This window comes from Thamnophis sirtalis, unplaced genomic scaffold (assembly GCF_051295495.1).
Source record: "Thamnophis sirtalis isolate CommonGarterSnake01/CBP01778 unplaced genomic scaffold, rThaSir2_p1.2 scaffold_1, whole genome shotgun sequence".
Lineage (NCBI taxonomy): Eukaryota > Metazoa > Chordata > Lepidosauria > Squamata > Natricidae > Thamnophis > Thamnophis sirtalis.
In genome coordinates this window covers 22,074,678-22,215,275 of record NW_028261381.1, presented here as the reverse complement: position 1 = coordinate 22,215,275, position 140,598 = coordinate 22,074,678, and the positions used below count along the sequence as shown (strand labels likewise).

Genomic DNA, 140,598 nt, shown 5'->3' with positions numbered 1-140,598 from the left:
TAGCCAGGTTCCTTTTGAACAGATCCATGCAAACATTTGCGCATATCACAATCCTTGTCACATGGTTAAACCTGCCAGTCTAGCCATCTACTAAAACTCAACTTCTCCCAGATTCCTCCCGCATTAAAAAGAATGATTAATTGATCTTTTGATGCCTGTTGGAAGGGACAGGAACATAGCTGAGGAACTGACCAATCTCTTTCTTTAACTTGCCACGTATACTGGAAATAAAGGTAAAGATTTCTCCTATCCAGTAGTGTCTAGTGACTCTAGGGGGTAGTGCTCATCTCTGTTTCTTAGCCAAGGAAGCCAACAACATTGTCTGAAGGCATTTCCAGGGTCATGTGGCCAGCATGACATCACGCTGCAGCGCAGAGCATGTGGTGAAACACGGAACACTGTACTTTTCCTCTGAAGTGGTACCTATTTATCTACTCACATTTGCGTGCTTTTGAACTATTACGTGGGCAGGAGTTGGAGCAAGAACAGGAGCTGCCTGTTATGTGGTGCTTGGATCTCGAACCTGGGTTGTCAAACCTTCCATCTGACAAGCTCAGCTTCTTAACTGCTGAGCCATCGCGCCTGGAAATAAAGACACCATTTAGTGACAACCCACAACAATGCCTAGATAGAGGTCAGCATCAGGCACTGTAAATCTCACGCCAATACAGTTTTCTTCTAGCTCAAGAATTGGTAAATTGTGGATAAAGAGCTCAAAAGAAAATTTCGAATATATATATTGAAAGATGGAATGACATAGTAATTCCTACAATGGAAGAATATTGGCAAGAGATGGCAAAATCCACTAATTAAAGAGAAGTTATCAAGTTTTGTTTCCATTTGGAAACCACTTCTGGATTTTGAAAACTGAAATTTTAATTTTATTTTCATAAAAGTTTAGCAAAATTAATTTTATTTAATTTTCCTTAATGATAAGAATGAGTTTGAAGTTATAGAAATGGCTTGAAACATTTAGAAATAGGAAGCAAAAGGTTACAGTTGTAACTTTCTTTTTGTATTCCACTGCATTGAAAAATGTCAGACATTTTTTCTTCCTTCCTTCTGCATTCTTCTATTCCCCCCTCAAAAGTTACTTAATTTTAAAATTTATTTTTATTTTATCCTCCAAAAACTCGAATGAAAGTTAAAAAAACAAAACACTGCACTCCAAAGATCAGCAGTGAGGACCTTCCTCAGTTAGACATCCTCCAATTTCAAACTGATTTCTATTCAGGAATTTACTGTAGTGATCATGTTGATTTGAAGTTGAGTTGTCCTATTTAACTCTACATCCTTCAGAAGGATATGGTAGAAAAAGAACAAATATACAGTATAACTGAAGGATCAAACATGCTAAGTAGAAAGCAAGACCTTCTCCTTTCAATATGAAAGATTGAGTCAGCAGTAGGTTTCACATTTTGTTACCACCAGTTCGCATGCTCGCATCACAGGCACACACACAACTTCCACGCATGCACCCGGCCTTCTGCGTATGTGCTTTGCTCACGCATGGGCCTTTGGCACATGTGCCCGGCCTAAAAAACGTGCCTAAATAGGATTGAATAGAGTCGAGGCGAGGGAGGGGGGGACCTTCAATTTCCACTACCGCTTCGGGCGAACCGGTCTGAACCGGCTGAATACCACCTCTGGCTTGAGTGTAGAGAGGAAAGAAAAGATGTAAAGAGATTTCAGGCAGAGGAGAAGGAAGCAATGCTACCCATTGGAAGATCCAGTCAGTGCATTCATAATGCAATGAGTTGCCCGCCAGATCCGGTCGGTTACTAGTTAATAGAGACTGTAATTGGATCTCCCCAAATGTGTTCGTGACCATTTTGAAGAGTTGCCCATGACAGTTGATCTCCATTGCCAGAATTCCTCCAGGATAAGATATTTCCTGTTTCACAGCATCAGAGAGACGGCTGGCAGCAGTGGGGGTAAAACTACTAGCAGTATTGGAAGAATGTGTTTGGATGATGTACTCAAAGAAGGAATTTCAACCTCAGTTTCTCTATTTATAGAACTGACACTGCGTCTATGAGTTCATTGGCACTCATGGGCACCACATTAGAAACCCCAGCTTCAATGGGCTGTGTGTGAATCTGATCTATAGATAAGAACTGGGGTGCTCAAATTAATTGAATTGGTAATTCCTGGAAATAAAAAAAAGGGGGGGGAGAAATCAGACCTACTTAACACATCTGTTCTTAACTACATTATTGAAACGTCTTTGGCACATTTGTTTAGGTTAGACTGCGGTGAGAATCTGTTCACCTCATTGTAAAATGAAGTTGTGTTTCTTACTACCATCTTAACTGACCATTACGTGAAGTTTAATTCCAAGCAAACAGGGCACAACTGCGGAAAGATTATATTTTAGCCACAAGAGGGAGCATTTGATCTGCAAATCCTAGAGCTGCAAAAAAAAAACCTTTAGGTCAGCTTTTCATTATTGGTTTGGGCTCACTTTTTAAAAAAATGAAAACATCACAACAGATTTTTATATAAAAATGCAGCACTGCTTATCTATGCTCAAAACTTCCCAAAACAGCAACCAAGGCTGAAATTCTATCTCCTTCCTTCCTTTTCCTTCCTTCCCTCCCTCCCTCCCTCTCTCCCAGAGGTGGGTTTTTGCTTCCCTGCATGCATATAAACAATTTTTTCACTACTGCACATAGCACCCACCCAAAGCACCTCCCTGAGCGAACTGGCAGTACAAGAATCCAGAACCCACCCCTGCTCCCTCCCTCCCTCTTTAGTTCTTTCCTTCCTTCCTTCTTTCCTTCCTTCCCCCTCCCTCCTCTCCTTCCATCCCTCCTTTCTTTCCTCACTCCTTCCCTCCCACTGTCTTTAGTTCTTTCGTTCCTTCCTTCTTTCTTTCCTTCCCTCCTTCCTTCCCCCTCCCTCCCCTCCTTCCTTCCTTCTTTTGCTCCTTCCTTCTTCCCTCCCTCTTTAGTTCTTTCTTTCCTTCTTTCCTTCCTTCCCTCTCTCTTTAGTCCTTTCTTCCCTTCCTTCTTCCCTTCCTTCCCCCTCCCTCCCCTCCTTCCATCCTTCGTTTCTTTCCTCACTCCTTCCCTCCCACTGTCTTTAGAACTTTCTTTCCTTCCTTCTTTCTTTCCTTCCCTCTTTCCTTCCCCCTCCCTCCCCTCCTTCCTTCCTTCTTTCCCTACTTCCTTCCTTCCTCTCTCTTTAGTTCTTTCTTTCATTCTCTCTTTCCTCCCTTCCCTCCCCTTTTAGTCCTTCCTTCCTTCCCTCCCTCCCTTCTTTCCTTCATTCCTTCCTTCCTCTTTTTGAAAAAAGTATCCCTGTGTTCAGTTCTTAGGAGTGGTGTTTGCAGGACAGTGCACAGCACTGTCCTGCAAACACCAGCTTTGCTAAGGTGGTAAAAGAGGATGCCATTGCTTCCTTCAATATTGCCAGTGGAGACAGCTGGCTTGCTTATCCTGTGCACGCACGAGATACCCATAGCCTCCTTTGCCAGCTTCTTTCATTCTTGGCCAGGAATAATGCTAGAAGGGTCAACCGCTCTGCCAGTGTTCTTGGCGCTAGAAAGAACTCCCTGAAATAGAACTGAAAGCAGTTTAGAAAAATACATTATTGAAATTATGTTGGTGAACAGAAATGGAAAGCTATTAAACTCAAGGAAGATTTCTGCAGACAGGAGATGTCATTGAAGCAAGAAGCAAAAGCCTTGAGATGAGAAGCGATGTAGGGAATAGTTTCACTGGATTCAGATCAGCAGCCACCCTTGGTTTGTGACACACTTCCAGTTAAACATTTTGAGAATCAGTCTTTGGAAACAGAGAACCAGGTTCTTCCACTTCAGTTATTTGGGGCTTTTACAATCTATTTGTTTGAGATGTTAAAGCAAGAGATTGCTTGCTTGATGAAAAGAAAGTTGGCGATGAGGCACAGAGCCCCAGGAGTCATTTCTCCATCCCAGAAGATGAGAGGCGGAGAATGAAAGCTGCCTCGGGCCCATTGGACTATGCTTGGTCCCTCACATCTCTTGGAACAGAGCCGTACCTTGGAGCTGGCTATTGCAAAGCAGCCCTATGGTCTTCAGAATTCAATCCCCTCCATTGAAAATGGAGCGCACGGTGGGCACCAAACCTGTACGGTCCTTTTCTGGGAATGAATTATTTGCAGCATGGCTGAATCTCAAAGTCAAGAACATTAATAGGTGGAAACCAAAACAAATCCTTCAAGAAAAAGAAGGAGGAGGAGGAGGAGGAGGAGGAGGAGAAGTAGTAGTAGTAGTAGTAGTAGTAGTAGTAGTAGGAGGAGGAGGAGGAGGAGGAGGAGGAGGAAGAGGAAGAAGAGGAGGAGGAGGGGGGAGGAGGAAGACGTTATTGTTCTAAATCTAAATCTTTCAGGCTTTATTACTGAGCAGCAATTTTCCATGGATGCTCAGAGTCTTAGATTACTCTTGGCAATGGCTTTGCATCACACACACACACACACACACACACACACACACACACACACACACACACACATATGCACACACACCGTGCCCATCACACCCACTCTTGGGGGGGGGCACCAGGTTGGGGAAGAATATTGCAGCAGAGACAGGTCACCTTTTGATCCATAGAATTCCAGGTCCTACAGGTTTAATATTCTCTCAAAAGTAATATACTGTATGTGAGTCCATCTTTTGCCTCTTATTGCTAAAAGATAAAAAAGAACTATGTACAGGTAGTCCTCGACTTACAACAGTTCACTTGGTGACTGTTCAAAGTTACAACGGCACTGAAAAAAGTGTCATGACCATTTCTCACCTTCGAGGACGATTGCAGCATCCCCGTGGTCACATGACTTGCATTCAGATACTTGAGAACTGACTCACATTTATGACCGTTGCAGCATCCCCGAGGTCACGCGATCCCCTTTTGCGACCTTCTGACAAGCAAAATCAATGGGGAAGCCAGATTCAGTCAACAACCATGTTACTCATTTAACAAGTGCAGTGATTCGCTTAACAAATGTGGCCAGAAAAGTCGTAAGATGGGCTAAAACGCACTTAACAAATTTCTCGGCAGCATAAATGTTGGGCTCAATGGTGCTCGTACGTTGAGGGCAGCCTGCATAAAGCATCTCTCAGGAGGCAGCATGAATTATTATTATTATTTTAATTTGCAGATATTTATCTTTTCTGTCTATTCAATAACTTGGATTTTGCATCCTGTTCAACAGAGCTCTGTCAACAGAAGAAATAGTTTTTAATTCTTCCTAATTTTGATTGACTGAAACAGGATGAGTCAGTTTGGAATTTTATTTTTTTATTTTTTTATCTATGTATGTTTTATTTATTTTATCTCCCCACAATGTTCCTAGCAGCATTAATATTCCCAATCAAGTACCTACAGAACTAAGAACCTGGGGTTCTCAGTCTATATAAACATAATCCTGTATTTTTCCAAGTTCAATCCAGAGCATAATTGCTTTTGAGGCAGATCAAAAATACATTTATTCCACTGGAGTCTCATCTTTAAAAAAACCATTTCTTTTAGTGCTGAACTTGGCAATCTGTTATCCAAGGACTGTATCTTGCCTACATTTCCTACTCAAAGGTCTACAGGTGGAACACGATTCCAGTCATTCGATACAGAATACAGATGAATTTGAAAACTTGCGAAAAGGCAAGAATTACACAAAAGCACACTTACTGCTTCAAAGCTAGAATAAAAAGACCAGAGGTGGGTTCCTACCAGTTCGCACCTATTCGGTAGAACTGGTTCGTCAAATCTACCGAACCGGTTAGAAGAGGTTCCACCAGTGGACCCGGAAAGCAGGCCGCACCTACAGAAGAGGTTCCAAAATTTTTTGAAACCCACCACTGGTCCTTGGATATGATTATTCTACACTATCAGGCTCATATTTATAAAACTCAGTGCCTCTGTGAAAGGTAAAGATGACTACTGCGTTTGTGGTGCAATCAGAACATTGCGTGTGTTGAAGTTGTTTTAACGCAAACCAAAGATGCCTTTTAAAAAACAAGTTTACATCATATTCTTATGCATGCCAGTGCTGTGTGTGAGGTAATTTAAGGTGGTTCTGACAAGTGTCGTCGGCATCTTCATATCCACTCACATGGGTGGCAAGCCACTCCCATCTGGTCACATGGGTGGCAAGCCACTCCCACAAAGGAGGCCACACCCACAGAGTAGGTTCGAACAATTTTTGAAACCCACCACTGAAAAAGACTATACAGGTGATTCTTATCTAACAGCTGTCTTGTATAGCAACCATTCACAGGTACAATAATGATGAAAAGGTAACCTTACAACCAACCCTTGCACATCTGTAAATCAAAGGAAAGCTGAAGGGCATAAGCACAGTTGCGGTTTCACTTCGTGATCATTTCACTTAATGACCAAGATGCTGGTCTCAATTATGGTCACCAAAGATCAGCTTCTTGGATGAGAAACCAAATGTCTTCAAAAGAATAATCAAGGAAGTCCAGTTGTCTCCTGAAAAGGCACCTTTGGGACAACCATGACTTGGATGACTGAGAATTTCTACAGACATCTAGCTATACCATTTGGGATGAACACGCTTTGAATGGTGTGGGAGTAGGAATGGATTTCCAGAAGAAAAAAAGATTGCAGACTACAGGACCAAGGAACCAGGTGACCCTGAGGACACAGATAAAGCTCCAAGTCAGTGGTGGGATTCAAATAATTTAACGACCAGTTCTCTGCCCTCATGACTGGCTGGGTGGGCATGACCATGGTGGGCATGGCCAGGGGGTGTGACAGGCAGCACTCAGCCCCCTGCACCCTCCTGGGAGCAAAAACGGGCTGTAAGGGAGGCTGCACTGCATCCCCATGCTCCGTTTTGGGCCTAGTAGCCCTCTTCGCAGCCTCCTGGGAGGAAAGATGGGTGCGGAGCAGTGGTGGGTTTCAAATTTTTTTTAGAACCTATTCTGTGGGTGTGGCCTATTTTGTGGACATGGCTTGGCAGTCATATGTCCGGGCGGGTAAGGACAACTTGACATCACTCATGCACATTCAGTCACATGACCACCACCCCAAGCTATGTGGCAAAAATTTTTGGGACTCCTATGAAGTGGGGGGAGAGAGGGGAAAACCTTCCAAAAATAGACAACTGGAGGATTAAGGGCCAAAATTAGGGAGATCGGAGAAGGCAGGATAGAGGGGAATCCAGTAGAAAGCTATCAAACACTGGGGAAAGAACTGTGGAAGATCGGAGGAGGCAGGACAGAGAGGAATCCAGGAGAAAACTCCTGAGCTTGTTGCTGCTGTCTGGTGGATTGTGCCGCTGGACCTCTCCATGCTTCTCCGTTCACCACCTCCACTCCCAGGTATGGGACTTGACACCGAATTGGGCTAGGGTAGTACGGACGGGCTGGGGGAGCGAGCAATGGAGCTGCTTCCAGATGGGCAAGGGTGAGCGAGTGAGCAACAGGGCCGGGGGATGCATTCCGGAAGTTACTTCCGGGTCCACCAGTTGAACCTCCTCTCACCGGATTGGTAAATTTCACCATCCGGTTCTCCTGAGCTGGTGCGAACCGGCAGAAACCCACCACTGGTGTGGAGGGACACACTGCACCCCCTGTGCTGTGTTTTGGACCTAGTAGGCCTCCATGCACTTACCTGGGAGCCAAAATGGAGCAAGTGGGGACTCCTGGAAGGGGTGGGGCAAGAAGGGGTGGGGCCAGCCAGAAATTTAACAAGCGGTTTGCCCGAACTGGCCCGAACCGGCTGAATCCCATCACTGTTCCAACTGCTTCAAGGACCTTCTAAAATGATGCAAATGACCAGTTGTCTGCAAGGAATAAAAATCCTTCCATTCCCCACTATCCTGACAGAGCAGAAGTAGCTTCTTGGATGAGAAGCAAAATGTATTCAAAAGAAAAAACAAGAAATTCCAGTTACTGCCTGAAAAACCACACCTTTGGGACAACCATGACCTGGATGACTGAGAATCTTTGCAGACTACGGTCAGCAAACATACTACTTTTATGTAGAAAAGTACATAAAACAATTGAGTTTGTTAAGGAAGAGGTGTAGCCAATAGGTAAACTGCTCTTTCTTTACAAAAAAAATAGATGGATGGTTCCCTCCCTCTTTACTAAGGAAGTACCTGTCATCAGAAAGATTTAACTGCATTTCTCCCTCTCCTGTGAACCCCTGATCCTCTCTGGAGAATTGGAAACAGAGTTGTGCTTGTTCAAAGGACCTGGGTGATTTTTCCTTTGCTTTACTGTTTCAAAGGTTCTTTATGAAGAATAATATTTGAAACATTGGCCAATTGTTCTGCAAGTTGAATGGCTGTTAGAAGAGACCACAGACTGTATATGTTCCATCTAATTTTTTTGGTCTTGGGTTTAAAAAAAACAAGAGAGAGAAAGGCTCTGGGTTCAAATTTTATAGCGTGTACATTCAAAACATTTTGAGTTCTTTTCCATAGAAGCATGTGAATTGTTTTAAGTGTTGTCCCTTACAAAAGACACTGCAAATTCAGACTTTCTGTTCCAAACTCAAAGCATTTTTAAAATTTTGGGCATAAAGTTTAAAGGGGAGCATTACAATAATAAGATAAAGGTAAAGGTTCCCCTCGCATGTTTATGCTAGTTGTTCCCAACTCTAGGGGGCGGTGCTCATCTCTGTTTCAAAGCCGAAGAGCCAGCGCTGTCTGAAGACGTCTCCGTGGTCATGTGGCCGGCCTGACTCAACGCCGAAGGCACACAGAACACTGTTACCTTCCCACCAAAGGTGGTTCCTGTTTTTCCACTTGCATTTTTACATGCTTTCGAACTGCTAGGTTGGCAGAAGTTGGGACAAGTAACGGGAGCTCACTACGTTACGTGATGCTAGGGATTCGAACCGTTGAACTGTTAACCTTTCTGATCTACAAGCTCAGCGTCTTAGCCACTGAGCTACTGCGTCCCTGGAGATTACTCACAGGTAAACAAGTGGAAAATTATAGGCACATTTCGTGATTGGATTTCCTTTTTAAATGAAGATTTATTCATAACATGTTTGTGTTATTTATTATGATCTTTGAGTAGTGGGGGGGTCACATTCATAAGTAATGCTGCTTCTTTTAAAAGATCCTCATATTTCATTCACAGGAAACCTCTCTTCTTTCTTCAGCCAACCGGATAGGTTTCATATTTCAGAAAGCATGTAATGACCAGTTTTACTGGAATTAATAGCCCTCTTCAACATTTGCAGTTGTCAATCAGTACTGCTCCTTTATAAGAGTTCTATGTAAACAAAAGAAAATACTTTTCAATTCTGATTTGTCTCAAAATTCTTGATGGAAAAGCAAATATAGAAGACATGAAACAGCATTCTCCCAGCTATCATAATTCCTGTGATGCTGTATTTTTTACTCTTTATTCTTGAGAGCATATTACTTCATAATTCTTTTCTGGTTACAACTTTTTATGAAGTATTAAGTCCTAGATTGTTTTAGGTTAATCTTAAACCCAAAAAATGTATTGAGTACCTGCTTTGTCTAAAAGCTATTACCGTACATAACCTCTGGTTGAAAATATGTGTCTTTTCAAAAGGCCCGAAGGATCGATAATTATGAACTTCTATACCTTCCCCCCACTTCACATATATGTGGGTTTGCAGAAAATTTCGAGATCCGACTCTTGAGTAAAGGAAGCTTAGCAGCACATGTTTAATGTGAGAGATGGCAGCTGAAATCGGACACATCAGTTCTGAAACAGGGACTACCCATTTTTATCAAGCCATAGTTTCTCCAGCTTCCTCTCAGTGTTAAGTTGGTCTAAGTTATATGCTCCATATTTGCTGCTGTGCCAGCATTCAAGTTACATAGAGTAACGGCTACTTCTGCTTGAAATGGCTAAGTGCCACGGATTCCAATCATCTGCATAAAAATGCTGAACATATTTGAGTCTGGAATCCATCACCTGTTTCTGGGTTTATGTGAAGTGCAAGTTCATCTCTGAAGAGAATGGGAATGATCAAATGACCTATAAAAATAGTTCTGGTTTTGTGTGTGTTGAATTTTTAAAAAAAATTCTGTAAGAGGAGATTAAGAGCTACCCTAGTCTTCCATTCATTCGTATGTTCTGCGGCTCCATGCATTTGGATTTCCCGCAAAAATAGCTTATATTCAATGATCAGGAGGAAAATTCCAAAGCATTCAGAGATGCATCAAGGTCATCTTCATATACTATCATTGTCACTCCTCAAGTCCTCAAAAACATTTTGTTAAGATTTAGTTACAATACTACAATGTTATTTCATACTTATACTTCTCTTTCTCCAAAAAAACTTCTAACTAGTATAGATTTATCCCAGCTTGTCATCATAAGGCCCTTGTAGGCTAGGTGTTAGGGAACGCATAAACTAACTCAATGGGCTTCATGACTGTATAGAAACTTGAGCTCAGCTCTTTCATCTCAAAGGCACTTCTAGACAACCAGCTTTTCAAAACTTCTGAATCCAGTTTAAACTCCTTATGAGGTTAATTGGATTTGTTTTTAGTATATTCATAGTATTTGCATAGACCAGTGTTGTGGCCCAGCAGGAGCCGTTGGAGCTGCCACCAGACTCCGACAGCAGGGGACCCTATGAGTCGGCTCTGGAGGATGTGGAGGACCCTGGACAGGGTTCCGACTCTGAGCAGGGTGCAGGGAGGCTGGTTGGCCATCAGGAGGCACCTGAGCCTTGGAGGTAATTGCGCTCAGCTGGTAGTCATTAGGCTCCTCTCCAGACTATAAAAAGCTACTTGTGCACACGCCCCTCTTTGCAGGTCAACACAGAATCAAATGTCGGAGAACTTTGTAGGAGCTTGGCAGGCTGGATTGTTGCCAAGCCTTATCTGTGTTTATTGCTGCCCAAGCTTATCTATGCTAGGTTGCTGTCAAGGACATGTTTGTCTGTTAATTAAATGCTGTAATTTATATTTGGCTTGGAGTGTGCTTTGGTGTGGAACTAGGGGGGTCAGAACAGATCAGGATGAATGGACATTGGAAGAGCAGAACCCATGAAGCCAGTCATAAATATGTTCTGGGTCTGATGCCTGATACTCAAATGAAACTAAATGGATAAACAAGAATGGTACCCAAAAGGCCTGCCATGGCCCCATCAGAGTCCAGTTCAGAGTAGGAGTAGGATTTGGAGTGGGGATTGTCTGATGGGGTGGTACGTCTTCCTTGGCATGTTTGGAGAAGCCAGGGGCTGAGGACGCTGCTGTCCCAGGCTCTTCAGGCATTGGGGAGGTGGTTGACTGGACAGAGAGCTACCAGCCTTCACAAACACAGGGGAGGATTGGTTACTGACAGGCAATGGTGCTGATAGACAGCACTTGATCTAAGGGATCAAAGCATAGGCAAGCTTTGAGAAGGGTTGAGAGGCTGTTTGGGAGGAGGTCAGTCCTCACAAAGAACACCTGGATTGACTTAAGGAGAAACCTTGGGGAGTTGGTCTTCACCACGAACAATTCATGGTGGGTTGCAGGCACTATGCCTCGGTATGGGCGTACCAGTGGCAGCTGGGAGCAGCTGCCACCGTACTGGAACAGTGTTTTCGTTGGGCCCACTCACCCGCCCTCGTTTCTTACCTCTTTTTAAGCTAGCGGGCCATTTGTGCATGCACATGCAGTGTACGGCGCTTGCACGACGCTCCGCCGAGCAGCTGGAGCATTGCAGGACAGTGGGTGTGCATGCTTGCACAGCGTAAGTGTCCGTAGTGGACGCCTGGCCCCATCGTAGCGTACCGGTTGCGATGGGATTTGGAACCCACCACTGGAACAATAGTTTCTTTTGGCTTACACTCCCCTGGCTTTGACTTGTGACTTTTGCCTTGTCATGTCTTGAGAACTGCCTTTTGCTTCATGGACTCGCTTAGTCGGGTGGTCTGGACTTTGGACCTTTTCCTGTGAGCGTGCTGTCAACTTTCTTCGTTATATACAGGCTGTTGTTTGGGTGATTGAGGGTGGCTGCCTTCAGGGTAGCGTGGGGTGGACCTTACTGGTTGTAGACGGGCTGTTTGTTGGAACATTTACTTAGAGCAGTGTTTCCCAACCTTGGCAACTTGAAGATGTCCGGACTTCAACTTCCAGAATTCCCCAGCCAGCATTCGCTGGCTGGGGAATTCTGGGAGTTGAAGTCCAGACATCTTCAGATTGCCAAGGTTGGGAAACACTGACTTAGAGCAATATAGGTCTCTCTAAAGGCCTGCTTTGCCTTGATGATGTGGGTTATAACAAGGCCGTGCAGATGCTTCATATATTAGAAAATATGATAAAACTATTACAAACTCTTAGAAAATGGATCATAGCCTTCCGGTGTTGTTATAATGGATATTAGCCAATATATATATTTGAAATAAAAAAGGAAAGTGTTATAAAATATACAGGTAGTCCTCAACATATGACTATAATTGAGCCCAGAATTATGGTCCTAAGTCATGTGCCCAATTTTAAAACCTTTTTTTGTGGCAATTGTTAATGTTTGAATGTTTAAGTTTATTTATAGGCCGCCCTTTTCCCTGAGGGGACTCAGGGCGGCTTACAACTTATATAGGAAGGGGAAACATACAATGACATATAGGACAATACATAATTAAAAGAATAGAGCAACATTCATCTTTCGGGCGGGGATGGATTATAATCTTTAGCCCCAGGCCTGACGGGATAGCCAGGTCTTGAGGGCTGTGCGGAAGGTCTGGAGGGTGGTGAGGGTACGAATCTCCACGGGGAGATCGTTCCAAAGGGTAGGAGCTGCTACTGAAAAGGCTCTCCTCTGCGTAGTTGCCAGTCGACACTGACTGGCAGATGGAACTCGGAGGAGGCCCAATCTATGCGATCTAATGGGTCGCAAGCACAGTGATCTTTGAGCAAACGTGATGGTCATTAAATGAATCCATTTCTCCTAATGGGTGTTTCCCCCCTCCCCAGAAACCTGAAGTAAATGCTGGAAAGTGGCAAAAAATATGACAACCACATGGCATAGCAAATGGCTGCAATCGTGGGCTGGTTTCTAAGTGTCCAAAATGTGATTAGGTGACTATGGGGAGGTGTTCCTTTGTCAGAACTTTAAAAGGGGATCCCAAGTACTTCAGAGTATGTCTGTTGTAATTTCTAACTGCCACCAAATTACCAGTCATTAAGTGAGGACTACCTATGAAAGACAACCTTTCAGTTCCAAACAAATGTAGTAGGGAAAAAAAAACGATCTGAAATATACTAAAACAATTCAGTTAATATTCTAGACTTTGCAGAGATTGTTAAAAGAGATTGTAATTACACATCATTATCAACCTAATTTTCTCTCCGCTGTAATGAAGATTCAATCTAATTGGTGCATTTTATTTACTTGATAGTAATGAGTATTTAATCTTTTTTTTTTTTTTTTAAACCCGCTTTCTTCTACTTGAAAATCTCTTTTCAGATTCCGCTCCCTGGTAATGGCCTAGAAATTAACCTGGAAATGGTCCAATCTAAAAAAAGAAGCACATTTTAAAGTGGGGAATTAACTCCTTACCAGTCCGAGACTCAAAAGGCCAGCTCTCATTTTTAAGATGCACCTGAGAATGAGAGGCATTGTCTACAGACAATTTTTCTTTGGAGACAGCACTACTGTGCCCCCCTCCCCCACTCACATCCACTTTTTTGCTTTTCAATGCCCAGCTTACAATGTGGCGTACAAAGAATGGTGCACTTGTGGGGGAGAGTGCAGGCTGAATGCGTGACCCGTCAAAACCGCGTTCCACAAAAGCGCGGTCGACGAAATCGCGTATGTGACGTCATCACAGCATGACGAAAAAGATCGAAAAATTGAAATAAAAATTAAATTACAGCAAGCCGATTCACATAAAGGTAAGGGTTAGGTTTAGGGTTAGGGTTAGGTTAAGGGTTAGGGTTAGGTTTAGAGCGTTAGCGTTACGTTTAGCGTTAGGTTAAGGGTTAGCGTTAGGTTTTTCGTTAGGTTAAGGGTTAGGTTTAGGGTTAGGTTTAGGGTTAGGTTAAGGGTTAGGTTTAGGGTTAGGTTTAGGGTTAGGTTTGGGGGGGGTTAGGGTAAGGTTTTCGCTTTATTTTTACATTTTTCGATCTTTTTCGTCGCGCTGTGATGACGTCACATACGCGCTTTCGTCGACCGCGCTTTTGTCTACCGCGGTTTTGTGGTAGAACCGGCTGAATGGTCTCATGTTTATTATCACCGTAGGCAGGACTCTAAGTGGTATATTTTTTTCTTCCTACAGCTTTGTTTCCCTCCCACTGAGTTAAAGGCATTTGCAATTGTAGAATTTGAAAAGGTAGCCAAATGAAGATGGATTCTGTAGTCTCTGGAGCGGTTTAGGAGGGTGAGCATGGACTTAAATGCCAAACGCAAACCAGAACCAATTTTAAGCGGGTCATTAAAGTGGTCTGAATAGACAACAACTAAGATATAAAGGCACAAAATATAACAGCTATGAACTGTAAGTTACATTAACTGTGAACATTTGTTTGTATACATTAGCCCCTATTACAGTACTGTAGTTATTTAATAATTACTGTAAAACCGATGATCAGAAGTGCAGTGATCGCATTGGGTGATCGCATTTATCATTTCTTCAGGTTGCTCTAATTGCTCTACACTGATTTGCCAAGAAAGTTAAAAAAAAGAAAGGATTCACTTGTAGCTTTATAATTATTCTCAGATCCACCCGTGTTTCCTTCATTCCCTTCTATTACACAAGTTTTCCAGCTATGTTTAACTTTTGAAAGTTGCAATTTCTTTGCTATTGCAGCAAAAGAAAAAAGACTTAAAACCATAAATTGTTAGCTTCATTGGTTGACTTTTTTTTTCTGACGTAAAAGCTATACCCAGATTTAAAAAAAAAAAGAAAAGAAATTCAGAATCTTTTTACCATCCTACAAAAGCTGGCTAAGCAATTTAAAGGAATTAAACCTTTACAGTTTAATCAATTACAAAACCTAGTACCCCTTTTTCGTAATCACTCGGCCTCCCCACAGTTGTTTCTACCTGTCCCACTGACTAGTCTAACAAAACGGGCATACTCGGAGTCCCCTCAATTAAAGAATATTGTCTAAGGAAACTTTGGAAATGTGCCTTTTCTTTTGCAATAACTTCCTTCCCCGAAGCGTTAAAGTCCAGGGGCTGGCAACTGGAAGCTGTAATGGCCCTTGGAGGGGTTTCTGTTGATTGATTTGCCTGGGTTAATCCTCAGTAACCACTAGCTTTTTGATGATAGGTGATAGATAGATAGATAGATAGATAGATAGATAGAAAGAAAGAAAGAAAGAAAGAAAGAAAGAAAGAAAGAAAGAAAGATACTGTTACCATCGAAATAAGTGCTTGGCCTTATTTTCAGGGAGGACTTATTATTTTTGAGGTGCAGGAGGTGGCCTGCGTGGTCACCCCATGGCTGCTGCTGTGTTGCAATATTTTCTGGGAGGGCTTATTTTTTGGGGAGGGCTTATTTTAGCACATGCGCTCAAAAGCCTGATTGGGCTTATTATCCAGGGAAGTCTTATTTTTTGGGGGAAAGGATAGATAGATAGATAGATAGATAAGAAAGTTAGCACGCGCCCTTTCCCTAGAAGAATGAAATGTTTTAGGGAATATTAAAAAGGCAGAATATTATATTTCCTTTGATGAGAAATGGAGAAACATGTTTTTTTTTGAGGCAGGAAGCAGACTCACTATTAAGCCCCCATCTTCCTCAATAGCCCACAGCAGATGTCAGAACTTAAGAGATAAATAGATGGCTAACTCTATTCACCCAAGATCAAACAAAGGTCTCAGCTATAATAAGAATTGCCCAACACACTGTCAGAACGCAAGCTCCTTCATTGCATCATCTTAGTTGCACCACACCCTCCAGGCTTCAACCAAACTTAACTCAGACAACCTACAAAGTTAGTAAAGATCCCTACAACAGCCAATAGAATGCATGTTCTCGCACAGGAACAGGAAGCTCAAAGACAAGGCCCAAGAGAGGGTATAAATAATCCTCAGTCTCCACTCTATGTGGTCAGCTGCACCAAGGTCATGTGCTTGGTGGTTCTGTTCACCATTAAACCTTCTTTCCAATCAGCCTCCATGTTTCCAGGGTGTTTATCGTGGTTTGGAACTGAACCAGATGGATATTTCTCCCTATCTAAAGATAGATAGATAGATAAATAGATAGATAGATAGATAGATAGATAGATAGATAGATAGATGGATGGATGGATGGAGGGACCGAGGAAAGGACGGAGGGAGGGACCGAGGGAGGGAGGATGGGAGTTCTTATAGATAAATATTTTTCCTGAATTTACCTTTATTAAATTAGCAGCCTAATGACCTCATTCCAGCATCATACAAAACCAAAATGGACTTCTTTTTCTGACCTCAGCCAACTGTAACAAACTGCATTGCTTAGTATAGCATGAACACAGCTGCTGAGCATTCAAGGGTTTTCATAAATCCTCCTTTCAGAAAGGAACATGGGAAACATACAGTCATGTGAGTTGCATAGAACTGTACAACCAGCAAAAGCAAATTACTATTTCATTACCTTTACATAGTTCTGGCAGAAAAGAATTAAGACATCCAAGAAAATACGGGATACATTTAAAGCTCCCATGAATGCAATTGCACACTTATTAGGGAATAAGTCCCACTTAGCTTTTAGGACCACACTATTAGGCTCTCAAAGGGACATGGTGGCTCAGTGGCTAAGGCACTGAGCTTGTTGATCAGAAAAGTCGGCAGTTCAGCGGTTCGAATCCCTAGCATTGCGTAACGGAGTGAGCTACTGTTACTTGTCCCAGCTTCTGCCAATCTAGCAGTTCATAAAAAATGCAAGTAGGAACCAACATTGGTGGGAAGGTAACAGCGTTCCGTGTGCCTTTGGCGTTTAGTCATGCTGGCCACATGACCACGGAGACGTCTTCGGACAGTGCTGGCTCTTCGGCTTTGAAACGGAGATGAGCACCGCCCACTGGAGTCGGGAATGACTAGCACCTATGTGTGAGGGGAGCCTTTACCTTTATCTTACTAGACTCTCAAAGGAGGCATCCAGTATTATAGCATTTTTGAGAGTATTATCCTGGTAATAGAAGTGCCCCAAGTTTCCAGCAATCTGGCCTCTAAAATGCTTGCTTAGGGAACAAGTGGGTGACCATTTGGGGAAGTATATTATTGAACATAAACAACAGCTGTGCCCTTGCAAGTCAGAGATGAAAAGGCAGAAAGAAATAAACAGCTGAGGATCACCAGAAAAGAAAAGAAATGCAACACTTTAATCAACCACTTGCTCTCCTGCAGTTTCTAAGTTAGACTTTGCATTTGGGAATATCAGATCACTCAGCCCAAAGAAATTCCTTTAAAAATCTTACTTTCTTTCCTCTTTAAAGATTACTAGGCAGCGGGGGATGGTTCTGGTTCTACCCAGTCTGATACTTAAAAGGACGAATTATAAACCCAGCACCCATCAAGAAGTTGCTCAAAATAATATCAGCTTCCAACTTTCCTTTTAAGACAAGGTCACCAAAGAACTTTCTAGGTCACCGGTGTCAAACTCATAGCATCATGTTGCCATCACATGATTGTTTTGCGACATTTCCCCCATTCACAGAGCTGGTGGGCGTGGCCTGCGCATGACGCACCTGGCCCGCAGGCCACCCATGTGACATCCCTGCGTAGGCGAAACAACTTTGCATTGGGATGTCATCATCCTGATTGTGGGTGGCCCCTTGTGGCTGAAGAATGGACCTTGGGAGAGGGTTTGGACAATTGGAAGAGTTGGGTTTTGTCGGTTCTTATTAATTTTTGGTAGGCTTTATCAGTTGTCAGGGAGATGGTGAGAAAAGGAGGGATGGAGTTTGAGCAGGGAACAATTATTAAGGTAATCACTGGTGTGAGGATATACAGGCAATCCTTGATTTATGACCACAATTGAGCCCCAAATTTTTGCTGTTAAATGTTAAGTGAATTTTCCTGCATTTTACAGTTTTTCTTGCCACAGTTGTTAAGTGAATCACTGCAGTTGTTAAGTTAGTAACACAGTTGTTAAGTGGATCTGGCTTCCCCATTGACTTTGCTTGTCAGGAGGTCGCAAAAGGAGATCACATGACCCCAGGACACCGCAATCGTCATAAATATGAATCAGTTGCCAAGTGTCCGAGTTTTGATCACCTGACCAAGGGGATGTTGCAATGATCGTGTGAAAAATTTTCATGTCACTTTTTTTAGTGCCATTGTAACCTTGAATGGTCACTAAATGAACTGTTGTAAGTCGAGGACTACCTGTATAGTAGGAGTCTATTGGGTGAAAGAGAAAGGAGATTAAGTAGGCGGCCGGCTTCTCTTCCTGTAAAGCCACAGTCTAACCAAGTTTAAGTTAGAGGAGTGTCTCTCAGCTGCTGCAACTTTAAGCTAAGTGCAGTGGTGCAATTTAGCAGTTCTATCCAGTTTGGGATATCCGTTAGTGATGTCGGCAGGAGGCTCCGCCCACCTGCCCAAACGTCATCATGTCCCATTTTTGACACTCTGCGTGTGCGTGGAAAATCCTGTGCATGCACAGAGGTGGCACGTGCAAAGGAAGATAGTGTGTGAGTGAGCGTGCTCACATTTGCAAACTGGTAGCGAAGATCAGTTGATTTCACCCCTTGCTAAGTGGACTTCAACTCCCCAAAGCTTGCTGGCTGGAGAATTCTGAGAGTTGTAATCCATGTTGAGTAACACAGGATTAGATAATAGTGGGCCTTCTAGCATAAATACTTGCTTGTCAATACCATTTTGTGTTAAAAATAATAATCCAGGATTTAATTCAACATGAAACTGCTGGCCTGGCCTATATACATTAAATATTTATTTTACCGTAGGGCAGAGAACCAGATGGTTGACTGCATCGCATGGGGAAAAATGCTGGGGAGTATTTATTATAAGACATTTGTAGTATTTTAATCTTCCACTACCCTGTGCTAAACATAAATTGGAAGATTTTTATCATGCTTGACATGTTTTGTTTGTAATCATGATTAGCTACTGGAGAAGGCTGGGAGAAGTGGGGAAGGAACAACAAGAATGTACAGCAAATTCTTTCCTGCTAATTAATTAATTGTAAGAAAGGGTGTAACTGGGCAGCAGGGAGAGCAGATAAACTTTCCAGGGAATAATTCAGTCTGGTTTCTCTTAGTACAGGAGTGTCAAACTCGTGGCTGGATGCGTCACATACTGGCCATGCCCACCTGCATTTTAACAAAGGGAGGGAAAGTTGTGATACATTACATGACAAAAACGTGTCATCCAGTGGTGGGATTCATAATATTTTACTACCGGTTCTGTGGGTGTGGCTTGGTGGGCATGGCTTGGCTTGGTGGGCATGGCTTGGTGGGCATGGCTTGGTGGGCATGGCAGGAAAAGGTTACTGCAAAATCCCCATTCCCTCCCGATCAGCTGAGATTCGGGAGGCAAAGAATAGACGGGGGTGGTGCCACTCAGTGGTGGCATCTATCGGTTCTTCGAACTACTCAAAATTTCCACTACCGGTTCTCCAGAACTGGTCAGAACCTGCTGAATACCACCTCTGGTGTCATCGCAAATTTGACACCCCTGCTCTATTTAGAGCCGAGGTGGCGCAGTGGTTAGAGTGCAGCACTGCAGGCTACTTCAGCTGACTGCAGTTCTGCAGTTCGGCTGTTCAAATCTCACCGGCTCAAGGTTGACTCAGTCTTCCATCCTTCCGAGATGGGTAAAATGAGGGCCCGGATTGTTGGGGGCAATGGGCTGACTCTGTAAACCGCTTAGAGAGGGCTGAAAGCCCTATGAAGCGGTATATAAGTCTAAGTGCTATTGCTATTGCTATATTTTTTCTGTGCTACCTTTGGGCAGCTTGCTCAATTTCAGTGCTGAGAGGCTTGAGTTTCTCCCAACCATGGTTGGTGGTTGTCTTCTGTTCTTATTACCAGATGCCCCCTTTTCTCTCCCCATGCCCAGCTGGGGCTTCAGGCAAATGGTTCTTGCTTCAGGAGCAGAAGAGCTCTAAACAGTGGTTCCATTCATTAACAAGACCGCTCCTATGATCCCCCCTGAGGGGAAAAGAGATCGTAATCCAGAATCCAGAAGATGAAATAAAAACCCAAAGGACCTTTGTTTGATCGCTGGCTGACATTGTAGAGAACAAGAGCTAGCTCACCCTTTGGGCAAGCCGTTCTGAGCAGCTGCCGGGTCTGTTGGAAAAGTATGATTAGCACAATAGTTTCACATTGTTGAAAACGAACATCGCATTGACTTTGCATTTTGTATCACCTGCAATTTCCAAGCAGATCCCAAGACTAGTCCAATGTAAGGCATGTTAGGATACATAATAATGGATGTCAGCAAGATGTGGCTACCTGTGGCTCGATCTGACTAGCTCAAGAAAAGTTGCAGTTGGTATATTGTGGTGATACGCCTCTCACTAGGGCTTTCACTAGACAACTGTAGATCCGTTTCTTTCTGGGGTGGTACAGTCCCATCCAAAAGGTTTTTCCATTTCAGTCCACCATTGTCCGTGTCCAACAGTAACTCCATTTTATCCAATTTTAATTTCAGCTTGTTCTCCTTCCTCCAGCCTATTTGGCAAACTGAAGCAACAGTTGATGGCTTCCATGGCTTTAGAAAGTAGAGAGCAATAATGCGGGGGATTCATCAACATACAGTAAGATCCCACTCCCACAGAATTGGATCCCTGGTGATTTCCTATAGTTGTTAAACAGCAGCAGAAGAAGAAGTCAGAACCTAGTGGGATATCATAGGGTTGCCTGATAAGATGGACAAGAACTGCAAAAAAATTCTGATCCACAATCCTGACATGCTGACCAGTAGGCTACTATGGACATGGTTTGTTGTTGTTATTGTTGTTGTTGTTAGTAACGAAGTCGTATCAGACCCATCGTGCCCCATGGACAACATTCCTCCAGGCCTTCCAGTCCTATAACGATCCTCTGCTTCAGTGACTCCATCCAGCCACCTCATTTTCTGTCGTCCCCTTCCTGGACATGGTTTCCTGGACATGGTTAAAGTCCAGGAAAACTAGTTGGGCTGTACACCCTACAGCTACCTTCCAGGGATAGGTCAACTCTCAAGGCAAAGAAAAGAGTGCCAATAGCATATCCTGAACAAATCCAGAAATGAACCCAGAACGTCCATTTCATCCAGGTGCCTTCAGAGCTACGAGGTGCTCACTTTCTCAATCACATTGCCCAAGAATGGAAAATCTGAGGCTGGTCTACCGTTTGAGAAATCTTTGAGGTCAGGCGAAAGTAAGGTTTAGTGAAATCTTTCTCTCTCAATATTTTAAAACTGCCTCCGTTAAGCAAATCAGAATGCCTGTCATTCAAGGCCTTGTGCATGCATATGCACAAAACAAGACAAAGCCTGGGTTTTAAGAAATTTCTTAAGACTACATGTCTACCCTTTTTCTTGGAGGGACACATAGATGGCCTGATTTAAGAATAGTAAGTCTATTGTGGAAGTCTAAAGCAGTAACAGGGACGTTGTAGCTCAGTGGCTAAGATACTGAGCTTGTCGATCAGAAGGTCGGCAGTTCAGTGGTTCGAATCCCTAGCGCCTCATAAGGGAGTGAGCTCCCATTACTTCTCCCAGCTTCTGCTAACCTAGCAGTTCGAAAGCACGTAAAAATGGAAGTAGAAAAATAGGGACCAGCTTTGGTGGGAAGGTAACAGCGTTCCATGCACCTTCAGCGTTTAGTCATGTCAGCCACGTGACCACCGAGATGTCTTTGGACTTTGAAATGGAGATGAGCACCGCCCCTAGAGCCGGAAATGACTAGCACACAAGTGCGGATGAACCTTTACCTAAGGCAGTAATGATGCCATGGCCTGTTATTAACCTGTATTCAATAATAGTTGATATATTTTCAGCTCAATGAAAATCTACATTAGCCCAATGGAATTTTCTGTGCACAGGATTCCCCTTGTGCATGTGTTAAGCTATTTGTTTCAGATATTCAGATGAAGAATTTCCTTTCTGTGCTTAGGGAGAGCTGAGGTCAAGCTGGATGAAAGAAAGTTTTATCTTCCTTCAGTTTATCAAATGCTCACTGCAAGATGCCACCCAATTACATTTTACGTGGTCTTTTCCTTCTTGACAAGGCCTGTGGGGGAAAAATAGTCTGATCCAGCTCTTACCTAAAATCTGCCTCTTAAAAAGCAAATTTAGTAGAGTGCTGTTAGAACTTGCATGCAGAGAAGGATAGCTTACGAATATCATAGCAGGGGAGGAAAATGTGTGTCCTTGCTAAGGAGTTGATCTTCCACTGGGACCTGAGTTACTTTACTTGATTAGCTAACATAATGCAACTTCTCCCTTCTGGGATTTTGACCAGGGTTAAATCTTTCTCTAGGAATGTAAGTTTCAGTGGATCATTCCAGCCTTTGAACAGCTGAGTCACAAAAGGGAGCAGAGTCGCACAAAATGATTTAAAATGTGGGTGAAGGACAAACTTTAATTAAGTAGTTCTGTTATTATAGCTACTTAATTATTTCATAGAACTATGCAGTACTTCAGTTGTGCATGGCTCAAATGTTACTCAGCTAAGAGCCAGTTTGGTGAAGTGACACAGACGTTGGTTTAGAAACCAGGAAGTCGGAGGTGCCTACCAGTTCGGATGGGTTCGGCCGAGTAGGTAGCAACTTGGCCAGCCATTCCCCAGAACTGGTTGTATCGGCGGTGCCATAGGCGGCGCCATCTTGTTTTTTGCTTCTGTGCATGTGCAGAAGCATTTTTAATATTGCACATGTGTGCATAGTGTGCATCAAGTGCGCCCCCCGAAACGCATCCCTGAGCGAACCAGCAGTAGAAGTAGCCGGAACCCACCCCTGCAAGAGATGATGAATTCTACAGTCATTCTCCCTTGGAAATGTAAACTGATTGGGTGACTTTGGGCTGTTCACTCTCTCTCAGCCCAACTCACTTCATAGGGTTGTTGTTGTGGAAAAAATAGGAGGTGGGAGCATTAGGCATGTATGCTGACTTAACAAAATACAAGGACAGGATAAACCATTAAATAAACCAGAGTGAAGTTATGAAATCCCGCCTCTTTAACCCCACCTACAGTGGTATTTAAAAGACTGTACATACATCCTTTTGAATTTTCAGTTTTCCTACATACACACAAAACCCCTTTTGCCACATACAAACATGTAGTTTTGGCACATTTGGTTTGGTTTGGTTCATAAATGAAAAAACTAATGTTTTGGACATATTTATTTTTAAAAAATTCAAACATTTAAGTCATAAGTCATTTTTTCAGCACTGCTGTAACTTCAAGCAGTTGCTTAAAAAAAGGTCATAATTTGGGGTTTACCTATAGACAAAATCTGCATCCAGCTGCCCCCTGGACCAAGTCCTTTATATCTGAAGTAATCTGAATGAGTCCCTTAAATTTACATGATTTACAATATTTTCGGAATGCTGGAAACTATAGGCCAGTGATCTTAACATCTGTAGTAATAAAGTTAATGGAATCACTCCTGTGGAAAAAAAACCCTCAGGATTAATGAACATTTAGAAATGCACAACTTGATGGACCCAAAGTAGCCCAGCTTTACCGAGTGCAGATCATGTCATACTAATCTGATTGACTTTTAAAACTGTGTCACAAATGTTTTGGATGAAGTGGGTACTGTAGACACAACCGATCTGGATTTTAGCAAAGCATTTGATACAGTCCCAGGTAATGTGCTCATAAAAACGTTGTATAGGCTTAAGGCTTAACCATTTGATGTTTCAGTGGATAGAAGTTGACTCAGGGATTGATTTCAGTGTATGATTGTTAATGGGGCTCTGTCTGAATAGAGACCAATAATACTTGATGTACCACAAGAATCAGTCCTAGATCCTGTTCTGTTCAATGTGTTTGTTAAGTGATATATCACTTACACTTATATACTACTTCACAGTGCTTTACAGCTCTCTCTAAGCGGTTTACAGAGCCAACATGTTGCCCCCCAACAAGCTGGGTCCTCATTTTACTGACCTCGGAAAGATGGAAGGCTGAGTCAACCTTGAGCCTGTGATCGAACAGTTGACAGTCAGCAGAAGTAGCCTGCAATACTGCATTCTAACCACTGTGCCACCATGGTTCATGGATACAACAGAAGGATGGTATGTAGAGATTCTCAGTCATCCAGATCATGGTTGTCCCAAAGGTGCTTTTTCAGGTGGCACTTTTGGGACAACAGAAAAAAGCACCTTTGGGGCAACAGAAAGATTGCTAGATAAGGTTTGTCTTCTTGCTGATGACACAAAAGCGAGTAACAGATTTGATGATCCTGGGGTATTCATAACATAGAAAATGATCTGACACTGCTGGAAAATTAGTCAACAATGTGGAGACCCTAACCCTCAAGTGTTGTTGTTGTGGGGAAAACAAGAGGAGAGAGAAGCATTATGTATGTTATTTATACAAAAAATACCCTTAATAAATATATAAATAAAGCTTGGTAAGGTTCTAAAGCAAAACTTTAATAAATTAATATGCATGCCCAGCAGAAGTACAAAAAGACAACTGAAAACCACAAAGCCATTTTCATTCATTCAATGTTGCCATCTCTAACTGGAAATACACTCAAAGGCTTTACTTAAAATGGCAATCAGAATATGTTTCTGGTACATGAATATGTATTTTCCAGCAGTTAAATAAATGTTATGAAATCCAACAAAAGTTATCCTTCAAGTAGGAAAAGAATGACAGGAGATGTCAATAAACATTTAGAGGTTCTGGTTCTCTGGAGTTTGCTCCTCCTCTCCCTCTGAAAGACCAATGACAAAACAGAGCAGGAAACCACCACAGATTGACACTGAGAAACATGCTAAATCACAGTCACAGACGATTTAAGAATTCAGATGCTGACGCCTTCTCCTGCGCCCTTTGTAGGAGAAGCCTCACAAAAGAGGTGAGCAAGAAACAGACCAGGTTAACAGAAACTAGGATGAAATAGCCCACACAGCTATAATCCTGGGAAGTAGAGCATATGATCACCTCTCCCCAATATTTTTCTGTATGGGCAAAAGCAACATAAGAAACACCTTTCACACAGCACAACCTCACAATAAAAATTCAGCCGCAGGAGCCGGCTCAATTATTCACAGTCCTCCGATTTTTCTCGCCATCCACTAAGAAACCCTTGCACACGTACTCCAAAGTTCAAAATAAAATATCTTCATTTTTTATAAGCATCTCCACCACCAGTCTCTGATAACGGATATCATTCAGGGCAGCCATTGCATCCAGCCCAGGTGCTCGCATAAGGGTTGGTCCGAAAACAATGCCAAGGTTTTCTGCATTCATGAGGTTCTTTTTTTCATGGAGAGTCACCCTGGAACAAGACAGAAGGTGATTAAAATGCGAGCCAGCAAAAGCCTGAACGAGCTGTAATCGTGATCTCATGGACCCAGAAATGAAAAGGGTCACGTGAAGTACAAATTAAAGGTAGTTTGAATAGACATAACCACAGCCTTTGTGCAAAACAAAAATTCTCAGTGTTTCCTAGTTAACAGTTATGGAAATGTTCCAATAAGGCTGATAAAGAAAGATGGGTAAGATGACAACGATAAGGAAGATTGAAGGGAGGAAGAACAAAATAAAATATTAGATGTCTTGTGAGTAAGGTAGTGGAGCTAACAAAGGGTGATTCATTCTCTCTTTCTCTCTCTCTCTCTCTCTCACCCCCTCCCTCCCTCCCCCACACACATACTGTATATCTTAATCTTGAGAATGTTTGATTCCTTGCACATCACAGACCACTGTCAACAAAGCAGAGCATTTCTTCAACTGTCTATTATTTGTAGGTAATAGGAAGTATTGTATTTTTCGCTCCATAAGATGCACCTGACCATAAGACACACCAAGGTTTAGAGGAAGAAAACAAGAAAAAAAAAAAATCATGTGGAGCCTGAGAGAACCACAGATAGGTGTCCTCTCATGTGCCAGACATTTCCATGCACTTTGGGGAGGGAGAAGTGTGTCTTATAGAGCGAAAAATATGGTAGTTTGCTTTGGACAAGTCTTTCTTGTATTAATCAGTGTCTCTTAGATCAACCTTAAGTAGAGTTGTCTTAGTAGAGGAGATCTTTCCTCCTCCTCTCGTACAATACTACTAGAATTCAGAATCATTGAAGAAAGATGAATGATGAGACATTTCACGATACAAGAAAATATTTCACGCTGCATCTACTGATAGTATGGATTAGGCAGATGCATGCCAGGTGAGGCTTTTAGTGTACTATCTGTGATTGGAAGCAAAGCAACTCTGAAGATCGGATGTTGGTAAGAAATAGCAGAAAATTGCTCTTGTTTTCTGATTGGCTAGTGGCCTAAAGAAGAGACTGAGCTAGGCAGTCTTTTATCCAACATTACTTTTCCTTTATTTATCTAATCTATCCATCTTGTGCAAGGTTCTTTAACTTTTTGGTACCAGTTATACCACGGTACAGGCATTCTCGCAAAACATCAGATACAGTGGGTGGGTTTCTACTGGTTTGAACCGGTTCGGCTGAACCGATAGTGGTTTAGCAGCATGTGTCAATTTTAATTGAACTGTGCATGCACGCACAATGCGCACATGCGTGAACCGGCAGTAGTGCCTGCTGGAACCCACCGCTGGTTAGATGTGTTGCACCCATATACCAGCAGGCAAACAAACTGCTAGCAAATAGGAATTACTATTTTAATTTCTAACAATGTTTTTGAGTCTAATACCCAAGCTATTACCAGAAATATTTTATTCTTATGACTGGTGCTATGCTTTGCAGCATGGTAGCTTCCTATTCAGGAAAATTAAAAGAATTTTACAGAATAGAATTTGGTGAGAGGATGACAATCACCAAATACGGCAATGGTCAGTAGATTGCACCCTGATACCACAGCGGGGACTAGACGGACACCCATTTTCTATATGGTCAACTAGACTTTTTAAAGCCATGAACAAAGCAGGGAGAAGCGGGAGGGGGTCAAGGGGAGAAAATTCCAACTTTTGCCCTTGTTCTGCTTGGAGAATTCTTCCCTCCACAGAGCCATCTACTTCCCGCTACACTTTGGAAAGGACCTGGATGATTCTTTATGGGATGGGGTTGTTTAGTTTATTGTGTTTTAAGACATGTATTTGGATGTTACTTGTAAACAAGTTTGAAAAGATTTATGTTCGGAAAGGCAATATATAAACAAGTAAAAGCTATTTTGAGACTCACGTGCCACTATGAATTCCACAGAGGAAGGATAAAAGTCTAGAAGTGAATAAGACCCTGTGCCTTTATAAAAGGTTACCCTTGCCTCTTCTACACTCATGACATAAAGCAGTGAAATGTAATCCGACCGCTTCCAAAGCCACTACAGAAAAACGGACCGCCACAGATCCCACACCTTCTGCATCTAGTTAATGGGTACAGTAGGAACAGCTGCCCCCTCCCTGTTTCTGCTTTAATGGCATAACATACATACAAACTGCTGCCTTGAGAGGCTATGATTTGCTTTATGGTGGCTAATTGCCTATTCCAGAAAAAAAAAACCTCTCACATTTGTAAATTAGTTTTTGAGCAGACTAAACAAAAGCTCTAATGAATATTACTGATTTACAACTCAAGAGAAATGCCATTAAGGATTTAGTCGTTAAATAACTAAATTTCCATTATTGGAAAGTTCATGAATTATAAAGAAAACATTAAAAAAACAACCTATCCCAGAGGCTCTGTTTAATGTGGAATTAAATCATGCCAGACACCTATAACGACAAACAGGAGCTGTCAGCTTGGGAACAAAGGGTTCTGAAGTTAGACAACTCTGCCCTGAATTGACTCCCCAAGTTGGTATTTTAAAGGTCCGGAGTCAGAACTGAGAGATGTTCTGTCCCTCCAACTGCAAATTCAGATATGACAATTAAATACTGTATCTTTCAGACTGTTATATTCTTATACTGGAGTATAAGATGCACCATGATTTTGAAGAGGTAAATTAAAAAAAAAAGTTTTTGTACCTTCCAAACCTTCTACACGTCTCATTTTTTTGAAAAAAAAAAGGGGGGGGGCATGGAAAGCTTTGGGAGGCTTGTACAGTGCTCCTGGGGGCTGTGGGGCAAAAACAGCCTGTTTTTTTTCTCGTTTTTGCCCTCCCCATCCCCTAGGAGCACTATGCAAGCCTCCCAAACCCTCTGCACGTCCATTTTTGCAAAGAGGGTGGGGTTTCCATAGGCCAAAAATGCTATATTCAGTGTATAAGATGCAGCCAGATTTTCACTCTCTTTTTGGGGGGAAAAAGGTGCATCTTATATTCCAAAAATATGGTAATTACAACGAGGAAGACCCAAGACAAAGTTATTTCCAACAATGAAGCGGAACTTGGCCAACACACCAATGAACTTGGTCAACACACCAGATTAACAATAGAGCAGATAGAGATATCTGGTAAATTAAGATGAGACAGAAAAATTGCAAGTACAAAGACAGATTATTGTATGAAACTAGCTACCATATTTTTCAGAGTATAAGACACACCTTTTCCCCTCAAAAAATAGAGGCTGAAAATGTGGGTACGTCTTAATACTGAATACAGCATTTTTTTGCCTCCTGAAACCCCGCCCCTTCACCAAAATAGCCATGCATAGCTTGTAGGAGGCTTTCAGAGAGCTCCTGGAGGCTGGGGAGGGAAGAAATGAGCAAAAAATGGGCCGTTTTTTGCTCAAATTTGCCCCCCCCCCGCCAGCCCCCAGGAGCACTCTATAAGTTCCTAATGCCCTTTTTTTGACAAAACGGGCCGGTTTTTTTTGCTCATTTTTGCCCCCCTGGAACACTCTAGAAGCCTCCTAAGGGCTATTCAAGCCCCTTTTTTTGAAAAAAAAAATGGGTCCATTTTCGTGAAAAATGGGCCGTTTTTGGGAGGTTTGCAGAGTCCAAAAACTTTTTTTTAAAATTCACCTCTTCAAAACTTTGGTGCGTCTTATACTCCAGTGCATCTTTTACTCCGAAAAATACGGTAGGTAGATTGTTGGAGATGTTGCATGAACCATCAGAAGGCGTTAATCTGGTAATATTTATTTATTTGTTGAATTTATTTGATGCCTATCTCACAGTGGGGCTATTCTAGGCATCCTACAATAGTAAAAAAGAAAACTAAAGGCATGCAAACAGAAGTAGAATAATTGAACAATAAAATAAACAACAACAAAGGAATAAAATGAGAATAAATGCATCAATATAACAACAAAAAAAGATAGACAGGTGGATGGGGTGCAGGGGAAGGGAGGTGGAGTCTGCCACCACTCCACCATTTGTTCCCCATTGATATGTGATAATATGAGTGAATTTTAGTCTTGTAGTACAGTTTCATGAAGACCATGTTGCAATCAATCACATTAAGTTACAAGCCATGAGTAAATATAGGAAGGGAGTCTGGGCCAGAAAGAGCAATAATTGGCACACTAGGTCAATTTGTTTGAAGACCTTCCTGGTGAGGCTGCTACATGTTCATCAAGCACAAGCTATGAGTCTAGGGTGACCCCTAAGTTTCATACAACATTGAATGAAGGAGTGCAATCCCAGGCCACCAGAACCAAGATAGCTAAATATCCATAGTCATTTGGTCTTATCATGTTCGATTTTCAGCCTATTCTTCCTCATCAAATCCATCCCTGAAGAAGTTCCAGGAGCTGGAATATAACTTCCATAGCATGGCATGGTCAACCAGAAGCCAAAATATATAGTTGAGCATCATGGATACTCTGATGGCCAACAGATGTCTTTGCCCAAGAGTTTCATCTATATGTAGATAGGAGAGATGAGAGCATCAAAATTTCAGGCACTCTGAAAACCAGGGGTTGTGTCAGACCTCTCCTGGAAGGATATGATGATTAATGGTTTCTAGGGTTGCTGAGAGATCAAAACCTAGGATGGTTGCATTATGCCTATCCTGGCTCAGCAAGAGGTCATATATGTAGAGACCAAAGGACTTTAAAATGGGAGCAGTTAGCACAAGAACCTGGAATAATTGCTTGGTGGGCTTGAATTGAGGACAATCCCTTTCACATAATACCTCTTTAAATGAGCCATAAGATAACGCAAGGTTTCACAGTGTGCAGGCGGCAGTAGCTTCAGTGCTTCATGAAGTATTTCCAGCTGTTCATCAGGATCTGTGGTTTCTGAAATTGAAACACCTGATAAACTTTAAGCCCAAAGACACACAAAAGAAAGTTAGAGGAGCCTCTTCTAAGACCCATGTTTCCTGATATAACACATTTTCAATATTGTCTGAATGAATTCCGCACCAGGAAAGGAAAAGTAGAAAGCTTCATATTCAACGTCAAAAGAAGGTGGCTTTCTTGATGGCTTGAGAGGTCTCTTAGGAACATTTGGTTGCCTTCCATTTCAAACTAGTAATACATGCCCATGCCTAGAAAAATGCTCAATCTGAACACATTCTGGTATTTTAGAGGTATGATTTACCTAAATATGCTGACATACGTGAGCAACCTTGTTTAATCCTCTTGCTAACTCATTCTGAATGGCTGACCTAGATATTAAAAATACCAAAGCTACAAGCATATAGCTACGACAAGAGGACTAGCTGTTCTTCATAAATTGAACTCACCGCCTTCAAGAATGCTGCCACAAAATCTCTGATAAACAATTGTTCAATAATACTGTGTATACTGGTAACCGACTTGCTATTTCAGAGTATTTTTTTCTATTACTAAAAATGTGCTGATTTCTTCAGAAGTTGCAATATGGCAGAGCTCTTTAAAGATGAGAAAAACTGGCTCTGCAATATACATATATCCCTTGCTTTGAACATGAACAATTTAGACAAATTTCATGGTAATAAAAGTACCCATTTGAGAAATGATACAATTTAAGGCTTACTTGCAGACTCTATGAATTTGGGGTAGGCATCATATGTGATTAATGGAATTGGCAAGTCCCTGAAGTAAAGTTTAAGTGCACCAGTGATAATGTTGATATCTTCATACATATTCACAGAAATGTCTGCTTTTTCCCCATCTGTACATAAATAAAAAGGGAGGGAGACCCAGAATATAAAATGTACGTAATAGTAACAAATGGATTTGTAATTTGCAATGATATTTAAGACAATACATACACTGTTGTATATACAACACAAAAGAAGAAACAAGGTAAAATGCATTTTCAAATGTAAACACTGTTTTATAAACAGTAGAATTCAAGAATTCTATGGAATTCTTATCTGCAAAGAATAAAATATAACATAGAGAAAATTGCCTATGGTCACAATAGCTGGGCTCTGTGATTTAGCTGCAGACTACATCGCCATTTTAATTTCTATTCTCACAGAATTGTAATTGATTTCAATGGAATTTTGGCGGTGTTTTGCATTTCAAATGCAAGATTATTTTTTAAATAAAAAGTGCCATGACATAGAAAGTCAGACATGAAGCAATAGATTTCTTCTTGTTTTGTTACCCCTATAATGGAATTGGTACAATGAGAGACTATGGCATCCATAATCTCCAACCATTAGACTCAGTGAGAAGCATAGTCCAACATATATTGAGAATGTCAGATGAGGAAAGGTTGCATAAAATCACATTCAAGGACAACCATCAACTTCTTTAAATTAATAAAAATCAAATTTTAGCCTCATTAGCAAATTAGCACAGATGAAAAAAAGTTAATTATAGTCACCTCCTAGTATTATTCATAAGAGTAAGTAAGATGATTATAAGTAATCGGAGCATGGTAGCTCAAGAGGTTAGAAGGGTGGGCTGATGACGGCTGGGCAGGCTCATGTTTGTGACCTGGTTGCGGCTGCGGGTGAGTTCCTGTCACACACTCCAGCTCTTGCTGATCCAGCAGAGCAAAAGTGGGTGATTATGAGTAGATAAATGGGTACTTTGGTGGGCAACGTATAGGGACACAAAATGAGCCCTCAACTGGGTGTCTCCCAGGAAAGGTGGCATCACTAGCAAACACTTTCATCACGGAAGCACTTTGGGGTTTCCAACATGGAAGCTGTAGTAGTACTAAGTAATCACAAACTGTGCACTTTGAAAACTTTTTAAAGCCACTCTTAGAACTGAAACCTAATTCTCCATACTTTTTTCTTTGGAGAATGAGTTGTGAAATGGCTGAGATCTAAGCAGCTACTTAAAGCATGCCCAATAATTGAAATACATCTACCGTATTTTCACCCATATAACCCGCGGGTTATATGCGGTTTTTACATGCACAGCGCCCCCCTGCGGGTTATATGCGTGGGCGGGGTATACGGAAGATATTTTACACGATCGGAGGCTTGCACAGGCTTCTTTCTCCGTTTCTTCCCCCACCCCGATCTCAGCTGTTTCCTTCTCCTCCGTTCCTTTCCTCTTCCCCAGCTTGCGCAGGCTTGTTTCTCCGTTTCTTCCCCCACCCCGATCTCAGCTGTTTCCTTCTCCTCCGTTCCTTTCCTCTTCCCCAGCTTGCGCAGGCTTGTTTCTCCGTTTCTTCCCCCCCCCATCTCAGCTGTTTCCCTTCTCTCTTACTCGTCGCGGGTTATATGCGTGGGCGGGGTATACGGAAAATATTTTACACGATCCGGAAAACCCGCGGGTTATTTGCGTGGGCGGGTTATTTGCGTGTGCGGGTTATATGGGTGAAAATACGGTAGTTTGTTTTTAATTATTTCTTCCCTGGACCACCGATCTAACCTGCCCAGCACATCATATCACAGCATCCCAAGCTCTTGCAGGTTAAAAAATGCTTCATATATGGCATTGCTGAGAGGACAGCATTCAGAGAACCAAATCAACTTCCTACTAGTCATGCAATATTCATTCACTGGATTCTAGCAAATACGATAGAGGCAATTGTTATGGTAAGGACCAAGAACATACCTCGATCAAAAGCCATTTTGACATCTTCAATGAGGTCACTGAATCCTGATACCCGGTAGAGTCCCTCAGAATTGAGTCCTTTTAAATTAAAATCATTACAAGATTAAGCAATAATTGTTTTCTGATAGACATGTACTTTATGTTAGCAGTACATAAATCAGAGCTCATTTTTTAAAGCTGTAACTTTCTTACTCAGCATAATTTTAAAATCAGCTTTCAATTATTCTGTGCAAACATATTTGTGATAATGTTTCCGGAATAAAGAAGATGCCATACATGCATACGTACATACTCATCATGCTTTTCCTTTTAAGGTAAACAGCTTTACGCAAAGTACAGATAAGAAGTAATAAACATTAAGCCCAAGAAATTATGTGCAATTGACGCTAAGATGGTTCAGGCCCATCTGGTGACATCCATGACATATAAATGATTATGATGCAATACAAGATAGGGAATGTTAAAAAACATGAATTAACAAACTAACAAAATAGATATTTGCTGTGTCTTTGAAACTAAGAAAAAAGAAAAAGAGGTGATAAAGGCTGTCTCTGCTTGTGAAACAGCTGATAAATACATACATAGCGAAATTGTAGATTTAATCATGAATGAAAGGGCTAAAATGTACATAAAATATTATTTGATGTCAGTTGGAATTATAGGATTGTAAAAAGGGAGATTTTTTTAGGCTGCTGAACACACAGAGAGGGGGGGGGGAGAAACTGACTAGGCCATTTGGAAACCCCAAAATGAATGAGAATATTGACAGTGAGCTGTTTGCTCAGAAATAATTGTTTATGTGCAATTCATATGTACAGATAGGAAAAGAATCAATCAAAAAGGATGATTGATCTAATTATTTATGATAAAAGTAAAAGTATGAGTGAAGGATATAAGATGCTGGAGAGACCATTCTTGTGTCAAAAGTGGGGCATGGGGAAAAGAGGTTATGGAAGGAAAAGAAAGAAGTGAAAAAAGTACAAGAGCAGTGGATCCTGCATATAAAAGTATTAGAACAGTGGTTCTCAACCATTTCTTCACTATGCCCCCCCTTCTATTTGATTGTCAAATAGAATGAATGAAAAGTAGATGAAAGAATCTGAAACTAACCCTCACATATTGGATACTTGCATTGATTTACATATATTGAAAGTTATGTAAGTAACAAACAAGCATAGTGAAGAAAGACTTGGGAGGAGGAAATATATTTCTCACAAAAATGATTTCAAAAAAGGAACGTTAGTTCTCAGTAGCATAAATATCACCCAACTCTAATAGAACAATGTTTTTCTATCTCGGTACTATCAAAGAAAAGACAGTAATATAGGCTTGCTATTTTCTAAATGAATGGAATTTAGATTTGTTTTTCTCTAAGGCCACTGATAATTTTAGGACCACCCTGGGTAAAACTAGTTAACTCTAGCCCCCAACTGAGTGCGTCAATTTAACAGGATGATTAGCAAGGCAACCAAATCAATTAAATATGCTTTACCTCTCGACTCAATTTCCCTAATGCACATGTCTACAACCATTGGTCTCTTTGTTAAGTGTACTTTTACTAGTGTGGTGAGATCACAGCTGTACACTTTCTTAACATGCTTCAAGTCTGGCTTGCAGTCATTCGGGACCATCTTGGAGCATTGTTTATGAACATTTAAGCCGCAATCTAAGGAAAGAAGAAGACAAAAAAGAAACGTTACCAAGAGATTCAGTGCAATGAAACTATACCTGTAAACTATGCAACGCTCCCAAAGACGCGGCTAGAGTTGTGTGGATTTATGCAGGATTTGAATCAGGACAGCACAGAATCCAGTCTCACTTAATCGTTATGTCAGTCACTGCAGATAACTAGGTGTGGGATACCTGCCAGTTTAATTTCTTAAATTCTAGCACACTAAAATTAGGGAACTGGGTCATTCATAACTAGAGCTAGGTGATTTGGCCAGTGGCAAAATACATTTTTAGCTTTGAAAGCCTGGCAGCAGAACAAATAGGTTACATTTCTAGCTACCTACCATAAATTTTGTGGACACATCCAAAAGACACGGGAAGCTGTGCTCAGTGAGCTGCCTGAACATCCTCTAGCTCAGGGGTGTCAAACTCAATTTCATTGAGGGATGCATAAGGGTTGTTTTTGACGTGGGGGGGGGGGCAGGGTGGGTGTGGCCAGCATGTCACTTGTGTTGGGGGCACTTGTGCTGGCCTGAGCGCTCTGCTAGCAAAAACGGAATCCTGGGCTCCATTTTCGGTTGCAAAAGGCTCCTGCAACCCTTTGCCAGTGAAAATGGAATTCGGGAGGGCTGCTTGTGGCCCTCTTGAGCTCCAGTTTTGTTGGCAGAGGCACCGCGGGCTGGTCCACTGTTTCCAGGTATGCCCCGCGGGCCATATCTAAGCATGCTGTGGGCCATATCCGATCCCTGGGCCTTGAGTTTGACACCCCTGTTCTAGCTCAAGGCAGAGCTTACCCACGGTTACCATACAGCACGAGCAAGTTTTGCAAAGGCACTTTATGTTGAAGTCATCCAATATTGATTTTGGAATGCCCCACCCAAAGAGAGGTCATTCCACATCCTGCTACTGGAATTCCTTTCAGATTCTGCAAACCTCCCCCAGTCCTTTCTTGATGCAAAGGGTATGTTTTATCACCAACCTTTGTTCCCCCACGCCACCCCCATATGTGTGTGCATGCATCTGAGTCAAAGCAGAAACCCTATTATGAAAAGGAATCATCTGAATTCATTGCTGCTCTCCTTCAAAGCCTCTAAAACCAGCAATCCTCTTTATCTCATTATCAGGTTACCCAAATGTTTTGTAGTTTTCTCAGACCACCGAGGCAGAGGAGATTAGACCATATTTAATTTTATTAGCTGGCAAAAAGCTTCAAAAACATTGCGAAGTGGATTTTCAGATACATTAAGCTAAAACCTCTCAGCCGAGCTGCTCTTTCTCTTTCATATTTAGAGCAGCACAGAAAAGGTTTTATATTTAGGAGCGGTGGGTGGGTGGGAATCGACTTTAGCATTTTCCAATGAAACTGAAATAATGTGCTTTTATTAATGCATGAGCAAACACAAGAACTATAAGCACTGTATTAAGGCTGCCCCAAGAGGATCTATTTCAAATATTTGCTGAGAGTACAATAAGCAGAGCTGTCACTTTCCCTTCTACTGCTGATTTGATTTTTATCATCCCTAACCTTCAACCTGCTTATAATTCATGAAAATATACAGTTGCCCAGTATGCATTATAGAAATATCAGTGTGTGTTAAATACAGAACCATCATATTTGTAAGTTACACTAGGGAAGAATAAGTACTGTGTCAGGTTTAAGTACTAACATAAACGAGGAGAAAAAAAAGCTTATATGCTATTCAAAAAGACAGCTAGAGAGTTCTAAGAGTTTTAGGATTGCTGTGAAATCAGAATTGGATTGGAGGTTTAAGTGTATGAAATAAGCTATTTCAGATATGCTGCATTCGGGGCCAATTCAAGGGCAATTTAGGATCTGGGAATACATATACTTGCTCAGAATACAGGAAAATGTGTATTTGTTGTTCTTTATATGAGCTTATCTCAATTCAAGAAAAAACGCTATGAGAATAATCAAGATGGTACATTTTGTTTCTTCCGTAGATATAACTGAAAACACAGATTTTCACCTACATCCCAGTATTAAGTATTAAGGCTGCCATCTTAGAGAAGAATTTCTAAAAAAACCCCTCTGCATTATCATGTTGAAATAACAGGACAACCTTTCATTAATGAAATTCAGGACATCTGCCTGGCCAACAATTCACTTATAAAAGTAAAAATGTAATAGTACAGATGCTTAAGATAGGAGGCTATATACAGGTAGTTGTCGACTTACAACCACAATTGAACCCACAATTTCCATTGCTAAGCGAGAAAAAATTGGTGAGTTTTGCCCCTATTTATGACCTTTCTTGCCACAGTTGCTAAGTGAATCACGGCAGGTGTTAAGTTAGTAACACAGCTGTAAAGGGAATCTACCTTTTCCATTGACTTTGCTTATCAGAAACCCTGGGATAGAGCAACTGTCATAAATATGAGCCAGTTGCCAAATGTCTGAATTTGATCACATGACCCTAACCCTAAGACTTAAATATTAGCGTAACATTTGTTTGCCCCACATTCTCATCCTTTATTTTACTATGGAACCCAAAGCATGTATAGTTTACTAACAGACCCACCAAGATGCGTGGGTAATAAATCCCAGTGCCCAATTCCATATGCCATCTTTCTCTTTGGTGATTTACAGGATCATTTGGACTTGAATGTTCAGTAGAATAAAAAACGCAAATAGATTATTAAGCTATATTGAACTGTGATGAATCTTGTGCCCATTCAATCTCTCCTGTGTGAAAGGATAGCATTTTTGCCTTTTAGTGGTAAAGTAAACTATTTGGACTGTAAGACTTTCATCTAGCTCAACTTCCTTCCAGATCAGTTACAAAGGCTGCCTATGAATCTATCTTTTCAGTGAGGGTTGTTTTTGTCTTTTTTTATAGACTTCTAACTCTTTAGCTCTTTGTGTATGTGAACTGTTCTGGCAATCCTGTTTCCTTGCTCTATCCATCAGAGGTTAGCCTAAAAGCAGCCATACTGTTTTGCAGGCATTTTGGCATTTGTATCCCTTTTCCAAGAAACCCAGCACACTGTTTTTATGCCACAACTATTCTGTAAAAAAAAAAGTGATTTGCCCAAGCCATTGAACAAATCTCATGAATGAGTGTGAGTATGAATCCCTACCTAGATTTAGCCATTATCTGAAACTCAAGTCCAAGGCAGGAAATGGCTGCTAATCTCTCCTCTTAAATATTCCTGATTAGAGATGTGTGCGGTGCTTTGTGGAAGGATAACGTAGGAATGTGAAAATCCATGAAATGCACTAAGTTACAGAAAAACCTTGATGTCCCTCACCACTGTCAAACTATTCACTAAGGCTGCATTACTATTACTATTAGTCTTCTCATCGTTCCTATCACCCATCTCCTCCCACTTATGACTGCAGGACTGTAACTTTGTGGCTTGTATCCTTATGATTTATATTGATATTGATTGATTGCTTATTTGTACCCTATGACTATCATTAAGTGTTGTACCTTATGATTCTTGACGAATGTATCTTGTCTTTTTATGGTGCACCAAAGACAAATTCCTTGTGTGTCCAATCACACTTGGCCAATAAAAAATTCAATTCAATTCAATTCAATTCAATTCAATTCTATTCTATTCTTTTCTATTTGAAAAATAGCAGAATTAAATGCACTTGGCCCAATCCTGTAAAATTTAAGTTTGTGATGTAGGAGGACTAGCACATACTTTAAAGTAGCTCATATCCATCAGTTTCTTCCTTCTCCTTAGCTTGCTGGTATTACTGAAAGAAAATCAGTGACCTGGTTGGTATGCTCCATTAGAGGAGATGTGTAACAGAGGTCTTACAACTTTGAGCATAAGTATGCAGTTTTTGTTCCCGTTTCTCTTCTACTTCCTGAAAAAATACTGTGTCTCATAAAAGCAAATCACTAAAATGTTAAAGGCATCTAAAAAGGAAAAAAAAAGAACTCTAAACTTTATTCTCTCTTTTGCTCAAAATGTATCAGGGCCTTCAATTTTTCTTCCTCCCACCCAAAGCTTTAGAAAAATCTGCCCCTAAAGAATTATTTTAAGGTAGGTGGCTATATGCATAGAGTGTGAAACTACATTATATAAACCATATCTAAGTAAGAGACAAGCCACCCACATACCGTGATGGAGAGAATTGCAGGCTAGTTACCATGGTAGGTTATGCACTGTAGAAAAGATACCTATTATACTAGCTATAAAGAAACTTTTAAAAAGGACCAGTGCCCTTTTGTGCTATACATCTTATACCTTATAAGAAAATCTTCCTACAAGTAGTCCTTGAAACTAGCAGTTGGGGTTGGAACTTCGCTCACTAAGCAATGAGGTCATGCAACACAACATCAAATGACCGCATTGCTTAGCAACAACAATCCCACACTCCTGGTGGCTTTTGTAACCCCAGAACCATATTGGCCATTAAATGGGAAGAAGCCAGAGTCCCAGGAAAACAGGGTGGCGCATGTGGGACGAGGCACTCCAGAGCATGTGCTATTGGAGCTGCCACAAGCAGGCACTTGGGAACACAGATACTGCAGGGGCATGGGGGAGTGCCACAGGGAGATGCTACTGAGCATGTCTGGTTCACAGCTGGGCAAAAAAAGCAGAGGCAGTAGGAGTGACTTCCAATTTCCTGCTGCCTTTCCCAATGACTTTGCTTGCGGGAAGCTGACAGGGAAAAGTGGAAAGCACACTCATGTGATTGCGGGGATATTGCATTGGCTGCAACTCAGGGGATAAGTTCCCCTTCGTCAATACTGTTGCAATTTTGAATGGTCTGATGAATGGTCAGGACTTGAGGACTGCCTGTATTATTCCCCCCTCCCGCCACAGACACTCTCTATTTCTGAAGAGATGCAGCATTCTAAACTCAAAGTGCTCCTTCAAATACTCTTCTCGAACCATCAAAAGCTGGATGAAAATGATGCTGATTTTATGTTACTCTTTGTTTCAAGCATTGCTTTTAAGTTGCTAGTGCTTGATATTCACTTCTATGCCATCATACTTTTGCAAATAGAACAACAGCCTCTTTTTAAGATAGGACATTCAAGCTAAACTTGAAAGGAGCACAGGAAGCCTCAAAGTTCTCTAATCTTAGATTGATTCGAGAGGGAACCGTCCTTCCCATTTTTCAGGCTTGAGGACATGGATTCCAAAGTGGTGGTGACCTGATTTTAGCACGGCTTCTTAGAGGAAATGGCTGAAGCAACAGTTTCACTGCTTTCTGAAACAGCCTGTTCAGCTGCACACATTTGGCTCTGGTTGTGAAATGCACCTCCAGCTGATTCTGACCTTTTGGGCTGACTCCTACATAAATCAAGATAAGCTTTTGGGGCAGGAGTAAAACTGGGTACAGTCCTTGAAAATGCTTTCTTCTGCTTTATTCTGTAGTCCAATAGTCTTCTTTATTTTATTCCTGCATAGGAGGAGATGTAGGGCACACCAACAACACAAAGAAACAGTTATCAGGTTTAAAACAGCATCTGACTAAATTTTTCTCATTAAGGCATCATGAACAGGGCAGGTTTATGTATCAGCCAGAAACTTTAGTTTTCAAGTATCTATTATATTTTATGCTTCCGAAAGCTGGGAAATTTTAGACTAACTAAACATATTTAGTTTACTTTGCATCCAATATCTGCCAACCTGCTCTGGAGGTTTTATTCTCTTTTGTACTTTTTATAATTACTACTACTGGTCTACAAGCTCAAATCAGAAAAGCCAGCTAAATATAAGAACTTTAAGTGCAGTCAATCCATTTTAATAAAAGTGATCAACATTGTTTTAATTTTCCCTCTGACATAAGAGATTTCAACATCTGCATTTTCTTCCTGTCGTAACTTAAAAATATTGTAGTGAACTTAAGTGAGTATGATAAATGTACAAGGCAAGAGTACTCCATTTATATACTGCTTTCTACAGAAAGATGTTTTCGCTGAAGGAACTAGTAGACTAAGTTATCAAAAATAATTAAATGGGCTAAATTATGGTGGAGTGTTACATGAGCAAATATGGCGAACACTGGCCTTGCAGATGCCCTGTCTTCCTGTCTTGTGTCTCAAGAAAAGAAAATCAGATGTCTGATTTTATTCTAGCCACAATCACAGTTAATATCCAATAATCAACATCCAATCGGTTTAAATTTCACTATGCGAACAAGCCAGCCTCAAAACCCACAGTTTCACCTGAGCTTCTCTGATTTAGCTGGAGCTTCATTTAACATGAGTTCCCCAATGACAGATGTACGGGGAAACTGGAAGGTAGTTGCAGCAAAACAAAATTCATAAACAACAGGTAATAATAATAATAATGATGATGATGATGATGATGATGATGATGATGATGCAACTAAAGGAACAACATCTGAAAACTACAGACCAATAACATGCTTGCCAACAACCTTCAAATTACTCACAGGCATTATTGCAGATAACATGATGGATTATTTGGAAACAAGCAACATCTTGCCAGTAGAGCAAAAAGGCAACAAAAGAAGGAGCAGGGGCACAAAAGATCAGCTCCTAATTGATAAAATGATATTAGAAAATTGTAAGAACAGAAAAACGAACTTGAATATGGTCTGGATTGATTACAAAAAGGCATTTGACTCACTGCCACATAGTTGGATCATAAAATGCTTAGAAACAACTGGCATTAGCAAAAATATTACATCATTTACTGAAAAGGCGATGAAACAATGGAGAACTGAGTTGGCAGTAGGGAATGAGATCTACGGAATGGTTAATATCAAGCGAGGAATTTTCCAGGGTGATTCACTTTCACCTCTTCTCTTCATCATCACAATGATCCCACTATCAGTAATCTTTAAAAAATGAAATTAGGCTACCAAACAGCCAAAGAAGCTGAAAAAATTTCGCATTTACTATATATGGATGATTTGAAACTCTATGGAAAGTCAGAAATAGAAATCCAATCATTGACAAAAACAGTCCGAGTATTCAGCACCAATATTTCAATGAAGTTTGGCATGGAAAAATGCGCCACTGTATCCATAAAAAGAGGCAAAATCACTGCATGTGAGGGAATTGAAATGCCCAATGGCCAACTAATTAAATGCAAAGAAAATGAAGCCTACAAATACTTAGGCATTCTGCAGTTGGATAACATCAAGTATGGAGAAGTAAAAACTATTGTCAGGCGAGAGTACACCAACAGAGTTAGGAAAATTTTGAAATCTAAATTGAATGGTGGAAATACAATCAAGGCCATAAATACCTGGGCAATACCAGTTATAAGATACACAGCTGGTATAGTTAACTGGACACAAGCTGATTTGGACATTTTGGACCGAAAAACCAGGAAACTAATGACAATGCACTACAGTTTACATCCACGTGGTGATACTGATAGACTGTACCTGCTCTGAAAATCAGGTGGCAGAGGATTATTACAAGTGAAGCAAACAGTTGAAGAAGAAAAACATGCACTGGCTGATTATTTAAAAGAAAGTCAAGAACATCTATTAATCGAAGTAAAGAACAAAAATCTACTGAAGGCCCAACAGACGAAACAAGAATACAGAAAAGATGTGATAAAATCAAGAATGGAGAGATGGCAGAACAAAGCACTGCATGGCCAATTTCTGGAAAAAATAAAAGATAAAGTGGACAGTGAACAAACTTGGTTATGGTTAACAACAGGTACATTAAAGAAAGAAACAGGGTCACTAATCCTGGCTGCGCAAGAACAAGCTATCCGCACAAATGCCATTAAGGCCAAAATTGAAAAATCCTCTGATGATGCCAAATGCAGACTTTGCAAAGAAGCTGATGAAACTGTTGATCACATACTCAGCTGCTGTAAAAAAATCACGCAGACTGATTATAAATTGCGGCACAATTCAGTAGCACAAATGATCCATTGGAATTTGTGCAAAAATTATAATAAATTATAATATTAAAACAGCAACAAACTGGTGGGAATATCAGCCTGAAAAAGTCACCGAAAATCAGATGGTCAAGATCTTGTGGGATTTCCGTATACAAACCGACAAAATACTGGCGCATAATACACCAGACATCACACTGGTTGAGAAAAATAAGGTCACAATCATAGACATCGCAATACCAGGTGATAGCAGGGTCGCCGAGAAGGAACATGAAAAAATCGCAAGATACCAGGACTTAAAAATCGAAATTCAACGACTATGGCACAAACCAGCAGTGATAATTCCAGTGGTAATTGGCACACTGGGTGCTATTCCAAAAGCACTGGAATTACATTTAAAACAGTTAAAAATTGACAAAATCACCATCAGTCAAATGCAAAAAGCCGCACTGCTTGGATCTGCACGCATATTACGAAAATACATTACGACGTCCTAGCCCCTGGGTGGGGCCCGACTAGTAACCAATGCCAAATCCGGCGAAACAACTGGCCGCTGTGATACAATTGTATAATAATAATAATAATAATAATAATAATAATAATAATAATAATAATCATCATCATCATCATCATCATCATCATCATCATCATCATCATCATCTTCTTCTTCTTCTTGAAAAAATCATGAATATTGCGACCTGGCCATAGAAACTACGCAATCATGGGTGAAACATGTAACAGTGATACCCATTGTCATCAGAACACTTGGTGCCATGTCCAAGAATGTTACAAAATACATCAAGAAATTGCATCTTCCTGCAATAACAACAGTGGAACTGCAAAAAACTGTGCTACTTGGAACACCGTACATTTTAAGAAGATACTTGGTTGATACCTAGGATGCTGGCAGCAACTATATCAACTATCAGCACCGGTCAATGATATTTGTGATACATTTTTAAATGTTCAGTTGACTGAGTTTCATGTTTAATGAATAAAAGTATAATAATAATAACAATAATTCATACTTTCCTTGCTTATTTTTCACTTAGATCACAATTAGGAAACACTCTTGAAAACATTTAACATTTCAGAAGAAGAAGGACTGTTTTTGTTCTTTTTGATATATTATGTGTAGATGTGTCTGCCTTTAAGTCAGCATTGACTCCTGGCAACTGCCTGGACAGGTCCTGCTGTTTTCTCCTGGCAAGTTTTCAGAAGTGATTTGCCCTGGCTTTCCTTCCTCGGGCTGACAGGGAGAGTAACTGGCCCAAGGTCATCCAGCTGACTTTGTGCTTAAGGCAGGCCTAGAACTCACAGACTTCCCAGTTTCCAGCCTGTTGTCTTAGCTACTACAGAACAACAAATAGGATCTCTTTTTAATATATTGCGCTCTATTAAATACTAAACTGCACATCATTCATGCACCAATTACATTGGTTTAAGAAATCAAAAAACATTGAAAGGGACAAAATGAATAGAAATTCACTTCAACAATAATAGCTATGTTTCACGGCAATTTCTGCAAGCAAATGATTCTACATGCCAAGTTAAAAGTGTCTTAATTATTGAGACAATTGAAGCATCTTTAGTTTTGCAGAATGAGATCTGCTTCCCCCTCCGCCCAGGACCCAGGGAGGTCCCCAACCCCTGGGCCCTGGACCAGTACCAGACAGTGGACTTTTAGGAACTGGTTTGTGCAAGCAGCAGGCGAGCAAGTGAAGCTTCATCTAACGCATGTGTGCGATCTAGATTGTGCGTGAAACCTTACCTCCTGATATGTGGAAAAATTGTTTTCCATGAAACTGGTCCCTGGTGCCAGAAAGGTTGGAGGCCACTGTTCTAGACATTCATTTGTTGCATATAGATTATGATGAGGATAGATAGGCTTGATTTGACTGTACTGTATCTTATATCTTTATTTCGCTTTTGCAAATTCAGAAGCTTCTATCGCTTCCAACTCTCCTACGTTTTAGCAACTGACAATTATACATTATCTGGGAAAGAGCTAGATTTCAGGATCTTTAATCCAGTTTTAATATCTGCCACTTCGGATTAAGTTTAAATATTAAGGCAACATATTCTGTTAATACATGGGGGGGAAAACATCATCTCCAATCTGAGTCATTGTTACCTGCACATTTCACTCCCTGAGCAATGAGGCCCCACATGAAGTTGGCACAATATTCACACCAATGTGGACCTCTGAAGGTATGAACCTGAAAAACAAAAGCAGAAAACAATAAGAGAGAGAGAGAGAGAGAGGGAGGGAGGGAGGAGAGAGAGAGAGAGAGAGAGAGAGAGAGAGAGAGAGAGAGAGAGAGAGAGAGAGAGAGAGATTTTTCAAAAGCACACCAGCTTTCTTGTTTTTTTTCCTAAGCTATAGCAATAATAGAACAAATTAAACTTGTTGGCATGTGTTGTCTGTTACAGGAAAATATGCCAAAATATAAATTTAAAGAGGGAGGGTGCCAGGTTAGATTGCTTCAAGCTCCAATAGCAGAAATGGTGGGGGATCGTCACCTTGTTAGCCGCATAGTGATTCTTCCCCACTTCCAACTCCTTGTATGAAAGGGAAGTCTGGAGACCAACAGGAGAACCCAAAGCCAGAATATGCCCCATTTTTGTTCATGGGGGAAAAGATGGGGCTTTCTTGATTGTGTTGAAAGTAAGCCAAGCTATATCTACGTCGGAGAAGAAAAGGTCAGCTGATTCAAAGTCATTACAATTTGATCTGGAGGGAACTGCTGTCTCTGTTGTGTTGATGTAGGTTTGTTGTTGTTTTCCTGTGAGTGGGGTTATTGTTATCTTTGACACCTGGAGTTGTGTATTTTTAATTCTTGTAAGCTGGCCACTTATTTAAATCTGGGTCATATAAATAAAAACACATTTACTATTCACTACATGAAAAGAATCAAGACTCTGATTAAAAGGCAACGCTACCAGCTCTGTGGGCCATGAGGGGAAAAATGTTTGAAAGAAGTATCTTTCTTTATTAGACCAACCCAATTTTATAAATTTGCTTGTTTTTGCTTGTTTTCAGTTTGTCATCAGGTATTGTGATTAGCAAAAGAAAGAGATCAGATGAGGCTGATCATGAAGCTATGCCTGCACCAGCATTACATTCTTAAAAGGAGCAATGGAGACCCTTCACACAGGATAAGCAGGCTTTATCAGGTGGTCCCTGGTGTGGACCCTTTTTCTCTGCCTACAGGATTTCAATTGCAGGCTTAAACATTACTTCAGACACACAGTACAAATGTTTTCATGCATACCTAGCTTTCTAATAAAACTTGTTAATCCATGTAGTCTGCAATAATAAAAAGTGCCCAATCAGAGGTGGTATTCAGCAGGTTTCGACCAGTTCTGGAGAACTGTAGCAGAAACGGGAGCAGAAATTTTGAGTAGTTCAGAGATCCGGTAAATAGACTGGCCCCACCTCCATCTATTCTCTGCCTCCCGAGTCCCAGCTGACTGGGAGGGAATGGGGATTTTGCAGTAACCTTCCCCTGGAGTGGGGAGGGAATGGAGATTTTACAGTATCCTTTCCCTGCCACGCTTACCACGCCATGCCCACCAAGTAGTAAAAATTTTTGAAGCCCACCACTGTACCTAATGTAATAAAATATTATGGCACTAACTATATTATGGGCCTTGCAGAGAAAATATAAGGTTTAATTCCAGACAGTGTGGATGTTGTTAAAGAATGAGGTCCCATATTTTAAAAAAGAACCTTTAAATATGAAATTCACACTTTTTTATGCTCCACAATGATTGAAAAAACAGACCAAAGTAGGCCTATCGTCCTTCCTTAGATCCTAATCTCACATTTTCTGTAGGACAAAATTGCACTCCAGCGAATAAAACTCTGTGTAGGCAAAGTATCCATGGCTAATATAAAAGAAATGAAATCTTTTGCTGGAAGCAACATTTTAAGATGAGATTCTTAAAATTTGTGTTCCAACCAAAATTAACTATTGTGGATTTCATTCGGCCAAGTTTCTTGTGGTGCCGCAATATTCTTAACATGGAAAGGCATTACTTCAGCTATTCAGTACGTAATCTTTCAGTCTGTACAATTAAAGCTGAGCTTACATTTCTTCTGCCTCTGCTAAATTACTAAATAAAATCAACTGATTCCGACATTCAAGTCAGGTTAATATGTAGCAGAAAACAAAAAGAACTCTGGAGTAATCCTGTTCAAGGTTAACAATAGTCATGATTTGGCCAAAATTTAGAAATCCTACATTTTCAGTCCATGCTTTAGAAGAAAAAAAAATGTATATTTGCTGTATGTGCTTACATTATTGTTCTAAAAGCCGTTTGAATCAATATTCATTTGTGGCATTATTTTTTTAGGCTACAGTTTATTTTACCAAAGATTAAGGTTTAGTTGGGAATACTCTTCCCTTAGGCCTATTTTGTTCAAACACAAATCTTTTTGAAATTCAGTTGATTCTTTGATTAAAATTAACACAGTTACTTGAATATGTAACAATCCAAATTTTGTTATTACCTGCATGGTAATTGCCTTATAAAACAAAATTACTTCCTAAACAAAGCAAGTTGATTGGAATCTAAGAGAAGGAGGGAGGGAAGGGAAGAAAAGAGATTGGAATAGTTATTTTAAAGGGTTGACAAGGGTAAGTGTTGAATTTGAGTTAAGTGACTCTGTGCTTTAAAGAACACAGATCTTTGGAGCAGCTTGTTGGCCTAGCTAGCCATTTCACATGTTTCCCTCTGACAATTGTGACATCCTAGTCTCTCTACATAGGAAGATAAAACTTATTGTTGCTGGGTGCTTTCACATGGAAGATAGCAGGCACTGTAGATCTATGCCAACAGTGTATGCCTTATCAGAAAGCCACTGTCTTTCCATTTGCTACTGTGAGTCAAGTAACGATAGGGCAGAATAAGAGTGTAAGAAGGACTTTTATAGCACAAATAGGATGGCAGTTGTATATTTTTTTATTATTAGACCCCAAATGGGTTGATTATTTATAAACATGGAATTGAATTCATGATCCTACTGGTATAGGTTTCAGCAATGTACTTGGGATGTTTAGTACTTAGTTTTGCTTTTTAGAAAACTGACTTTTTCCCCCCAAAAAGAAAGCTTGGCATTATATTCAGCATGTGGCAGAATTGCACTGCATTCTTGTGGTACAGCTTGGCCAGTTGAAATTCTTCATATGAAAGAACAGTATTGTTTTATTATAGTACTTTCCCAGACAAAAATGAAACCCATAACGTTCTGGCAAAGAATCCCACATTCAGAAGCTTTCTGAATACACCGAGGCAAATCTTTATGCTAACTTATTATTAATAATAAATTATTTTTAATAAATACAGGACAACGCATATATGTGTACATATATATATATATATATATATATATATATATATATATATATATATATATATATATATATGTGTGTGTGTGTGTGTGTGTGTGTGTGTGTGTGTGTGTGTGTGTGTGTGTGTGTGTGTTTTATTTGTGCTGATAAATAAATAAAGGGAGACTAGTATAGATCTATTTCAAGCTATTTAGCTCTCATCAGCTAGCCATACCCTTACTGGGATTCGAACCTGTGTTGTATTGCATCTTAGGCAAACGTCTTAGCCATTATGCCACAGGTCTCCTCCTTATATATATATATATATATGTATTTAGAGTCACAACCCCTGGTATGCCCAAACATGGGAGGAAGTCTACTGCTTCCATTCTCTGTCCATCGGCTCGTCACAAGAGACCATGCAGACAGAAACCCAATATTTTTTACTGTTGCCTTTGCTACATTTGTGTTGTATTTGTGCTGATAAATAAATAAAGGGAGACTAGTATAGATCTATTTCAAGCTATTTACCTCTCATCAGCTAGCCATTCCCTTACTGGGATTAGAATATATATATAATGAGTACAATATTGTTACTGCAATTTCACAAATCACCTATGCCAGTGAAAATAATTTTCCTAGCCCCTAGCCATAAAGCCCAAGATTATGTGGGTCTTATCATGCATCACTGCTGTACAGATGGAAAATACTTTTTATTATTAAATATGTGTCACCATTATAAGCCAGAAGAGATAACTGTATTTGTTTTAGCATCCTGCCTGACTTTCTGTATGTTTTAGAAATAGGACTGTAGAATTGTTAGAATGGCTCTTTGTCCATCCATAGCAAGATGGTTGATAAAGCTTTTCACTCTGCTCTAAGTTTCCCTGCTTTTCTGACCTAGGATTACAAATCAGGGGTGCTACATAGTTAACTACTTGAGGTTATCTTTGTTCTTATATAGGGAATGGAGTGTTTTTCTGTCCTGCATGTGAGGAACTAATTATAGCACAAAAGAACAGAAGCCAAATTAGGCTTGAAAAAAAGTGGGGGAGGGGGGGCTTGAAAAAAGAGTGGGAGTTAATATTTCATATTTCATTTGAAAAACAAAAGATGGTAGAGATCAAGCATTCTTTTCCTAAAACTATAAGGTAAAAGTTCACCTTGCACATATATGCTAGACGTTCCCAACTCTAGGGAGTGGTGCTCAACTCCATTTCAAAGCCGAAGAGCCAGTGCTGTCCGAAGACGTCTCCGTGATCATGTGGCCAGCATGACTAAATGCCGAAGGCACAACGCTGTTACCTTCTCATCAAAAGTGGACCCTATTTTTCGACTTGCATTTTTATATGCTTTCAAACTGCTAGGTTGGCAGAAGCTGGGAAAAGTAACGGGAGCTCACTCCGTTACACGGCGTTAGGGATTTGAACCGCCAAACTGTCAACCTTTCTGATTGACAAGGTCAGCATCTTAGCCACTGAACCACCACGTCCCTAAAACTATACTCAGATATTTTTGGCACATTGTGCAGCATTTATTTTGGAAATTGGCTGGCGCATAATTTCTTTCTGAGTTTAGCCCTAGTGAAAATGAAAGGGGAAACCAAGAAGGGGGGGAAATTCTGATTTCCCTCCCCACATCCCAATCTCAGATTCTTTAGGGTGGGAGACCAGCATCCCATATAGTACTAGAGAGGGCCAAAACTTTTTTCTAGAGTTCATCCTCCTCCAGGATCCTTAAATAGGTTATCTAGTCCATGTTTTCATATTCACCAAATAAATATCTTCAACCTGCCCCTTCCAGTCAGATATAGGGATTTAACACAGCCAACTCTGACATGTACTTGCAACTCCTGAAAAAGACTTACAGAGATAATCATTGCTTAAAATACACTATGCACCGATAAACCTGGTCAGCACATCAGAACCCAGTGGATGCAAACAACAACATGTTCCTCCTGATAATATCCCAAGATTTCCATCTCCCCAAGGCAGCTATTTCATTAATGCTCCCAGATACGAGTTTTTCTTTCAGCTGTTTAGATAAGATTACTGCACTGCCTTTGCAGCTTTAATCTCCTTCATACAATCTCTGGGTTATAAAGGAAGGACAAATAATGAGGATAAGAGATGAAAAATTACTCTCATGTGATCTGCAGTTATATATAAAACAACACCGGTGGCCCTGGATGTCTTTTGGTGGCAGCCTTATCAGATTCATTGACTGTGTAGCATTAGAACGAGGCCAAAGGAGCATTATAAAAGAAGGTTGAAGGAGAAAGCTAGAAGAGCCAATGGCTAAATAAATATCCTGAGGTACTCAGGAACCAGTGCTACTCTTTGGGCTCTCTTCTACCCAAAGCTGTCACAGAGTGGGGTTACATTCATGGCATAAGCTGTAATGCAATACAGAGCATAAGGTGAGTGGGTGAGATTTCACCCCCCCTCAGCCAGCTCAAAACATGCCAAAATGCTAGAAAACAATCCATTTTCTTCCATGTTCTTCCGTGTTTAACAAAAAGCCAAGCTCCTACCAAACTCCTGGCCTTATTTTCTTCCATGAAGAACAGCACAGAAGTCTCTATCTAAATCCCAATGCATCATTTATGCTTTTGAAAATGGAGTGCTATTGTTCCTCACATAAATATTTTACAAATGTTTAAAGCAGACATAGAACACGTGTAAGTGAATGTTTTGTGAAGAAAACCTTACTCCCATCTCATAAGTGAGGAAAAAAAAAGGAACAAAAGATGAAAAAATACTTCCCAAATGATTGACAGAAATGTAAAGATGGATTTTTTATTAAACAGAAACTTGATTAGCGGTGTCAAAGAAGGCGCACAGGGAAAAAACTAACAGGATATCAAAAATTAATTTTTCAGGGGATCTCAATCTAAAACCCGATGCTGAACTTGAAACGACAGAGTTCTGTGTGCCTTTAAAAATTTTGGGATATGACATCCAGAAACTGCTAAACAATGCTGTTAAATTATAATAGAATGAGTAAAGCATTATATGTATTGATGACAGCAATAATGCAAACTGCTCTTTTTAATAATATAGAAATGATATAAAGTCAATTTTGGTATTTCTTCTTGCTTCAACTCTCTTTTTTTCATTTGGAGTCCAGTCTCTGATATGCAGCTCAATGCTCAAATAATGCAGTTCTTGATTCAGAGAAAGGTGCACATTCCTGCTTTAAAACGATCAGCATTTGGCAGTATAGTAAATACTTTGTCTAATCTGTTAGAACATGGGTGGTGGTGGTGGTGGTGGAAAGCTCAGCAACACTCTTCTGTGCTCCTTTTTGCCTCTTTCAGGCAAGACTGAGCTTGCCTGCCTCTTGAAGTTGCCCAGAATCGTGGCTAAACAACTTGCTTGGTTCAGGGGACACTGAGGACATTATGCACCTGGCAGCCTTCACTGCGGCATGATTATCAGAAAGGAGAGCTGCAGACCTGAATGTCAAATAGTCAAAGTTTGTTTGCAACTCTAACTCATTCCAGGCCAGAAGCTCTTAATGACTTTCTTGTAGGTACTGAATGTGTCAGCAGGAATGGGAACAAGCGGCAGTTGTATTCCACTGAAGGGACCCAAAAAACTATTACAGGAAATAGAAGACAATGGGAATCCCTCTCCTATCTTTTTAAGGATTAAATGGTGTTTTACTAATGCAGGGTTGAAATGTACAACGTAGCTGAGACACTTGAATTTGCTGGGTTTTTAATGAAGCTAATGTTTTCAGATGAACTTTCCAGCCATTCTTGAAAAAAACAGGCAACAATAAAGGTAGTCCTCATCTTACAACCACCATTGAGCCCAAATTTTCTGCTGCTGAATGAGACATTTGTTAAGCGAATTTTTCTCTATTTTAAGACCTTTCTTGCCAAAGTTGTTCAGTGAATCACTTTAGTTGTTAAATTAGTAAACAGGGTTGTTAAGTGTACCTGGTTTCCCCATTGACTTTGCTTGTCCGAAGGTCGCAAAAGAGGATCACATGACCCGGAGGACACTACAACCGTCATAAATTTGAATCACTTCCCAAGCGTCTGAATTTTTATCACTTGGGACACACCAAAGTTCATAAGTATGAACCAGCTGTCATGCAACTGAATTTTTATTATCTGATAATGGGGATGCTGCAACAGACGTAGGTGTGAAAAAAGATTATAAGTCACTTTTTTCACTGCTGTTTTAACTTCAAACAGTCACTAAATGAACTGTTTTAAGTCGAGGACTTCCTGTATAGGCTGAAAATTATTTTAGTCAAGAAAAAAGTGACAGCAAGTAGCAAAATATACAGCTACAGGATACTGCAAAGTTGAATATGAATAGAATTGAGCTCGGCTATGATGCTCTAGTTAATCTGGGGGGGGGGGGGGAAACCGCTGAAGATAAGAGGTTGTGACACACTGTATCATGTCCTTGAAGCAAGAGCTTTGGCTGCTTCAGTGCAATCTTTCTACACTTTGTCACATGGGAAGCCATGTGCAAAGGCAAGAGACTAGAAAGCATCAATGTGTCAAAGCTAGATTTACCAAGAAAAATATGGATAAACACAGAAGTTTTAATTAATTGGTGTGTGTGTGTGTGTGTCTATTTCCACAGTTTTGATTATTTTGGAATAGAGGGAAAGCAATGAATGTTTCTTTTGTGTTATACATGAAACACATGGACTGAAAATAAAGAAATGAAGCGGTAAATAGTGCCATCCTGCCTTACAGTCACTTCCCCAGAAATTGTATATAAAGTCATAAGTATATGCATAAAAAAATCTTTATGAAATTCATTTCACAAAGGGCTGTGGAGAATTGTATCTCAAGATTCTAGGAGTTCTTTAATTAACTAATTAATTGAAATACTGAAACTGTAAGGGACCAAAATAAAGCCTTGCAGATTAAAATGTATAGATGCAAACAATTACAGCTAATAAACACCTTAAAGGTAATTCCAACTATCTGGCATTCAATTTACCCATATGAAAAATGATTGGAAAGAATCTGGACTAAATCATGGGCATGTTTAATGGTTTCATCACTGAAATGTAAGATTATCCCAATTGATTGGATCACCTGAACAGCTGGGGCCCAAAATAGCTTGAAATTCAGAGAGAAATAGCTAGCTGAAATCAGATGAAGAATGTTATTGAGTGAAAGAAAATGTAAATTAAGTCACCACAGAGCTTGCTCCAGTGGGAGCATCTGTCCCCCTCACATACATACTTTTCGTGGGGGCCATTACACGTGGAACCTATTACAATGGTCTTGTGCTCTTATTCCAGAGAGTAATAATTAACATTTGCTCTATATGAACAATTCAGGCCAAAAAGATTGTTGAGACCGCTTCCTAAAAGTTAAGACAACAGGAGGGAATTCTGGGTGACAAATGGCTCAAAAAGTGGTTTGAAAAGTCAAACACCCCCTCAAAACCCACCCTTATTTTTTAAAGTACAGCTTGTGGGTTCATTTGGGGCAATCAAAAGAATGTGTGTGTAACTGTGTATGTACCTGGACCTCCATTCAAGGGTTATCAATTTACTTCCCCATGTTGCTCCAATGGTGTCCGTCCTGCAGAAACTCCTCTGTTTAGTTTCCTGATAAACAAGGACCCTGATAATACTGATGACAGGCCTGGCTTATGGAAGAACAAATGGAGGAGGAGTTGATACCATTTGAACAACGTGCTGGGGGGGTGGGGTTAGCACTTTTGCATGTTTCTTTGAAAAGAACTGATTTTTAATCCTTTTATGTAGACTGTATCTTGCACACCCATTACTAGACTTGTGAAAATCACATGATGAGGACCTCTCTGCTTTGCTCTTACCCTAGGAACGCATGCATGCACAGGCATGCCCTGAAACCCTGGGAAGCTCACCAAGCAGTTAAGCCACCAAGCACTTACAGATGCTCCAGTCTTCAAGGAAAGAATGGAGAAACATACTTTGCTCACCAACAAAGGCCTGGCTGAATTGTTTGCACAAGAAATACACACACAGTTATATAACAAATACCACATGCCAAGATCTTTATGGAGTCCTTTGCAGGGCTGTGATTTGATGCTTTCCAAGTGTTTAAACATTACTCTATAATAACTCTTCATGCCAGAGAGCCTAATTTAATCTAAACTGTTTATACTATAAGATCACATTATAGAAAAGTGCATTACTGTATTTAAATGAGTTTTGACCTGATTTTATTTATTTAAGTTCAAATACGTCTTGCTATTTGCTTTTAATTTCTTGCCTTTTTTACCTCAGAAAAAATGGACTGCAATATTCCCAAGAGTGCTGTAACAGAGTCCCCAAGCTCCACATCTTTAGAGACTCATTCTTCACCATGAATGATCATAATTTGTACAGTTAACCTAGGGCAATTTTTTTGATAATGCCTCCTGTGTATCAGAGGAGTGAGATTCTCTACTGCCTTGAAGATCTGCCAAAGGAAGCATTATTCAAACTGCCATTAAAAATAAATGGAGCAGATTATTTGGTTGCCAGGGAGATTTAAAAAAAAGAGCTGCAGTGTTTCTCTCTAATTTTAGCATTCATTTAAAACAAAACTTTTCGAAATATTAGAAAGCAACCCAAGAGGTTAAAATAGCTTTCACAAACCTTATGCCTTTAATATAAGATGGGTTTCAAAAGACTGGCTACATATAGGAGGTATAAATCTAATATGTGTGAAGATTACCAGATTGGGGAAAATTGGATTGTAAGAGGTAAATGGTAAAGGTTCCCCTTGCACATATGTGCTAGTCGTTCCTGACTCTAGGGGGTGGTGCTCATCTGTTTCAAAGCCGAAGAGCCAGCGCTGTCCAAAGACATCTCTGTGGTCATGTGGCCGGCATGACTAAACGCCAAAGACACATGGAACATTCTTACCTTACCACCAAAGGTGGTCCCTATTTTTCTACTTGCATTTTTATGTGCTTTCGAACTGCTAGGTTGGCAGAAACTGGGACAAGTAATGGGAGCTCACTCCATAATGCAGCGCTAGAGATTCAAACCGCCGAACTGCCAACCTTTCTGATCGACAAGCCACTGAACCAACAACAATTATTGAAGGTGATGATAGACTCTGTTTGTAGACTCTGTTGTCCATTCTTCGTATAGTTTTCATAAATTTAACTGTATTAGGAGACTTCTTTGACTCTTATAGCATTAAACTAACAGATTTTTTGTTCAAAAATTTTATCAATTTCATCTTCATTATACTTACTTTGATTTGGAAGTTAATACTGATTGGATTTAACTGATGGTGGTATGAGGTGTGGTGAGAGTTTCATAGCACAAAAGGCCACATTGGCATTAAATCTCTTGAACAGCACTGGAGAAATTCAAAGGGCATTAGTCCTAAACTGGATTTTTTTTTTGAAGTCAACCTTTTAACTTAAAAGGTAATACACCCTCAACATGTGTATTTCTGTCAAGTTTTAAAGCACTCTATATTCAACATGAGATTACAAATCCTTAAAATAATCCTAAAGCAATATTATTGTCTACATGTTTCCAATTATGATTTTGGGATAACTAAGATAGTGTAACTTACCTAAGGCTATTGAGCAACTTTCTGATACAGTGAAGATTGAAATTATGAAGCCCTCTAGACCAGGGGTGTCCAACCTTGGAAACTTTAAGGCTTGTGGACTTCAACTCCCAGCATTCTCTAGCCAACAAGACTGGCTGGAGAATTCTGGGAATTGAAATCTACAGGTTTTGGCAGTGAATTATTCTCCAAGTTTGCTGTTTAATTCCCAGACATTTCATTCCCACACTAGGTAACACTGTCAGTGGGGTTTAGGGTGAAGTGTCTTGTTCGATTTCCTTCTCTGTTTATACAGGTTCAGTGTGGTTTTGTGATCAGTAGGTCACATAACTGATTGTTGCGAAGTGATAAATTCAATTAGTGAGAAGGTGGTTGGTTCTGTCATTGACTGGTAGTTCGGATGGTCAGTTTTCTTATTGGTTCCTATGCTGGTTCTAATTTGATATCTTTGTGCCAAAATCTACAACGAGCTACAAATATTCTCCACAGCTGTGAAGTTTACAGGTCTTAAAGTTGTCAAGGTTGGAAACTCTTGCTCTAGACATTAATACAAATGAGGCACTCTTCCCCATTTAAGTTTGTTACGACACCAAACCCAAATTGGCTAGGAATCTGCGACTTTGTAGTTACAATACATCTGGAATATGCCAGGTTGGGGAAGACATGAAAGTTGAGTCTGAAGCACATCACTAATTTGTGGTTCTCTGTATCCTCACATATGTGTATGTGTTTACTTATATATCTTGTTCTCTTTTGATAAATTTATGTTACATTATAGAAAGGGGAGTTCTTGTAAACATATTGAAAGGCCCATGGCTAGAACAGGAGTTGGACTTTCAAAATTGAGTGCTGAGCATTTTCAGAAAGAAGGAAAGTGGAGATTTGATTTAACTTAAGATGTTGGCTAAATTGTTACCCTCACCATTATGGCCAGTATTGTTAGAACATTAGATTGCTGTGGTATTCCCTCTCCAGTGATAACTGATTGTTCTATTTATAATAACTTACGCAGGCTAAACAGACACACATTCAATTAAGAGTTAATTAGATGGGTACAACAAATGTTTACAACACCATTAGCTCAATACAAACAGAAACACTAAAAAGTGTAGTTTTGTAAGAGATCTCTCCCATGGGGAAAATGTCACTTTTTAAAAACAGAAGTAGAATAACAATAGAGTACAGAAAAATAAGTAAAAACTAAACAAGCAAAGCCTGTGTTCAGAGAACTGAATGACTCCTTAAGACTTTACCAGATTTAAGAGAACGGTTATAACAATGTGCCATTTTCAATATTGATGATTAATTGATAGAGAGGAAAAAATAATTAGTAAGAAGGAAATATACAGATTATATCTTTCAGTACTCAATACTATTTTACAGAAATAAAGGTAGTGAAGTGGACTGAATGTTTGATTAAGTATTAGGGGAGAAGTATAAAATCATCTACCAGGAACTCTGCCAAAATATTTCCGAATAGCTTGCATTTATAAGCAGGTGTATATGTATGTACATAGACTCTCTCTCCCCCCCCCTCTCTCTCTCACAGACACACACACACACACACGTAATATAGAATAGCTGTAGCAAATCAAGCTTGATGCCTTTTACTTAATATTAATATGAATTAATATAATTTCTGACTTGAATACTTTGTTCAGCATAGGGACAACACAGAGACATGCAAATGCATTACATTTCTTAACAAGATTTCAACATGCGGCTGGCTAGAAACTTAATGATGGAGTTGAGCATCTTACCTTGAAACTGTGAACCTTCTCATATTTGGGAATGTGTTCATTTTCTTTCAGAGTCGCTCTTCTGACAAGGGATGTCAGCTGCGAATAAGCAAAGAGTTTAAGAGGTTGCCAGATTGTCACAGATGACTTTTGCAAGCCTAGCCGCATTCCCAAGGCTGCTATCAATAAATCTCTTTGACGGCTCTCCTGTTTCAAGTTGTGAACAGCAACTCTATTAGCTTTTTGCCCCGACCAGGACTCTTTGGAGGGCATTTTAAAAGATGCAGGAGAGAAGAATATCCCACACAGAGGAGGAGGGAAAAATCACTGCACAAAACCCTAGCCCTCTTGGTACTTATTTCAAGTAGAACTAAAGCAAAAGAAAAGCAGTATCACCCCCAAGTCAAACTACAGAGAGTCTTGTAGTGCTGATGCTACAGTTTCTTTTCATTTGCAGTTAGACTTAAAAAAAAAGCTTTCTAATTTAAGCTGGAAAACTTGTGCGTCTGAACAGCAAGAGTCACTGTTAACAAAAGACAGCCCACAGTGTATTCATCCATTTACAAATTCATGTAGTAATTGTCAAATAAGAAGGACTAGGCTCCCCTCTCTCCTATTCAACCATCCTGATAGTGATTTTGTTTCAAAAGATGTTCTCATACTGCATATAATCAGTTTCCAGTTAATAGGTCCTTGCTAACCTCCGTCTAGCAAGGGGGCTGGGGGGAGGAGGTGGGCTTATGCTGGCAGGAATGTATCAGGATTGGTTAGATTAGAAGAATAGGTCACCAATGAAAAAGCAGAAGAAGAATTTAAGCAGCGTGCCACTCAACTCTCTCATTCCCCCTCCCACAGAAAGCTATCTTGCTCGCTCAAAAGAAAAGGAACAAAAAAAAATCATCAGGATTATGAGAAATAAATGAGTCATACATCATTAGAAAATGGCATCTCTGCCATTTAAAGACTGAGATCGCAGTACAGTTTTCCCCCCAGACATTAACACTAAAGAGCTAGCTGAAAAGCTTTGTATGATGTGGATTTTAAATGAAATGTGATAGAACTATTCTTAGCTTATTCATAGCTTCACACATGAAGTCATCTTCTCTGCTTTGTTTACAGTATACCTATTTTATGACATTCACAGCCTTTTCTTGCACTTCACTTAGTCCTTTTGTTATATAAAAAAAGGACTTTGCTGTGGTTTTCCTAGCCATTTATATAATTATTCTTAATACATTCAAAAGAATGGGAAAGAAGGAATCCGACATTACTTGCTATATATTTAGCCAAACTAAATATATAAAAACGACTCTTGACTCAAATTCCCCAGACTTATCAATAGGTTCTGAGGTACTCAAAGGGAACGCTATATACATTTCCAACGAGCTGAAAAACAAATGGTAGCAGCATAATACTTTATTTTGCAAGCAAGCAAAAGAAATTAAAATAGCTTACAAATGGGATAATAATATATTCATAAAGAAAGGGTTAGATGTTATGAAAGCTTTAATGCACAGAGATCCAAAAGACCAACTGGGCAAACAGAAATGAGTTATTTTTGTTACAACGTGGACACTAAATGAAAAAAAATCCCTGTGTGGTTTTCGGAGCTTTGTCTGCCAATAGGATTCTTATGTGCAGACACTGATCATAGTAAGTCAGAGGCTTCTAATCATGCAGAGTTAATCTGCTTTTGTCAGATGATACTTTTTTCTCATTGTAAGACGCTGCTCCCAGACTACAAAGCAGAAAATGACGCAATAAATCTCTGTATCATGTAAACACCAAACACACTCAATCGAGATCACATTTAAATAGCATATCTATCTCTAAATTAATCCTTGTCGCCAAGAATAATTGTAAGTGGAAGTCTAAGGCTTTGTCATTCATTAATTCTTCATCTATATCCAAGAATATACTGATAGGCATTTCTGGACCATTTACAACTGTGATATAGTATATAAAGCACAGCAGAGCGGACCAATTTCAAAAAATGAGCAACAGAGGTAGTTCTTGATTTATGACTGGAATTAAACATGGGATTATAGTTATAAATTGTGGCAGTCATTAAACTGTCACCATGTGATCATGCTTGATTTGATGACATTTTTGTGGTGTCCGTTAAATGAACTCTGCTTGTCATTAAGCAAGCCCGTTTTCCCCAATGGCTATTTTTTGCTGGAAACTGGAATTAAATGTCAGCTTCCAGCAAAAATAAGCCCAAATCAAAGTCATGTGACTATGGGGCACTGCAAACAGCTGTAAATGCAGGCCAGCTCAAAATGTGATGGCATGACCACAAGGGGTATTTGGCCATTGGATCATTGAAACCTAGTCGTAATGGCTCTGGATGTCCATCGTAGCTTCAAATGTTTGAAAGGTCTGTATGATTTAATATCTGTGAATTGTGAAATCTCTAATCAGTTCTGCAACAAAATTTCTTCTTTATTTTTACATGATACATGGACAATCAGAAGAATTCAGACCTCCACCACAATAGAAGGGACACTGGTATTTCTTATCTAACTTTTTAAAAACTTTATTTTTTTTAATTGACCCCTTGATTAATCAAATGCAAATATTAGAAACTTATATATTTGTATATGTAAACTATTTGGGAATTATATTTCAGCTCAGTGCAGCTGGCAAATTAGGTAAAAGCATATGTACAGAGCATATTTGTGGATTGCATGTGATGCAGACAGAATATCATGGTTAAAATAGAATAACAGTTGAAAGGGACCTTGGAGGTCTTCTAGTCCAACCCCTTAGTCAAACTCCTTTCCTGCTTAGGCAGGAAACCCTAACCATTTCAGACAAATGGTTATCGAATTTGAGTTGAGTCTGCAGACATTGTCCCTTAACCTGCACTCATTATTCAAAACATCTGATTAGCAGCCAATGTGCACATATCCTAATGTCCGAGCAATCTGAATGTCCAGTATAGACATTCCTTTTCTGAAAGACGTAAAACTCATCTTTCATCTGTGGTAAAAATAGAGATTAGTTGTAATAATAATTTCTCCATCACATTCATACTTCTATCTAGCTCTGTACATAGTTTCATAAAATTGCCCTGATTTTTCAGGATAATACACTATTTTCTAATTTGATAAATAGGAACTAGCAAATTATTTTGCTAGGTATTTATGTAATTGGGCTTCATGCTTTAAATTACTTAAAAATATCTTAAGCAACTTTATAAAATATTTTGTTAGGTTCCTTTATTTCCATGGCAAAAACTACGGTATATTTATATTTTGCTTGTTTTTTTCCTTTCTGTTTGTTTAAATATGATTATCTTCAATCATATTTTCTCTTATTGGTAGAAAATGTTTTCTGATTTCTGAAAATTAAATCTAGAGACTGCTTTAAAAAAAAAAAAAAAAAAAAACAACTCAACAAAACCCAGTAAGGAGAGACTGCTCTTTCATCAATCTAGGAGAGATTGGTCCAAAACTAAGCAGAATTTGCTCCACTTTCTCACAAGAAACATACAGGTTTTGAGTGGAATATTTCTAAGATGAAGCAACTCACTGTTACCAAGACTTCCCCTAGTGTATTACACCATAGCTAAATCAGCTCCTATGAAACAGCATATGAGCCTATTGAATCTGCAGAACAAATGGTAATTGACAAAAGTCATAATCTTCTCTTATTTTAGTTAGTAGGGGGTCTCTCTTCAAATTTGGTTCCACCCTGAAGCTGAATATGCCATGACAGGCTCAACCTCATGCTAAGTAGATCATGAGCAAATCAAGTTAGAAACCAGAACAATGTGTTAGTGCAAGAGTGTGAAATCTGTGCCCAAGATTTAAAATGTCTGTGACTGCTTCGTGGGGATACTTTTCCTTTCCAGATCCATTTTTCAAACTATTTGCCCTTGAGCCAACATTAGGTTCTTCATAGTTACTCCCAAGATGATCATCTCTATTTATAAACTCTCTTGAAATCTGGTTCAAAAGAAATGAGATTATACAAGATGTCTGAGGGTAAGCCACAAGGTGTGAACAAGGCTTGGAAATAATTCAGAAATAATTTGACTTTATAGCAGAAGCTATAAACAAGAAAGGAGTTTGTAAGAAAATTCTGGGAGGATGGATGTGTACATGCAAGAGATAGAGAGAGAATCTCCCCACCCCCTCTGTATGTATGTATGTACGTATATGTGAAGCTTCATTAGTTTGAAACAATAAAAGTGAACAGTTTCTGTTTTATTTGTGTGCTATAATTTCAGAAATTGAAGATGATATGAGATGGGAGAGGTTTTTGGACTTTAAAAATAGAAATACAGCAATTAGTGCTTTATGTATGTATGCTATTCCTAGAGCAGTAATTCAATCTAGACTCAGTGTAATTCTGAAAAATTAATATTTCATTCAAATTGAAAATATTCCTTATTACACTTATATAACATGGCAATTTTAACACAATCATCTTGAATGTTCAGAAATCAAGAAAGCAACAGTAATGCCCACCAAAGTGAACTCTTACATATTAAACATGGGAAATGGGCTTATTATTAAAAAAATGCCATGAAATTTAACAAATCTAACCATCTTCCTTTCCTGTGAAGATGCTTCACCCATATCAAATTCTTGTAGTGTTTTTCAAAAGCGTATAACCTTAACTAGGATAACATATTTGTATTGTAATTAAAATGGTTCAGGTAAAATTGTTTCGTCCTTGATTAGTCAGACAATTTATCATTTGCTAGTGAGTCTTCTCCAAATAAATGCATAAAATTATCCATTCTGTGTTGTATGAAATTTTCATTCTGCAATGAAACGATCTAGTTTTGCCAATGGCTATTGTTTTAAATGATTATATCTTAAGTTGTCATCAACCAATATGAAGAAGGATTATGTCTTATTACTTTTTTACAAACAGCAAGTCAATGATTGCCTTCCATAGACAGATTCTATTGCCTTGTGGGAATGCAGGTCATATGCTCTGAAAAGAATCCTTCCTGTAATATGGGAAACTGATGCAGTTCATGTCAATAATATGTTGCCTAGGAAGGACTCACTAGAGAAGAGTCTAATGCTGGGAAAGACTGAGGGCAAAAGAAGAAGGGGACGACAGGGAATGAGGTGGCTGGAAGGAGTCACTGAAGCGGTCAGTATGAGCTTAAATGGACTCCAGAGGATGGTAGAGGACAGGAAGGCCTGGAGGAATGTTGTCCATGGGGTCACGATGGGTCGGACACGACTTTGCAGCTGACAACAAAGATATATGGTGCAAGAAGCAATTGCACGAACCATTGTGTCTATTGGGATATCAATATGAAATGGCCACTACCTTCTCTGAAATAATTATCTCTATGCTAGAATTTCAAGGGGACCAGGTGAGAGCCCGTATAATATGTTGATAGGCTCTTAAATACCCTTATCTGATGGAGGGGTGAAAACATTTGGCTCTAATGGAAGTCTTATATGTAATTGATGTATCAAATACTTTGGTCCCAAAGAGTTTGAAATTAAATTGGGAAACTCTGTATGTACAGAAGATATCCTATTGAAGGGTCATGCAATAGGACGCTGCTTTTAAAAGAAAAGAGCATGAACAAGAATTTAATGTTGGCCTTTCCTACTCCAGTACTCTGGTTCTATTTGAAAGCTCTATGTTTTTGTAACAAATCAGATTTGGGCGTGACCCGTCAAAACCACGGAGGACAAAATCGCGCTCGACGAAAGCGCGCATATGACGTCATCACAGCGCGACGAAAAAAATTAAAAATTGAAATAAAATTAAAACAACCCGATTCACGTAAAGGTAAGGGTTAGGTTTAGGTTTAGGGTTAGGGTTAGGTTAAGGGTTAGGGTTAGGTTTAGAGCGTTAGGGTTACGTTTAGCGTTAGGTTAAGGGTTAGCGTTAGGTTTAGCGTTAGGTTAAGGGTTACGTTTAGGGTTAGATTTAGGGTTAGGTTTAGGGTTAGGCTTGGGGGGGTTAAGGTAAGGTTTTCGCTTTATTTTTACATTTTTCGATCACAGCGCGATGTTTTCGTCGCGCTGTGATGATGTCAAATGCACGCTTTCGTCGAGTGCGATTTTGTCCTCCGCGGTTTTGTGGTGGAACCAGATTTGGGCATCTACTTCTTACCCCATCCCACTCTATTTTGGCTTTAGTCCTGGAAAACAAGTGATATCAGAAAGGTATTGGCAGCTGAATATATTTTTTTCCTTCTTAAGTGGCAGCATCCCTTTTGTCCCCCTTATTTCTCTGAATAAGAACCAGCCAGATTAAACTCTACAGGAATCCAGATCCAAGGCGGACTTTTCCTAGGACTCAGCACTATGCTAAACAGGGACACACACACACACACACCTGATCATATCATCAGCTTCATCCTCTCCCCCCCACCCAAAAAAGCGCCCTGTTTGATGAAGCAGATTTTCTCTTGAAGCAGCTGACAAACAGTGTAAGGCTGATTAGACTGCAAGGTGCAGCAGAGCTGGAATGTAAGTAGCTTCAAAGATAAGGGTGCCTCATAATTAGCTAACAGGGCTGGGCAGAGCTTTGACTGAGTCTTCACTTCGGCAAAGCTTTGACTGAGACATCCCTTTGAAGCAGCTGGCAAAGCAACATGCCTTCTGCTTCTAAAGACAGAAGGAAAGATATTATGTGACTTTGTTTTTGTGATATTTGGATGCTCAAATTGCTAGTCAAAAGAAGGCAGCACTTGGGCATCTCCTCTCAAGTTATGCTCAAGGAGCAATAATTTTAGGGCCAAAGTAGACAGATGTTGAGAAAATGTGGATAATTTGCAGAAATAAGCAAACCTGCTTTAAAACACATTTTAAAAAGTTATTTAATAACGGGAAAATTGTTAAAAGTCAATATGCTAGCCAAGTATCCATGTTATCTATATCTCCCTCATCAGCTAGAGTTCTATACCATCAAAAAGATTTAGTGGTAGTAGTAGAAAAAAAGAAAAAGGGCAAGGTCTCTACAACAAGGAGGACCTGCAACGGCTTTCTACAAACAGCAGGATTGAATGTTTCCAAAGCATTTGCTTTGTTCCTGGAAGTACCAGAGAAATAACTAAGACTCTCTCTGTCCCTCTCTTCCGCTCTCTCTGTGCTGTGTGTGTGTGTTGTGTGCGCGTGCATGCGTGCATCATCTCAATGATGTCAGCACCACCTCTGAAATGCAAAATTCCTTGTGAAAGCAATTTTTGGCCACCTCCTCAGATCTGATTAATTACATCTGCATGATTCTGAAGGATCATCTTCCCAGTTATGAAGGTATCCAGATATCCAGCCCACAAGAGCTTTTTCCTGGTCCATGATGTAAGCCAGGGGTGTCAAACTCGCATCATCACATTGTCGTCATGTGACATATTGAGACTCCCCCCCCCCTTTCGCTAACCTGGGGGTGGGGATGGGCAGTGTGTGACGCATTCGGCCCATGGGCCATGAGTTTGACACCCCTGATGTAAGCCATTTCTATTGGGTGCTACTCTGGTCTCCTTCCCTTTTTAGTAGAGTAGCCAAAATGCTTCCCTTTCTCTTGTCTTTTAATTGTTTAACCTTAGTTGTAATATCCGGCTAACACTTGTTATTTTGTATGCTGTAGCTTAAATACAGTGGGCAACCTCTGGGTGTTTCATTGAATTGGAAGCAGAATGAAAAGGAAGAAATGCTGGGGTGCAAACTGACACTTAACTTAATCTTTTGTCTGGCCTGGAAAGTGGTCTCTATTTGTCCACCAGGTTGCTGAACTTATTTATTTATTTGATTTTTATCCCACCTTTATTACTTTATAAGTAACTCGAGGTGGCAAACACAGAGAATACTTTCCCCTTTGGTTCTGAAGCTCTGCCCCACCTCACCCCCTTGCAGTTGTGCAACATCATTTCATGTACTCAGCAACCAGCCTCTATTTACAGCTGTTTGCAGTGTCCCACAGTCACATAATCACAATTTATGGCATTTTTTTTTTGCCAAAAATGTCCCATAGCAGACACAATGGGTTTGCTTATCAATTGAGAATTCATTTAATAACAATGGTGATTTGTTTAACCCCTGCGGCAAAAAAAGATCATGAAACTGGGTCAGTCATGTGATGTCCTGCTTTATGACCATCACAACTCACCACTGTAATGAGCAGACACCATTATGGTCGTTAAGTCAAAAGCTACCTGTATTTGCATTTTGCTTCTAAAAATTCTTGTTTTGAAACATCATCCTGTTGGATCTACTGTTCTTTGATGGAAAACGAATAGCAGTATTTGTTTTCCTTCATGATATTGGACACCTTTACTTCTTCTATTTTTTAATAAGTAGTATTATTAAAGTCAGTTTCTGTCAATATCCTATGCTTTTAATAAAACAGTATTAAAGGGGAAAAAAGAATAAGGAAAATGTAGCTTTTGTGATTAAAAAGCAGCTGTCAGAATGAGCAGGTTTTTTTCCTCATTCTTTTTATCATCTGATTACATATGTATATCTTTCATCCTCAGTAACCTGCAGGAGAATTTACTGTCTTTCAGATGAATTAAATGATGAAATATTTTTAAGACTTGGAAAAGTATAACTTTAAATGAATTACTTACTCTTTTTTCTACTATGTCATTGTCTCCCGCAGAATCTTTCCCATCAACCATATCTCTCACAGCCACAGGATGCTTCTTGTTTGCTGGCTCTCTGTTTAAAGTTGTATATCCTATGTGTTCATAAATTGGATTTATGGTCATCTTGGCAATGTATTCCGCTGCCTTGGTTTCAATATAAAGGGTGATCAATCCATCTGTCACCAGGTCGTGGATAGACTCAAAACGTTTCTCTCCAACAAAGTGTTTTCCATCATAGTAGAGTCTGAAGTTTCTAGTTTGATTTCCAAATCTGCCTCAATGGAATAGAACAATACATATATACATTAAAAATAGACAACTCTGGGCACATTGTTTTTTTAAAAAAACTAAGGCTAGTACATTCTCTTTATGGTTTTTGTATGCAGGATACAAAATGGTTAGTCATTGCCCTCAATCATCAGCTTCTGCTACTTTGTCCAAATCAGAACCTCATAATAATCATGGCCCTAAAGTCAGAGAGATGTTTGGTTCTGAAAAGATGTGATTTGTCACTTAATGTGTTTGAAGAGAAATTGACATGTGTTTTTTTTTTCCAGTAAAAGCAAATATTGCCATAATAGAGATTTCTTTGTTGCAAAATATTAATGCTAAAAATCTTATGTAGATCTACATGTTTAACCCTGTTGTCTTTTTATAGAAAAAGGTCATATAGATGGGGGGGTCACCTTCTGGCAGTGTGTTCAAAAGCAACATGCTGTAACACTGTTCATGGGACAGTCTAGGCCAGCGATGGCGAACCTTTTCAGCACCAAGTGCCGAAGAGGGAGAGAGCGCGCACACGCACGTAGGCGCTCGTCTGGGACGCAACTTGGAAGAGGAGCTTCCCAGGGGGCATGTGCGTGCCAGAAAATGAACTTCTGGTTAGGCCAACTAGTCTTCCAGTTACTGGTGCGCATGTGTGCCCGCCGATCAGCTGGCTGGCGCAGATGCTCATGCTGGAAAACAGAAGACCAGCTCTTCCAGTTACCAGCACTGCCACACGCATGAAGGCCAGCTGATCGTTGCACGTGCATGTGCACCAGAAAGCCAAAAGAGGAACGGGCGACGTGGTGCGTGCCAGTTTGGGCACACGTACGATAGGTTCGCTACCACAAGTCTAGACCTATGTAAGCTTATTGAATAAATTTCTCCATTTGGACATAATATGCTTTTGAAGCTCTATCAGGAAATCTTATTCAGATTTTCATTTGTATTTTAAAAGAATCTGTGATGTCTGTAATACTAAGGCAAATATGATTTAGACTTTATGCTGATTTCCAAACCTGGGCTCAGGAAATGTAGCCAACATCCAAGTCATGAATGCACAATTTCATCAGCTATTGATACAGGTGATGTTGTTAACCCGTTAAGAGGTTTCCTTTAATATCAGGGGTTGGAGATACATATTAATTACAAGTTTAGAAATCTATTTCATAAGGATAATACTACCATGGTATTCTTTTTACTCCTTAACTGGAATAATTTGTGGTCAATGAGCATGGTAATATTTTTTACTTTGCAAATTTTTTTTTCATATTTAATTTTTTAAAAACATTGCATAAAAAGATTGTTACAATGTTCTGACTGTGGCAGATTTGAGGCACTATTAAGCAAGAACTTTCACTGATGAAAAATAAAATCAGAGAAGGAAAAAGCACTCTCTCTCAACTCACAATTACATGACAGCATCTGACTCCAACACAAGGCTATGCGCACATACACATGCATACATGCAATATATACCGTGTATATATATATATATATATATATATATATATATATATATATATATATATATATATATATATATATATATATATGTATATATGTATATATATATATATATTCATTAGTTCAACAGCTCAGATCAAACAGTTGTATATTTTCACTGAAAATATATTGGGGAGATGGTTTATATTTCTCCTTAAAAAAATAAATACATATTTTAATGTTTAAAATAGAGAAACGGGCACGCAAATTTGCTGTGATCTTCAGATTAAAGATTTAGCTTTTTAAGAAGATAAAAATGGATTTGGTAAAATAAACTATGTCAAAACATTAATCTACTGGAAAAAACGTATGTCTTAACAGACATGGCATTGAAGGACAATTATTCGACTGTGGTGTTTGGAGATTCCTGTAGGTTTATGGCACATTTGTTTTGCTGTCCATATTGGTTATATCGATACACTTTTGTATATTTGTTTTTATGCTGAGTCACCGAGAGTTAGACTGAGTCCTGGTTGAATAAAATAAAATAATGAAACAATAAAATAGATTGCATTAGCTTCCCAATTTCTCTCAGTTGATGTTTCTACCCACCGATCCACTATTGGTTTGTATTAAATTAATTCAATGGATTAGAATCTATGATAAATACACACATATGTACATATAAGGATATTAAATGTACTATAAAATATAGATTACTACTGGTATTATTGACAAATTTTCACCATGATTAATACCAATCAGTTTTCATCATATTTTATCATAATTAATTTAAGAAAGGGTTTTTTGCCACCAAGAAATGTAACTATTCCACATTTAGAAAACTTATGATGTCACTTAAGAAATGTAGAAGCATTGTGACAGTTTCTGTTTATTAAACAGGAATGTAAGTATATACCTCGGTAATTGTATATACTTTATATAGGTAATAAGGATTGTTAAAAATATCATCGCAGAAATATATCAAAGAGCTTGACATTGTCTTCAAGACATTTTCAATGAACACCTTGTATGTTTATTTGCAACTTAAAATGAATATCTTAGCTGTATTAAAATTTTCTTTCAATTGCTGTCTGGCTTTTATAGCTAATCAAAAGAATGGACAACTGTCCATAAGTTATAAAATGGCATTCTGGCTTCAAAAAATTGAGTCCTTGGATCTTGAGTTTCTGATCAAGCAGTGGGAGTCAAAAGGATTTAGAGACCAACAATGTGATTGCCAAATTCCTTTTTATTTCAATGGAAAAGAGCAGAGTGTAGTGTGAAATGACAGCAGAAAAAGCCTGCCAGAAGAACAGAAATGAAATGTTACAGTCTCCTCCCACCAGTGATTCTAACTGGGGAGAAAATTGACCATAGGATGGGAATAAAAGAGAGGAAGTGCTTCGTATTTCTCCCGCAAGATTTTTGTTTCTGTAAGATATGGCTGTAACTTGTATTGCTAAATGCCATGAAGACTGGAAAGTAGAAACCTTGAGGTATTCCACCCCCCACCTCAATATTTTCCTATAACACAATAATTACATCTGAGAGAGGGAAGGAGTGGGGAGGGAGAGGGAGAGGAGAGGGGGGGGGAATGAAGTTTTATGATCTGGCCTCTCAACAGAGTGGCTTAGTCAGGCTAAGAAACAATTTACCTACTCTGGCTGCCCCAGGTATAGATAATGAATAATTACTTGTCGTGCTTTCAACAAGAGGAAGAGTTACTGTTGCTCATTTTAATACTGATGCATCAAGAGGGCTTGGAATGTATTCCATGATTACTAATTGGGGTGCACATGAACATGGATTATATGACATACAAAAACTGACAGATTTAAGATCACTTTGCTATTTTAAAAATATAAGCTGCATTTTGTATACTTGGGTTTATTCATATAATTATATTGTTCTACATGTCTTATATATATAAAAGTATAATTTAGACAGTATTTTATGTACCAGTTTACTTTCAGTTGATCATAAATAGAAATATAAACTTTAAGAAACTTATTTGTTGATTTGTCAGTTTGACAATCTGGTGAAAACTAAAACTGAAGACAGAATAAAACAACATGATAATGAGAGAGTTATGTACTGTATCCCAATTTTTCCATATTTTATATGATATTGAAGCAAAATAGTTAAGAGTGGGGAAAAACAAGACGATTCACTGGACAAAAATTGTGGTATTTTTATGATGTCTCTTCAGTTTTATTTTCTGAGCTATCCCTACAATCAGCAATCTATTTGGTTCTTTTGGCAAAAATCAACAAACATTAACAGTTGCTGCTGCTTCTGCAACAAGAGACCTTACTTTTATCCCCTTGATAGATTTTTAATACTGATAATCCAAGTGCATATTAGGACAAGTTTCTCTACTCTTCCATACTTTAGTGGCTTTGTACAGTGTTAATGTTTTTTATAAAATGCTTTCCTTACAAATGATAAGAAAGCATTTGGGATGAATAAAGTGGGAGGAATAAAAGATAGCAATATACCATAAATTTGTCCTATTATGTTCATTAATGTAAAAGAAAACATTTCATTTGAATGGCATTCATTAGTTATCTGATAATTATCTATTAATTATATTTAAAGCACAAAAGTAGAGAAATTCTCCTGAAAATCTGAAGTAGATACACTATATGTGAAAAATGTGGACTTCTTTTTTTGCTAGCTGTAAATGAATTCTACATTTAAAATTACTGCTATACCTACCCTGAGTTCTTACTTGATACAGAGAAAAGTGGAACAGTATAAAGCTGCTCCCACTAAAAATAATCATTTTGCAATATCAATTAGTACCATGTCAAGGCCTCATACACAGTCAATTGGAAGAGCAAGAAGCAAGTGCCTAGACCAAGTTAGGTCAAAGTCAGAGAGACCAGAGGCAGACTTGTTGATGAATAAAGTAGATAGGTTCCAAAAGTTGGCAACCTAGGGGAGAAGAACAGAATGAAGGATGTCACAAAATTCTGTAGAGCTACTCTTGAAAATAACTTAACCAGGCTGAAGAACCAAACCTGAACCCACAAGTATATGCTGGCAGTCAGTTTCCTGTTGGTAGCTTTAATCACATGCCGTGGCTCAGCTTTGATGCGTTCTACCCAATCTGCCATTGTGGTATGTCACAGCTGCAAAACAAGTATCCAGCCAATAGGTTTTTCTGCTTGAGAGCTTCCTTAGCAGGCATGATGTAAAACTGGGACTCTGTTGCTGGGGTATTCTTTGGTTTGAGTCCCTTGGTGCCTTACAGTCCAATTCCTTTCATTTGTGGGTACTAACTACAGTATTTCCTGGCAAAAATACTTACTAGAGGAAAGTGATGTTGCCAAAACCTCATAGCAACCCCACCATTTGAGCTTTCTCTGAGCTATACAATTCTCTTGAGTTCAGTTGAAGTGGGCAGATAGATGCTTATTTTGCTGGAATGGATAACTGGATAAAATATGTCCTAAATGTTATGGACATTTGTAAGGAAGCCAGGTAGCTTGCCTTGTATAAAACAAAAGGAAAAAACCCTCAAATGCACATTCACAAAATGGTCCCAGTGTAGCTAGACATGAGCAGGAAGGGAAAGACTGTCAAAATGCTTACTAAATGCTTACTGAGATAGAGATTGAAGCCCTTTTCTTCTTTGAAATATTCCTTTTTCTGCAAATAAGAAAAAAAACTCAGCAGGAATGAGCCCTGCTGAAATATATTATTCAGCCTCTGAATCTCTTGCTAGTAATTGCTAAAGATGTGGGGGTAGGTGGAAGTATGTTGCTAGCACAACAGCAAAGGATGATGTAGGAGTTCTGGCCGAAACAAGGCAGAAATTATAATAAATGACAGACTGAAGTGGGTGTCAGCAGCAATGGAAAGAAGAACATGAGTCGAATGTAGCAAGAATCACATGTGAAGAAAAAAGAGAAAAAGTAGTCAGAGGGAGATAACTGGACAGTCAATTCATTCTTCATCAACTTCAGAAAGTTTTTACAAAAGCAGGCTAAAATACTAGCTATAGTATTAAAGCTCTATATTGCAGAATGGAAGGCACACAGAACTTTCAAAGGCCTTTTCATAGATTACACAGTAGCAAATCTGAGACTGCCACAAATGTGTACTTTTTGTAAGAAAATGCCCCCTAAAATAGTTAAGCATTTCAAAATATATTTTTATTACATACTGAATTTGTTATGCAGTTGATTAGTGAAGTATTGTGCTGGCATAGAACAATGTACATCTGACATGTTTAAGTTCTAATGTCTCCTCAGAGCTACCTTCCCGGTATACAATCTTAGGGCTCTGCTATTTTGTAGAGGAAAAAGATAAGAGAAAATTGAGAGAAAAGAGAAAGAAACTCCAACGATGTGGGATGAGGACACAGAACAACCTCTGAGAACATCAGGTAAGAAGGGTTATCCTATCAGCAATATAGGCTACAGCATTAGCTGTTACCATATGAGCGATAACAGCCATCAGCCTCTCCTGCATACAAGAAACATGTCTGCATTTGTTTAGAGGGTTGGAAACTTAGAATATATAAAAATGGAATCCAAAATGGAAGATTGTAAGAGATATGCCAGAGATGTAACACAAATGGGACACTTCAGCAATAACAATCCAAAACATATGTCAAGTTCTTCCCGGCCAAATTAGAGTTATAAACCTTCAATCTCCTGGGTTCCCTTCAGGAAAAAAAATACAATTTGACTTACATAGTAGATCACTTATGGCTTTATGAAGCCCCCAAGAAATAAGTGGGGAAATATATTTTTGTGAATTCTTAAGGAAGAATGGATTGGATATTGTGAGAAAGAAACTGCTGAAGTACATCCAGAGGGCCATTCTTTCATTTCTGAATTTTACATCATCCAACTACCAAATACAGTTGGGAGAAAGAATTTAGGCCTGGACATATAATTCTGATTTTTGTGTTTTTTACCTGACACATCAGCTAGAAATATCAAGAGGTTTTTTTTTACCACTATGGCCAAACACTGTAGTTGCCTATAATATTCCTAGATTAAGCAGTAGCTGCTTTAGGAAAATACATTTGACCTTTCATATCAAATATATTTTGATATGGATTAGGATTTAGGATTCCTACATCCCAATTCATGCTTTAGGATTCCTACTTTATTATCCAGCCCCCCAATCAATATTCTTCTATTCCCCCCAGCAAATATCTCTTCATGGCTGTTGCATCTTCATGTTATGTTCTCCTACTTTCACCCTCCCTCCCCCACCCCAAACCATAGAACTCAAAAGAGTTTACTTTCATGATGGCCTTCAAACCAAGTTTCCTTTTGTAAGTAATCTCTATTCCCTCTCCTTCAGTTATTTTCCTGGACTCATTTCTCCAGCTCTGTAGCAAATATGTACTGGTGCTACTGCCTTTCTTTCATGGTCTGTGTAAGGACACAGTTAAAACTCTTCCCGTGAAAGGATTCCTCCCCAGCCCAAGCCTTGTTACTTAACTCAGCGGTAGCCTATCTCTGCATCACTATCCTCAGCAGTTACTGTTTGCTAATATTCCGTGTCACTTGGGGAACAGCTGAGAGGAATCATTTGCAGCAAAAATTAATCAGCATAAAAGCACCTTGCCTTTAATCTCTTTACAAATAAGTCTTGAGTGTCAGGGTACTCCTTATATTAAAAAATTCAAATGAAGTTTCCAATCAAGTGAGTTTTCCCATGTCACATTGCAGTGTCCCGTCCCCCCCGCCCTCTTGTAACGCAGCCGTAGGCCTTGAAGGGAAAGCAACCATGGTAACCAGCTAAACACTGTTGAGTTGAAGTGGCAGCAGCGGCGGCAGCAGCAGCAGACATCATCTCCAAAGAACAGAGAGTTCTGCTGCCCTTCAATACTTCCCACTTTTATTTCTCTTGGCTTTTCTTTTTATCTTCTCCCTAATTAAACAAGTTTCCAACCACAAAATTGACACTGGAGATGATGCGCTATTGTTGTTATCATCTGTTATAGGCCTTGGCATTAAGCAGGCCCTACTGTTTAGTTGACTTTAAAGGCAGATTTAATACCCTCTGGAATTAATTAGAAATTTCCTGTCCCTTTTAGCTGTAAGGAATTTCTGATTTACATAAAAATGTTTTGTCTTGTGCATTTATTCTCACTTCTAGCACAGGATACCTGTGCAATAATGTACTTGGGCTACATTTTCTTTTGTCTTAAAAAAAAACCTTTTATTAAACCTGGCTTCTGGGATGCAGTCACTAACTTGCAATATTCTTATTTAATATTAATATTTAATAATACATATGTTCTTTTTAAAAGCTAAAAAGATACTTCACTCCTCCCTGCTTCAATCATCTTTGAGGGGAAGAAATTTGAGCTCATAAAAATTATATTCACTTTGAATCCAGCCTGTTATAGCAATGTTGAGATCTATGCACTTTGCAGCAAATATTCATGTCTGCTGACCCTATTCTCTACAAAAGAGGCTTACTAGATTTGCTCACCTAGTCTAATAAAACCTGTTATTTGAAATACAATCTTATTTTTCTTTCAACCACAAATGGATTTGGCTTCTCTTCTTTGGTTGTTTTCAAATGGTTACTATATCCATCTGATCTGCTTAAACTCAATCGCTTGGACATACAGTACATATTTTAACACAGCATTGCTGTAATATGAGAGCACATAAAACTGAAATGGAAAACTACTTTATTATCATCAAAAGCTACTGTCCATGAAAACTCCCTCACACTAGTCACTAAAATCCATCTCACAATAAACAACTGAAAACACTATGCTGGCATTTCAAAACCATTGGTTATGGGAGTGGAATAAGCACTTAATCTATGAGCTGAGCACAAAGATGTAATATTAAAAAACAGGCTGGGGATAAAGAGGATACAGTGCTGCTTTATGTACATAGAACTAAAATCAGCATTTGGCTTTATAGGCAGAAACTTGAATTTATTTAAGCATTTTTACTCCAGTTCTTCACAAAGCTTGGCAGTTCTGAACTAAAATACATAAAAAAATACTCTTCATAAAACAGCATTTCAAAATTCACTTTGAAACAGTACTAAAAATATTACCAGCAAACCTAAAAGACTCCAAAGCCACGGGAGCTGAGGTTATGATGAAGTTGGCCTACATTTGACTGGTTTATGAAATAAGGGAAAAAGCAAGTTTGGAATTCAGTAGGATAAAGAAAGAAAAGTACTATAGAATGTCTACCTGCTTATATCAAAATATAATAGATATATTCATATGAGTATGGTAACAGAGCATTTATTCGTAATATATATTCATTTATTCACACTGCATACACATATTTTCACATAACATTATAGTCTAAATGCCTAGTATCGTAACAGGTTTCTGTTGCTATAAATTATTTAATCTATAAGAAATGAAAAGATTGCATTGCTAGGTTCCACCACTTTCAAGTACATTTTATTAATACAATTCCCAATATTATTAGTTAAATAATTTAATGGCACAGTCTTATGAAGGAAGGAAAGGACACATAAAACTCCCAAATGAAGAGAATGAAGGAGGGAAGTGGTGGAAGGGAAATGCTCCACACTGAAAGAAAGCAGATGCTTTCTGTTTCCTTCTAGTGGGAGGGAAAAACAGTTTTGAAAAAATGGACATTCCAGCTGCTGAAGGGTTTGGCTCAAAGATCAAACCTATTTGTAATTCAAAAATATATAATAAAAATATATATATGAAAGAATAGTAGCCACTTAGTCAGTGTAGGTAAGGCTGTCAGCTGCAAGAATACAAGAGTTCAATAACATGAAGTAAACCGATGGCAAGTAAAATGGCCTACATTTGATAAAGCAAATTATTATTTATTTAGGTCAAATTATATGGCTATCACAAATTAAGACTCTGGGCTGCTACAGAAAGCTCCCCTACAAACAACCCTTCCCCCACACACTAATACCTCAACAGCTGAAGTATTAGTGACAACATAACCAATGTATGGTTATAATGGTTATATACAATATAACCCCATCTCCTGACCCTCAGGCCCAGGATTTTAAGGCCCTACGGAAAGCCAACAGCGAGGGGCCAATCTAATATCTGTTGCCTTTATAATCTAATTATGCTACAGATACTCTTTCATTTAGTGACTGTCTATGGAGGTTCTCAGTCATCCATGTCATGGTTGTCCCAAAGGTGCTTTTTCAAGTGGCAACTGGGCTTTCTGGTTTTTCTTTGAAGACGTTTTGCTGCTCATCGAAGAAGCTTCTTCAGCTCTGACTGCATGATGGTAAATGGAAGGATTGATACTCCTTGCAGACAGATGGTCATTTGTCTTCTTTTAGCAGGTTGTTGAGGCCACCTGGAGGTTTATCTGTATCATCAGAATCACATGAGTGGTGCAAATGGGTGTGGAGACTTCTTGGAACTGTTGAAAGGACTGTGTTGTAGATTGGAGATAAATGATAGTGAGACTGATGACACAAATAAACCTCCAGGTGATCTTAACGACCCGCTAAAAGAACGCAAATGACCAGCTGTCTGCAAGGACTATAAATCCTTCCATTTCACACCATCCAGTAAGAGCTGAAGAAGTCTATTGGATGAGAAGAGAAACATCTTCAAAGAAAAACCAGAAAGTCCAGTTGCCTCTTGAAAAAGCACCTTTGGGATGGTCATTTAGTGACTGAAGTTACAAGGCTGAACAAGTGACTTATGTCTGGTCCTCAAATTTATGACTCTTGAGGCATCCCCACAGTCACATGATTAACACTGACATGATTGGCATGTATTTAGGAAGGTTCCAGCATCCTGGGGTCTTGTGATCACCATTTTCAACTTTCCCAGCTGACTTCCGACAAGCAAAGTCAATACAGGTACTCCTTACAACAGTTCACTTAGTCACTGTTCAAAAGTACCACTGCACTGAAAAAAGTGAGTTATGACCATTTTTCACACTTATGACCATTTCAGTATCCTCATGGTCACATGATTTACTGACTCACATTTATGAGGTGGCAGTTTTCCTGGGTCATGTGATTACCCTTTGCAACCTTCTGACAAGCAGTCAATGGGGAAATCAGATTCACTTAACAATCAGGTAACTAACTTAACAAATGCAATCTTCACTTCAGGAAAAGTCATAAAATGGGGCAAAAATCACTTAACAAATTTTTCATAAAAATTGTGGTTGTAAGTTGAGTACTACCTGTATTTGCTTAACAAAGGTCATAAAATGGGGCGCGATACATTAACAACTGTCTTGCTTATTAATGGAAACTCTGGTTCCAATTGTGGTCATAAGTCATGGACTATTGGGGTAGCCAATTATTTATTTGTACACAATAAATAATATACACATGCTTGAAATTAGTCATATTTCACAGCTAGCTAGCAAAGTGATGTGCAGGTGATCCTTCCTTCTTGAGAAAATCCAGAAGAGCTGTTCTCATCAAATCCATACTGAGCCCAAACCGCCCAAGGCGGTTAAGCATCATAAAATATTAACACATGAGTGTGATTCCTTCTTTGTTTGGTTGAGTAAAAGGAAGAGAGAAATGTGTGCTTGCCAATCTACTAATATAACTAATGTTCTGAATTTTAAAGCAGGCATCCCTTAGGGGGAAATAATTGCCTAATTGTCTTAGAGCAGCCTTTCAATTTCTAAGGAATTAGTTCAGGAATCACTGTTTTTTAATAGGAATGAGAAGACTTGGCTAGCAAGTCTTATGCAGCACTAAGCTCTCCTACACATAGACTTTTCCAAAATGAATCACATTCTTTTTATACTAACAGAGATGCAGAACGTCTTCGAGAAAATTAAAGGCAGCAAACAGGCATAATTTTCAGTTTTGTCCTTAATAACCACAACTGGGATTGGCAAGATATTAGATGATTGCGATGGATTTACAACCTTACTTCTGCCATGGTTATTAAATGAATGACCCATAGTCATAAAGACAGACATCATATGACCACAACTCATAATTTTACTGCCAGCTTTCCACTGATTCTGCTTAGGAGAAGTCATGAATTGCAGGAAGGAGGATCATATAATGGTGGGACACAGAAACGGTTGCAATATCCACTGTTTGCAGAACCTCAATCATGTGGCTGTGGGGACACTACAACTATCAAAAGTACAAGGACTGGCTTTAAAGTTACTTTTTCAACACTATGGGAACTCTGAGTAATCAGTTGAATTTCTGTAATAATATAATTTATATATACAAATAATAATATTATATATTATTGTCAAATTATTTTGACAATACAGCAGGGATGGGCAACTATGGCCCCTTTATGAACTGTGGACTTCCACTCCCAAAATACCATGCTGGCTCAGAATTCTGGGAGTTGAAGGCCACAGGTCGTAAATGGGCTATGATTGCCCAGCCTTGCTATACAGGGTAGTCATTAATGGAAGACTGCCTGTATATTTCAAGTTGCACCCTCACCTTTTATCATGTAGACAGATCATTCTGAATATGTTCATTTGTGTGTTGAATTTTTTTACAACTAGTTGATAACCCTGTGTTGTCTGGGTATTTATTTATAGGGGGAAAATGTCTGGACCAAACATAATTTCTAATGTTGGATTTTCCCCCTTACCAGAGGAAGCCCCCTTGGGGAGTACTGTGGCAATTCCACTGGGCTGTACATTAAAGCCATTTTATGGCAGTACAGTAGAAGCCATTTTAAGGAACAACAGGCTATATCTTAACAGAACACCCCCCCACCCGAGGGGTGTTAGGGGTGTCTTACTCCCACAGTATTTGTTTCCAGACAGTAAGTCATCTGTGTACCAAGTTGGGTTGAAATTGCTCAAGGCATTCAAGAGTTATGCTGGAAAACACACACACACACACACACACACACACACACACACACTCTTATATATAGAAAGATAGATGTGACAAAATAACAGGACAAACAACTGAAATTCAGAAGGTTCTTTTGAGAAGACCCTTTCCCACAACCTTAGAAAGACAGGAAAAGAAACAGGGTAATCATGAAACAAATTTATCCTCAGAGACCAGTTTGAAAGTAGGACTGGGCAAGATAGACAAATAAGTACAGGGGAAAGGGAATACAAGTCTGCCTATTCTTTCACTGTTCTTGCCGTTGCCAAGTTTAAAATGGATTTCCTACTTACGATCACTCAAGTGAGAGTAAATGTTTAATAACAGTTAGGAATCTTGCTTTATTAGGATTGGTAATCATGTGAAAAATTTAACTGAATTCTGGTAAATGCAAATAGAATTCCCCCCCCCCCCCCGATCTTTCTTTCAGCTCTTGGTGTCAGAAATAATATGATATTGCCAATTAAATAAAAATACTACGTATATTGCCTGGCAGATTGTGCACAAAGATAGTTACAGTAAGTTATGAAAAATAATGTATTATAGGATTATGCAGCAGGATGAGACTCATTTAAGATGGCAGTTCTATCAGTAAACAAGAGTCGAATTTCAGTGACAAGCAAGTTTAAAACAAAATAAAACAACGATGAACTGAAAAGAATTCTAAAGCCAAAAGCTTTAACTTGAACACAGCTGAATGACTTATTCAAGACTCTTTAGCATGCATACCAAAACATTAAGCATCACACATGGATGTTCTAAAAGAAGTGGGCATAATTAAGATTTCTGGCTTTCACTCATGGAAAATTGGACTAGTTATTTAAAACAAACAAAAAATATAAAGTCTTGCGGCAACAATACAAAAATAGTGTGCCACCCCCACCTTCAGGATTTTTTAAAAAACATCCCTTTAGTCATTAATAGTCTTCTATGCAAATATTCAAATGCAGGTAGTCCTGGATGTACAACAGTTCATTTAATGACTGTTCAAAATTACAATGGCACTGAAAAAATGACCATTTTTCACAGTTACAACCTTTGCAGCATCCCCATCATCCCATGACCAATATTCAGATGCTTGGCAACTGGTTCATAGTTATGACCATTGCAGTGTCCCAGAGTCACATGATCCCCTTTTGTAATCTTCTGACAAAGAAAGTCCAGGAGGAAGCCAGATTCACTTAACCAGATTACTAACTTATCAACTGCAGTGATTCACTTAATAATTGTGGCAAGAAAGGTTGTAAAATGGGGCAAAACCCCCTTAACACATTTCTCACTTAACAGCAGAAAATTTGAGGTTAGTTGTGGCCGTAAGTCAAGGACTACCTGTACTAATAAGTAGAATTCTGCAGCAGTTCAGATTCAGCTCCAAAAAAGTGCCTTGGAAGAGAGGATACAGGAGAACAAAGGTGACATTTATAATTTTTTTGTGGGATTGTATGGCTGCCCTGAACAATTGTAGATCAGAACTAAATAGGTCCAATCTAGTTTATTATGTTTATTAATTCATTTATTTGAGTTTAACAAAGCTGCATACAAATCTGGCCTTTAATTTTAAAACTTTCTAATGCAATTCATTTAATTAATATTCAAAATTTCAGTCTTTACATTTTTTGTAACTGCATTGCAACCGAATAAAAACCCCAGCATAATGGATTCCCTTTTGTAATCTCAGGAAGAATCAGTGTGAATTTTCCCAGTACCAGCATATATCTACTAGGAAAGGGGAAGGAGATTAAATTTTCAGGATCAAAACACTGGGAAGCTAACAAGCCACTGTATAACCTGCTCCACAAATAATCAGATATTGTATCAAAAGACAACTGAAAGGTTATTATGCTGACAATACACACAGCATGGAAGGACCAATTTTTCCTCTTTTTTTAAAAGCGTGCTATTTTAGAGTGCCAGTGCTATTTTATTTTCCTTTTGACTGTACTATTAATGCATATTATTTTTCACTGGAAAACACAAGAAGAAAAAAGAAGGGTGCCTGCATCAAAATGAGCTTAAGCGATGAAAGACAAGAGCAGAAAAAGCAGCAGCATTAGAGGAGGAAATTGAATAAGATTTTTTTCAAAGGGGTAGCCATGTTAGACTTTTCCAGCAAAAAACAAGAAAGACTCTTGCAGCACCTTGAAGACTAACACACTAATTTTTCAGCCGTTAAGTTCTCTTTGTTATTTTTGTACGACAGGAAGATTTAAAACAGCTTTCCAAACAGATGCCTTCCAGAAGTTTAGGTGACTCTTCTCAGATCTGGAGAGCACCAAGTTGGGAAAGTCTGATGTAAGTTAACCTCTTGATTATTTTTAATACACCAGTGTTTCAACTGCCTATTAAGTTTAAAACACTTTAAGCATGCATTAGAATTAAGTATTAATAAGTTAATTTGGTTAAATCTTGACCATTTCAAACAGTTCCATAAATAAAATTAGAAAGCCGTAATTTTAATTTTATCCCCTGCAGATGAATTCATAAATATTCTTATACTGCAGAAATGAAATATTAATTACCAACCTTAAAGCCAAAGTATATGTTCCAGGTTGCCGTTGGCTTTCACGAATAAGGTAACTTCCCTCTGCTACGCTCATAAACTGATCCGCTTCTTCTCTCGATATCATCCCATGAAACCTGGGGGGGGAAAAGTCCATCTATATCAGCATAATTCCATAGAATGTTTCTTTAAAAAAACCTATAAGAAAAAAAAGTAAAGTCTTATTTTTTCATTAAAACACACCTTATAAATAGTCCTCCACTTACAATAGTTCATTCAGTGACTGTTGAAAGTTACGACAGCACTGAAAAAATGTGACTTATGACCATTTTGCAGAATTATGACCTTTGCAGCATCCCCATGCTTGGGCAACTGACTCATATATATGACAATTGTGGTGTCCAGGGGGTCATGTGATCCCCCTTTGCCACCTTCTCACAAGCAAAGTCAATGGGGAAGTCAGATTTACTTAACAACCGGATTACTAATTTATCCACTGCAGTGATTCACTTAACAACCATGGCAAGAAAGGTGGTAAAATGGGGCAAAAGTCACTTAACAAATGTCTCAATTAACAACAGAGATTTTAGGCTCAATTGTGGTTGTAAGTTGAGGATTATCTGTACTTGATTTTTTTTTAAAGCATAAAAAAGTTCTTTCAAATTCATGTTAATTTCTCTTCTTAGCCTGAAAACGTGTTGCTTATTTTCACCCTACAGACTAAGTAAAATTCTGTTTATATCAGGAGTACAAGACGCACCAAGTTTTGAAGAGGCAAATAAAAAAAGGTTTTGCACTCTGCAAACCTCCCAAAAACGACCTGTTTTTCATGAAAATGCCCCCCCCCCAAAGGCATGAATAGCCTTTAGGGGGCTTGCAGAGTGCTCCTGGGGAGGGGTTGGGAGGGCCAAAAACGAGCAAAAAAGTCCAGTTTTTAGTTTAAAAAGGGCATGGATAGCCTTTAGGAAGATTATAGAGTGCTCCTGGGGACTGGGGGGGGGGGAAATTGAGCAAAAAACGGCCTGTTTCATTTCTGCTCTCCCCCCAGGAGGTCTCTAAAAACTTCCTAGAGGCTATGCACGGTCATTTTGGTGAAAGGGTGGCAAAAAATTCTGTATTTAGGCGCACCCAGATTTTCAGCCTCTTTTTTGAGGGAAAAAGGTACGTCTTATACTCCGAAAAATACGGTACTTTTGATCATCTTGATTTATACTTGTCCATTTTCTCTTTGATTCTCATCAACCTTAACACCAACATCAAGGCTACATATATTTCTCAAAATTTAAAAATCTCTGAATGGAACCTAAGGGCAAGTGTTCAATCTAAAAATTATCTCAGTAACATAATGTACATATATATATTTTCCAGTAATATGCAAAGTTACTGAAAATGTGCTTTAGGAGGCAGGAATGAAGCACTTGTCTTTAAATTCTTAAAACAGCTGCATCTTTTGCAAGGGTTGCCTGCTGCTTCAAAAGCTGTCCTCAGCAGATTCTACACATATGTGGAGGCAGAGCCACTTCGCTGTAAGTCCCAGCAAATGAACAGTCTTGTGTATGCATGTAGAGACTAAGGAGTGTCCTCCAAACAACGGTTTAACTCTTGCGAAAGATGCAGATGCTTTGAAAAGGAGTACTTTGCATGTACTGCTGCATATTGCAAAGCACCTCCTTCAAATACTTCACAGATCCTTAATTTAGATCAGGGGTGTCAAACTCGCGGCCCATGGGTTTTATGCATCACGCACTGGCCACGCCCACCCATTTTAGCAAAGGGACATGATGCTGCCCTGACTACGCGAGTTTGATACCCCTGGTTTAGATAGTTGCTCTTTCACACAAATAAGACTTTTTGTTTTATCCATGAACAATTTATTCTGTTTATGTTTGATAGCATTTAACTCATAAAAGCAAATTAATCTTGTAGCACATTTCTCCAAGTTTATAAATACCACTATAATAAATGCCAAGGGAGTGAATATCATGTTGTAAATGTGAAAATTCACATACAAAAATTAAGAATTCCTAGGTGCTGTCCTATAAACCAGGATTTTCTATTTCAGCCTTAGGCATGAAAGTCAGCTGGGTGATCTCTGGCCAGTCACTTTCTCTCAGCCCAATTCACCTCATAGGATTGTTTTTGTGGGAAAATAGAAGAAGTATTAAGTTTGTTTGCCACCTTGACTTCATTCATTCATTCATTCATTCATTCATTCATTCATTCATTCATTCATTCATTCATTCATTCATTCATTTTCTATAGCCGAAACTCAACCAAGTGACTCTGGACAGCTTACAATTTCAAATAAATAAATATAAATATAAATATAAATATAAATATAAATATAAATATAAATATAAATATAAATATAAATATAAATATAAATATAAATATAAATATAAATATAAATATAAATATAAATATAAATATAAATATAAATAATATAAATATAAATATTATAAATATAAATAAATATTATAAATATAAATATAAATATAAATATAAATATAAATATAAATATAAATCTAAATATAAATATAAATATAAATAATATAAATAATATAAATAATATAAATATAAATATAAATATAAATATAAATATAAATATAAATATAAATATAAATATAAATATAAATATAAATATAAATATAAATATAAATATAAATATAAATATAAATATAAATATAAATATAAATATAAATATAAATATAAATATAAATAATATAAATATAAATGTAGATAAATATAAATTGAAGCCTTATTTCCAAACTTGCTGAATAAAGTGTGAAATCAAGCTTGCTATATATACTTTTCTAAAATAAAGCAACAAAAATGACAGCTTCTCCTCCCCCTCCTCTTTTGTTCTTAAAAATAGCACATTCATTTTTGGGGGGCCAGTTAAATGGGTTCAGTAAAAAAAAATTATTCCAAGTCCAAAACAGGGAACATTTCAGCCAGGCTGGAAAGAAATCTGATTTGATTACTGAGATTGTACATGTCAACATTTTATCCTGTGAGCTACTGATGGTTGAATAAGACTGCATATGCTGAAACCATAAATAAATTATAAAATAATCCCATCTCTCTCTCTCTCTCAATAGCCTAAGATAAATTGAGACATTATGAGCAAGCGGACAAAAGAAAGAACAGGAAAAGTAGCCATTGGTCATATTTTTTATATTTGCTTTGCAGTTCAAGACAAAGAATTGAGAAAATCACACTACTTACTCCCGCCCATAGTATTTAGGCCGGTTCTCCACCTATTGAAAAAGAAAGGAAATAAATATTTTACTTGAATATACAGATATTTTAAAAAATCAACTCTGTTTGTTATGTGATTTGCTGAATTTCTCCAACCATTAATGTTAAGAATTCTTGTTTTATTTAATGCTGTTAATTTCAACTGTAAAGGCAAATGTAGGGTAATTTTAATACATTAAAGCTTTGACTAAAGCTGAATGCTACAACTTTATTCACAAAAGTATACCAACATGAAAGAGTAATTTCATATCTGATCTGTGCTTAGAAAATTCTATAGAAGCCACATTCTACCACTGTATAGCATCATATTATTTGTATGCATGACACTGTGAATATGAACTATTGCAATGCGATCCCGGTGGGTTATGATAAAACAACAGATGGAACAAGATGGGGAAAAGAATCAAACTAGTAAGATAGTTGGGCCCCAACCCTCCAATCCTTTCATAAGAGCCTCAAGATCTGACTCTACCAGTTGGCTGCGGCTCCAAGGCAGCAAGAGTGTAGTGGAGATGGTTGATCAAGTAAGAACAGATCCCACCTCCTTCCATTCTATCCCCACTCTCCCCATGTATCATTTAATATTTTATTTCAACTTATGTTTTAATATACTGTATAAATACATTTTTATGACTGAAGGCCACTCAGAGTTACTCTGTGGTAGGATGGATGGCCAATAATTTTTATAAATAAATAGAAGAGTCCTCTTTTCTCCTTTGCTTCACATGAAAAATTATTTGCTCTGAGTTTCTCCCAACATGTATATCCACATTAGGGTTCAACTCAGATATGAGCCAACACTGTATGGCTTGTTCATCAAATCATGATTTTAAAGAATCCTAGCAGTGGTCCTATTATAAAGGAATGAAGTACATTTAATTCCAAACAACAAAGAAGGTAAAAAGTGCTTTTTTAAACAGATCAAATGACAACTTAGTCTAACTTCCTTTTTTGCCCTACAAAAGACAAGAAAATAAAACTTCTGAAAGCCAGCAAAGACATAAAGGCAAGAAGTCTTTCCCACCTCCCACTCCCTACAATATACGGCATTCAGAAGCACACTGAACATAGCGGGGAGCCTATCAAATTTAAGTCTGAACCAAAATGGTGTTGATAAAGAATAAAATACAGATGCAAGTAAACAGGGAGAGAAATGTCTCTAGTGATAAAATCTATTTAAGTAACAAAAACAAATCCATTTTTCTCAGACATTCATTGTATCTTCCCTGATAACTGTGATGTTCCAGACATTTGTGCTAAAACTGATTAAGCCATGGGAATTGTTGACGGTGGACACTATGTAGTTTACCTCTTCACAAAGCATCATGAAGAGGTAAACTATGTAAGCAGGATTGTCCTCTGACTTTGGCAGACCTGAGCAGCTTCCAACTGAGGAGTAACTCACTAGAGTGAGCAGATGAACAGTAAACTTTTTTCATATGTATCAGAGGTGCTATGTGTACCAGCAGGTTCTGACCAGTTCTGGAGAATCGGTAGCAGAAATTTTGAGTAGTTCGGAGAACTGGTAAATACCACCTCTGACTGGCCCCGTCCACATCTATTCTCTGCCTCCTGAGTCCCAGCTGATTGAGAGGAAATTGGGATTTTGCAGTAACCTTCCCCTAGAATAAGTGGGAATAGAGATTTTACAATATCTTTCCCCTGCCATGGCCACCAAGCCACGCCCACAGAACCAGTAGTAAAAAAAATCCTACCACTGATGTGTACACCAGGGGTGAATTGCTCCAGGCATTACTGCCGGTTCGGTACATGCAAAAATTTTGCTCTGTGTGCATGCACATTTGCTCATAAATAGATCGGTGCATACATAAAACATTTAAAAAATGGGAAAAAAATTAAATTTGTGCAATGAAAATTGTTCTGCACATGGACAGAACTGGAAATCAAGATGGCGCTGCCGTAGGAGAACCTGTTCGGAGGTGTGGCAGTCCTGGGTCGCCGCCGGTTCCAACAACCCAGGCCGTATAACCACTACTGGTTCGGCTGAACTGGTTCAAACCAGTAGGAACCCACCACTGGTGTACACATATATGTATGAAGAGACGGTGGCAAAATTAACACCAAACAATGCTGAAGTATGCCTTTCCAGTCACAACTGCAGTGAGTAAGAAGCAGAATATATAGAAGACAAATATATAGGGAAGTCAACTACAATGAAGTATGTAGCTAAAGAACAACCACAACAACAAAACCCTAAAAAGCAATGAAAACAGTTGTAAATACAATCAGGTCATTAGTTGTTTAGGAAATGTCGGCTGCTGTCCATTTTTATCACTTTTATGCTATGTATTTTCTATTCTCTTTCTCCTGAGATAGCACTATTTCATCTGGGTTGGAAAAATCCAGATGATCATTACAGCCCAGTTTTCATAGCTATGTTTGATAACGAAACAGCATAATTGGATTAAAACTCAACGTTTACCAATGTTCTGGAATTGCCCAGTGATCTGATTTAATGCCTTGGGCATTGTGCAAGAGGATGCTCATAGCCTAATTATCTTGATCAGAAAATAACCTCATTCTCCCAAAAGACAAGCTGGAAATAACCTACATATTTATTTATTTATTTATTGACATTTCTGAAACGCCCATTTCCTCCAAAGACAAAAATATCTTCGCTACTTTGAAGATTTAGCCATTATATAATTCACTCCCAAATTTGCTGTTATCTCCCTTTAAGTGACAGCTTTACCTCTTATAGGTCTTCTCTGCTGTGATAATTTTTTATGCCAGAGATTAAATTCTACTCATACCTCTGTAGTCAGTCACGACATACTGTACATTCAATCCCTAAAAATGCAATCGTATTTTTTTTCCTTGTCTCTCCAGGCCCAACAAATGTTCCTTCTGAATTCTCAGCACTGGAAACAGCATACAGGTGTCTCTGAGGTGAGCATTCAGTAGAAGTCCTGCAGCAGCTCTGAGGGCTTCAACAGGTCATTTGCATGTCTGTGTCTGCATGCACAGTGAACACTTCCCTGTCAGAGAAGCAGTTGTCCCTACAGGTGAATGCAGAAGTAACCTGGCATGCAGAACCTTCCTGAAGGAAGGGTACCTTAGTCATTTGGGAAGCATAGCTTCAAATACTTTGCATAGCCCCAACACCACATTAACAGATTTCATTCTGGATAAAAAGGAGCCAGGGTTGGGTTTTTTTTTCCTGAGTTAGGTTCAATTATTAGTCCAATATACACTATATTGCCAAAAGTATTCGCTCACAACTGCTTCTGATTATGTGGATGGGTGAGCGAATACTTTTGGCAATATAGTGTATTTACAGAGTGGAACTATTTCATTTCTTTGAGAAGACAGTGCTAACTAGCCCCTTTCTAAGAAGAATGTTAATTGCTAGGCAAAGGGTCAAAAAAGCTAAGCAAAAAGATCAACTGTGTTTGCAACAGAAACTGAAGAAAGCTTATTGTTATTTTATCTTTGCCCAGAATGACTCAGGGTTGTAAAGTTTTTTTTTTTAATGACAGCCAAATTCAAATGTACATATACAAATTCTATTTCCTTCCTGGATTATAGTTTAATGCAAATTATTTAATGCAAAATATTCTAGATATTGATTTGTATTACACATGTCCTTTGTCAAAAAAAAAAAAGACTGGCATATGGTTTTAGCCTTACGTACTGTTCATAAAAGCTCTTTTCATGGAACTATTGGATTAAATTAGAATATTTAGTCCCACAGCACTAAAGCTCTTGAAATATTCCAACAAGTATAATATAAATGAAAAGAATTACACTGACAGATATGGAATTGTCGTTTTAAAATGGCTTTCTTTCACTTGTGACAATTTGATGTTTTAAAAGCAGAAAACAGGAGGCATCTGAACTGTTTTTATGCGACCACCCCAATATTTAACATTTAGAGGTTACATGTCCAAAACAAGTGGTATCTTTCCAAATTTGCTTTGCTAAGCTTTTGAGCACATTTAGAGGCCGCTCCAGATTAATGCTTACAGAAATCCAATTTCTGCATAAGTATGCATTTAATTGCTTTCCTGACTTCAATCCTATGGGACTGGCTGTACATGAACCAGAAATAAAATGAAGCTCTGGTTTTTGAAGCTAGTCTAATCTGCATCTTAGCACATTTTGAACATCCTTTTTGTATCTTTTTCTACAACTATAGTAGACATTGTTACAATAAAGGTCCACAACTTAGGGGCACCTCAGTTGTTCAGTTGTATTACTTTACACTATGATAGGAATGAACATTAAATCCCCTGGTAAATACCCAAATAAGAACTGATTTTTGTTTCATTTTACTCCAAGGTATCAGCAGATGTCACACACACTGTAAATCATCATAAAACAACTGTATAATTTCAGTGCAATTGATACTGTGACTCTGAGCTGTATTATGAATGGTGATCAGCTTCCACCACTACAAACTTCAAGTGTTTTTAAAATTAGTCCTATCGTTTAAAACAAAAATCAAATAATTACTGGTCTTCATGTTTCCATGTTAGATGTCTATTACCACTATGATAAAAAAGAGGCAGAAGTATATGTACAGGAACCAGAAGACACCAAGAAACTGATCTCACAGAAAGTCTCTACAAAAGATAAGTAAAACTGATGTTGAAAGACGTAGGATAACAGCAAAGATGTTTGGAATACTCGAAAGGAAAATGGCAGATAGACAAGGAAGGATAAGTAAACGTTCATATACTGATTAAAAAGCTATCTTTATCACTATTGTCCATGAAAACAGCATCACCAACTCTATTATCAAAGCTTTCTGTTATATGCTAAAAATATACCTGTGCTTTTGCTGCATTCCCACATTTCTCTTTCTCTCTCTGGTTACATATTTAAAGATACTACCTTTTAGTTATGGATAGAGGCCTTAACAACCATAACTGATCATAAGATGATTGCAATTCCTAGTCACTGAAGCGCTAACAGCACATAAGATATACATGTAACTCATTTAGCTTCTATTTATGCAGTAGTGTGCAAAAATATAATTCTTGCAGATGTATTTCTGGCCAGGAATTGGTCTGTGCATTGACCACTGGCCATTCATTTGGCAGACAGAATCTTCTTTCCCCTTGAAGCAGAGGTGGGTTCTTACCAGTTCGCATCTATTTGGTAGAACCGGTTCGTCAAATCTACCAAATCGGTTAGAAGAGGTTCCACCAGTGGACCCATAAAGTAGGCCACACCTACAGAAGAGGTCCCAAAAATTTTTGAAACCCACCACTGCCTTGAAGAGGCTATTGATGTAATTCCTAATGAACTGAGCAGAGTCAAATACCATCTCAGTAGAACCTCTGAAATAAGGAAACTAGAACACTATATCTAGGAGTATATATCATTCTAATTATAGTTAAGAAACATATACACGGAAGCCTACACTTTTGCTAACCTGAATTGAGAGTAATGAATACAAACCACTTACTGTGATGAATTCCTATTAAATTATTACTAATGTGGGAAATTCTGGAATTGGAATGAACAAGATAGTACGTTACATGTGAAGCTTAGTATCTTGCAGAGCCAAATATTATTGCTAATTTGTTCTAATCACTTTTAACCTTTATGGATGGGAATAAATGTTTGCTAGAGAAATATTAAAACTGCTTGCAATCAGTGGTGGGATTCTACCAGTTTAATAACCTGTTCAGTGATTGCGTACATGCCTGATGCACACTGCATGCACATGCACAATTTTGAGAAAAAGTACCTTCCGCATTACTGCTGGGGAGGAAAACAGTTGAGGGGCGGCAATCTGCTTTGCTGTGCGCCCCAGCTGAAAAGATATAAGCGCAGGGGTTCATTGGAGTGAACCGGTTTACTCCCAGCTGATGGTCGGAGCTACCAGTTCACCCGAACCAGTCCGAGCTGCTAGCAATGCTGGCAGCAACCTGGGCTTTCTTTAAAAGCATTCCATATTTACTCGTGTTTTATTCTTCATTCTGAAGGCTTAAAGTATATTTGGAAGAATTGCACAAAGAAGCTCCTATTTAATTTAATAAATTAATCCTGTTTGGTATCTAAGTGATATAAGCTATTAAAACCATAACAGGTCTCTGCACTCAGGATTTAAGTCACATTGCAAAGATTAATTTCCTCTTCTCTTGGGTGTATGATGGAGGCATTGCAATAAAATTAAAACTTCAATCATTTTCAGTACCTAATAATATGAACAGGAGCCGCATTATAACAAGTCCAAACCTGCCGTATAACATGCTGAAAATTAAAATTGATGTTAACTTTCTGATTAAGCTGCTTACTATATAACAAATTTGTGGGTCAAAACTGGTGTATGACATCTAACAAAAGGTAAAGTGATAATATTAAACAGTAAAGGAGGCTGTTGGCATAAACCCACAAATAGATGTATAATTAACTTTTTCTGCAGTAAATTTAGATCTAAGGAGATGAGAGGAAAAATATTATATTCATTCATTCATTGCATAAAGCTGCCCATCTCAAACAAGTGACTCTGGGCAGCTAACAACAATTAAACAAACTTAACAAAACCACACAAAATTGATAGATATTTATATGAGAATCAACACAATAAGAAGCATTATTCTTATTCACTTTCCCATATATCTTGAAGATATCAGAGGAAAAAGACTGGTTTCTGAAAACAAGCACTCAGGATTAGAAGGAGGATCATTTGCTGCTTCTCTTACAGCAATCTTGCTATGCATCAGACCCTTAAGGATGATTGTGAGGGTGTTCCTTGATATTAGTATTGGTACTCCTCGGCTTACAACAGTTTATTTAGTGACTGTTCAAAATTACAACGGCACTGAAAAGAGTGACTTATCACCTTTTTTCACACTTACAACTGTTGAATGATCATGCGATCAAAATTCAGACCCTTGGCAACTGACTCATCTTTATGACAGTTTCAGTGTCCTAGGGTCAGGTGATCCCCTTTTGCGACCTTCTTATACGCAGAGTCACTGGGGAAACCAGATTCACTTAACAACTATGTTATTAACTCAACAACTGCAATCATTCACTTAACAACTGTGGCAAGAAAGGTCATAAAATGGGGCAAATTCACTTAATGTTTCGCTTAGTAACAGAAATGTTGGGCCCAATTTGGTTGTAAGTTAAAAACTACCTGTACTCCAGGATGGCAAGTTCATCTAGCTGTGGTACCACTGGTTCTTCTTCAAATTACACTGGGCAATCACTATTTCAATTTCTCACAATATAGAATCTTACTATGAAAAATTGGAAAATAAAATGGGTACAGGGAAAAATTGGGGAGAAAAAGGAGTCAGTCTTCGTAAGATCTGATAGAACTCTGACTGAAAACAAAAAGATAAACAAACAAAGATAATAACCATCACAGCAATGAGCCTGCAATATCTTATTTTCTTGGTACCCACCTCAGACGTGCAGGTAATTCTTCTAGGATGTGGCGCTTCTTGCTGCAGCTGATACACTAAAAAAAAGTAAACAGAGATTTCACTTTACGTCTTAACACAGATAGGAGCTTAAATCAAGGACTTGTTTCAGGGTAGGTTTCTTTTTTCTTTATTTAATGAAGAAGAACCTCTCTGTCTAAGAGACACAATAACCAAAGAAGTTGTTCCTTACCATGAGATTTTTCAAGTGATCTGTGTAAAAAAACAGATCAGTGGTGGCTTGGGCCCGGTGTTGGAATGGGCCCGGTGTTGTCCACATGGACACATGCAGTGTGCGCATGCGTCTTACCATCTCCGTGATGCTCCAGCTGCTCAGCGGAATGTTGTGCAGGTGCTATAAGCGCCATGCGTGTAAGTGCCGAAGACTTAAAAGACCGGTAAGGAGCTCGGGCAGGTGGGTGGGCCCTCCGGAGCACCGTACTGGAATGGTATCCGGTGCGCCAGGCAGGCTCCGGTATGCCCGTACTGGGGCATACTGCCTGCAACCCACCACTGGAACAGATGGAATTCTGCATCTGTGCAGTGCTTTTGCTGCAGCTTTTTAGAGCCGAACATTTTGTTGGAAGCCTTTCCCAGAATTGAATCCCTATTCCCTACTGTGTATCACACATTCCTCTTAGTTTTCCTGAGACTAACACTTTGGACATCATAACACAGAGGTCTGCTCAGATTTAGCAGTGAAGCAAAGCACAAGTGCACTAAAAATTTTCAGAGAATCTTAGTAATACGTAACCAGCTTTTCCTCACACTAACCAGCTTTTCCTCACTCCTAGCATGTGACAGCTTATTGTTAAGAGATGACTAGAGACAGAGTACACTTTCAAATAAAACAAACCCAATGACCATGCTGGAGCTTTATAGAATTCTCCTCTTAGGGATGCAGCAAATGTCATCAATGCCATGGTAGTTTGGCTTCAAATTTGTGGAAAAGTATTTGATATCACACCTGGATAATAGGTATCACCAGCTGACAAATATTGAGGACAGGCCTTTCTTTCTTTGGTCTATCATGACATACAAATAAAATCATTCTGTTCTTTTCAAGTAAAATGTTAAAGTCCTCCAGACACATCCTAACACAGGATAAACAGACCTCTTTACATGAAAGCATAATACTTTGGTCATTAAATCATATTTGTAGGAGAAAGAATGGCAAAACCTGGAGGTGGAATCAAAAGAGAATTGGCCTAGAATCCCTATGTAGCCACAAGCGAACTAAGTCCAATCTCACTTAAATTCCCTTAGCCCTTATCTAACCCCAAGCAGACTATTCTTGTGGCTAGGCATGATTAGCAACAATTGGACTTTCATATATGGATCTCATCTTTCACACCTCACAATATTCCTTGACAGATCATATAAGAGTGAATGTTTAGAGAACAAAGTTCTCACATTATTGTTGTTTTAGAGGAAAAAAAGGAACATTAAGAATCTTGTCTTATCTAAATAAATATTAATTCCTGTTAAGACACTTTAAAATGGCTCTGATATTCTGTCAGATGACTCCATGATTGTACATTTCATGTTGGATGATGATGCTTTCTGTTGATGATGGTGGCTACCTTGCCTGAGATGTTGTCTCTCTTTTACTAGATGAGGAGAAAATGAGGCCTCTGAGCAATTTGCTCTGTATTTTGGATACTGCTATGGAAAGGAGAGGATGAGGGAGGGGAACACATAGAATCTGAGACTGAGCTAAGATACATATTTTGAAATTTGCTTAGATACATAAGATACATATTTTGAAATAAATACACATTTTATCAATTTATTAAATAATAAAATACAACAGAAACAGTTACCCTACAATATCTGTATGACCATGGAAAGTTCCCAGGAAAATGTCTAATCTCGCCAAAGACCATTGAAAACAACATAGGCTTCTGGACCTCCACTAGCCTCACTCTTTACCTTTTGGTAAATGGAAATGGAATTAAAAGCAGCTTTTAATTCCATTTCTCAAACTAAACTATGGGAAAAACTAGAGACCTGCCTGATTGATCAACATTTATTTTATCTAATACCTATACTTCATGAAGGGACGTCACTTGAAGTAAGATGTAACCACCAGGTCATCTCAGCAGTGGCACTGGAACTGAAAAAGGCATCAAACAAAATTGGTCCCACTCTTATTCAATTTCTATATCAAGTCCATGGTAGGCCATTTGCTCAATATGAACTTTTACTTTACAAAACTTGCTGGAAGACACATTTAGGGTCTAGTCTATGCAGACAATGCAGCAACTCTTTCAAGAACACCTACTGGCCATAAAAGAGCTCTCAGAGCACTAATACAAGACAAGCTAGAACTCAGAAAACTAGAATCAAGGGATTTGCTAAAAGTCCCAAGAGCATACATCATAAATCCTCTTAAGATTGAGCAACTCTCTTATTTCAAATATCTGGGAGTATTCCTCCATTCTGCCAACAATAGAAAACCCAATGGGGACTACGTTGCTGAAAATACACAGAGGAAATAACCCTAACCCTCAACAAGGGGTGCCACTATTTACCCATAGCACTGAAATTATTCTAAATCAAGCCAATAATACAACTTCTTTATGGTGCCCACTGGGCCTCTTCGCTAATTTTGGACCATTAGATTTTTTCAAGAGGTTGGCCCTTCAAATCCCGTGTCGTTCATGCCACTCAGGGAGTAGATATATCCTAGAGTATGGGTGATCAAACTAAACTATTGATTCAATGATTCTTTTCACCCCTTTGGCTTTGTCCCACAAACTATGAGGGATGGTTTTCAGGCCGCATAGAAAAAGACAGTAGCAACATCTCATCCTTGGGCTTCTCTCCAGGTCTTCTAGTCAGCATGAGATATGACTTGGCCAAAACACTCATTTAACAGCGGGCAGTGGACACGCAGTGCCAACAGGATCTAGCAGATAGTCCCCTATCTTTATTGCCAGTGAATCCAACAGGTATTCTGCCTCCCCTATGACAAACTCAAGGTACCCAACCACAGGAGAACCTTTATTTTGGCATAATGTCCATGCCCTCCCTTCAGGTATCCTTGAAGATTGATACAGGAAGATTCCACACCCAGTGAAACAATGCACGTGACTCTAGATAGAAACAACAGAACATGTGTTTCTCCAGCACCTGTATTAAGAGACATTCATACTAGGCTCATCTCACCATTATTACATAAATATCCAGGGCACACAGGACAATTATACACTTCCCTGCTGCTTTCAGATACCAACCCTGGTACAACATATAGTGTCTCCAGGATCTGCACAACAGGCTTAAAATCCATCAGATGAAGGCCTGGGCCGTAAATTAATTTTAATGAGCATCTAGTTCATTATTCCAATATGTGTGAGTGAGTGAGTGAGTGTGTGTGTGTGTGTGTGTATTTTGATGTTTTATAATTGACTGTACCCTCCTTCCTTAGGCTGGTTTTTGACTATAATAAAGATTTGATTTGATTTCATTTGATTTAGTATGACTGTGTGTCATACTTTAGTATGATGAAGATTTAGAAATAGTCACATACAAAGGAATAGCATCTTTTAGCTGCCAGCAAGATGTCATGATAATAAAAACCGAACATCCTTAGAGTATAGGTGGTATATAGCCTAATATGAACATACATGCACTTCCTTTGCAAAAGGTTATTTTTCAGCCATTTATTATTCTTATTTGCAACTGGAGACAGCGGGCATGCATTTCTAAGTGACAACTGCAGGATGTGTGACTGTTGTGATTAATGAGCTTTAATATAAGCTACACAATGAGTGCCAATTTTTATCCTTTAATCATCGTTTTGAAGACAAAAGCCTGCTTCGAGTCATTTTGTGTGTTAATGGTTTTATATTAAATAACTGGTTTGGCATATGACAAGTGACTGATCGAGTAAGTTATGACTTAAAACCTGCACACTGGAGCCCTTAAGCTCTGAAGCAGACAAAGGTTCTGACAATAGCAATTATAAAAGAGCAGCTGTGGGCAGAAGATTCTTAAATGTACGGCCGTTCCTTTGAGACTCCAGCAAAAGGAAACCGAATGAAAATGAAATAAAATGAAAGTTGGCACTGCATAAATGTTGGTGCCCAACTGACATAAGTTGAGTTTAATTCAACTCTGATAATGATAGATCAATCTTAGGATGTTGGTACTGGGTTGAAACAAATGCCCTAGAATGAAAAAAAACCGAAAATGTACCACCACATTTACTTCTTCAAATAGAATAAATGCATTCTTTGTTATATAACTATCATTTCTCAGTTAATAAGAATGACTGTGCTTTCATTTTTAATTGTTCTGAGTTTTGCCTTCATGTAATTATGAAAACCTGGATTGTGTAGCACAGTTTCTGAGGATTTTTATTTTTTCACACAGTTGTCTTGAAGTTATCAGATCATAGTCTTCCTCTTCAAGCCCCAAATTTTCTTTTTATTTCTATTACTTCAGGCAAAGACAAATTCCTTGTGTGTCCAATCACACTTGGCCAATAGAGAATTCTATTCTATTCTATTCAATTCTGTTCTATTCTATTCTATGTAATAGGGCCAGGAACAAATCAAAAATTAGTTTGGGCTAATATTCATATACAACAAATCATACCACTATATAAAAAAGATGCATACTTAGTATCATCCTTCCCCACAAAATCCACCAAGAAGCAAGACTTATAGAGCAAGGAGAGGTAGAGTTAATGTTGGGCCTTCATGGGACAGGGCAGTGAGTAAACACAACTCAGGATTTTTCAGCTATCTCAGTCCATATACCTAAATATGTGTTTGGGGTACCCTGAGCTCCTCACAAGTTCAGTATTTTGCATCAACGTTGTTCTAAAGGAGCTAAAACTCAAAATGAAAAAAAAATGAATTTGATTTACCCCAGAGGCTTTATTAACAGGATATTCAACCTAAACTTTTGTTATTTTGATTCTTTGGTCCAGATACAACTGCTGCTTTTGAGGTTCCACAAAGAATTTCTGAGAGAATTATCAATGGCTCCTTAGCCAGTAACTTAGTTGTATGAAAGAATTTCACAAGTTGCCTATATGACCATGGTAATGAGTTTAAAGCTTCTGTTCTGATAAATCAAGGGAGAATTAAACAACTTCAAACTGATCCTCAAGTAAGGTTAATACAATAACAAAATAATTTTTTGTGCATTCCTCAGAGATTGTTCAGTTATTTATAACAACTCTATTGTTAGATATGCAATTCAGGAATTGATCATAAACCCACATGTGGTCTAAATTGCATTTAATGTTCTATAATTGCATTTGGAGATGAGGTCAATTAGTTTATGGATATGATTCTGGTTACACATGTACCCACTACACATAACTCATCAAATCAAAGGATTGTCAGTTGTCTGACCATGGGATTGACTAATAATTATTATACAATAAAGAAAATGATATCTATACTTTTTTTTTTGCAGCAATGAATTTTTAATATTGCTGATTATCCACATTTTTTATAAATGGCAAGCAAAAAGATTTTCAAACAATGTAGGTCACTTTTTTGAATTACTTAGTTTATAACATATTTCCCAGGCTCTTTTCTCTCCCTCTTCAAAAAAATGTATTTACATTGGTTCATGACACATTTATATGAAATAAATGAAACATGCATTAAAATTTGATGATATTTGACCACACTGACCCCTTATATATCACTAGGACCTACAGGAAGCTACAGCAACATATGGTGGCAAAAATGAAAATATTAAGAAAAACCCAAAAGTCCAATTATTTTTTTCATAGAACCATATGTGCAAAAATGTATTACAGGTAGTCCTCAACTTACAACAGTTCACTTAGTGACTGTTTGAAGTTACAACGACATTGAATAAAGTGACTCATTACCATTTTTCACACTTATGACCATTGCAGCATCCTCATGATCATGTGATTTACATTCAGAGGCTTGACAATTGACTCACATTTATGACGGTTGCAGGATTCATATGATTGCCTTTTGACAAGCAAAGTCAATGGGAAAACCAGATTCACTTAACAACTGTGCTACTAAATAAATATGGCAAGAAAAGTCATAAAATGGGGCAAAACTCACTTAACAAATTTCTCACTTAGCGACATAAATTTTGGACTCAATTGTGGTTGTAAGTTGAGGACTACCTATGTAGTCAAAGAAATGCACATAAACAATTGAGCGAGGCTTGAAAAACTGTTACAAGTTCAGGTGAAACTGGATGAAACAAACTTAGGTTTGATATGTGAGAAATGGAGTTTAAAAAAAAAGCAAACCCACCCACCCCTCATATCATGGGTGGTAGATTTATGAATGGGGTAGACAGTGATAATATCTAATCAAATACTCACAATAAGATTTCCAAACTGGTGGCCTGTATTCATCAGTATCTGGGGAGAAAAAACACAGCAGGAAAGCAGTTTGTATAAAATATGAAACAGAATGAAAATTAACATTCAGCAGATTTATATGTAGAATAAATATTTAGATTCATTTAACAGCTTCATTTTAAAAACTGATTATGTAAAGTCATCTATTTTGCCCATTTAAAGAAAATCCTAAATCTGAGACTTCAAATGGGAGAAGAAAAAAGATACTATAATTATGACAGCACTATGGCAGCAACTTTTCCAGGGAGTCACCAGGAATCAACATTGACTCAAAGGCATAAAAATAAATTTTAAAATAAAAGAATTTTTTTTTAAATGCAGCATTTACCTTATTCATACATTGGCTGAAATAAATGTAATAACAGACAACTTGAATGTTTTTTTCACACCTGAATCGGAAACACTCATAATACTTTTATCTTACATGCTACTACAAAATGTTTTCCTTTGTGTGTGTATGTGTGTGTTTCTCAACATTTTATTGAATTATATAATAAAATGCAAAAATACAAAACGTTTTACTGAATGGAATTGTAACAGACTTTGTGCAGCTGCTTTGCCAAAGTTACCTTTACAAGTGACATTATTCACTAATACAGTCAGTCCTTTACAATGGGGGTCCCCAACCCCCGGTCCATGGACCAGCACCAGTCATGCCAGAAACCAGTCCACACAAACAAGAGAAGTCCCATCCGTGGGATGCAGGCAGCATATGAAATCACGCCACCCCTGCAGTCTGCGGAAAAACCTCTCTCCACAGAACCGGTCTCTGGTGCCCAAAAGGTTGGGGGCCACTGCTTCACAACCACCCGTTTAGCAACCATTTAAACTCACGACAGCACTGAACAAATAGTACTTACGACCAATGTTTGAAGGGATGGCCACCTTGGCATCCTCATAGTCACGAGACTGCAATCTGGATGCTTGGTAATCAGCTTCCAACTACGACATTGGAGCATCCCTTGATCGTCTGATCACTATTTGTGGCCTTTACTGACAGTTTCCGACAAGCAAAGTCAATGGATAAATCATCGATAGGAGGTGGCAAGGGGCGACCATGTCACGGTGCACTTAACAACAGCCCAAGACTTGCTAAACAATGGTAATAAATGTGAAAGTGATGTTAAGCAAGGTGGTCATATAGCGCTGCATTTTACCACCACATTGCTCAGCTTTGGAAATTCTGGTCCCAATTTCTGACATTAACTGAGGAATACCTGTCCCTTCAACTATGGCCCTACCTATAGCTTCTTTTATGAAGGTGATTAAAAGTCCCTTGATCAGATGCAGGCCCTCACAAATTCGTATGTATGTATGTATGTATGTAGGTAGGTAGGTAGGTAGGTAGGTAGGTAGGTAGGTAGGTAGGTAGGTATAGTACTACTATAGTTCATTCTCATCCGTCCATTGACTTCTCAATTATTGCTTGTTTTACTTTAATCTGGGACTTTAAAAATTTTTCCCTTAAGAAATTTTAAGCGTGTAATATCATTTATATTGAGCAAAATAAATTTTGTTTCATTATGCTTTCTTGGTCTCTGCTTCCCAGTAGTGGAATGGCACTAGATAATACATTCTTATTCTTCTTGTGCCATATCCGTCAATCATGCTGGCGATTCAATTTTTATTGATTGCTGCATGAAAAAGTGCTGCTGAGTTTTGTCCAAACCAGTCCCTTCGGTTTTGAAGTCATGATGTTCTTCTTCTGCCTGGATCTTGTTTGCCTTCAATCTTTCCCTGGAGGAATAAGTGAAGTGTGGCATATTTTCCCGGGTGTCGCATCACATGTCTGAAACATTCTAACTTTCACTTTTTAATGGTTTTGATGGTCTCCCTTGGCTTTCCCAGGCGGCTTATCACCTCCTCATTTCTGATTTTGTCAACCCAGCTTATACATAACAGCCGTCTGTAAATCCACATTTCAAATGCTTCTAGTCTCTTCAAGTGGCTTTCTGTCAGAGACCAACTCTCTACTCTGTAGAGCAGGATAGAAAAGATGTAATATCTGACAAGCCTCATTTACAGTCTTAGGCTTATGTTGTGACTGCAGAAGACCTTTTTCATTTTAAAGTATGCTGTTCGAGCTTTCTCTATCCTTGTCTTTACTTCAGTGGTCATGTCCCAGCTTTCATGTAAATTAGAACAGAGGTACGTGATCCTTTCAACTTTTTCTAGTGGTATTCCTTCCGAATTTATCAGTGGTAAATCAATGGGTTGTTTGCTGACGACCATGATCTTGGTTTTTGAGGTGTTAAGTTTCAAGCCGTATTTTTCAGATATTGCTGTGACTCTGTTTACTGGCGAACAGAACTGTATCATCAGCATATCTTACATTGTTGATCCGTTTACTTTGAGACCAGTATCTACGTTTTCCGGTGCTTCGTTGAAAATTGACACAGAGTAGATATTAAACAACAGTGGAGACAGAATACAGTCCTGTCTGACCCCTCTTCGTACTTCTGCATCATCTGAATATTTTTGGCCTAATCTTACATTTGATGATGTATAGATAGCAGCAAAGTGTTAGAAGTTTCCTGAACCATCTTATTGTCTTCCGGCAATCATGCTGATTCAGATTTACCAGTGCATAAATGGTGCTGGTATTGGATTGAGTATCAAAAGGTAGTGCCAAAATGCCTTTTCTTCCCCAACAGAAAGTTCCTTTGAGAAGCAAATTTCTGGCTAGTTTGGAATTATAAGGTTGAAAGGGATTTTGGAGGTCTTTTAATGCTTGTCCAGGCAGGAATACTTATTCTATTCATCCATTCATCCATCTTCCTCACTCCCTCCCTTGGTCTTACAACATTTAAAAAAACCATACAAATATAAATTAATATATACAATCACATCAGTGGTGGGATTCAAATTTTTTTACTACCAGTTCTGTGGGTGTGGCTTTGTGGGCGTGGCAGGGGAAGGATACTGCAAAATCCCCATTCTCTCCCCACTCTCAAAATTTCTACTACCTGGCTGAATACCACCTCTGAATCACATTAAAATTACAATAAGACATGAGTTAAAACTAAAGATGGGGAGAAAGGGAGGAGAATATACATAGGAGAGGGGGAGGGGAGAATGGCTATTAGTCAAGCCACCACCTCAAGTGTCAAAGTCTCCACACAGAGGCCCCAAGCAAACTGGCAGAGCCAGATCTTTAGGCTTTTATGGAAAGTAAGGAGAATGAGTGCCAATCACATTTCAACAGGAAAGATGTTCCAAACAGCCAAGGCCTATTTCAGACAACCGCCTATCCAATCTTCACTTGGAAACCCCCAGTGGGTGTTTCGGAGGTGACATACCCCAAACCTCAGGAGGCAAGCTACTCGGTTGCTTAATATCTGTCATAGTTAGGAAATTCCTCTATATTTTGAGATGTTTTACTAAAGCCTCTTTAAGGCTTCCACTCATTGGTTCTTGTCTTAAAGCCCCCTTTGCCCCATTTTGGCTGGCAGGGTACTGCAGGAGGTATCCAGTCCAGGCCCCCACCTGGCCAGCTCACGGACTACAAGGCTGATCCAGCCCTCAAAGAAATCCAGTTTGACACCCCTGATCTAACCTATCCAATGTAACTGGGTGTTACTGGATCTTAAGCGCTTAGTACATACAGCAACCAATTTCGTTGTATTTAAGTACAATGACAATAAAGATTATACTTATACTTATTTATACTTATATACTTATAGTACCTGATAGATGTCCCTAGTAGACTAACCTTTCCTTGCCTGAAACTCAACATCTGGAGCAACTTGTCAATTACGTCTCTATGTATTTCTCGGGCCATAAATAAAATTAAATGTTAAAATGCTCTCTCTGTGTTTTGCTGTTTTAATCCATAATTCAGCCTAAAATAGGATGCTGTTCATCTTTGATATGTATTCCCTTATTTCAAGGGAAATACCTGTTGATCCCAGGATCAGATCTCACAGATCTCTTCACCATTCACTGAATGCAGTGACGTATGTTGTTTAATATGTAGAAAGTACCACTGCAGATATTTTATGATTGGCATATTCATTTGATATCGGATGCAATATTTTTCAATGGGATAGTCTTTATTCTATTGCTGGATTTACACAATACACTATACCTGGTAGTTTGACTAGCACTGATGACGTTACCTAGTTTGGGTAATGAAACATCTGCAAGAAAACAACCCAACTCAAAGAGCACCAAGGACCCCTCATGTCAACCCTGAGCTACAAATATTCTCTTTTATTGGTACAGTTTACCAAGTTTCCGTTTAGAGTGTTATATGAATACAGCTAGTGTAGTTGATAAATAATGAATTAGTGTAATTTTTGCTATATAGGACATTCTAATCATGGTTAAAACTAACCATTACTTTGCACAATGTGTGAATCTAACCCAAAGATCATCAAGAAAAATGTATGCACATATCAACCAAGCTTTATACCTAATGAAACTTGAATGGTTACTAATTAAACTTCCATGGACAACAGTTTTCTTCTTTATCAGTAACACATGCATACTGAAATTCATTTTCAAGTAAATTATTGCAGGGGAGAGCCATGCCTTCATCTAAATAAATATACAGTAAAATTACAAATAGTTTTTGACTGGACGGGTAACACTATAGATGCATCTTCATTAAAAGAAATGAAGATGACTTGACTGAAAAACAAGACTATTTTTCACTAAAGTCAAAACATCTTGATTAAATCTCAACAAAGAAATTGGAAACTTTGCATATAATGTAATATTTAAAATTCAGCTGCTGGAAGCCATGATTTATGCTATGCAGGTGTTCAGAAATGTTTTGTTTTATAATACTCCCTGTATACTTTACTGCCTTACTGTTGTACGTATATGTAACCTTGGGCCATCCACATTAGGGAGCAAAATACCAAACATTATCTGGTAAACATATATCAATGACAGTTAAGTGAAAAAGCTGCACTGTATTGCTTTTACACTGTCTTCTAAAGGATTAGATGATAACAATACAATTTTTGAATTTTATTTTAATGTTATACTAATGTTATACTCTGATGCAAAGCAAAAGATGAAAGATAAGATTGGATGTTAGGCCCTTGTTATTAGACCAATTCCCCCCCCCCCCCTTAGCTAAAAACAATGAAGCGCCAGCTATGGAGAAAAAAAACCTATTGTACTAGATCTGAAGAAACAGTGTTACTTCTTGTAGTGATGGTAATAATGAAAACAGCAAAGGAGACAAAACCATTTGCTCATCATGAAACACTGTAAATCATGGGTGTCAAACTGGAGGCCCACGGGCCAGATACGTCACGCGCTGGCCATGCTCACCCCCATTTCAGCGAAGGGGGGAAAAGTCGTGATATGCCTCGTGACAACAATGTGATGTTGTGAGTTTGACACCCCTGCTGTAAATCATAAGATACTGTAGACAGCAAAGTAGTAAACACCTAACCAGAGATTGGTTATATAAAGTCCAACATTAGATGAACCAGGCTGCCTCTCTGCTTTTGATTTTTCTTCTCTCTGTTTTGTAAAGTCCACTAATTCTAGGGAAACAAAGAGGAGGGAATGCTCCCCATTCTGCTGATAGACCTTGAGGTAGATCATCTCAGGTGTTTCCTTGTGATCCTGAAAAGAAATGGATAAGGGGATCTCCAAAGCCTCAAATCAATGCGCAGATAGGGCTTAAAAGACTTTCTGACAACAATTTTTATTTTTATTTCTTTATGTCTATATTAAAAGAAGCAATGATTAACAAAATATCAGGAAAATATTTTTCAGGTGGCAAAAAAGAAATTTAGGCATTACCAAATTTATTCAAATGCACCTAAGGCATATATTTGTATACTGCCTCATAATGCTTTACAGCACTCTCTGAGTGATTTGCAATATCATCATATTTCCTCCAACAATCTGGGTGCTCATTTTACCGACCTCGGAAGGATGGAAGGCTGAATCAACCTTGAGCCGGTCAAAATCACACTCCAGGCTGTGGGAAGAGTCAGCCTGCAATATGGCATATGAACCACTAGGGCTCTAACTATGCAATAATATAGAAGTCCTTCCTTCCCGCCTGCCTGCCTGCCTGCCTGCCTGCCTGTCTGCATCTTAAGGCAGCAGTCCCCAGACTTTCCAGTTTGGTGGCCTGGCCCAGCACAGGGAGGGTATAAGTGGCAGACACATGCGAATGTGCACAGCTCCATTTGTCTGAGCAGCATGCATATGTGCCCTCCACTCAGATGAATGGAGCTTCATGCATGTGGCAGGTACTTGCGCTTGTGCATGAAGCTCCATTAGAAGCTCATGTGCAAAGCTCCATTCGCACAAAAGGAGCTTCGCGCCTAAGTGCAAGCACCCTCTGTTCACTTGAGTGGAGCGTCGTGCATGTCTGTGTGCTTGCCTGCTGCTCGAACAAATGGGGCTTTACAATTGCCCATTTCTCCCATAGCTCAGTTTTGAACAGGCTGTGGCCAGGTAATGGGTCATGGCCCAGGGGCTGGGGACCCCTATCTTAAGGAATAAATATGTAATTTTCTTTTAAAACATTGGAAAGTTCTGTGCTAATAAACTCATGCAATGTCATACAGCATTAGCATTTAAACTGTAAAGGCTTTGCTATACTTTTATTGGCTAGAGTATAAAATAGACACATAATCTCTTCAATTTTTTTCCAAAGTGATTAAAAATAAACACGTCTCTTTAGAATATATACTTTAATTTAAAACAATAATGCATTCTAATTACAGAAAAAAGCAACTTGGGGGGACAAAATTTTAAGACACTGAAATGTAGTATCAAATATGTTCTCCTACATTCTACCCACCAGAACTGAACCCTCTCTCAAGGCATCTAACAATTAAAATGCAATTCCAACTAAATAGTAATTAAAATCAAAATTAATCTGTATTGAGCATAGATTTAGAACTCAGGGGATTCTATTTACAGTAGGAGTGCAAACTGGATTTAGGAGTGCAAGGTAATTATCTTAAAAGATACAACAAGAGGTTCTAGATTAGAATTTACATATTACCATATTTATTGTAAATGAAAGAACAAGATTATTTCTTGTCAAATATAGAAAATAATTTTGTAGCAAAGCCATATAATAATTACAATACAAGAGCAGAGTTGGAAGGGACCTTGGAGGTCTTTTGGTCCAACCCCCTGTCTAGGCAGGAAACCCAATACCATTTCAGACAAATGGCTATCCAACATCTTCTTAAAGATTTCCAGTGTTGGGGCATTCACAACTTCTGGAGGCAAGGTGTTCCACTGATTAATTGTTCTAACTGTCAGGAAATTTCTCCTCAGTTTTAAGGTCCTTCTCTCCTTGATTAGTTTCCACCCATTGCTTCTTGATCTACCCTCAGGTGCCTTGGAAAATAGTTTGACTCCGTCTTCTTTGTGGCAACCCCTGAGATATTGGAACACTGCTATCATGTCTCCCCTAGTCCTTCTTTTCATTAAACTAGACGTACACAGTTCCTGCAACCGTTCTTCATACGTTTTAGTCTCCAGTCCCCTAATCATCTTTGTTGCTCTTCTCTGCACTCTTTCTAGAGTCTATTGTCTTAATGTTCTATTGTCCTCACAAACAGCCAGTTTGGTATGTTGGTTAAGACACCAAGGTAGAACCGCGAGACCATGAATTTAGTCCTGCCTTGGATGTGAATCCAATTGAGTGACCTTGGGCCAGTCACTCTCTCAACCCTAGGAAAGAGGAAATGGCAAACCACTTCTGAATTCTTGTCATTAAATGTTCAAGGACTTGTCTGGGAGTCAACACTGACTGAAGGAACAAGTATTTTTTTAAAAACCCTAAACATGTGTATACTCTTTACCTAATAACAAGTAAATACTACTTCAAATGAAGCCCTAGTCTTGGTGATGTCATATCCATGATGTTTTCTTGAAAAAAAATACAGAAGAGACATCTCTTCCAATATATATTTTGAATTTCCTAGTCTAGCCTGTATGGCCCTAGGATTTCTCAGTAGCTTTCCATCTGATTACTATTACAGTCCAATTATTATAAATTCCAACTACAGCAGTTAGCTTGGAAAACCAGATCACACACTCACTTGTGGCCAGGTCACAGGCCACAAAAGGCAATCTAGTCAAACCTATTAAAATGTCTCTATCACCTTTGCACATTGGAGATTATCCAAATGATTAATTACACTAAGAAGAACAAATTATATGCCTTGAATAACAAAAGATTTCATAACTCATGCATGCATGCACACATGCACACACATATAAATTCGCACACACATTCTAAGCTGATAACCAGTAAAATGTAATGGTTTCCATTCGTAGTCTATGTATCAACAAGTTATTCATAAGTTGCAAATAAAGCAATATCACTGAGGCCATAAATACATATTTTCAATGTTAAAGAACAGCAAGAAGAGTGCAGACAATCCATTTCCTCTGTCCAGCTATGAATTTTCAGACAGTAGATATCTGAATATATCAAATTAATACATATGATTTCTTCTCAGAGTATCTTATAAAAATCATGCATTTGAATGATGTATTATTCTCATGGCATTTCCAATAATGCAATGTAATCATTTCTTCTTTGTACAATTCTTCTTTGTACAATTTGGACTCAGTAAGTTCAAAAGAGTATTTTATAGGAGAAGCCATAGAACAAGAACAATTGAAATTTGTGATTCAGAATTTTTAAAAGTCTCCCATTGTCTAGAGGTAATGCAGATTTTCAATTGCTTATTTCATCCAGTCTTTGAAATTGCAAATCAAATTGATTTATTGATATCAAGTATATAAACATTGTGATATGTTTAGTCTTATAAGATAACACTTCTAATAATTGTAAGTACTTCTGAATCTAAAAAAATCCCACTAACTAAATCAAGATGTCAATAGATGTTACAAATTACCTGTAAGCAGCAAAAGGATATTTGACCTTTAATAAATAGTCATCATTGCCCTTCAGTAATTAGTATAAAGTAAAAAATGTCAGCATCCAAATCTTGCATATAACTGCTATTTTTTAATAAGGTCTATTATTACCCCATAACTTCAATTTAGGAAGGAAAAAAGGATTGGAATGGTTTTCCAAAAATAGTATAATAGAAAATTCAAATTAATGTAATTATGAAATGCCTTATATCTAATTTATTATATTCTGAACCTCAATAACCCAGTTAACTAAATATGCAATGGAATTACTCTTCCAAAAGGGCCTAGGACAGAGAATTGAAGCAATCCAAAATTTGGTATTAATAGAAGTATCAAAATTAGAACTGCATAATTCAAAATTTGGAAAAAAAAACATTCTTGTTTTAATTGATACTTAAATCTTGATCAGCAATATGAAATAGCTGATAGAAATGTACATAATTTTTGAAAATATTTGTCATTTAAATATGAATGGGAATTCCATTTAAAAATTAAAGTACTTTGGAAATAACATTCACTTTACAAATATTTACCTTACCTCAAAAGCTGAATTTTCTATCTATAACAAAGTATCACTATTTAATTCAGATTTAATTATTTAGGAAATATTACATAGATTGGAAATACCTAAATGTGTAATGTTTTCAGCATATATAGAAACATGATCCTTAATATAAAAATAATAATTATTATTGATTGTCATTAATTCTGACATAGACCGATTAACAGAGTCCTGCAATTTATCTAAACACATTTTTAAAATGCAATAAGGTCAATATTAAAGTATATAGTTCAGTAATAAACAATACCATACCATTAGCATATAATACTCTTATATTCTCATGACATTAGAAAAAATTAAAAAATATTAAGCAGGATCATTTCTGTTTCATTTAGCTCTGTGTTTGTGTCTATATGCAATGTAATGTATGTAGGTAGGTGTGTATGTTTGTATTGTGCATATATGATTAGCCAATCTTATTCACACACATTAATCTACTTTATGGAATATTTCTGGTGAAAATTCATAAGCTTGGAAGATGAAAAGCGCCATCTTGTGGAACTTTAAATTTATAGTGATGTCTGAACTAGCTTTTTGTATGGAAATTCAGGATTTCTTATATTCTTCTTTTCACTTAAGGAAATTATCTGGAATTGTATCAGGAGACAACAGAAAACTCACTGAGCATAAACAAAAATGAGCACTGAGATCTCCTCCAATCTGTCACCCAAGGAGAGAAAATAAAATTACTCAAAATATGAGTAATTTTATGTCTTTCATTATAGTTCTCCAATAAGTTATCAATGGGAAAGTGTTGCCTCGGGGAAAACTGGATTCAGTTGCCAGACAGATCACTTTGAGATTTTGATTAAGACATTCTTAAACTAAGCTACCTGTTGCCTCAGGATTGTTAAAAAGAGGAAATATTTTAAGCACTTTGAAAGGAATTGAGTAAATAAAATGTTCTTTGCTATGTTTTGCATGAAGCCCATGGTCTGTATCCGGACTTGTCTTGTTGCAGAAAGAATTAATACACAAGCAACACATACTCTCTGTGTTTGTGTATATACATATTTATGCATGTGTTGTGTGTTTGTGTGTGTGTAGGTACTCCTCCAAAGGTACTTGTTTGATTTGCCAGTTTGCCTCAGAGAGGGAGTCAACAAGTGTGTGTGTGTGTGTGATACAATTTTTTTACTATGGTTCTGTGGGCGTGGCTTGGTGGGCATGGCTTGGCGGGTGTGGCAGGGGGAGGATACTGTAAATCTCCATTCCCACCCCACTCCAGGGAAAAGTTGCTGCAAAATTCTCATTCCCTCCCGATCAGCTGGGACTCGGGAGGCAAATAGATGGGGGCAGGACCAGTCTCTGGCGTGAGCAGGGGGTTGACTAGATGACATCCAATGTCCCTTCCATCTCTGTTACTGTATGTTCCAGTCGGAGGAGGTATTTACCAGTTCTCTGAATTACCCAAAATTTCCACTACCAGTTCTCCAGAACTGGTCAGAGCCTGTTGAATACCACCTCTGGTATGTGTGTGTGTGTGTGTGTGTGTGTGTGTGTGTGTGTGTGTGTATGTTTGTGTGTGTGTGCCCTAAAATTCAATATTGACTCCTTGGAACTGTTTCAACTAGTCTCTGCAGTTCTCTTGGCAAGATTTTCAGAAGTGGTTTGCCACTGCTTCCGTCCTAGGGCTGACAGAGAACGACTGGCCCAAGGTCACCCAGCTGACAATATTATGCCCAGGGGGAGGGACTAGGACTCAAGGTCTCCCACTTTCTACCGATGCTTTAACTGCTACATCTAATTGGCTCTTATTAATAACTTATAATTTTAGGATTTTAATATCTGACAAAGTGACTCCTCCCTTATGTACCATGCTGTCAGCTAAAACTTAATGGATGCTGCATCTGTCAGGGATATGCTATGTGGGAATTCAAAAAGAGGCATGCCATTCCATCCAGGCCCGGTTATACTCTTCTAAGTTAGTCAATGACACTTCTAAGCTTTCATGACACTTTAGTTATCCCGTTCATCCAAGATTTGGACTAAGTTGGTGATTCTACACCTTTCTAGTGCAATTTGATACGGTTGCTGTGCTGATTTTAGCTATATTAGTCAATTGGCTTGGGCCCCCAGTGGGGGAACAGCGCAATGGAGATGGCGGATTGAATAATAAAAGATCCCACCTCCCCACCACCGCTCCTGCCCTCCCCATATATCTTTGGTTTTAACATCTGATTTTAACTTTTTATGTTTTAACTGTATATGTAAATATAAGATGCCTAGAGTTACCCTATGATGAGTGGCAAATGAATGAATAGTTTAATCTTAGGAGTTTTTGCAGATCTTAATAACTTCTCTTTCTTCACAATCATCAAATAGTTAAGTAACATTTTTGGAATGGGACATTTAACTGGTCAGCATGATAATTGTGCATGGCTTTTTTTTTTACTTAAACTTTCTTTAGGATTCCATAGTTTCTAAAATATTTGCAGCAGAATATCATTTTGCTGCATTAGCAGAAACACTTCCTGAGCACAGTTTGGTTCAAGCACCTAGCCAGCAATTAGAATACAGCCGTATGAAAGCTAATTCTTTCTCCCATTTGCTATTCCGCTTGTGTTGTTACAGGGGATCCTCCAGTCAAATTGATTTGATTGCAAAGAAAACTACAAAGGAAAGGAAATAATAAATTCAATTTCCCCTTTTTGCCAGTTGGATCAGAAGGCATTTCCATTTGTAGGAAAATAATTCAAGATCCACATTTAAATTAATCTAGACAGAAAAGCCCCTTTGGACCCAAAGGATTCATATATGACTAGTCCATGAGTTATAAAATTGTGAATATTCATCATTTCCCTTGATAGTGAGAAGGGAGACATAAAAATTAATTAATAAATAAACAAAAATTATAGATAAATACTATATTTGGGCACCATTTGTAACATTCTTAATAAAAAAAGATGTCTTCACAATTCCATTTTTGCACTTGAATGTTGTTTCATAATTTCTGGGTATATATAATTTGGCCTCTTGAAAATTACACAACTCTGACAGAACAGAACTTTTCTAAACTGGGAAATACAAGCAACCCTTTTCATCCTTTCACTAATTCCTGTGGCAACACAGCATCCTGTTATTTTGTGAACCATTTATTTAGATTTTAATACTGTAAATCATCCATCTGTGTTGATTTTAAAAGCAATACTAATGAACAGCTGTATTCACGTTAACTTATCACAACTGTTAATTTTACATCAAGGCATTCCCTTTTAATTTACTGTGCATGGATGGAGTACTTATTTGTTTGTTTTATTTAAAGGAATTGTATGGCTGCCCATCTTGAAACACAGCTGAGAGGCTCAGAACAATAAAAACTTCAAACTATAAAAGCCGTAAAACTGTAAAACACAACCAAATCCTTAGTGCCTTAGTCATCTGTCTGGAATGCCCCCAGAATACTCGTACTCTGTCCCAGCACCTGGAGAAAGAGCCAAGTCTTGACAGGAGAAGGATGTTCAATAAAATAGGTACAGTCATGGAAAAAGCACCTTCTAAAGTCTCACTACAGATGGCAACCAGTGACCCAGAGCGTATTTACCCTGTCTAATAAGGTTCTGTGCCATGTAGGGCTTAAAATGTGAAAATGTGATAATCAGCACCATGAATTGCACCCAGAAGGAAACTGGGATTAGTGCAGGAGTGGTATAATGTGGGTGAATCTGGAAGTCTCCAGCTCTTGTGCGCATTCTGGATCAGTTGCGCATTCAGATGCAAGCACATTGCAATAATCTGAATGGCAAGAGACTAAGGCATGAGTGACTATGAGCAAGGCCTCCCAGTAAAGGAAAGGGTAAAATTCATGCAGATGAATATATGGAAAGGATCCCATTAAGCCATGGTGAATGCCTACTCACTGAACTGGAGCTGTGAGTCCAGGAGGACTCCCAAATTGTGCATTAGTTCAATCTGGGAAAATGCAACCCTATCCAGAGTGCAAGATGTCATATTATCAGATTTGGAAGTGTGTGTGTGTGTGTGTTGTGTGTATTAGTGGGAACAAAACTCAAAGCCACTCTATTTTTCAAGGTTGAGTCAAAGTTGGTTCCTCTCCATCCATGTCCTCACAGCTTCCAGGCACTCAGCCAGCCTTGTAACAGCATCACCTTTCCAGCCAAGGATGGAGATGTATAGCTGTGCATCATTAGTGTACTGATGATACTGCATTCCACGCTGTTGAATGACCTTGTCCTATATAATACTAGTTAGAAGTACTACTTTAAAAAATGCTTAGTTAATTGTGTTTCCCTGCTTAACTGTCAGGGGAAGATTATATCTGAGCAATGACCAGGTCTAGAATTTTGACAAGAATGGAGAAGAAGCTACAGTAAAGATCATCAAAAATCCTCAAAGACCCTTCAATGGTACCTTTACTTGTGGGGCAGCACAAGCTGTAAAAAGCATGGGAAATTCTAAGCAAAGCTTCTATCGTGTAATCTGACTGCCCACAATTATGAAAGGCAAATAACAGGAGAAAGCTTAGATCGTCTTCCATTCGTAACCCACTCTCATTTTTCTAACATCTTACATCGTTTCTCTTCCCCCCAAAACACAAACCATTAAATGCTTTTTCAACAATAGTGCAGATTGTGCTTCACGGCAGAACAATTCATATTAAAGACAGGAGTAAACTTTAAACATAAATAACTGCCCTCTCCAGCAATATTTATACTGTATACAAAAATGTAACTCTGGCCTTTGTTTATAAAAGTTTCCTCACTGTTTCTTACTTAAAATTCCTGTTTGCTTATTATTCTGCTGCAGTTTGTTTGCTTTGCTATATAACAAGCCAGGTTATTAACACAAAGCAGTGAGTAGTATCTGGGGGTCTGGCTGAACAATGCCACACTGGGAACTAAGCCTTACGTGGCAACCCCAGAATGTGTGTTCATTAGTCTAGATAAGGATGAGTGCACTCTGGCAGTTCTTTTCTTAGATTTAGGGTGGGTTTTTTTTTTAAGTATAAAACAAGAGTTCTTAAAGATCTCTGCATCCCTCTGCTGGCTACGCTAAAACAAATGCAAGCCAATACTGTATAAATGTAATTATGCAAAGTAGTCTGTCTATATGAAAAACTCCAAAAGCCAAATGGATCAAAAACATGCTTAAGGCAGTAAGCAAACTGAAACCTTCTGCTGTGATAGTATTTTAATAGTATTTTCAGAAATTCCTCCTAAAATCTTTACAAACTGTCACAAATACCTGTCTGGATTTATGGTTCAACATTTGTGGGCAAGTTTGCGTACAGCAGCCACAAATTTAAAAGAAACATAGCACAGACCCTTGATTATTCCCTCATTTTTCAAATTCATACAATTCACCATTTCCTAATGTAAGATGCTTCATAATTCCCTAAAAGCAGCTCAGCTGTCATGTGGTCAGTGTTGTACATGTAACAGTGCAACATGTTAGTAATTAAGAATCAAAGTTTAAAATATTTTGGAGGTCTAGATGGAAGGAGGAATTAAATCCTTGAAAAGCAGTATTGATTCTAAGGATCCTAAGGAAACACAAAAACCTCATTTACTCCAATCCACAGATATAAGCAGAAGAAAAAGAAATCACCTGGTTTGGGTGCACCTAACTCAATATTGTTCCCAGTGGTAAGGCAGCAGCTTTCCACCACAGGCAGAGATCCTTCTGACTCTTGGAACTTGGACAGGAGTGGGCTTCAAAAATTTTAGCAACAGGTTCTCTGCCTGGTTGCTGGGTGGGTATGGCCATGGTGGGCATGGTCTAGTTGGCCTCCTGCACCCCGGTGGGGGGGGATTTTTGCCCTCCCCAGACTCCCGAGGCTTTCCTTGAGCCTATGGGAGGGTGAAAATGCCTCCCCCCGGGCTCCAAAGGCCCTCTGGAGGCCGGAAACGAGTCTGTTTCCGGGAGAGCCATTTTTCTCCCTCTCTGAGCCGCCACACAGGACCTGTACTTACGTCACAACCAAAACAAGTAGTGTGGAGACTCCTGGGAGGGGTGGGCAGGGGAGGGTCATCCAGGAGTGGGATTTGGAGGTTCTCCGAACCGGCCATAACATTAGCTACGGGTCTTCCTGAACCCGGGCAAACCCGTAGCAGCCCACCCGTAAACCTGGAGCCTTGGAACCTGAATCTGGAGATACCAGGAACTGGATGTGATGCTTTCTGCATGGAAAGTGCTAGCTCTCTTCTTTTATTTAATTGCTTCTATTCCTGAAGAGGTGCACAATTACACACCACTGCAAGTTAAATTATGCTGGGTTATTCCAGAATTATCTGGTGCATCTTCTTGATACCACAATTGGTACATCTATTAGGCGACAGTCAGCTGTCTTGGAAGAGATTTTAAAAGCTACACGTAGGCTAATCAGAAAGCAGACATCTATCTGGAGCACATGTGTTGAACATTATTGTGTATCGTGATCTGCTGAAGAATACAAAAGCTGTTATCTTCCAATAATTCAAAGCTGCCAGGATTTCTCTGTTTAAGATAATCACTATAAGATTTGTGGCCACAAGATGGAGTAGCTGCCTAATGTTTCAAAATTTACTGAATTTACAGAGAACCAAGAAGGCTTCTACTTTCAGATTACAAAAGATAATTAGTGCTCTGTTTTGAGATTTTTCAAATTTATTTTTTTTATAAAGCCATTCTTTACTGAAGAGCATGATTACATCAGCCTATTCACTTTTCTGCTGGCTTCCATGTTAGATGCACTCTTGATATTATCACCAGGCCAACTATATGGAAAGCTGCCAAACATTTTCCGACAGTCAATTTTTATTTTATTTCTTCTACTTGCTAAAGAAAAAGTGAAAAATACAGACATGTTTATTTTTCTGATGATCTACTAGTGGAAGGTAAAGGGGAAAGATGTCTCTCCCACACACAAACTTTAAAAAGTTGTATGCCCCCAAATAAAAATATCACAAAGAAGTGGTGGAACTGGCCAGAGGGCAGAGCTTTCCTGCTAACCTGCAAGTTACAGGAACTTATGATAGTAATGGAGCCAGCCGTGGAGTTGTTCAGCAAGATGGCGATGTAATTGCCTCACTTAATAGCTACAAACCCTGCTCTCCTCATTGCAGTTATTAAGTACCACACAGGTTGTTCAGAGGAGCAAGGGTGCCTCAGAAGTGGGGGAAGCCCTAAGAGGCCTAATGTGGGCCCATTTCCAAACAGGCCACGGCCCAGTAGTGGGCTGTGGCTTTGGGGACGCCTGTACGACAGGATACCTTTTACTCCAAGAACAAATGTGAGCAGGTATAATGTCCAATTAAATAAGGTAGTAAAAAAGTTATCACAGTAAAAAAAATAGTGGGCATCATGGCCTTTGGGCAAAAAACCATCCAGAGAGGCCCAAGGCAAGCAACACCTAAGGTTTCTTCCTGCCAGAAGCAGATGATAAATTCTACTCCCCTCCAGTGGCATATAAGAAACCAATAAGTAGCTGCTTAATTCCAATGGTGGGGAGTTAAGAAAAACAACACCTCTCTTGCTACAATATTATTTAGTGCCATTTCATTTCACTGTACAGATTCTTGCCTGGAAGAATGGAAGATTCTTTGCTGGATGGTGATGGCTTAAGGCAGGGGTGTCAAACTCAAGGCCCGTGGTTGGATCCAGCCCTCGGGGTGCTTAGATCTGACCTGCAGGACTGTCCTGGAAACAACGAAAGACTGGACCACGGTGCCTCCCAAGCTCCGTTTTTGCTGGCAAAGGGTTGCAGTAGGCTGTTCAAGCCAAAAATGGAGATTGGGGGCCCATTTTCACTGGCAGAGCACTTGGGCCACCACAGGAACCCCTGACACGAGTGGCCATGGCCACCATGGCCATGCCCTTCACACCCCCAAGTTCAAATACAACCCAGATGTGGCCCTCAGTGAAATTGAGTTTGACACCCCTGGCTTAAGGGATGGAAAATCCTGGATGTTTGGAATTTTCCCACCTAATCATCAAAGTGTGGAGAAAAGGACTTCCCTCCTAAAATAAACAAATAGAATTCTTTATTGGTCAAGTGTGATTCGACACACAAGAAATTTGTCTTTGGTGCATATGCTCTCAGTGTACATTAAAAAAACCACATTCATCAAAAATCATAAGATAAAACACCTAGTGATAGTCATAGGATACTAAATAAGCAATCAAATCATGCTAGGAAACTAAATAAAAACAATATAAACCATAAAGATACAAACAACAAGGCTATAGTCATAAGTGGGAAGAGATAGGTAATAGGAAGGATAATAATAATAATAATAGTAATACATAAAATACATAAAGCATGGAAGATAAAAAAATACTGCACTTCTCAGGAAATCCCTCAAGATATGGCGCACCACAAGCTGTTCAGCACAAACTTTTTTGGTGTTAAGATTTTGTTTGATTAGAATTGTGATTTCAAATTCCAATTAGGGTCTCTGCAAGATAGAGAAACAAATAAAGAATGCTCCTTTGTAAATTGCAAAAAACTGTTGGCTTCTGACCAGCAGTGACCAGAAATAATATGGAATATTTGGGATGCCTGTAGGGAACATATCCTCCATTCTCAGCAGTAGGTAACTCAATGGTCCCCAGATATAATGGAGTACAGTGACTAATGGCTGCAAGCAGCGTTGCCAGGAAGCAGAGATCACTGACATATTATCCAAAACATCTGTGGGGTTCAATACTGCATGTCCTTATTTTAAACAAGCAGATTTAAACAAGCAGAGCCCGGGGCTCACGGATTAATCTAAAATGCTGAGCATCAAGGCTGCAGTTGAGCTTCCAGGACAGATCACATAATGAAGATAAACTACAATAATCTAGGAGAGGTATACTGAAATCTCTTGGCTACATTAGCTCCATGCAGAGACAGGTAAGAATATTTCCAAGTTTATTTAACCTTCTCATTCAGTTACTTTACTGAATGTACATGTATTTGTGCTGTTTTACAGATGGAATTCTACAGAAAAAAACATGGAAGAATGAAAAACAGCCAAATCAAGGCATAAGATTTCTTCTCCCACATCCATTACCCTTTAGATTTGCTATACACTCCAAAAGTTGTTATATCCGTGTATTGGGTTTCTCTTTCATACCTTTCCTCCAAGTCTGTTCCTTATCATCTCCTTCCACAAGAAGAGGACATGGGCAGAGATGAATATGAAACATCCAGATTGCCTTGATATGCAGCAATGTGATGCTCCCTATGATGAGACTGCAAAATAATGGTCTCTAATTGAAGTTCTGGTTTGAAGTGTTCAAAGGGACACTGGGTTCACCCATTTCCTTTCTCAATCATTAATTGGAAATGGCTTGTGGATTGCTTTTTGGATATTAAGAACTTTCAGAAGGATAAACATTTATTACACTGAATGGTTTTCTTTCAATCTGAACAAAACAAGCTTTATATATGTTTAAAACTTAAAAGAAAAACTTTTTTATTTGGAAATAAGTAGCAAGGTGATTAGAATGTTGATTTTGGAAAGCTTTTAAACCGAACAAGAGGTCAAATAAACTGGAAATAAGATTTTGAAGTAATTATAAGAATACTTCCTGTGATTTGCTTAAAGTCTTATTAAAATATATAGATTTTGAGTTTACATATTATAATATTTTTCATGGGAAAATGTCCTTGATGAGAGAAGAAAATGACAGCAATAGCAACAGTACTTAGACTTATATACTGCTTCATAGTGTTTTATAGCCCCAATCAGTTTACAGAATCGGCATATTGCCCCCAACAATTTGGATCCCATTTTACCAACCTTGGAAGGATGGAAGGCTGAGTCAACCTTGAGCTGGTGAGGATTGAACCCCTGGCAGTCAGCAGAGTTAACCTGCAATACTGCATTCTAACCACTGCACCACCTTTTGATAAGAGGAGACCTTGAAGACTGGGTACTACAGGCAACCAGAAAGAATTAAAGATTAAAATGAAGAGAGTAGCCTCACTACAGAGAGTCCTTGATTTATAACTGTAATGGAGCTTGCTCTTTAGTGTTGCAAGACATGATTGTTACTCACACAATCATTTTGTTTAACCACCTGCTCTCCCTGATATGGTCATTAACAACCACGTGGATCGTTAAGCAGAGCTTGGGGTGTCTCAGGGGTGAGGGAGACCTTGGAAAGTCTACCTGAGGTGGGGAAGAGGGTGGGGCAGAGTTTATATCTGGATAGATGTTCTACAAACAGCAACCTGGTCATTTGTGATCTTGGAGTTAAAACCCATTCTTTTCCTTGAAGAGGACCCAATTCAGATCTACTAGCTTTACCAGTCCTGTAACTGATACAGCTAAATTTCTGCAACTGCTTCAAAGGGAAGGAGAGACATCTGTAAGCCCATGGATCAAGGGGATTAGGAAAATAGGTCTGTGATGTCCTCACAAGTCCTACCACTTTGTAAAGAACTTCTTTGTAAACTTTATGTTATCAAAGTAAATAAGAGAGCTAGATGGAACAATCTTGTCTTTTTACATTTAGATTACTGTGCAAGGTCAAGATACTTTTTTTAAACTGCAAAAGAGATAGAAGGGTGATGAACTCTTCTCATACCTGCTGTTTCCCTCTCCACCCCTTGAAAAAACTCCCCTTCCCTCTCACGGCAGATTTATTGGAAGCATCAAAATTTATATGAAGAGAAAGTAATATCATGGGAAGATAATTTTGAGAGGTAAATTGCTGACAAGGTTAGCATACCCTCCAATATTCTCAGTGCGGCATTACCCTGACCTCAGCAGCTGTATTTACTGCTTTTGCAAAAAACTAAATTGATCAGTCCTTACTGAATTTTCTTATCACCGCATATGGGCTTCATTCTTCAGATCTCTAATCATTTAGCTTTTGTAACCAAATTGTCAAACATCAGCAAAGATTGGCAAACATCAAAAACAGTTACTTGGCAAAATGGGACCAAAAAATGCAGTACCAACAGGCAAGAATTTATTTTAGCTGTATTTCTTTATATCAAAAGGCAGAGAATTTTCTTTAGCCACTGGAAATTCTACTATGGATAATTAGCATGGACACTTCTGAAAGGGTTTTTTGCCTACTTCTGTTATAGGTTTGCTTATTAGAAAGGGTAGACTATGGAACAAAGGAAATTGTATTGTAATCTTGGATTTGGAGAATAAAATATAAATGCAGTTATAATCAATGTTAAGATCAGAAGCCGCTTCTTCATAAACCTTTTTTCTATTTTCTTTTTTATTCACTATTTTTCTTTACTTTCTTTCTAAAATTTGAACTGTTTTTATGTTACTATTTTTAAAATAAAAATTACAAAAAAGAAAAGAAAAGCGGGACATCAGCTGACCTCCCCACTATTCTGTACCATTGAAGAAATAATTTCATGGATGGAGGGATGCAACCATGCTCCAAGCATCAAACTATGTATGCACTGTAATACATTGTGCCAGAGTGCATTGGTTCGTGCTCTGGGTGCCAATGCTGCTCTTAGTCCAGGCACCCCCAGGAGTCAACACCCAGTCCCTCCAAGACTGAGTGGCTGTGGTTTCTGTCATCCCGATTTGTGCATCTTGTTCCATCTTTGATGATAGGGGGAGAAATTTTAGCCCCCTCAGAGAGGGCCCGCAATCTGGGAGTCCTCCTGGATATGCGGCTTAGTTTAGAAGAACACCTGACGGCCGTGACCAGGGGGGCCTTTTACCAAGTTCGCCTGGTACGTCAGTTACGCCCCTTCCTGGATCGGGATGTTCTGTGCACAGTCACTTATGCCCTTGTCCTTTCTCGCCTGGACTTCTGCAACGCTCTCTACATGGGGCTGCCCTTGAAGAGCACCCGGAGGCTTCAGCTGGTCCAGAATGCGGCCGCGCGGGTTATCATGGGGGTACCTAGGTGCTCCCATGTTATGCCCCTTTTAGGCGGCCTGCACTGGTTGCCGGTTGTTTTCCGGGTGCGATTCAAGGTACTACTTATGACCTTTAAAGCGCTCCATGGCTTAGGCCCAGGGTACTTGCGAGACCACCTACTGCCACCGTCTCCCACCATCCAGTGCGATCCCACAGAGTTGGCCTCCTCAGGGTGCCGTCGGCCAGACAGTGTCAGCTAGCGACCCCCAGGGGGAGAGCCTTCTCTGTGGGAGTGCCTTCCCTCTGGAATGAGCTGCCCCCGGAGCTTCGCATAATCCCCGACCTCTGGTCCTTCCGACGTGCCCTAAAAAGTTGGCTTTTCCAGCAAGCCGGCCTGGCCTGAACAACATAAAATAAATGATTGATTAAATTGTTAATCTTAATCTAATTTTTAAAATGTTTTGTTAATATTAATTGGGTTTGTTTTTGGATACTCTATCTAATTTCCTTTTTAACATTTGTAATATGTGTTTTTTTAATGTTGTACGCCACCCTGAGTCCTTTGGGGAAAGGGCGGCATATAAATCCAACAAACAAACAAACAAACAAACAAACAAACAAACAAACTGCAATATAGAGAAGCTCCAACCTTCCATCCTCCATCAGTTGATGGTCTTGATATTCTTTCTCCTTCACAATGGACTTTCCCAGCTCTGTTTTCCCTCCTGAAAGAGCCTTTTGACTTAACATCTCCAGCTATAGGGACAAAGACCTGCGTAGCTTTCCCAAACTGGCCAGTCATCACATCCCTAGGATTTTCTGCCTTGTAGCCTAAATATTTACTTTGCCATGGTTCCCTCAGGCATCCAACATTGCAATGAACATGGTTCCTTTTCCTCAGTGGTGTGTTCTGTACCTCTGAATTTTCAACTTTACACATATTACTCACTTCAGGTAGCAAAAATGCAACACTCCTTAATGTTTATTAAACAGCAACAAACTTCACAACAGTTAACAACAAAAAAGATAAAAAGCATGCAAGAAAAGGGAAAGACACCTGAATAACAGGCTCATACTTATAACAGATATAAAGAGATGCACCAATAGTCTATATTATGTATCTATCTCAAAAAGTGCCACATTTTCCAGGGCCACTGGAAATAATACTGTGAGTAATTAGCATGAAGCAGTACAAGAGAGGTCTTCTGATATTTCAGCTTTAACACTTTTATGTACACAATAGCAGCAGAATAGAAGTGGAAAGCAGGACAACGGTGACCCCATTTCTACCCGACACCACGAAGGAAACAGTTTTGTGGGTGTGGATGATCTTGGTATCCAATACCAGGAAGGCTTTCCTTTCAATTTTGGTCAAGAAAATGCACCACTAGCAAAACAAAGCAGTTCAGGGTTACTCTCTTTATTTGCTTCATTAGGTTTTTCAAATTAGATAAACATTTCACTGCATCAAGTGAAGAGCAAATTCAATTCTCAAGGTTACACAGATAGTTCAAGTGCTAAGATATACTGTTTACAGTAGAAGACAGAGCTCTTGATTGACTTCCATATGCTCACAGTACATAATAATTATTACATTAAATTATAAACTATACCCTCTGGATAGCCTCTGGCTGTTTGGCTAGAAATGGCCAACTACTTCCTAGCTCTTAACACAATTTTAACTGAAGCTCTCTGAACATCTTTCAAAATTGCTTTTAAAGATGCTAACAGTTCATAGGGGCAAGGGAAACAGGACAAGGGAAATTTACCCCAACTTGTAAATAAAATTCCATATGTGTCAACATTACATGTTTTATACAAAATCCAAAAGAAAATGCCCATAATGGCTACCTGAACATAACTGTAAATAATTGTTATATTTTTCTTCTAAGGAGATAATTGGTGAGATGTATACATTTTCAGAATCATTTCATTTAAATTTGTTAGTCCTAATAAAATTTCTAGTTCTGTGATTCTGATTAAAAGAAGCACCAACAGAATTATTTTTATTCTTTAAAATAATAAAACTACTCTCATGAAAAAAGTTTCATACTTGAAAAATAATAGGATTAAGTACAGAATACTTAACATAGGCATAACATTTCAACCAATGAATTTAAACAGTGACTGCCAATGTTACTGCTTCTTGGCACTCATTCCTAATATCTATTTGAAAAAATACTTCGCAACTTCATGCAAAATGTAACATTTCTGGTTCTATTAAAGGATGACCCTATGCCAGTGGTGGGTTCCGGATCCCGTTGCAACCGGTATGGTACAACGGGGCCCAGCATCTACCACACAAACGCGTGTAGCACGTGTGCACACATGCGCAGCGCACGCATGCATACTTAACATCTGCGATGCTCCGTGACACCTCTGTGACACTCCAGCTGCTTGGCGGAGCGTTGCACAGGTGCTGTACGCTCCGTGCGTGTAAGCTCAAAGAGCTCAAATACAGGTAAAGATGGGGGGTGGGCTCTCCGGAGCACCGTACCAGAACGGTATCCCGTGGTCCCCGCAGGCACCGGTACGCCTGTAATGGTCATAACCCACCATTGTCCTATGCTTAAAAGGGACGTGGTGGCTCAGTGACTAAGACGCTGAGCTTGTCGATCAGAAAGGTCGGCAGTTCGGCAATTCAAATCCCTAGTGCCGCATAATGGAGTGAACTCCTATTACTTGTCCCAGCATCTGCCAACCTAGCAGTTCAAAAGCATGTAAAATGCAAGTAGAAAAATAGGAACCACCTTTGGTGGGAAGGTAACAGCGTTCCATGCCCCTTTGGCGTTTAGTCATGCTGGCCACATGACCACGGAGACGTCTTCAGAAAGCACTGGCTCTTCGCCTTTGAAACGGAGATGAGCACTGCCCTCTTGAGTCAGGAACGCTAGCACATATGTGCAAGGGGAACCTTTACCTTTATGCTTATAACTCATAGAGATATGAGGCTTTAGATATGAACCTTTAGAACATAATTTCAGTATGCCCATTAATAATGCTGGAAATTATCATTTAGTTATTAAGTTGCCTACCTGCATACATGAGAAATTTAGTCCAAAACAACAAAGCTTTTTAAGGATGCAGAATTTGGCATGCTCCTTCTAACCAAATAATGCTCGAGTTACAACAGTTCACTTAGTGACCATTCTAAGTTATGTGATAAGCCTCCAAGTATTTATGACATAGTCCTGAGATTGAATGTTGTAGCATCACAGCAGTTGTTCACCCTTATGAATGACCGCAGAGGCCCTGCAACATTCACCCTGCCTATGCCCACCCCACTCCTCACAATTCCTACCCCCTCCTATCCTGCTGTGACTCACTTACCATGTGAAGATGTTTCCTCTCTTGAGAAATCACACTGCCTCAAAGCATTCCATCAACTTACAAACATTTTGAGCAGAAACTGGAAGAAACTGGAAGCTTCTGGGCACAGTGATCTTGCAGGCCTTCAGGCTGCAAGATCACGGTCCCCAGAAGCTTCCAGTCTCCATGCACAACGTTTGCAAGCCAACGGGATGCTTTGAGACAGCCTGATTTCACTCCAACAAAGAGTGCTGTCGGCTTGCAAACATTTTGCATGGAGACTGAAAGTGTCTGAGGGCCATGATCTTGTGTGGCAAAGAGGCTGGAGAGGAGACAGCTCACTAGATCTTTGAAAGGTAAGTGACCTCACACGGAAGGATTGTGGTGGTGGGGGGAAGCAATTCCATGAGGTATCTCAATGGGTTGGGGAAGCCTTGGGTGGTCTTAAGCAGATGGCCTGTTCCGTCACTAGCTCCCTCCCCTTGGCCTTCCCCACCCTAAGATACCTTATGTGCACTTAAAGACCTGCGTATTCACATTCATTTTATGTGATTCACTCCAACGGATCCTTGGGTTACCAATGTAATTTGCAGGCTCCATATTAGTAACTTGAGGACTACCTCTATTCAACAAGCAATTCCAATGCAAAACTATGTTGCCAAGAAAAGTGATACCAGTATCAGAGTTAGCTCTTTCTGTTAGCAATTGGTGAGGATGTTTAATGAGTCTGTCAATTATAGCACTGGGCAATTGAAAAGAAGCACTGATACATTGGCTTTTCTTCTAAGCTATAATCTTCACTTGAAGTTCATACCAGTTTTCTGTTCTGTACAGTGTCCATAACCACTGTCCCATTGCACAATCATCCCAAAGCAAACCTGCTAAGAAAATATTGATGATAGCCTCCTTCAATTTAACCTTTCTGAACATACTGGGACTACACTTTCCAGAATTCTAGAATAGGTACCAATCTTCCCATCCCATTATCTTCACCACAAGGCTTTGCTCACAGTGCAATAGCCCTGCTATGATTGCTTTTCATTAATGATCAAGTTCTAGGAAAGAATACTTTCACAGTTCTTCAAGCACTAAGATAATCATCACCATCCTGGGCTCTCGTAATCTCTAGCAGGTTCCTCAGGAGAAAAAGCAGCAGGAGCGACTTGTTGGGAGTGACTTGAAACCTTCCCTGCCAGCTTCCCCATTGACTTTACTTTGTAGGAAGGCGGTAGGGAAAGTCACAAATGGCAATCACATAATCATGGCTTGCTGCAATGTTGTAATCATGAGCTTGGCGTCCGAGCACCTGTCACAATCCCTTGATTGTGGAGGTGTTGCAACAGTCAGAATTTCAAGGACTGATCATGTCCATTTTTACAGCACCATCTATCATTGAATGAATGGACATAAGCTAAGGATTACTTCTGTATGTTTGGATAAAGCTACATATATTTAATTATTAAATCTATATCTTAATTTCCCCTCCAAAATGGATTTAAGAAAGCCAGCAATTCCTTGACCTGTTTTTAAGTGACCAAGACCACCACTGTTATCTAGTGTTTGTTTTCTATCATCTGATTTATAACTGATATCAGACACTTTACTAAGAGTAACACTTCCTAGAATGATAGCCACAAGTATAAAGGTAATATCTGGAAGTGTTACGTTGGTTGATGCGGAAAAAGTATGTGATTTAACAATGTAAAAGTGAAATGAACTCTGTCACACAACCAGCTACTGTATATCCATTTCTCCTCATGCCCACTGCAAAAGAAATTCAGACTCTTGACCTTCTACAGAATGTTCATCAATATTTTCAAAATTGTCTGAGAGCCGAGGTGGCGCAGTGGTTAAATGCAGCACTGCAGGCTACTTCAGCTGACTGCAGTTCTGCAGTTCGGCTGTTCAAATCTCACCGGCTCAAGGTTGACTCAGCCTTCCATCCTTCCGAGGTGGGTAAAATGAGGACCCGGATTGTTGGGGGCGATATGCTGACTCTGTAAACCGCTTAGAGAGGGCTGAAAGCCCTATGAAGCGGTATATAAGTCTAACTGCTATTGCTACTGCTATTGTCTGGAATTCCAATTCGAGAACATTAAACTTTTCCTAACAAACCATCTGAAGGTAAAAAATGTATGAAAAATCCTTTATTATTCTGGTTTTCATGCACAATGCCTGCTGTGCCACATCTGTTCATGTTTTCTTTTATGTGTCTCTGAACAACATATTCAATAGTAGAAACACTGTCCTATTCTATGGCAGAAATGCTATGTAATAGTTTTAAGAATTTGTTGAGCCATGGTGGCGCAGGTTTTAAAATGTTGTATTGCAGCCAAACTCTGACCACAGCTTGGAGTTTGATTCTGACGGGGCTTAAGGTTGACTCAGCCTTCCATCTTTCCAAGGTCAGTAAAATGTCCAACAAGATTGTTGGGGGAAATAGGCTGACATTGCAAATTGCTCAGCGAGTGCTGTAAAGCATTATGGGGGAGTATATAAATATTTACGTCTAAGTGCAATTAAATATATTTGGTAATGCCTAAATTTCTTTTTTGTCACCTGAAAAACTTTTTCCTTACATTTTGTTAGTAATTGCTTTTTTTAAAATATTTACTGCTCCCCAGAGCTTTAAGTAACACATCCAGCAGAGAACAGCAGTAAACTTTACAGATCTTTTAGTAACCCAACTGTAAATTCAAGAATGAAGGCCAGAAATAATAAAGCCCTGGAAGATTATTACGATTTCATGTCTGACTCTCAAAGGTGAAGCATATGATTTCTGTTTTTTTAGTTATTAAACAGATTACTATTTAAAAGAATAACAGGGATCCTGTAAAAATAATGTATATATAATTTTCAGGCCAGAAGAAAGAAAATCCTTGGTATGTGTTGAAATACTCTATTGGTTCATTTCTGCTTGGCTCTTTCCATTTATGCAACAGGTAGGAACTAACCAAGATTTAAAAATTGAGCATAGTGAATGGTGGTCTATGACCGTAATAAAAAAAATTGAATTGAGCATAGTGCTTGAATGTCAATCTTTGTCTTCTTGCACCACTTACAAGAGACAATTGCCAATCAGGATTTATGAGCAGTAAGAAGCCACTGACTGGTATGGAGAAGAAAAGAAAAGAAAAGAAAAGAATCCAGTGGTCTTTCATTAGCAATGAGATTTCCAGTAATCATACGAAGGCTATTCCAGCAAAGATAACAATGCATAACATTATGACACCATAATATGCCATCACATTTACGATACTTAAGCTTTTATAGTCACAAGTCACACTGGGAATTAACCAGGGACAATATTCAAAATGTTCTCCCATATATTTCGAACATTGAAGAATATTCAAAGCTTTAGTGACCATTATTAAAGCAATGCTATTTTGTTGCCTCAACAGGTGGCAGCACCTGGCTGGAAGCTAAGACCTACCTGAGTGTAAGAATTACCAGAGAATACTGGGGCTGTGTGTTACACTAAAAAATAAAAGCATAATGGATAAAAACAATGACAATACTTCTGTGCTGTTGCCAAGGAAATTGCATGAATATGTCAAACTTGATTGGAAGAAGTCACCTGCATTGTTTTATTAATAATCACTATCTATAAACAATTATTTTTATAACTCACCTCTATTCCTCTCCTTTTCAACTGCATTTTTGTCCAGAAAACATAGTCTTTGCCAGTTGTTAGATGAAATAGACACTACTCCACAATAAAAAGGTGTCACAAATATCTTTACTATGGTAACAATATAAACCTATTACAAAACTTTTATTACAATCACAAAAAAACTTACCCAGGGTCATTACTTTATACTCTGAAGAATCAATTCACAATACAAGTTTGATGAAATAAATTTAATATAACCATCTTAGACCTAGGCTAAATTATTTCCAAATATGTTAACAATTTTAAAATATACTTCCTTGGTTATATTTGGAATCTCCCAGTTTGCTGGAAACTTTCTGTAAACAGTGAAATTAAAAGGCTAGATACTCTTATAAAGAGCAAAGGTACATGTATAAAAACTGTTGCAGCAGTTAAGAGTTTGAAGATAAAAGATTAAGAAAACACTTTGTTATTAAATTCTTCATTACTATGGTATCAAACTGATCACATCCATTTTAAAAATATAGCAAACAGTATTTTTACAACTTTATATAAAGACACATTTAATATAAATTATAATTACACAAAATAAATCAGTGGGAAGCAATCCCAAGTTAAGAATACTTTGAGTTATTTATGTAATGAAATTTGCTTCCACAAATGATATGTTAGTGTCAAGATTATTTTGCTTCACTTTACTGTTACAAAGTGCTTTTTAATTACTGTACTAAGTTAGAGATGTGTGCCATTAAGCTTAATAATTAATTTAAATAAATTAATGTGCCAATATATAAAACTTGCCCAAATTAATATTTTATTTATAGGAACATTTTTGCGCTGCTCAAAACACACATAATCAAAAACAAATGATAGAAAACCCACATCCTGTGTCTGCACGCACACAAAAATAAACAGTGTGTTTTTACCATTAGTTTTTGAGAGATGCTTTTTGAATCATTTTTTTAAAATAAATCATATACTAATATTTGCATCTTCGCTTGCCATTTATCACATCGATTATCATTTGTTCCGGAAGAAACACATTTTTTTTTAAAAAAAGACCCAGCTTTTTTTGCTGCAGGGGCAACTTCTCTCTGACTTCCCAGAAAGAGCAGAGAATGAACTATAAGCTAGCTGGTGTTGTTTTACTATTGCTGTGAGAAAGAGAATGGACGCCCTGCAAGCTAGATTTGGGGAATGGGGAGAAGGAGTGTATGAAAGAGATGAAAGAGATTGCCTGAGAACTCTAGCACTTCATAGTGCAAATGCCAATCAAGCACCAAACCCCGACAGTGACTGAAGAAGCAAGTACACACCCACAGGCTCTGTTTGGAGTAGAAACAATGGGTGAGGAAAAGAAAGAAGGAAGGAAGGAGGGAAGGAAGTCTTTCTCTTGCTTAATGGCCAACCCAAAAAAGAATCCAGCAAAAGAGAGAGAGGGAGGGAGCGCTCCCTCCAGCCGCTTCCATCCTCCCTTCGGGGTTGCCTCCCTTTCTATTTATCTACCTGTGGAGGGAGGGAGGGAAGAAGGGTGTGTGTGAGAGACACAGAGAGAGGCAGCGCTTACTCACCGAACAAGGTGAGAGCCATCGTCTCGGCTCCGCTATGAGCGGGATCGCCTCGGAGGTTTCACTGAGCCAGAGCGGCGGACGGACCGGAGCTCTGCGGCGCTCCCATTAGCGGCGCGCAGAAAAACCAACAAAAGAGCCGGAGCAGCCGCTTGCAATAAAAGTTATCGCCGCGATCGCCTTTTGCCTGCTGACCGAGGGGGGCGTGGGGGGAGGAAGCCGTCGGGGAAAGGTCGGGGCGGAGAGAGGGTCTGCGCCCGGGAGGCCCGGAGGGAGAAAACTTCAAGAGCAGCGGACAGCTGTTGCCGCGCTGAAAGGCGCCTTGCTCCCTTTCGGACGGCGCTGCTGCTCCCACCCACTCAGGCTGCAGCCTTCAAGCTCTGGTAGCCATCTTGCCTCGCCACATGACCGGCTTCTCCTCCCCTCCTGTCTTCGCGGCTTGCAGTTCCCTGAATGGGTTCCCATGGCAACGGGGGATTCGTGGGCCACCACCTCCCTCCTTCCATCCCTAAACCCTCCATCACGCCTCGGAGGGGCAGGCGCTGTCAAGCTAAGACAGAAGGAAGCTTGCGGACAAGGGGTCAAGAGCCTCCCGGTTGGGGTTGCACAGCCTTGGCGGGTTTTGTTTTTGATCATTGAAAGGGGGCCGAGGTCTCTGCCCCTCGCTGCTCTCTGAACTGCACTTCCTCCAGATAGTGGAGGATTGAGTCCCAAGCTCTGCCTATAGGGAACTGCCTTCCCCCTACTTTCGTTCTGATGTAGCCTCTTTTAGTTCTTCTTATAGAAGGATGCGGTGGCTCATTGGCTAAGACGCTGAGCTTGTCGATCAGAAAGGTTAGCAAGTTGGGGGTTCAAATCCCTAGCCCCGCATAACGGAGTGAGCTCCCGTTTCTTGTCCTAGTTTCTGCCAACCTAGCAGTTCGAAAGCATGTAAAAAATGCAAGTAGAAAAATAGGGACCACTTTGGTGGGAAGGTAACAGCGTTCCGTGCGCCTTCGGCATTTAATCATGCTGGCCACATGACCACTGAGGCATCTTCACGTAGGGCTGGCTCTTCAGCTTGCCCCCTAGAGTCAGGAATGACTAGCACATATGTGCAAGGGGACCTTTTAGTTTTCCTTATATGTAAAAACATGTTCCTCATGCAAGGCTCACTCCTTGCATCAGCACATTTGGTGGCGTAGATTGACATACCTTACTTTACCTGTAACATGAAGAATACATTGGAAAAGAGGGGGAGGGGGAATCACTAAGTGACAATGCAACGTACATACCGAATGAGAATTAAGAAAACTTGAGAAGGTAAACTTGAATACATATTAGAACCTGATATGGTCATTCATTCTTAAACGTTGGCCCAATTACCCCTCTCCTGGACTAGAATGATATCATTTATTCCCACACAATCGCCTCTGATGGTTTTTGGTACATAAAGTTTGCCCGCAGTTTAAAGCCTGTGACAAAACCTCAATGCCTACATCCTATTTCTACATGCATAGGGTCACTAGTGATCCACTGTTGCCAATGTTTTTGTCTTGTGTCCTCCATCATATCCCTAAAATAAAATATTGCCTGGCTTTTCCTTATTTTTATTATTATGGTTGGTTGCACAGTCAGACGGATGTTTAGGCTGGATTTAGCATTTTTGTCTTTAGATACTCCTTCCCAAGGATATAGGACAGGAAGACGTTGTTGCTTAATAATATTATTTGGAACAACTTAAAGGAAGTAAGTTGTTCCAAATAAGTGTGATTGATTAGGGTAATGCAGAAGGCTCATAGGAAGGAGGGAACATATTTCAAGGAAAGGAACGAGACAAGACACAGCAATTGTCCAGAACTGGATTGTGGAAGTGATTTAGGATAGCCACTCATAAAATCTCCCAGGATATATCCTTTAGGTTAGGGTAGTATAGATTTAGTCTAGCAAGATTCTGTTTATATGGTGCACCCAAATAAAGAACTGTACTTTAGTTTGATTGTTTATGCAGTTCATGGTTAAGTCTGACAGTAAGCCTATCTTTTACAATTGACTGAAGGTGATTTTGCCATTGTTGATGTTCAAGAGGTGCTTCAAATTTTTGGAATTACACCCAAGGTGCCTATTGCTATTGGTACTATTTTTACTTTTTTTTCCTATAGTTGTTTTACCTCAGTGGTGGGTTGCCAATTTTTTTTAGTAACGGTTGAGGCGCGCATGCGCAGAAGCCTCTGGGTGGGTGGGCGGAGCCTCCCGCCACCCCTACTACTAGTTTGCCCAATTCAGGCCGAACAGAGAGCAACCCACCTCTGTTCTATCTTTATTTGCAGCATATATTTTCTGATTTTTTCCCCAGTTCTTTTTCTTCTATTTTGGTTTCTCCAGGCATTGGAATGACATTAGTATTGCTGTTGTTGGTTGCACACTCAGCCAGATGTTTAGATTTGATTCCTTCAGTTTTCGCTACATTTACCTTTGTAATGGTAAAAGTGGCACATTTACTCAGTCCAAATTCCATTACAGTATTTTGGTTACATATATGGACAGTGTTGAGCAATAATTCTATTTTAGATGCCATTTTTTCAATATGGCTTCAGATTCACTTATACCCTGGAATAACTGGATTTTCTGGTCCTTTTCGGACAGAGTTTAAACCTGGACATGGAATAGTAGAGATAATATTGGTCATTCTTGTGGAACAATTTTGTTGGCACCTATATTAGGATAGTGTTATGCATCCTCGTACTGTAAATAGGCAACCTTCAGTCCCATTCATCAAGATGTCATTTTGGGCATCCTGCAGAGTTTTGGGACTGAAGGGATTGTTTTAGAGTGGTTCAAACTCCTGGGAAGTGGGGGAAAAGAGAGAAATTATCTAGCTCAATGGCCGTTACTTTGAGGAGCTGCAGAGTTCAGTCCTATCTCGTATCCTGTATAACATTTACATGAAACTGCAGAATGGAGGTGGGGGTATAGAATCATTAGCATACTGATGATACCCAATTGCACATTATTACCTCAGACTGGACAGGCAACGCTGTTGATGTCTCTACCCAATGTCTGAAGGCTATATAAGAGTTTGGATAGGAATAAAAGAAAATGAAGTTGAACCCAAGTAAGATGGAAATTGTACATTCATCAGGATGCTCTGACAGCTTTGGTAATTGTTTCTTGATGGGATGGCACTACTCACGAGACAGCAGATTCCTTCCTTGCAAGCCTCTCGTTGGCTGAATGGGCAAGTAGAAGCCATGGTTAATGGGTCTTTGCTTATCAACAGCCAATGCACTAATTGTGAGCCTAAATGGAACAGAAGGACCTCAGAATGGTGATTCATACCCTCATCACCCCTTATCTGGACTACTGCACCGTGTTTTACATGGAGCTGTCTCAGAAGGGTACGAGAAAGGTTGTCAGGCAATTACGCAGCAACTGTTCAAATGTAATCAGAGACGCTGACACAAACTTGTTGTCAGCCTCTGCTTTGCTGCTGCTTCGGCTGCCATTGATACGGGGAGGGGGGAGCATGGTATTTGGGAGGGGAATCATGATGTCCTGGAGGAGTGTTCTAGAAGCTGTCCTGACCATCTCTTTGCGCATGTGGAGAAAGGGAGTTTCCCGCCAAGGCTAACTCTCCAGCATTCCACCCTGATGATGCTTTTTGAAGATATCTCCCACCTGACAGTTGGGTGAATTATTATTGGACTATGGAATGGGGTGCCAAGGGGAGGGGATTGAACTATACATGATATCTATTGCTTTCGCGCCAATTTACCCAGACTCAGCTTTGCTTTGCTACTTATCGTTTGTAATTAGTAAAAGTACACTTAATTTCAATAATGGAGCTGAGTGGTTTCTTTCCTGATTATTAAATGAAGCAGCACCTGACACTTGTAGTTTTATGCCCATCATCCAGTCAGAGCTGAAGAAGCTTCTTGGATGAGAAGTGAAATGTCTCAAAGAAAAACCAGAAAGTCCAGTTGCCTCTTGAAAAAGCACCTTTGGGACAGAGTTTAAAAGGTAGCTAGAGGACCATATTCTCCTATTGGATTTTACCCACACAATTTGAAAATCCTAAGGGAAACTACTATTGGTTCCCCATTTTTGCAGGCTTGTGGAGTAGTGTTTCTCTGTGACTATGCTTGTTCGATGCAATAGCCTTCTGGAAATCCAATTATTCCTGAAGTTTATTTCTACTTAGGAAAGTTATTGGTTGCCCATTTTAACACTAGGCAACTCTGGGTGGCTTAAACTGTTACAAAGTTGTTGGCTTTTCTTTTTATATGTACCGTATTTTTCAGAGTTTAAGATGCACCAAGGTTTTGAAGAGGCAAATTTAAAAAAAAAGTAGGTAGGTAGATAGATAGAGGGATAGAGAGAGAGAGAGAGAAATAGAGAGAAATACAGTCGGTAGGTAGGGAGAGAGAGAAAGAGTAGGTAGGTAGGTAGATAAAGGGAGAGAGAGAGAAATACAGTAGGTAGGTAGGGGGGAAAGACTCTAGGTAGGTAAGTAAGTAGGTAGGTAGGAGAGGGATAGAGAGAGAGAAATAAAGAGAGAGAGAGAAAAATACAGTAGATAGATGGGGGGGAGAGAGAGTAGGGAGGTTGGTAGGTAGAGGGATAGAGAGAGAGAAATATATATATAGAGAAATACAGTAGGTAGGTAGGGAGAGAGAGTGAGTAGGTAGGTAGGTAGGTAAATGTTTCCAAGTGCATTTATCCATGTGCTGGAGAATGAAATCGCTGACAATCTGCAGCACCTAAGACTTTGTTTCTGCTGGCACAGCACTTGATCAATCTAATTCTCATCAATCAGTTAAAGAGCTTTCCAAAAGGAAAAAAAAAGTGTTTGCACTCTGCAAACCTCCCCAAAATGGCCCATTTTCCGTGAAAACGGGTCCGTTTTTTTTTAAAAAAAGCATGAATAGCCTTGGGAACACTTGCAGAATGCTCCTATGGGGTGAGGGAGGCCAAAAACGAGCAAAAAACAGCCCATTTTTTGCAAAAACAGGGCCATTTTTTGTCAAACAAATTGCATGCATAGCCTTATGGAGGCTTATAGAGTGCTGCTGGGGGTTGCAAGGGGGGCTCACAGTCCGTTTTTTTGCTCATTTCTGCCCTCCCCATCCCCCAGGAGCTCTCTGAAAGCCTCCATAAGGATATGCATAGCCATTTTGGTGAAGGGGGCTGGGCTTCGGGAGGCAAAAAATGGGGCTGGACTTCGGGAGGCAAAAAATGCTGCATTTATTGTATAAGACGCACCCAGATTTTTAGCCTCTTTTTTGAGGAAAAAAGATGCATCTTGTAGTCCGCAAAATACAGGTATATCATTTTCATTGAAGAAATTTTAGGCAAGTAAAATAAAATAAAGGTAATAAAAATAGTAAATAAACGAAAAAAGAAAATGCAATATAGGAGGGAGGAGGGAGAGAGGGGGAGGGGGAGAGGGAGGGGGAGAGGGAGGGGGAGAGGGAGAGAGGGAGAGAGGGAGAGAGAGAGAGAGAGAGAGAGAGAGAGAGAGAGAGAGAGAGAGAGAGAGAGAGAGAGAGAGAGATGTTTTCAATTCCTGATACGCCATTCTGAACAAACAGGCTGATCTTGTTGCTTCACATTCCATTTTGGGAAAGGTATAAGGTTATATTGCACATATCTTGAAGATAATCTGCTAAAAGCATAGAAAAGAAAAATAATGACAAATCAACTGTGGGGTGGGGAGGGGTGCACAGGAGGGAGGACTAGCTAATAAATGTCCTAGAAAAGATTTTTGCTCTTATTTACTTTTCCTCTTAAGCTGGGCCCCAACTGTCCAATAAATCATGATAAGCATGCTCTGCCTTCAGTGAATGTTATGTTAATACATTCATATGAGAAGGGATTTCATAATATTAAAACTAAAGAAAACCAGATGTATGTGTATATAGAAGTAACCTGCACTTTTCAAGTTTTTCTGTAATTTCCTTATGTAATATAGGGTTGGTCACTTGGCCCCACCAGAGAAACTTATTACCAAGACAGCATTGGGATTTTCAGCTACCAATGTAGTTATATGCTTGCAGTGATTTTCAAGTGAGTTTTTTAAAGCAAATAATGCTTGAGTGAACCCAAGGAGCTATTTTTGCAAGACACATTGAACCAGGAGAAACTCCAGTATGACTTAAGGCCTCTTCATTATTCCTGAAGACCATATTGCATTAAAAAAGGTAGATATCCCTGTAAAAACCTGCACAATCAATTGGTAGATCAGGGATGTGCAGTCAAGGGAGGCAGGGGAGACAGAGCCTCCCACTGTCATCACGAAAAGAAAAAAAAAATGTAAAAGGAAAAAGGCTGAGCTAGTTGCTGCCAGAGTCACAGTGGATGACTCTGCTTAGTACTTAACTGTTTAAAAAAGCCTCTAAAAAAGTGCCCTCTACAGGAGGAGGCGGGAGAACGAGGTGCCTCATCTAGTCTGACTTTATGATCACTCGAGCAGAGCTAAGCAAGGGTTAAAAGCCGAAAAATTCCTGACGTAATGAGGCACATCGTTCTCCTGCCTCCTGTAGAGGGCATTTTTAAAAGGCTTTTTTAAACAGTTAAGCCAAGTCATCCACATGGTGACTCTGGCAGCAACTAGCTCAGCCTGATCTCAGCTCTTGCCTTTTTCCTTTTACATTTTTTTTCTTTTCATGATGGCAGGCAAGAGCAGAGTTGAAATCCTCTCTGAAACAGATGGAAAAGGTATGTGTGTGGGTCGGAGGGAGGGGGAGGAATTCAAACTTCATCCTCAAGTGTAGATCCCTCCCCAAGTGTAGTTTGATTGCATGCAGAGCTACATTGCCTTCTCTCTCTCTCTCTCTCTCTCTCTCCCTCCCTCCCTCCCTCTCTCTCTCTCTCTCTCTCTTTCTCTCTCTCTCTCTCTCTCTCTCTCACACACACACACACACACACCTGGATAAAAGTATATAAGCCCAGCTTCACTGATTACAAGTTTGAAAAGGCAACGTGGCTCCACCTGCAATCAAAGGCCCGGATTGGAAGACAGCAGGGGAATGGGGGTGGGGGTATGGAAGAGGAGCTGCTTTCAAGCCATTGGAAAATATATCCAATCCAACTTCTGGGTTTGTGTTTGTTTGAGATTGATTGATTAAGTGAGAGAGGGGGGAGGTTTGAGGTGTTTGTTTGAGAGAGGGAGGAAGGAGAGGGAGGGAGAAGAAAAGAATGAAGGAAAACTTTTTCGCAAAGGAGAAAAACAAATGCTGTCATTTTAAATCAGAACTGAGCATGCCTGGCTGTGGAATTCTGGGAGTTGAAGTCCACAAGTCTAAATAAAATTGAAACCCCTGTGTCAGTGCTTCACCAGCCATAAATTTCGCCGAACATCACTGTGGTAGATATTCTAATCTTGTATAAATGGAGTGTCCTGCCAAAGGTTACTACCCAATGGGATACCCCCACTCACTTCTGTTGATATCCATATTCCACTTTGTTGTGCTCTGTATTTCTTTCTTTCAGCAGTAACTTGTCCGTAGATAATTTAAAAAGCAATAGGATCAGTGGTGGGTTGCTCCTGGTTCGGCCTGATTCAGCTGAACCGGCAGTAGCGGCGGTGGGAGACCCCGCCCACCCACCTGGACACTTCTGCACATGTGCAGAAGTGTTGCGTGCGCATACACAAACTTCATCTACTGTAACGCTCTCTACATGGGGCTGCCCTTGAAGAGCACCCGGAGGCTTCAACTGGTCCAGAATGTGGCTGCACAGGTTATCATGGGGGCACCTAGGTGCTCCCATGTTGCGCCCCTTTTAGGCGGACTGCACTGGTTGTCTTCCGGGTGTGATTCAAGGTACTAATTATGACCTTTAAAGAGCTCCATTGCTTAGGCCCAGGATACCTGTGAGACCACCTACTGCCACCGGTAGCCTCCCACCGTCCAGTGCGATCCCATAGAGTTGGCCTCCTCAGGGTGCCGTTGGCCAGACAGTGTCGGCTAGCAACTCCCAGGGGGAGAGCCTTCTCTGTGGGAGCGCCTTCCCTCTGGAATGAGCTGCCCCCGGAGCTTCGTATAATCCCTGACCTCCGGTCCTTCCGATGCGCCCTAAAAAGTTGGCTTTTCCAGCAGGCCGGCCTGGCCTGAACAAAATAAAATAAATGATTGATTATTGTTAATTTTAACCATTTTTTTAAAAAAAATATTATTGTTAATCTTAATTGGGTTTGTTTTTTGGATACTCTGATTTTTTTTAAAAAAATTTGTAATATGTGTTTTTTTTAATGTTGTACACCGCCCTGAGTTCTTGGGAGAAGGGAGGCATATAAATCCAATAAACCAAACCGAACCAAACCAAACCAGGAATTTAACGCCTAAAAATTTCAAAGAAAGATGTATTTCTGTGGAATATTTTTACTTGCCACTAGATGGTGCTTCATTTCAGAACATGGTGAAGTAGGGAATATTCTGTTTTCAAAGGAAGAAAACTCTAAAGAAAAATAGTACTGTATTTTTCAGAATATAAGATGCACCTTTTTTCCTCAAAAAGAGGCTGAAAATTTGGGTGCATCTTATACATCGAATACAGGATTTTTTCCCTCTCGAAGATCCGCCCTCTTCACCAAAATGGCTGTGCATACCCTTATGGAGGTTTTCAAAGAGCTCCTGGAGGCTTGGGAGGGCAGAAATGGGCAAAAAACAGGTGGTTTTTTGCCTCCCCCAGCAGCACTCTATAAGCCTCCATAGGGCTATGTATGCATTTTTTTGACAAAAAACAGGCCTGTTTTTGCTTACTTTTGCCCCCCTCAGCCCTCCAGGAGTACTCTGAAAGCCCCCCCCCCAAGGGTATTCATGCCTTTTTAAAAAAAAAATGGGCCCGTTTTTGCAAAAAACGGGCCGCTTTTGAGAGGTCTGCAGAGTGCAAAACCTTTTTTTTAAATTTGCCTCTTCAAGACCTTATACTCTGATGCATCTTATACTCCTAAAATATGGTACTTTGGATTTTTTTAAAAACATTTTTTTATTTTAATTGAACAAAAACACAAAAAAAATCATCCTTCATTACATCTTGTAGAAAGCGTGTTTCAGATAACTTTCGTGCATTTCTTCCACAATCATTACTTATAGTTCATATTAGATTATACACTTTAAATCAAAAATCCTTGTATATCTTACTATCAATGTACCACAATTCTCATTTGACTACAATTATTTGAACATGCTTTTACCTCAAATCATTCATACTTAAAGACACAGCCAAAAGTCAATTAATAAAGTTTCTAAACCTTCCCCCCCCAACTCACTGTTTAGAATTTATATCCCAGTTACTTTTGCCAATACCATAGCATGTATATATTGTTAAGCAATGTCCATTGGCATTTTCTTGTTGTTATTATAATTGGCTAAAAATCGTTTACGATTTATGTCATCTTCTCTCGTCAGACCTCCCCCCCCCCACAAAAAAACCTTACACCTTTATAACAAGATTTAAATAAAAATTTGTTAATAAAATTTATAGGTCTTTTTCCCAAGTCACAATTTGCAATTTATATCCAAATTTCTTTTACTAGATTGCCAATATATGTATACATCATTAAGCTGTATCGATTATCATTTCATTATTATTTTTATAGTTAATTAATTGTTAGCGAATAAACATTTGATAACAATCTAAAACAATTTAAGAGTTACAAAATTCCTACTTATTAATCACCAAGAATTCACCTGAATTCAGACTTTGAGGCTGACATTCATAGTCTTACTCTCACCCCTGATCTACATTCATACTTGAGAGACCGCCTACTGCCAATTACCTCCTCTCGACCAATCAGATCCCATAGATTAGGCCTCCTCCGAGTTCCATTGGCCGGTCAGTGTCGACTGGCTACCACGCGGAGGAGAGCCTTCTTGGTGGCAGCTCCGACCCTATGGAATGATCTCCCCGTGGAGATTCGTACCCTCACCACCCTCCAGACCTTCCGCATAGCCCTCAAAATCTGGCTGTCCTGACAGGCCTGGGACTAAAGACTTCAACCCACCCGAATTGTATGAATGTTGTGTTTTTAACGATGTACTGTCTTATGTGTTTAATTTGTATGTCCCCCCTTCCTTTTGAACTGTAAGCCGCCCTGAGTCCCCCCAGGGAAAAGGCCATTTCAAACCAAGTTACAGTCTCAAAGGACCTCCTAAATCCCTGCAACTGCTTTAATTTGGTGCAGTTTTCTACTGTCTCATGAAACATGATTTAAATATGAAAATCTTAAATTAAGAAAACCTACTTTAAGAGAATTTTAACTTCTAAATTCCTCGTCTTTTGAAACATTCGTCTTATGTTCTATGGATTCATCGGGGGCAATGGTGGGTTTCAAAAATTTTTAGAACCTATTCTGTAGGTGTGGCCTGTTTTGTGGGAGTAGCTTGGCAGTTATGTGACCAGGTGGGAGTAACTTGGCAGTCATGTGACTGGGTGGGAGTGGCCAAGTCGATGTCACTGAATTCCTTTCCCCAAAGAATGACCTACAAAAAGAAAATATAAAAAAAGGAAATTTATTATTTTGTGTGCTTACTACTTAAATAAGAATAAAATAAGTACACAAAACAATAAAACAGCTACTTACAGAGGAAATATGGCTGTCCTGGCTGGTCTTCAACATTACTGACCACCTTACACATACATTTCCAGCCCCTCTGCCTCTTTCCTCTTCCTGGATTCACTCAGACATTTTTAAAACTCACAGCCTGTGCACAGTACACACTCTACCAGCCCCTCTGCCTCTTCCCTCTTCCTGGATTCACTCAGATGTTTTTAAAAGAGTGGAAGAGTGTGTGCATGTGCATAGGCTGTGAGTTTTAAAAACATCTGAGTGAATCCAGGAAGAGGGAGGAGGCAGATAGGCTAGAAGTGTGTCCATGTGCACAGGCTGTGAGTTCTAAAAATGTCTGAGTGAATCCAGGAAGAGGGAAGAGGCAGAGGGATTGGAAGTATGTGTTCCTATAGTATCTTCCAGCCCCTCTGCCTCTTCCCTCTTCCTGGATTCACTCAGACGGTTTAAAAACCCACAGCCTGTGCACAAGCACACACTCTTCCAGCAGCCCCTCTGCCTCTTCCCTCTATCCCAACATCCTTCCCCCCCCCCCAAAGCCACTCACCAGTTCTTTCTTTTTCTGGTTCTTCTTCTGAGAATATTTTGGCAGCATGGTACAGATGGGTGGGGTGAGTGAAAGAGCTAACGAGGGGAGAGAGTGTTTCGGTACGGGGTCTCCTGACCAACAGGTACAGGAAGGCATGCTAAATTTCACTATCTGGTACGGCCGTACCGGTTGAAACCCACCCCTGATTAGAAGGGATAAATTTTGTCAGCCTCTTGATATCAGCAATTAGAGCCACTTTAGAGGCAATTTGGCAGTTCGCAACCCTAGCGCCATGTAACAGAGTGAGGTCCCGTTACTTGTCCCAGTTTCTGCAAACCTAACAGTTTGAAAACACTTTAAAAATGCAAGTAGAAAAACAGAGACCCCCTTTGGTGGGAAGGTAACACTGTTCCATGCACCTTCGGCTTTTAGTCATGCCGGCCACATAACCATGTTCCGACAGCACTGGCTTTGAAATGGTGATGAGCACTGCCCCCTTGAGTCGGGAACGACTAGCACATATGTGCGAGGGGAACTTTTACCTTAGAGTGTATTTTAGAACATAAAGCTGTTTCGTTTCCTGTGTTTGAACATGGATGAAAACATGAAGAATGTCCTGTCTTATTAAAAACACTGGGAATAATAGTTGCTTTCATCACTTATTACCAGCTTTAGAGGTGACTATGGAGCTGGATGTAAGCTCCAATTGCAAAAGTCGTGTGTGCTGAGAGTTTTTTTCTCCAGGAGCGTCTTTTTCTTTCTGGAAGCTCTCCATATCTGAGCCTGCAGCAAAGCAAGTAATGTAAATACTGTCTTTTGCATGATGATGTGTGTGGCATAATAAAAAATCCAACCTGTGATTATTCATTTGCTAAGCTTCCCAACTGCACACTTTCCTTCTTTTCTAAATCCATACAAACTAATTTAGGATGACAGTTGATGAAATGTTCTAATCATAAAAGCTTAGGCTATAATCTTTAAAGAGCTTACTTAGATAAATAAAAAAGGCACAGGCAGCCCTGTGTTTTGTAGGATAAAATTAGGCTTCATTTTGCTGTAAACTTCTTTACAGACAAGCCCAAAGAACTTTCAGCTGAGCCCAGGAACTTGGCTGACACAAAAAGTATTTAAAAATTGAAAACGAATTTAGTCCTGTTTTGCTCCTATTAAACTGGCTTCTGCTCAGATACCTTGGCTGTGGATCTGGCTGGCAGTATTGATCCCTTGCTCTAAACGAGAGCTATTTAGGGAAGCTTTTAACTAGCAAATTCACAAGCTCTCACACACGCTCTCACTGTATTTTCTTCAAAAGGTACACTCTCAGAGGATAGATTATACTGCATCAAATACAACGTCAAAGATCTTGGAGCACCACTTTATGGTTGGTAACCTTTCTGGGAGGGGAAAAAAGATTTATGACCTTTAATAGGTGCAGGAACCATTCCGTACCATTTTAGCTGATACCCTACCAGTAACTAAGAAAGTGAGGGGTGGAAGGGAAAACTCCCTGACACCATTCAAAAATATACCAGTGTGTAGTGCAGCAATGGTGAACCTTTTGGACTCAGTGTGTCAAAAATTCAGAAAATGCCTAACTTGATTCTGCTGCCATGTTTTTCATGCACACATACACAGCAGGTATGGGTTCTGGTCGGCGTTACTGCTGGTTCGCTCATGCACATGTTTTGTGTGCACTGCGCATGTATGCGTAGTTCAATGGAAATTGTTCTGCACATGTGCAGAACTCAAAAAAGAGATGGTAGCGGCGGCGACCGGGGAACTGGTTCGGAGGCATGTCCAGCCTGGGTCGCTGCCAGTTCTGTGACCCAGTCCAGCACACCGCTACCGGTTCAGCCAAACCAGTCCAAACCAGTAGGAACCCACCTCTGATATACAGGCAAAAGAGAAGCAATTTATGACAAAGAGTTGCTATAGATCATGGGTCTCCAACCTTTTGGCTTGCTTGAGCCACTTGGTCTGTATACAAAATATATAATATAGCTAATGTGCATAAATGACCTATTATTATGGCCTTGTGGGCCTGCATTACTAGGTGTCCTGCATTTAGATAATGAGATGGGTGGCAATTAAATTGAATACTTAAGTATTTTTAAATATTTTTTGATTTGTCTCTGTATCTCAGAAATAAATGTCAATCCAAGGCAGCTCTGGGCTGCCAGAGACCTGGAAACTTCAGAGAACGCTCTT

General features: G+C 39.2%; 1 protein-coding gene across 3 annotated transcripts; it reads right to left on the bottom strand.

Moving 5' to 3' along the window:
- Window positions 1-24,454: 24,454 nt before the first annotated feature.
- CHN1 (chimerin 1) lies at window positions 24,455-127,515 on the bottom strand. Of its 3 annotated transcripts, XM_087708838.1 has the most exons (14): window positions 127,316-127,515; window positions 97,562-97,600; window positions 91,207-91,262; window positions 89,538-89,603; window positions 83,786-83,817; window positions 80,581-80,694; window positions 65,518-65,806; window positions 56,982-57,059; window positions 44,477-44,561; window positions 34,343-34,516; window positions 32,851-32,928; window positions 30,860-30,997; window positions 30,033-30,138; window positions 24,455-25,329 (listed from the first exon to the last, which is right to left on the bottom strand). In XM_087708838.1, exons 1-14 carry the CDS (start codon window positions 127,332-127,334, stop codon window positions 25,158-25,160), a joined length of 1,446 nt encoding a protein of 481 aa, XP_087564964.1. In that variant the 5' UTR covers window positions 127,335-127,515; the 3' UTR covers window positions 24,455-25,157. The 3 variants fall into 3 exon arrangements, with proteins under 3 accessions (XP_087564964.1, XP_013921660.1, XP_013921661.1); XM_014066185.2 differs by lacking the exon at window positions 89,538-89,603 and having other exon boundaries at window positions 127,316-127,513; XM_014066186.2 differs by lacking the exons at window positions 83,786-83,817; window positions 89,538-89,603; window positions 91,207-91,262; window positions 97,562-97,600; window positions 127,316-127,515 and adding an exon at window positions 82,567-82,686.
- Between the last annotated feature and the right edge of the window lie 13,083 nt (window positions 127,516-140,598).

What these genes read in the sequence shown, in the direction of transcription:
- CHN1 (XM_087708838.1), bottom strand. An exon ending in ATGACATAGTAGAAAAAAGA is followed by an intron (nt 57,060 to 65,517) that starts GTAAGTAATTCA and finishes GCTTATTCGCAG; the next exon opens with CTGACATCCCTTGTCAGAAG. An exon ending in CAAATTCATAGAGTCTGCAA is followed by an intron (nt 30,139 to 30,859) that starts GTAAGCCTTAAA and finishes TTTCAATTTCAG; the next exon opens with AAACCACAGATCCTGATGAA.